The sequence below is a fragment of the Struthio camelus genome, chromosome 5, assembly GCF_040807025.1.
Source record: "Struthio camelus isolate bStrCam1 chromosome 5, bStrCam1.hap1, whole genome shotgun sequence".
Classification (NCBI taxonomy): domain Eukaryota; kingdom Metazoa; phylum Chordata; class Aves; order Struthioniformes; family Struthionidae; genus Struthio; species Struthio camelus.
The window spans coordinates 48,901,633-49,045,811 of NC_090946.1; the positions used below are offsets into that span (position 1 = coordinate 48,901,633).

General features: G+C 37.1%; 1 protein-coding gene across 2 annotated transcripts; it reads right to left on the reverse strand.

Moving 5' to 3' along the window:
- Positions 1 to 789: 789 nt before the first annotated feature.
- Positions 790 to 62,842, reverse strand: SPRED1 (sprouty related EVH1 domain containing 1). Of its 2 annotated transcripts, none has more exons than XM_009689943.2 (6): positions 62,563 to 62,842; positions 28,229 to 28,403; positions 18,701 to 18,869; positions 17,339 to 17,388; positions 10,722 to 10,880; positions 790 to 5,919 (listed from the first exon to the last, which is right to left on the reverse strand). In XM_009689943.2, exons 1-6 carry the CDS (start codon positions 62,592 to 62,594, stop codon positions 5,260 to 5,262), a joined length of 1,245 nt encoding a protein of 414 aa, XP_009688238.1. In that variant the 5' UTR covers positions 62,595 to 62,842; the 3' UTR covers positions 790 to 5,259. The 2 variants fall into 2 exon arrangements, with proteins under 2 accessions (XP_009688238.1, XP_068802414.1); XM_068946313.1 differs by having other exon boundaries at positions 62,665 to 62,796.
- Between the last annotated feature and the right edge of the window lie 81,337 nt (positions 62,843 to 144,179).

Genomic DNA, 144,179 nt, shown 5'->3' on the forward strand with positions numbered 1-144,179 from the left:
GGCCCTGCAATCATAAAGTTCTTCAAGGTAGAACCTGATTAGATGAATGGTAGTACTCATGTAAATAGTTTGAGCCAGCGTCCCCCAAAGCTCTAGTGGGAATTACTTCATAATTGTAACCAATAACAAAATGTTTGCAAACGCCAGAGGCAAATGAAATCCAATTTAGAATAATCCATCTTAAATCCTGACCACAGACCTTTCAAAATATCAAGTCCTACAGATTTCTGCAGCTTCATCTTCCACTCCATTTTTCTTCATGAACAAATTAAGTTTTCCTTGCCTTCTTGGTGTTTACCTGATTCTTTAACTTACACAAAGCTCAAAATAATATTCAGACATACACATCTTTGGGGTGGGGTAGGGTAGGAGCTGGTAGAAGATGTGTTAGATAGCTAATGAAAACCTAAACAAACATGATTTATATAAAGGAATCTTGACAACTCTGGGCTCCTGACCCTCACGGCATGATGCCAAGGACATGTACTGCTGTACACACAAAGCAATCTGGTACAAGCACATTTTTGTATAAAACATTATAGTAGCTCTTAAAAAAGGGTGCTTACAATGCAAGATGCAGGTCCTTGAAGGTAATGCAATGTTCATGTTTGACTGATCTTAAAATCATAAAATGATCTAATTAACATCTTATCCAATAAGCAAGCAGCATACGATTTGAAAAAGATTACCCATATTTACATCTTTTTAGTCTGTTCTTGAGCCACAATATTTACTTTCATATGCACTGTTTGGAGTAATCCCAACACAGAATGGAAAAACATGTCAATGTTTCATTTCAAGACAGTTTTAATCAGGTAATTACAGGAAAAAACATTGAAACAAGTTTGTTTGTTTTTTTTTAAATGGTATTATCTTCTATGTCAACTTACAAGGATATGATGTAATAAACCAGTTACAAACGTAGAGGCATATTTACATTATATACTCAAAGTAACAAGCTATATTCTTATACATAAAGGAAACATCTATGGGATGAGTTAACTAAATTATACATCATTTAGTAGAAAGAAATAGCAGTAGAGGTTTTAATGGAAACAATATACACGTGAGGCACTTTGAGGTCGTTAGGGTGGAAAGCAAATGACACCAAGCAAAAGAAGAAAAATTATGTACAGATTATACTGCAACTTCAAACACAAAGGCGGCTTCTTCACGGAATGCTTTGACTTCTTAAACTAACCACAACTTTTGCAATTAAGGAAAGGAAGCTTTCAGGGGAAGGAAAAAAAAAAGCTTATATTTATTAGTGCACCAAAGGAAATTGAAGTTTTAACCACTCAGCTGCTGGACTAACAGAGTACCATAAGGCATGTTTTAAAAATTATTATTTTGCTGCCCACCTCTGCCTTGATCTTCATGTTATTAATATCAATGTCTCACTGTACTGGCCATGTACAGTGCCATTAGCTCTGGAAAAATTTACAGTCTGATTTAAAAACTATGCGTTATTTACATGGGAGTTCAACATTATCCTCCAGGCACACATGGACAGATCATCCAAGAGAACACATCTGAAATGACAATGGTATATTCCAACATGCAAAATGAAGACTTTCTTCAGAGCACCTTTGTTCGCTTACAAGGAAATTGCATCAGTTAAGCCTGTTTGGAACATCCCTCACATGAGCTCTGGAAAGGAATTTGAGTTTTATGCCATTATTTACTGCTGCTTATTAAACAGTTACTATGGTAACTGTAGGTTACTGTCAGAATATTGCTTTACTCTTGCACGCAGCTGCAGCCATACCCCTTCACAATGGCCAGACTGCATGTGCAGGTGCACACACACACACACACCTGTGCACATTCAAACTGGAGCTGTATCACACACCAAAAAGCTAGAGTCCTTCTGCGCAAGTATCAATACTTCACTCTTTTGCTATTGGAAAGAACTTTAAGAGAAAAATATTTCTTATAAGTCCAGTGACATACTCAAAAGACTTTTCATTTCTGATTTTCTATACTTTTGTGTAATAGGCCATTGTACAGTTTTAAGCCTAACAAAGCCTATGAGTAAAACATTTTTACTTTCAATTAACATGAACATTTAAGAGGTATAATAAAGAGTCACTGTAAAAGTCTGAATTACTCTTGGTAAATTCATAGCTAATATATTTTTGTAGCTTAAGTGCTACTGCACCTTTAGCCTGTTAAATAAATTACTGTGTAATCCAAGACTATGCCTGAGTGAAGCCTGAGTGTTTTTTTCTCTCCAGTAGATGGTGCACGAGCACTACCACTGATCTACTTCCCTCACTTCCTTTCAAGGGGAAATACTTAATTTTCATGGTAACTGTGGCTTTCAATAAACTAGGGAATTAACATTCAGCGACGGTTTCCCAAAGCTTGGGTCTCCCCTTCGAGCAACACAAAGCTCTGCTACTACATGCCTGAAAAACTGCAGTTCTGACATTTGGTGAGAGGGGGAGGAATCCGAGAAGGTATTTCTCTTCTTCCTTCCTAATGCTTAAGACAGTATTTCGGAAGAGACAGAGAATAAATTTTGCTTGCTTTTAAAAACAGAAGATGCAAGCATGTACGAGCCAGTTCTACTACAGCGTTGCTTTATGTCCATTTTTCATTACTCACCTCATAACTGCAAAAGCAGGTAAGATTCCTAAAAAACAGAGTATGTGTGCATCCTACTAAACAACCCTTATGTAACTATGTATCATTGCAGTTCTTTAGCTAAACTCAAATTGGGCATGCAGACTGAAAGTCCCTTCACAAGAAGAAAAAGGGAGCATATGTCATTTCATTAACATTTTTAGACAGATCAAGTCTTTAGAGAGTAACACAAAAGATAAAGACAACATTTTAGCAGCAAAGTGGTTAAATGCAGATTGAAAATATTAATGCACACATTCAATAAAAATATTAAAGCATATATATTGCATATAAAATACAGTACAGGACCAGGAGTTTCACTATTTTGTATAGTGCTCTGAGGAAATTGTTAAACTCATTTCTTTCTGAAGTATATACAAACAATATGATTCTACAGCATTTTCCTATACAGCCAGCAAGTTCTTTTCTTAGGTTGTTCACATCTATCTTCATCTTGAATTATGAACCTAGCACTTACAAATATTAAAATTCTTTCATTCACAAGAAAAAAACATTCCCATTTCACCGAAGTTGTTTTTAAAGTTAACAGTCTATTCTAGGCAACTAAGTTTAGCTGAAAATGTGTGAAGCACGAAAATCAACCAGAGTAGCAGCTTGCAAATATATAAATGGTAAAAACCAAGACTGCTGCTACAGCGTCATATTCTTGGACTTAATTCATTCAATTAACTTTTAGTACAAAACTAGAAGCTCTTTCGTAACTTCTACAGTTATCAATATATTTGTCTTCTTTTCAATGTGAAATAATACTTTGAGATGATCTATGTACACAATGTGGTCAATTCAAGCTGTAATATAAATATAAATGTTTTCTTTTAAAAAGTATTTTACAGACAGATGTTATATACATTTGCTCATTTTACTCCTGGACTACAGAGAAGAGTTAAAGGCGTTGATACATGCAGAAAGAAAAATTACACAAAATATACTGAAAAAATGCATAGGAAATGAGAAAAGTCATGTGCATCTTTTAAAATCAATTAGTTTTTTTGTTTGTTTAATAACAAGGGTATAGTGAGAACAATCTGTCCCACTCCAGCCAGGATACCAAATAGGCACTTTCCTTAATGAATGAATTGCTATCTATATTAAGAGTTGTCTATATCTTTAACGAGAAGTAAATGTTTCTTACTTCATGAAATAGCAAAGCATATAACGTTTTAAAAAAATTCGCTAGGGATTAATCTGTTAATTCTTATCTGAAAATTAAACATTTAGTAAATGCAAAGTTATACCAAATACACAATAGAACATACCACACACACGCAGACAGACGCGCACGTTCACTCTCTCTCTCTCTCTCTCCCCCCCCAACCTCCCTCCAAATTCACTCAGTGAGGAAGTTCACTCCAGTTTGGCCTGAGCTGTAATTTATTTCTCAAGCTAAGTCTTTTGCTGTTGCTTTCAAACTAAAAAGATAATCCCACAGTAATTTTGTTCTTGCCCATTCAAATAAGAAAAGGTTGCAGTTCAAAATAATGAAAACAATTTCACTTTTGTTATTAATCTTTCATTTTAATCATAGTACTTGATAAACAGCTGAACAGGATCCTAGTTTAACAGAAGGATAAACAAGAACACTGATGACAACTTGTTACAACTGCCTTAATGTACCTTTTGCTTAATGAACATTTGTATATGTAATAAAGTATTTTTGGAGGACACCCCAAAAGAAAACAACTTGCTGGTTGAGCAACAGAAACAACTTCCTTTTTGCTATTAGGTTTAAATCAAAGTCATTTATATATAAAAATAAATGTTATGTTCTAACAAGAACATTTTAGACAATTACATCTGTGCTTAACAAAAAAAATATTGGTCACTCAGGACTAGAATAATTAATATTTTAAAGGTTTTTAGATTATCAGAATGTATGGATACAACTCAACACAAACTGTAGCTGAAGGGAAACGGGACTGAAAATATCAATTTGTCCACCCGGAATAAAAATGCAACTAAAAACTAATTAAATATTTAAAATACTATCATGGAATGTGACAGTAGATATGGTCCATACCTACTACAACAGAGGGAAGGAAAGTTTAACATGTAATAATTCGTACCTTACACATTTAGTTAAATATAAACATTTGTTATTTATACATAAAGTTGCTTCCAAAAAACTATTAATAAGTGATTTAGTTGCACTTAAAATCAGTTTCATTTCTCATTTGCCAAGTATTAACTTTTCTTAATCTTAAATCAACTGCCGCTAGTGCACTTTTAGTTAACATTTCCCCTCAGATAAGTTTTAATCCTTCTTAAAAGAGCCCCTTCACCTAAACCATGAATGTACAAAGTGGCAAAAGTTAATCCCTTTTAGTATAATCGTAATTCATATACTCATTTTATAGCCAATAATAAGAATAGGCTTTCTTTGCAAAAACTCCTTCCCAACCTGCAACAAACGCCATGCACTTAAAGGAAATAGTTAGGCATGGCTAGCACTTGTAAAATGCCAAGGTCTGACAAGTCTTGTTGCTTCTTCCACATCAAGCATCTCTTACATGAGAGACGATTCCCTTCAGCTTGCCAAAAAAGCTTTCACAAATCCAAGTTAGATGCTTCCTGGAAACAAAGATTTTCAGCTCTGTTTGGCCCAAGACTGATTCATCCCGCAGCTTTATGCTTTCCTCCACAGCACCCACATACCTCACCACAGTGATGGCATGCTCTCAAGGGGAGGTAGCAGCACATACATGGAGCAATGAATGACAGTGCTACCAGTGCTAACCAGCGTAAGCAGAACTTGTCATCACTAGTGTCACAGGAGCAAGGATCAGAAAAATCTCCTTCAGAGTCTGACATGCAGTGATACAGCATGCTCTCTGCACAAAGCATGCAACTAACTTGGTAGATACATCTTTTAATAGGATCCGGAGCATCTTGACATTTTCCTCTGCCATTATCTTCATGATTAAACCTTTCCTGGCAGTATATACAGCGGGAACGCTCACCATCCTCTTTTCTTCTTTTTGAGTTTTTAAATTTTGATGAGGAAGGCTGAGTTTTAAATACCACAGAACCCTTTGAGTCTTTCAGGGAATTCAGCTTAGTTCCATCCCCACATGGGTATAAATAGTCAGATTTTTTATTGTCTGATTTAGAAAATGGTATATTTGAGTCTGCATCATCCCTCTCCAGGTCATTCTTCCACATGTCAGGATGCCTGTAGTCTGCATAACGACGTATCAAAATATCACGAGGGTTTATTCTAACAATTTCATCTTCATCCTGAAAACTAACATGTCTGATTGACTTCAATGGGACCTGAAATAGCAAAGCAAGATAAATTTACTATAGTAAAGTCCCAAATTTATAATCTATGTACACAGTAGAAATCAGAGTGCAGAATTTGTCCTTACTGTTTGAAGCTAATATTTTTAGCTTATTTTGTAACTTGTACAATTTACAAAAGCCCATGACTAGGTGTCCCTTTGCACGACATTAGCACCCTGAGGTTTCATATTCCTTTCCAGTATCTCTCATAAGAACTCTGGGTATTTTGGTATCCACATAAAACTTGATGCTCAAATTTGGGGTTTTCACATCTTACCGTGGCAATGAATTCCATACACCAATTTTGATTTTCAACTTCAGTGACATTACGCTGCGTTAGGATTAACTCCCTGATTCATTCCCTTAGAGTTACTCATGTTTAAGTGCCCTCTAGGGCACTTCTCTCAATAAGATTTCCATAGCCTTTATTCCCAATGCAAGTTTTCAAATTCTCTTCAATTTTGCAACAATAGTTCTGAGGATGAGTAACCAGTATTGAACACTAATCTAGACGAGGTTTTTTCCATACGAAGAGTAGTGTTCTGTAAAGTTCAATGGTATGATCAGTTACAGTAGTTTCTAAACATATCTCACCCTTAGCTAACGTACAGTATTTAACTTAAATGAGTTAGCTTAGGACACCATCAGGCAAATGGGCAAGCGCTTGTTAAATTCTCTTCTTGTAATGAACTGACCATAAGACTTTCAACTTAAAAGGCAAGTAAGAAGAAATAGGCTAAACACATACAAAACAAACAGCACAGAGTTAAGATAGAGCTCGATTGTTCTGCCTCATTATGAAAAGGCATGGGGGCATGAAATAAAGTTTTTGAAGGTGGAAAATTTGAAACATCCAAACTGAACTATTATGGAACTCATAACCACGTGCAAGATAGGGGACTGCAAGTGAACGCAGACTGTGGAACACGTGGCAGTGGTGAAAAGCGTCAAGTATAAATCGGCAACAGTCACAACATAGCAATGAACGTTACCGAAATCACATTACAGATGACTTTTAAGAAGGGGGGGGGCAAATAATGACATGATAAAAATTTGGCACCTGTATGGAAGGAGCTCCTCATAAATAGCAGGTAGTGCGCAGCAAAAAACCAAAAATCTCAGTGTGTGCCAATATTCCTACCTTACAGATAGACAATTACTTTCCCAAACTGCAGGGCTATTATAATGGGAGCTGGAATATAACTGAGCTTCAAGTCAAATTCCACCTTTTGCTACTGTCAAATGCAGTCTGCCAACCATCTCACAGAAAAGACTGAAAAGCAATCCCTAACCCACTAGCCTTACAGATTCTCCCGGAATCATGAATGACTTGGGAAGACATCTTGGCCTCTGTGTCATTGCTAAGAGTATTTACTTTGTCACTACTGATCCAGCTAATGAGAATTAAGATCTCTGTTAAGGAGAACAGTTGAACTACATGTGCCTAATCTGTTGCAATGTGAAACTAAGCGCTATTGAAGATGATGGTTTAAGTAAACACATTTTATTTCACTTTGGATGTGCTCCTACTACATTGAAATTAGGAGGCAGAGGAGAGCTAACCTCCAGCTGTGGAAGGGGGAGGAATAGCTTCTTAAAACATGCCAACTTCTGATTACGTAAAAATATCTGTAGTGTGTTCTAACCACGGCTTCGCTGCTTGGTAATCCGTGTGTGATACATTTTCAGTACAGAATTGTAATTAGACCTGCTTTGCCCTGGGAGTTTCAGTTGGAGTATGCTAACAAGAACAACCTTTTCTTGGCTCCAACCTACATAGTTGGACTTCCACAAAGTCCAGAGGATACAGTGTGGAGAAAGGATGTATCCGATCCAGCTAACAGCACTAATCTTCCATATTTATCAGGCTCTGATGGGGAAGCATTTAGGCCCCCTTTTTGCTTATGAAGCCAGAGTGCCTTTAAATGCTACTGTTTTCAAACAGAGAAATGATCCATTGTTTCAGCATCAACAATTAGCCATGGATTATTGCATTTTTTGAACTGTTTAACAGCATAAATTTAAGGAAAGAACAGTTTTTAAAATGTCATTATGTTTCCATGCGTTACAGGCATAAAGGTTCCTCACCCCATTGTCCACACAGAATCCTAAACATGCATTTAATGCATTACATAAATCCCCTCGTTAAGAAAAAAACCAAACCTCAGACCAAAAAACCCACTCTCCAGCTCTGATCCCCCAGAGAGCTAATAGACATTAAAGAACACTATAAATACTAATAACTGTAAAATGTGACCTCTCCTCAGTCCTTGAATGCTTTTTATTTAAGGACAACAATGCATACATAGAACTCATTGCTTTTTTTCAAATCCGCAGTCAACCACCTTCTAAAAAGTTTAAAGGTCGACATGTTAAAAAAGATGGCAGCATTCCATGCATGTGTGTGTCATGTTAAGAAATCAGTCATAAAGAAAACAAAGGGGAAAATATTAAAAACAAGCCAACAGGAGAAGTGTTGAAATCAAAAGCTTTATTTATAAAGTGTTAACATCTTGGGTATTTCATAGAACCTATATGAAAGCATGAGGTACATGAAACCTTCAGAATAATACACAACCCAGATTCAGTTAGGTACAAATATCAAGAAAATTCAACAAAAAGAATGCACATAGTCCTCTGGTCATCCAAAATTATAACACAGTCTAGTTATTCAGCCTAAGTAAAAAGAACAGTCTCTGTGCTGGAGCAGAAGTGAGGAAGAATACTGTACCAAATTGAAATTCCAGAGAATCTCATTACAAACATAATTAGCGAACTGGAAATTTGGCAGTAAATTTTTGTTGACGTGGTTGAACTTGCACCTCACTTGAATGGGAGCGCCTTTAAACAAGGCATGGGCATTCACTTAGTATGCTACTGTCTCCCCTCAAATAAATGGGTGCACCCAGCTCTGCTTAACTCACAGCTCCACAATATGAGGACAACGGCAGGTGAACATAACATTGCAAAGTATTAAAATTAACTTAAGCACACATCAGTTCATTAGAAGCAGAATATCTGAGGGACTTGGGTATGTTTTAATAACTTACAGTATTAAAAGTAAGGATTTGAACTGTCATTAATCCCTTCTTTATCTTAAGTTGAGCATATATTTGTTGTGCAATTCAAGTAATGAGCACAGTAAGAGTGTTCAAACCTATTTATAAATCATTAGAATAAAACTGGCATTTACCTCAAAATCTGCTATGCCACATGGTCACACACTTGGAGCTCAGCAGAGATAACAGTGCGTACATATAGGGAATGTGAGATTTTGTTGATTTGCTTATGTCTAAATATACACCAGACAACTATGCAAAAAGGATAGAAGTGTCGAATGCAGTTGGTGCTGCAATACGAAAAAAAAAAAATTTTTAAAGCACTTGATATCTACTTAAATCTCCGTGGAATCTCCCTTAACGTCAGTATACAGGAAGGGAATTCTAGTACTCTTCATTTTAAAGGAAGTTCTTCTACTTACTTTATAACAGACTGGCAGTGCCCGGTATACTACAACTCAAATTACCATTTCCTCTGTGGCCAATTTTATATACGCTTTTAAAACATACAGGCAGTTTAGGCTACTGTGCTTTTTCTTAGAACTCGATGAACATCAGGAGCACATACGCCATTGGTTACTGTAGCTGAGCAGGTAAGTGTTACCCGCAATACCCTAATCACCCACCTACTCTTATCCTAAAAAATTATTTAACTCTCTTTGCAACTAAATGGGAAGAGAGGGGAACACGTATCTCCTGACAAACAGAACAAAAAAGAGAAAAATAGTTAAGTGACTTATACAAAAAGATAGTTGGAGGAGATCCACAATTAAAATTCAGAACTGCATAATTTCAAGCCTTTTGGTTAGTTTTCCAGATAACGGTTTGCTGTTTTCGCACAATAGAGCGGTTACAAAGTAGCTGATGCAAGACTTCAATAGGATCCTATCTTTACAAGAATTACCTAGGGTATTACAAGCTTTATTTCAAGGGGCACACATATTTTCTGATGACACGTACACAGCTACTTCAACTTGCACTCTCCTTTGACTTGTGGCTTTAGGCCTATTTTACCAAAACTGTCAGTTCTTTAATGCTCAGAAGAAAGCAAAATGTATATTGTTAAAGAAAAAGCTTTACTGTTAAGTTTCCAATCTGATGTAGATATGACCTCTTTTGAAAAGTGTCAGTACACTGGCCTTCCTCATGTTAATATTCTTTTCCTCTTTACAAATCTGTTCAATAACAGTTTAATATCTTTCATGCATAACTGATATGCAGCTTCCCTTTCTGTACCAAAATATTATATTTTAGTTTAATAGGCAGTTAGAAACCATAAACAATGTTTCACTGAAAATATTTAACAGAAGCACCCCCCTGCATAGTGCATCCAAAATATCCATTTTGAAGATACACTTCAATATTTCTAATCAGAACAATTTTAATATACATGTAATTGAAACCGAGTCCGTGGCCAATTTACATTTTCTAAGCAAATGTAAATGGTTTCTCAAAGTTGCAAATACAGAAATCCGACTTCTTCAAAGAAAGTAAAAGACTTATGTAGTCTGCTGCACTAGAGCACAAGCAAATCCTTTCACAAAGCTTTACCTCTGCTGCAATAATGCTTGAATATTTCGGCTGCAAAGCACGTATTGATCATTTCAAGAAGCTGAGAGTATAGTGCTACAAACAGGGACTTATAATGAAAGCGCTCTTTTGTCAGAAACTAAACGTTGAGCAACTAACACAGTAAGCAAAAATCAGAACTGCTTCTTTTATTAGTAGTCTTACCTGATTAGGTTGGCTAGGAAAACAGGCTCTCCTTGAGTTGAAATCCTCAAATGTTGAAGGCCTTAAATTTGAACTGTTGTAAGGTTCACTGGTTACTACAGTTTCATGTTGGAAAAGGTGATCTTTCATTAATGAACTCGAAGTATTTTCTTGAGTAGCCTAGAACACATAAAAACTTGGCTTTATCCTTGAAATGATTTTTGCATTTACACAAAACCTGTACCAAAAAATCAAGTTCATATAGAAACGCATTAATTTTCAACACAATGTGTCAGTGGCATTTATAGACGCAAATACTTTAAAAAGTGGCTCCTTTTCTATGAGTCAGCCTTAGAAAACACGAGTTCATTCTCTGCGGAGCACATACAACTCACGCCTTAGAGACACAGGCCTTTATAGCTCACTCACTCACCAAATCAGACATAAGAAACCTCATTAAGGAGCAAGAGGTTAACCCAGTCTCTAAAATTACACTCTTCAACTGTCCATGAAGATACTTGCCCACAAGCCTTACCCATGGGTAAGACTTGCAACATCTTACACTGTCTTCTGTCCCTGCAGGTGACTCAAAGGTGCGCACACACACACTCTCTTTCCTCGGTAGTCAAGAGGGACACCATCTGATAAAGGACACGGGCACCGAACACCTACCACAGCGTTAACTATCAATGTCAGATACCAATGTATAAATGTAAACCTTAGTCTTAAATAAGCCTTTGTGCCATATATACACCAATTATAAAGGAAAGCTTTTATAAAATTCCATCACAGATATCACAATTGAAGCCAATCAACTTACTCCAAGAACAGATTTGGGGTTGTCAAGACAGAGAAATGTATTTGACCTTTGTAAGACAAGAACTCAGTGACAACTGCTTTAAAAGAAAAATATTCAGCTTACCAACCTAGATATTACAGATAAACGGATGCAGCCTAATTTCTCCCATTTAAAAAGAGAAAAAGTAGAAAAGAACAAGAGTTCATTTAATACCTTATTTAGCCTACAAATATTCATTATTCAGAGCTACAGCCATGTCGAATGAATATCCTAAACTCTGTATTTTTAATTGACCTAATAGTTTAGAAACAGCCAAACCACATTTATTAGTATCAAAAAGGCTTTCTTTGGACAGACACTTCCTACTCCAATGTCACATTTCATGACAAGGTTATAAACACCTCAAAAATCCGTATTTATAATGGAAATACTGACAATCAAAAGGGAGAGGCCCTAGAAACAAAACTACTATTGTATTAAAACTGCTTTTAAGTAAAAAGCGAACATGTACATTTTTCCACAAGAACTAAGCTTTATGTATTAAATATACAGAATATTACACACAAACACAAATGCACACATTTCCCTTTTCTACTGTCCAAAGCAATTACACCGCCCACATTCAATATCCTTTAACCACAGCCTGCAAAGTACAGCACTGGCATAGGTTACTTTACAGATGATACTGAATAACCTACGCCAGTTTTTAATGCACAACGGAAATCTGGTTTGGTCCCAGCTGCTGGTATAATAATTACTGTCCTATGGTTGCTAAGAGATACTTTGACTTTTTTTCCAAGACTACTAAAACATTTCTGTGCGCGCAGGCAAAAGGATGCTGGGTAAAGCAATAAAATGACTCCAGCTGTAGCTCTCCAGCAGAATTCAAAGCCAGATGACAGCTGTAGAGAAAATGAAAACCAGACTGAGCTTCTCTTCTTCAAATTTTCTCTCCTCACTTCTCCCCTTCTCCCAGTTTGCCAGAGTTAAATCTGGGAGAGAATTCAACATTGTTCTGCAAACACTGTTAAAAATGTTCTGCTGCAAGTTGAATGATTACACAGAAGGATGGATGAGAGACTACATTTCCGTTGCATCCCAATTCTTGTATTTACTTCCCATGTGGCCTCAAATTCTGCTGTTTGATGTTAACCAACACAAGAAGAGCTTGTTTTTTTCTCCTCCCACTTATTTTTTTTGATTGTGAATAAACAATATAGGTTTCAAAAACATTTAAGTATCCTCCTTCTGTTTTAGCTATTTCTAAGACTGATGGAGCAATTGCTTTCAGATTTGGCAAAGAACTTCTATTATAATCAAGTATGTAATTCTGACATGGCCTGAAATATTACCCAGATTAGTCTGAATGTTTTATACAGTTCAAAGGAAAAAATAAGGCTTTTCACAGGCTTATGACTGCTTCCAAAGTTGTTCTACCTGAATATATAAAGAACATCAGAGGTGATTAGGGATTCCAAAGAGGAAACTAGTGAAATAAAACAGAAAGCGTAAGTCTGTTGAAGTAAACAAAGAGAGAGGGGGAGATGTAAACAGCCTGTTATAGATAGTGATGAAGAAGAAAAAACAAACTTCATTTTTGAATACTACTCCACCAAAAAGCCTAATAAATCTTATAGAATTTCAGTGCATATATTAGATTTTAAATAGTAATATAAATTAGTATTACTTCTATTTTTAGGAACCACACAGTTAATTTATGTGTACTACCTATTGTTAATCTTTTGTGCTTCACCACATAGTGCTTCTTCCTCTGTGCAAGCAATACAGTGTTACGGGTAACACAAGTCATAACGTCAATTTTTTTTTTTTTTGTTAATAAAACTCGGGCAAAGCTTCATTTGTACACAAAATAAATTGAACTCTCACTAAAGAGCATAAAAGCAAAAAGGCACACGAACTGTTTACATCCTCCTTGCCTGCACCAAAACCACATAAGGCAGCGTGTTTAAGTTGTAGGCCTTTCCCCCTTCATTTTGGCAAAAACCCAGCCACACAGATTTACCTCTAGGAAAAAATCTTGATTTTTTTTTTTTTTTAAACATTTTCCAGTTAAGCTAGATCAGTTCTACAGCACAAAGTTTATATTTGGTAACAGAAAAAGCTGAGCTAATATTTGAACAAACAAGCAAACTGAATTAAACAAGCTGCTTGTCTGCTGCACCAGAACTCCTGTTTTTATACCAAAAAATCCAAACTTCCTACCAAAACAAATTCCCAGTATACAACCCCATATAGATAAATATATAGGCATATATATTCCCAATATCATTTACAAACATTGTAGGTAGGTAGTTAGCTCTGTTTATGCATTTCTATTTCAAATTAATGTAGGAAAACTAAGGGGTATTTAACGACATGAGCAATTTGCATGTAGTTGGTTCATTTAACAACTTACTGTAACTTTAATCATTCAAGCAACCTTTAAGAGCAACTATGAACACCCTTCAATGTTGTTTTGTTAATATTAAGATCTTGTCATTATTTTTGAGTAATTGAGCATCTAAAGAAACTACAGCAAAGCTATGTCTTCTGAAAATGACACACGTGATCCTCAGCAAGAAGGATGCTTTCTTTGTGAGATTCTATTTAAAGAATATAAACAAATCTAGTGACCCAAGATAAAATATTATGAGCAAAATACTAGCCTAGAAAGCACAAGATTAGTTTGATTTTTGGATTTGCCTTTAAAATATTGCAAAGGCATCTTGGGCAACTGCTGTGTTTCAATATGCTACGTTTATGAAACCTGATAATACTTTTGACAGGTAGGCCTTGAGGTGCAACAGCAATGTGCCTAACTGTAGATCAGAAGGCTGTGTGTTCAGATATTACTTGGATCATTTTATTTGCTCTCTGTCACACAGAGTATAACCAGCCAGTAGAATAATTTATGAAGCATGTCTTGCTTTCTTCATTGCTAATCATCTTGATTTTGAAAACCAGACAATTGTTAATCAAGTTTATGTACACAGTACCTACTATATTCATACTTCAGATGTATGCAGTAAAGAGGATTCCTGTTGTGTAAGATGCTTAGAACAGCATAGGCAAAATACTCTGATGACATATGATGTAACTAACAAGGATTTATTAAAATTAATGTCTTCAGACATACCCTGACAACATCTTGAGGACTTTATCTACCATACTAACTAATGAATCAAGAAAAGAAACTGAATAATTCTGATATATGTGATAGTAATTGCAGGGTACAGATAGAAATATAAGTACTTTAACAATCATGCCATGAAAAGTAAAGAAACTCTTCATTCTTTTTGATGTTCTACTATTTTAGCAAAAAAATATGGCTATTTAGTATTTTTATTAAACTACAAATTATGAGGATAAGCTCTACTGTTTGCTCATTTGTACATCATCGATCAAAAGTTATAAATGACAATTCTGGAAGATGTGTTATGATGAAACAATACTGTGTATGCGGGCAACTGGAACTTTTTTTATGCTGAAGTGTCAATCTCCTAACGCTCTACCCACTCACCAGAATGCCTATGCATATCTATGCATATATTGTGCATATATTCTAAAACTTTTAATAAGACACCATTAAAAATACTCCTAGAAACCTGGGAGAACATCTTATAGAATAAGCAAGAAAAAAAGGCATTAAAACTTTTAAATTATAGTGTGAGAAAAAAAAAGTCAATATGATTCTTCAAATACATAGCACAATAACTTTAAATAAAATGATTTTACTCTTTCAAATTAAAAATATTAGGACATCAAGTTCCACTTAAAACAGTGGATTAACCTTGGAAGGGGAACAGAATCAACTGTTTGGAGGAGAATATCTATTATTTTGCATTTCCAGAATATTGTTCTTAATGAGCAGACTTGTTGCCGGTAACTAAAATGATGTAGTATTTCTACATCCATACCTCTTCAATTATGGATTCGTTATTGATACATAAACCTTATTTAGATGAAGCGTGTCTAAAACAGGTGGCTTCGGCCTTCTTTGCATTACTCTTTCACCTCATATTCTAGTAGCAAGGCAATTCTAGTATCACATATTTTACTTTGTTATGCAGAGATACAGTAAGACAAATTGGCTAATTTCTGCCACTAGAAAACAGATAATTCTTGTCATCAATCCACAGTACAGATCCACAGCTAGACCATGTGCATTATGGTGAAGTCATTTAATATGTTTTGCTGTCCGGATTGTAACAGAATTAATTTAAACAGCAGTTTCATAACAGGATTGTTTGCATCTGTAAGTATATATAATATGTGATGTAAATTTATTTTTCTCCACTTTTCATCCAATAACAAAGTTTGCAAGTATAAAGAATCACAGATATTTACTTTAATTCTGGCACTCCTATATAGAAACATAACAACTTGGCAGCATAATCAAGAGGTAATTTGTTTCCTCTAATCTCATTAGGCTTGTAGAAATTGCTCAATTTTTGAAACATGCTTTATTGCAAGGATTAATACATCTTTTAAAAGTTGATTAAGGGTTGTGTTAAATTTTGCACACATTTTCTTCACTCTGTCAAAATCTCATGGCTATTTTATATCCACAAATATCCAATTTTCAAAGTAATTTTATTTTAAAGTGCCTTAAAATAAAGAACTGTAAATAAAGAACAACAGTTGGTTGTATAGTCAACACCTACACAAAGAGACAAATCTGTCCTATTCCATGAAGTGGAATAAATCAAGAGACTTCTGCATAGCCATTTCATTGCAGAATCCTTTCTAAATACTGTCAGTCCCATATCAGAATTTGATTCTTAACTATATCTTCAAAGCAGTCTGACAACTTTAGTGATTTTGTGTTGCAGAGGATTTAAGTTGCATATACTAGTATAGGAAATACAGAATCAAAATTTAATATTGCAAAATAACAAAAATCTTTCCCTCAAGAAATTGCATATCATCAGTTTTCTGAATATTCTCTAAAACCCAGAGCCAACCTGTTTCTATATAAGCTTCATATTAATTTAAATATCTGAACATCTGAAAAGGGAACTGAATGTGTGTAGGAATAAGGCCAAGATTTCCATGCAACTGTAAACAGGAAAAGAGATGACAAGCATGCATAGATGCAAGCATTTTTTTACTCAGTTATATACAGTAAAGAGCTACAGTGTAATTATGCATATTTGTTTGTTTTACTGTATTTTTAATTACATGGATTTTTTGATGTTACAGGGCGTTGCTATACATCAGTTCTATAATATTTGATATACTGTGTAAAGTATTATATACTTTGCAAGCCTTGAAAGAGGTAAGTTATTACCTCTAATGACATTATGGCCTATAACAACTTTAGTGTACATGCTTTTAGAAAATATCTGAACTTCTGTTGTGGTTTAGACTAGATTCTTCTAACCAATATCTCAGCATCTTTTCAGTTCCAGTCATATAGAGTAAGAAGTATATATCACTGCAGAGTGATTTCTACAAAAACAAATAGGATGTACACGTAAAAAATGAATGAGAGAGCACGCACGCGCACATGAGGGAGAGATCCATCTATTTTCATTCAGAAGAATATTTCATGTTCCCATGACTGCTATGAGGACACATAACCTATACCAGTCATTCTAAACTCAAAAATTAATCTTAGGATGGTTAATCATCCTTTTGATTAAATATTCACTACTAACTTTAGGGCAGATAGTATCATAAGTTTTCTAGATAAATCTTCTGGAACTTAGCTTATTTTACCTCATGAAACTTAAATTTGCTGCTGCTCTAATTTTGCTTATTCTTGATAACAAGAAATTGTTCAAAGATCTTCTTCCAAAAATAACTGCACAGTTAATACAAAAATTAAAATACTTACTTGAAAGCAGTCTTCTGCCACTTCAACATCATTTTGGGAGGGTGGGTAACCTACAGAGAAAGTTGAAAACACAGAATAATCAAAGTTCTTTTTATTTACCATTTACTGCTTCCAATACTCCACTCCATCCTTCAACATCCACCTAAGATAATATAAACAAACTTGTTCACTTTTTAAATTAGTGTGTGGATTATTATCTCATAACCTGATTTCACTACGTACCTTTCATTTCCACTTTCTGTATTATTCAGTATTTCTAGCCACATTCTTATTTGTCTTGTTCACATCTTTCTTGTAAAAGTATTTCCAAAGTGTTACCAAAAGTCAGAAGCAACGCAGCACGTTCTTATTAACGCATCGTTTTGCAAATTAAAGGTAGACACATTTTAGTTAGCATGAATGCATGCTGTGCAATATTTGTAAGCTAAAAAGATCAGCAGAAATTGGAGCTGTAAGACTACAAGAAAGAAAAAGAGTATGTGCTTGCATGTTCTCCAATTACTTCTCTCACAGGGATATGGATGGTGGTATCATCACAATTCAAAATAAGTCAATTTAGTATGACAAAAAGCATCTTCCTTCCAAAAACATGCTTCTCTTTTTGCTATTATTATAATGCACCTTAAAACCCCTAAACTCATAGCACATGAAACGGAATATTTTCTTCAAAACTCTCCCTTGTTTGAGTTGCTTTTTACAGGCCTGAAAGAAATGTTCTTCCTAGTCAATCAATACCTGTTCCCTTCCCTTCTTCCTCTTCCTTCTCCCCACCTAGCACAACTTTTATCTTATTTTTATCTCAAAATTGAGGCTTTTCAATATTCTTGCTTGTTCATTATTTTTCATGAGATCAGTGAAACTCTGGAAACAGCTAGCCACACTACTATTAGAGAAAATTTTTCAATCCCATGTAAATTTGTCCTCAGAACTACCTTGTCAGCTGTTAGTAAACAAGTCTATGAACTTTCATCAAAGCATGAGCAGACAAGCAGAGAACTATGGGCCTCAAATCACTCAACTTCATAGTTTATACTCTGAGAACAAGGTTCTGAGAGGATCTGGGTAAGGCTCGCTAGCTTCCTCCTTTTCCTCATGTCTAAAAAAGAGGTAATGCTTTGTTATGTAGGGATGTTCTGGGAATTACCTTACCAACGTCCATGAAACAATCTAAAACACTTGGGTGAAAGGTGCTTCAGAAATGCCAGAAGTACCATTTTAAAATCATCTGTTATAATTTCAATATGCTGTGGATCAATTCACATCTTTAAATACTGTCAGCATTAAATTGAAGTACTTTGCCTAGTTTTAACTCCTTTATAGACACACAACCCCTTCCCCCAACTCCTCCACCTGCATACATACCTTGAGAAATATCTTCTACAGCTCTCCGAATACCCCTGTCAAATGCTCTTGCATCAGCAGGACTCTGAAATGTGAGGCCAAACTTCTTGTCATCAATCTTCCAGTGGTAAAAAGTAGGAGTAACTTTGTTGTAAACGAGATCCTTCTTTAATGTGCATTCCAAGACCACCTTCCAGAAAATGAGAGGAGAAAAAGAGATCAGTGATTAATATATGCAATTTGAGAACCAAAGTTAGTCTTTGTGAATTACCTGAAAATATATATAAGAGCAGATAAAAGTCTCTGTCTTAAGTTTCTTCCTATTATGAGGATGCAATTTTAGCTTTGCTTCCGTTATGACCAATTCTTCGCTAACAGTTGCTGATATAGCAGCATGGGTTAGGGACACAACTCTTTTGCATATTCCTATATTGAGAGAGTATTTCTAACCTCAGAAGTCTATTGTACTTGCAGACCAGCACCTTTATCCATACAGATTTATTATCAGTTCAGCAAAGGAAATAAGCTGTACCTTGAAAAAATATTATTATGCTGATATCAAGGGTGACTATGTCACTTGGAGTTGTATTTGTATAACTATTCTACAAAACTGAGTGCTGAACTAAGACAGTTTCACTTCAGCTTTCTCCCAGAAAGACTACTGAAAAGAGAATACAGCAGAACTGTTTTAAACACCGAGAGCAATCAAAACTGAAAACTTCTTATATCCACAGCTCTCCGTACCTAATAAATATGCTTAAGTCTCATGTTCCTCTATAATTAAATTGGCAATTAGGAATAATACACAGAGATTATTTGGCTACCAAACCATTCGAGATATGAAACAAACACATTCAGTTATGAAGAAAATAAAGGGAAAAATCACAGTCTTCACACCATTCCCCCAGTTTAATTTGCTTAATATTTTAAATATATTTGCAAATTTAATTTACTGGTGAAAATTAGTACATAGTTGCACTGAATAATTGTTGATTAAAAAAAAAAACAGGGCAAATAACAAAGTATGAGGGAACATGTATTCATGTACTCCTGTATCACTATATACTATTAAAAGCATTGCAAAACAACCTATTACTATCGGATTCTGAAAAATCTACATGGTCAGCTGAATTAGGAGTTTTAATATATTATTATTTCTATAATAATGAAATAAAAAAAATGTGAAAGTACATTAAGTATGCAACTTTTTTAAAGAGAAAATATAAAATCTCTTATGGCATCTGAAAAACAAAGGTTGATTTTAAACATGACCGAGAAAATTCTCCAAACTTAAAAGCAAAAAAAAATGCATGTGCTTATATTGCTCTTACGTAAGCTTCGTGCTCTTCCTCTCCCTTCCTTGTGCAAGTATTACATAGAGAAGGAGATTTTAGGCTGCTTTTCATTACCTATCTCCTGCCTCGCACCCAGCTGTTAACCATCTTCTCCAGAGTTTTACTGCTTTATGCATCCCTGTTATCCCTGTCTCAAGAGTGAAGGGCGTTCCTTCAACACACATGAATCCTTTCAGCATTAAAATCAGTTTTGATATTCTGCTCTGAGTTCCCTAAACAGTCAACAATATGCAACTGTCTGCAAAGAGGCACAGTAAGGAATCTATTTGCTGTAAATGCACAGAATAAGGTGCTGTGGCAACAAAAAACCACGACCAACAAAACTCATTCTCCAGTTCTAATTTGCATTAAATGACATACTCTGTTCCTTGTGTTGATTTTAAACTTTAAATCAAACTTGCTTGCTCCTAAAAAGGGCAGCAGTTCAAAATGAAGATTGCTCACATCAACACATTGTCTAGGTTTGCGAGCGCTTTTTTGGGGCCTCTGCTGCTTCAAACACCGACAATTTTGCCACTACGTTTTGCATGCAGTTTTACCCAAAACGTGAACAAGAGATGAGAAGTAATGCAACGCTGATTCTTATAGTACCTCCATGAACACCTGATCCCAAAAAGACTTAATCAAAGTCCATGCATGGATGTTTCCACCCATGGGAAAATGGAATGGAAGAATAAACAAAGCACAAGCTCTCTCTAAGACGACAAGTAAATCCATTTTAAGGAAAATCTCTTTTCTCTATAATTAGATACTTTAAACTGAAGATTCAAATCCAGATGATAAAAGCTGATGCAAGACAGTAGCACCAAAGATAAAGTACTGGACTAAAAACTGATAGGCTAGTGGTTATGATTTAAAAACAAATAAACAAACAAAACCCACACAAATACTAATAACATTATATAAAACAAACATCATTTCCTATACAACATCACAATTGCTTTTAGCTTGATTTAAAGGAATATCAAATTTTACAGGACAATTAATAACTGATTTGGCAGTTTAAAAAGCTATATGAAAACAGATCAACCAGTACAAGAGATATATGTGGTAAGTGCATTGAAAGGGAAAAACACTACAGCGTTCATTGTATCAAAATTATAGACACTATCACACATGTAAGAATCCATATGGGGGAGACTTTATGCCTGGCCCACCCAAGAGAAAACTCAAAACCAGAGCTCAAAATGAACCATGGGACATAAATCTACAAGAAACACAGCCTTCATTAGTTTGGATGACTCTGGAAATTTAAAAAAAAAAAATCCCAAGGCATTTATATTTTCAAAAACTCCTTTGTGTGTATTTTGTAAAAACAATATTTTCCTGTTAAACATCAACGGTGTCAAAGGCTTTTTATGCCGAAGAAAGCAAACTATCACAGCAAGGGGGGGTGGGGTGGGGGGGAAGTATTCTAATCCACGTATCTCCAAATATAGCCTGGGAAAGGCAAATCAGTACAGTTATCAATATAGTTATTATTCTGAGCCTGCAGACATCCAGAACTCCAAAGCATTCTCAAAAGCGTAATTCTCTAAGCATACACAGGACTGTATCTATTTACTACTATTTAATTAAAAACCTTTTCTTAATATAGTTTCCAGCCTATCATTAAGTGCAAAGCTAACGATGTTATAATTACTCACAGAAGTATTTCTTTTCTATAAATTTTCCCACCTGGAAACACATTCCCACATTCTTGAAAGATATTAGAAACTATTTGCCTTGTGTAGACAAGACAAACCTGTTAAGTTCTAAATTTTAAACTAATTCACTTCCAAAACAAACACCTGAAAACAAAAATAAGGTGACTACATTTGTATCATTATCTAGGTCCTATTTTGGAAACAAATATAAAAAAGAGTAATCACATTTGATACAAATTTCTATTTTGATAACAGATCCCTTAATCGAGTGTTTCTATATCCTGGGACAAGATACTGTTTTACTAGTTTCCTGTGGTGCTTTCAAGAGCTTACAGCATCATATGTAGACAGAGACTCACAACTTATCATTGATCATCCAAACCTACAAACATACAAGCATTTGTTTTTTGATGAATATGCCTTTCCCACTTACAAACAAACAAAATCTATCTGCTCCACCCCTCAATACAAACCACTGTTTTCGCCAGTCTTGGGCCCAAGTTCCATGACCTGACTAAACTCATGCTACAGAGCTCCTGGCCCTAGTGCCACCAAAGCCCCCATGACCCTATGACATTTTGTGTGTGTGGGTGTGCATATATGTGTTTTTAATTCAAGAAGTAACATAACGTGAATGCTGTTCTGTAGCCCCTCAGAACAGGGAGCTGACTATGTGAAACAGAGGGCATGCCTTGCACGTCTTGTAGCGCGGCATAACACTGAATACAGGTGCTTAAGGGTATAAGGCCTCCTGAAATATTGTCATCTGTCGCGTTCACTGGGAACGGCCACGTGAGCACAATAGGTTTCAAACTAGGCCTGGGCATCACGTCAGGGACAGCTACTTGGAAATGGCCTAAAGTGGGTTAGGGAATGTGCTAACAATCAAGCAGTATGGACGATCAGCAGTCCAGCACTCAAATTCTCTCCTTTGGCCCATCTGTACTACTAAATAGAAGGGGCTAACGAGATTTACTAACATAACTAAAAATCAGTAAAATAGCACAAACTCAAGATACATTACTTTGTCTGACCTACTCTGACAATTTATTTACTCATCATCAGGGCACGCAATTGTACGCCACAGTGAAATAAGCTTTGCAGAAGTGATACTATCTTGGTGATATGGCTAAAAGTAATGCCAAGATACTTCTCCAAGTGACTCACCAATAACAGTGAGAGGTGACAGAGCCCAAATATTTTTTTTATTTTGAAGCAGACTAGCATTTGTCATAAACAAACCTAACTGGTCATAACAGTATTAGACAATCTTAATAGAATCGAGAAAGTACTAAAGTACGATTGGCAGTCTGCAAATTCAGGCATAACAACTGCTTTATACCATATCTATCCAAATATATAGAAAGACAGGCTTGAACTTTTATAAAGTGAACTGCTGTGACTCCCTCCAATTGCTTTGGGGAATTGGGTCTTATAATCTTATGAAAAAGGCCTGTAGAGCTACATGGAGAGGAATTGGATAAGAGAACTTTCAGGAAAACATATTTCTCAGCACAAATGGTATAAAGCTTTTATTCTGAACACTTTGGAAAAATCCATGTGGAAGATGTTCTGGAGAACCAGCAAGTACATATGAGCATCTCACGCCAACTAAAGAGGACAAGTGGCTGCATTTGCTAAAAACAAGGGCAAAGAAACTCCTACAAAAGAAGGGCAGAGAGGTTAAAGTTTGCGAGATTGGGACGCAGATGTCCCTTCAATTGTCTTTTCAACATATCAACTCAGACCTCAATGATTTAGGGGGACAAAAGGAGGTAGGAAGGCTGGAGACAGGTCACTTACAGGGACAAGGCCTTTCAAATACTCTAGATGCAGGCTTCATGCTGAAGTCACCAACAGGTTTATTTTTTACAGTAACCATTTCCAAAAAGTGGAGGAAAAAAAAAAAGGCTAGAGTCTTGTTAGCTTGTTTACTTATTTGTTGTAGGGAAATGAGGTATTTGCTGCTTCTAACATATTAGAAATGTGTGTATGCATATATGCATATATAAAATACATATATATAACACATACACACCCTGTCTAATTTGTTATTAAAAATAGTGTGTGTTAGCCTATTAAAGAAACTGTAACATCTATTCTTAAAGAGCATTTACTAAAAGAGTTCTGTAAATTGCTAACAAAAAGTAAAAGGTTTCAATTTGAGGTACAGTCCCTGTTTAAGTTTTCATTTTCTATGAATTTATTTTATCACAGAATCACATGCTGCTTTCAAATTTAGTAAAAATTCTGACACAAGAACGATAATCCATCATTGACCAAGCTTTAAAGCCAATTCTAAGACTAACCTAGTAAATGAACTACTTTTAAGTCCTAAAAAAGCAGATTTTTAGAAGAGAATAGTGTTTCTATTCCATTTCAGGTTAGTATTTCTTCATTCAGTTAACTGCTCCTCGAAAGAGAGATTTCAACCTTTGACTTATTTGTTACCCCGATTGATGATTCAAAAGATACTAGTCGCTTTTTCAGTAAAAATTTGCATAGCAAAGGACTGGAGAAGATCATAAGGCAAAACAGAAAAGTCTATTAGATTTTTCATTCAAACAGGTAAAATTCAAAGTCTAAAAAACTCATAAGCTTGAGCCTAACGTATGTTTAACGCTGCTGATATTAAGACAGAATCGAGTCAGTGTAAACACAGACAAACAGAGCAGCAGACCTGACCAGGTTAGGATTGGGGTGTAGTTGTTCCAAGCAGACTGGCTGGAGCCAGATCTAGGAAGGTGTGTATAATAAAGGAGGAAACATGTAATTATGTCAAGGGTATTTTGTGAAGTGACTTACATTCCAACACAGATCTAAACAAGCTGAGTAAACTAGCAGTGAGCAGCCCCTCTCCTAAATTAATCCAATGGTGCTACCACTTTGACTTTCTTCTCAGATGACTAGGAAGCTTTTTCTTCAATCCCACCAGACATTTTAAATAAGTACTGTATATAATTTTGAAAGTTCTATACATTATTGAAGTTGATTTATAAGAGTGCTGATAGTAACATAATTCTCAGGAATATAAAGACTTCCTCCCTCCCCGCCATGGTCACTGCAATACGCAACTTCAATATTTTGATGCTCAGTCCCAAAGTATTTAATTTATAAGCCTGACTTACAGCCTGAAATCTATAGTCTTCAATTAAATGCCTAAATATCCTGTAAAATATATAGGGAGATTTGGCACTTCAGAGGGAATTGAAATTGGCGGTACTGCTGGAAGAAGCACTTGGATGAGAAGCTATTAAAAGACAGTTTACAAGAAACAATAAGACAAAAGATATCTCATTCCTTTTGAGTCTGCTGGAAGATATCTCCATCAAATACCTTAAGTATGAATTTTGAGTTGCACTGGAATAAATTATATTTTTCTGCTGAAACACAGGAATGAATAATAATATTGTCCTCTTATCTGAAAGCCTTACGATTCCCATATCTGTGGTAAAAGCTGTAGATCTGAATTCTGTTTGCTGTCTCTAGCCTGAGGTATTTCAAAACCCATGTTTTCCCATCCCCCCGAAAAGGGCTCAAAGTTCCATGCCGTAGGTTTCTCCAGGATAACGGAGTTTCTACATCTCCAATGGGAGCTGTGCCAATCACAAAAGACTTCCTGGACAGGGGAAATCAAAATATAATCCAGTTATAAATATATTTTAACTGTGTATAATGTGACTTGAGAGAAAAAAATACTCCATTTATTAGGATTGCCTTTTTTTTAATGCATAAAAGCATTTTTGGAATTTGCGTGCATCTTTTTACAAAGCAAAAATGTGAGTAAAGGAATTCGCAGTCCAGCTGGCCAAGCCATAATGACTTTAAGATACTAAAACAGATGAAATATTCTTGAAGCCAAGGAGACACCATTTGCTAAAAGTCTTAGTAACTGAAACATTAAAAATAGCTCAGGAAGCTTCTTTGTAAAACAGTATTGTGACTTTCTCTTTGGAAATACAATGGAAAACCAACCAAACAAAACAGCATACAGCTAATTTCACAGATCACTCAGGTATAGTGTTTTACACACAGGGGCTCCTTCTAAAACTAGATTCGAGTGTTTTTTGAATATGGAAACTGTAGATTAATATAACTTTTACTCAGAATTAGCAGATGATCTAGACATTTTGTCCCTACTCAATAGTGAACACAAGGTGAACCTGTAATGACTTCCTTTTTTTTTTTTTTAAAAAATCATTATTATTGTTTTTAAAAAGCATTTTATGCCATGGAAGTAGTCTTCAAACATCCTCTTTGAGGGTTGCCTTTTAGGGAACAGAACCTTCTCTATTCTTTTGGTTGGAACAAACAATGACATTTCATCTTTTTGTTTTTCCCACCTACCAGAGAAATATAATAGTCAACTGTCAATTCTATTTGGACTAAAAAAATAATAAATATTACCAGTGAATAAATGTGGACTAAAAAAACCAGAGGTGTTAAAAATTATATTTGATTAGGGAATCCACAAAAACATCCTTAAAACAAATGTAAAATATTATCTATATAGCAAGCATAAAGACCAAAACAATTTTAGGACCAGTGACCTGATCCTTATCTAACAGCACTTCTCTTCCCAGTCTCTGCTACTGTCCTTCTGAAAGAGTATCATGACCTCAGGATGTCCTCACATACCCTTGAGTAGGATCTTGTTTCTTTTATGCCAATAGGCATATATTAAGTCTTAAAAAGTCTTAAATTACCCTGTGCAACTTCATTGTTAATTCATTGGCTTTTGATTAGAAAGACTTTATTTGAAGTCTGAGGAAATACACGCGTATAGTGCTTCCTTTTACCGTTTTACTCTGCCAGCATCACTGGCTCTACGTATTAAGGCTCTCCCAGCCTTACTCTGCATTTGTTTGTTGGTTTCCTGAACTTCATTCCATACACACTGGAAAAATGTTCTTCTTGCTTGCCCTTCTTCCTATCCTTTATCTTCTGCCTTTGACTTCTAGGAAGTTGCTGTTTGAAGTCAGAACTGTAGTAAGATCAAAATCTGCCCTGACAGATTAGCAGGTCAACAGCTGGGGAAAAAAAACAAACAAAAGGACAAAAACCAACCAAATAAAAAAACCCCAAACTGTTCAGGATTATAAAGGTTTGGAAAATATATTCTTACTAATATGATATGAATTTTGGACAGGAAGAAGAGCAGAGGAATTTAGTTTTCTACCAGAAGTGGAAACCAAACAATGCCCTGTCCAGAGGGATCAGGAGAAAGGACACAAATAGGTCAGAACACTGACGGTTACAAACAACACTTTCACATGCATTCTGGGGAAACATTAAATCAGCCTTCTATCCTGAGCTTTTCATTTGCCTTAGATTCTGAAGCCAAGCTGCGAAAGTTGAAAGTATTAAGAATTAGAGGAAATTGTCAAGTATCTCTAAATACAATTTAGTGCCTCAAAAATATCAGCAAAAAGGCTAAAAAGTTCTAAAGGGAACTACTGCAAAGGGAGGAAAGAGCTGCAGGTGCATCTAGCTGTGCAGGAACACTGGGTACTCTGCTAATGGCATTACGCCTCGCTGAAATAACTGAATCAGCAGAATTTCTATTTATATGCTTTCTTCCTACAACAGTCACAGTCAAGGCAGAAAACTCAGCAGTCCTGCCTCAGGGGAGAAGTTGGTATGCTTGAAAAAGAATTAGCAGTACAGTATAAGAAGCAATTCTACCTTTTAAGCTTACACAGAAGTTGTACATTATTGGCAGGAAAGAACAAGTCCTCGGCAAAAGTCATTAGGATGGAGATTTTGTGCTTTCTCCGTTTCTTTGCTGACACAGTAAGACAACCCCCTTCAGAAGTCTACTTGGCATACAAGTAACCAGCTGATCATGCCCCAGTAAGCCAAACTTGTCTTCCACAGGTCTGCATGCAGAAGCAGCCAAGACTCTACATCACAGTTTTCGTGTTGTAAGGTTAACTTTCATGATTAACTTTAACTTTTCAGGGTACATATATTGCAGATACTTCATGTTAATATAGGTGACACATGAACACCTTCTTCACATTAATCAAACCAGAAGAATTCTTGAACCTGTCAACTTCATGCTTTCTTCCAACATTAAAAGTCACTTTCATGTAAAATGGCTACCTTCATAACCAAATTCCAAAACTGACTGAATCATTACTGAGGAATTCTTTCAGATTTTAACAAGTTATCTTATTTTCCAAATGCTGACAATGCTGATATTAAACACATTATAAACATATAAACAGGCCAGCAAAGAGCTTTTACTTTGACCCTCCATTAGAAAATAAATAGCAAAATGTTTTCCCAAAGGGATGAAAACTAGTAATGAAAAATTATGTCTTACAGCTTTGAAAAGATCAACATGCGTAATTCTTGAAATGCACGGTATTACCTATACGAAACACTTGGCTCTTTAGATGTATGACTATTAAGATACATAAAAGCTCAGCAGCAGCATTAGACTGAGACTGTAAATTTGCTTTCTAATCTATGAACAACAACATGGAAGTATCTGTTCTTAGGTTGTATGTAGTTTTAATAAAACACTGGATGCAATTCATTACCGTTTTATCCCTGAGTCGTTCTCCATGGATAAGAAAATCAGCACAGCTATTCTCTTCCTGGTGAATGACTTTGAAGACTGTGACACAGCTTAGTCCACCCCCTCCAAGCGGTAACCATCCACCACTTGAGTCATCCCGGGTCATCACCACAGCTCGCACTCGTGCATAACTATTACTGGAAGAGATACAAAAGCAAAAGTTAGTTTTCCATAAATGCAAAGCAGCTAAGCATCCGATCTTGTTGACAAAACCACGATCACAATAGCTAACACAGTGGAGGTTGAGGGCTTTCAGTCACTTAGAAAAAACCAGCCAAAGACAATTCTCTAGAAACTTCCTCTCTAATTCCCTCGTTAGGTCTTCTTCAGAAACATCTGCTCCTCCTTGGAGCTTAGATGCAACTCCTTCACAGCATTCATATTCACTCACATAACACAGTTCCTCGGAGTCAAAATATACATTCTTCTAAAAATTTTGAAGTCAGTGATCTAGCTGCAAAGAGCTGGGGCAATGGGGGGCAGGGGTGAGTGGGGAAAGAGAGTAAGAATCAACTCCTGATTTATTTTAGGCTAATCATGAAGCAAGTCAGCCACCATGAAATTGCGCAGAAAAGGAAACAAGAAACCAAAAAGAGGTCAAGCCTTCTCCCACTGAAATCTAAACAAGAACAGGTTTCTAGCCCGAAACCCTGCTTCCCTCCCTCCACGTACCAAACCTGCCCTGTGGAACGGTAAGCCAGAGAGCGCTTGTGCTGGGGTGTTCCAAAGATCTCGACTGGCAGGACAACACAGCCAGTTACGGAAATATTTCAGTGTTTACTAGCCGATTCTCTCCTGTTTTGGCACTGTATGGAAAGTTCCTTGAATCTTACAATTTACTAACTTTTTTCTCCATGTTTTAGCATTTTTATGAAATAAAAAAATGGTTATCACTTCATTATTTAAAAGCAGTAGTCCAAATTCCTTTTTCAGAGAGTCTCAGAAAAAGAGATTTTCATGATCTTCTCTCTCCTTTTATCTTAATTTAATAAAGCAGTTTTGGTTATGAATATGCTGCTACATCAGCTGGAAAACCACGTGGTTTACCAAAGTCGTTATATGATCCTGCATTCTAAGTCTGGTTTTTATGAGGCCCATGAATGAGTATTCCAACACTTTGGAAGAAATAAAGCCTCAGGCTATCTTTTGCAACATAATTCTAATCTTAGATTTGAAAAATTATGCCAATTAGCATTAGTTACATAAAATTTAAGACAGGACTGGAAGTTTTAAAGAAAGGTATTATACCAAATTATTCCTTTTGTACAAAATTATTTGTGGTATCCCATTTACCAAACCACTGTATTTTAAAAAGAATTCCCCTCCCCCCCCCCCCAAAATGTCCCAAAATAACAGAAGTTCTTGGTAAGCTTTTTTGCTTCATGTTATTTTTTACATACATACATACATATATATATATATATATATGCACACACACACGCATATATACACACACACACAAATATTTGGTGCAAGCATCTAAAGCTCAGATACATAAAGCTGTGCAAAATGGGAAATCAAAAAGACAAAATCCATTTTAGCCTATAGGCAACTGAAATAAAGGTGTTTTGGGATTTATTTTGGTTCATTTTTTGTTTTTTTTTTTTAAAAAACATAGACTATGTTCCTTTTTCCCCCTCAGGAAAAAGAACAATCCCCCCAAAAACAAACAAAAACCTTCCCTCACCTCAACCTGGTAGCTAAAATGACAGCTTAGTAAACGCGGCTGATCATTTTGTATGGTATTTTTTACTAACGTTTCCCCAACAGTAGACAAATATAATCATGAACAACGCAGTCATTCATTGTATGCATCTCTCAATTCTAATATCTGAAAACAAAAGTTAAATTTTTGATGCTTAATAATATTACTGAAATAATATTCGGTAATCATTCATTAATGTCTATCATTGTATCTCGCTCAGAAAAGTTCAGATTATAACTGCACACTTGGACACGGGAAGTCTCTTATTTCTCTTAGGTGAAGAGCAACTGCCTCTTCTGATAAACTGAGGACACCAGAACTTTCCTGTGAGTCCGTAAGGAAGAAGGGGCACTAACTGGTTAAACCTACACCATATTCCTACTATTCTTCTTTCAGGCCAAACACAAATTTAGCTTAAAGGTTAACCATTCTACAGATTAGGTTACAAACCTGAATATTATAGCTTTCTTTTGTTTACCAACAGAACTACTCCTGAGGTTACTAAGGATGATACTTAACTATAATCTCACTGTGTTTAGGGACAGCTACAGAAGTTCACTTAGACTACGCACCCTCTTTAAGAACAGTCACAGAAAAACACATCTTCACATTTAGCATCATTCTTAATTACTACATGTAAATGAAAAACACTGAACACTAGAGGTTTTTGTTTGCTTTCCTAATAATGGAAGTTTACACTCCAGATCAGTTTTCTTTTCAGGAAAAGCTAAGGAGATGTAAAGACAGAAGATACATACAATACCTCAATACCTTAGCTACTTCCATATTCTGGAAGCTGTCTGTCAGTGTTGGGGTTTTTTCCCCCCTTCCCTATAGCGAGGAGTCTAGTTTTGTCCAGTTAACAACCTTGCATTTTGCTTCTAGATTTTCTATTCTTTAAACTATTTCAAACACTTATGTTGTCAAAAATTTTTAAAAATATTGTCAAAACCACTGTATTAGTGTAAGAGCCAGAATAAAAGTCTCCAACACATAAGTCTGTAATGTTTAATGTATAGTCTTTTACAGCAAAATGAAAGAGAAATTTTTCCAGGCCGCTACCCTGTGAATTAACTAGACAAATTCTTTACTGTAGTTGCATAACAATATCAACAACTATAAAAAGACTGTTTAAAACAAGTTGCATGCTTTTAAAGTGTATAGGGACTCACAATTGGTCATAACAGCTATTTTCAGAAAAAATACAAATTGATAGCACTAAGTCCTGCTGCTGCTTTGTGACTAGCTGCAAATCAATTTCCTGCATCCTCTGCAAGCAAAACAGGGAATCTGCCTTTCACAGTACTGATGCTATTGAAACCACATACATGTCTATCTTTGTAAGTGCTAGAGCGCTGTCTACGTTTGTGAATGCTGGGAATAAACCGTTAAGATGCCAGCACAGCTCAGAGTGCAGACAAGGCATTTTTCAGCACAATCCCCATACTATTTTTAAAAATCTGCAACCTGACATTTTTAACTACTCTTGCAGGTCTAATTATTGCTGATAGAGCAGCTAAACAAAAGAAAACCAAACAAACCCGGAAATCTGTTGAGCCCTGCTTTTATGAAACCTTTTACAAGAGCTACCCCAAACGCGTGAAATGCGGCATAAACAGTACGTTGCGACAGCTGTCCCAAACCTATTTTATCACATGCAACATTTTCTGAGAGACACTGATTTTAGTTGTGGTCACAGGAAATCGAAGAGGCAGAGCAAGGTTTACAGGAAAAGCAAAACAGGATTCTGTCCACAGCAGCATGCTGCTTCCTAAGAACATATGCCAAACACCATTGAAAGCAGGCAACCAGCACCCTAGACTCTGAGATGAATTCATAATAATTAAGAAAACAGAACTTCTTCCCGCAACAGTTGGATGCTTCAGATGAGGAGATGAGAGAGTTTTATTCATGTGATTACAGTAAGTTACAAAAGTTATGAATGAAGTATACATTTATATATAAAGTTCTCCAAAGTGTAATTTTCCCTTAATAGTTGTTTTAAGAGCTACTAGAAAGTAGACCAACATCTGAACTTTATGCCTACTAAACTTGAAATAAATTCATTTTAAGATAGCATAGCAGCAACATGCAAGTCAGAGCTTGAATACTTTAACTGCACTATCTGACTAGAAAAATCATCTTGTTTTGCTAATATTTTACATCAGAAGATGGGATGGGGGGCCTATAAAAGTATCAGTGAGCAGAAACGAAGAGCTACAAACCATAAGCAGGCAGCAAAGGTAGAAACGTTACAAGTATTTGCCTGTTCTCAACTTTTAACATTTCAACTGTTAAAGTTAAAAACATCAATCATTAAAATCTGAGGACAGGTTTTAAAAGCTTTCCCGTCCCTCTGAAAACTACATGTTTATATTGCTGTAATGTTATTGGGCCCAAACTGGACTTCTGACCTGAATGAACCAGCCGTTGCTCAAACACAAAAAGCGTTCCTCTGCCCTCGCTAGGCAGATATTCTTCAGCTTAGCAACTAACGAAGAATTCTTCCTCCCCGTTCCCCTACTCTTCCATATTACCAATTCATCATTATAGCTTTACTTTTAAAAACTGCTTTGGTAAGTTGGGGTGTTTCTTACTCATAGTATCAAACCACTTCAGGATACCAAAGCATTATTACTACATTTATCCTTTCTTCTATTAATGATCCAAAAAGGAGGGATGGTTAAGAATCTTCTACCAAATATTTTTTCCAGAGAAAAAGGGAAGACACGTTGATGGAGAAAAGACAAGGCAGCTATCTTCTTCCATTCCATTTATTCATACCTAGATTTAACAGTATGCAGCTCTGCCCTTTCCTAGATAAACATTGAGTAGTGGCATTATTTTATTTATATTGCACCTTGCACATTTCTATTTTAATGAAGGATTGAAGAAAAAAAATCACCTTACAAAAATCTTTGTAAAGATAGTTGTTAATGGCAATTTCAAGTTGTTTTTCAGTACTATAAAACTACCAGAATCACCATTGAAAAGCTTGGATCACCAAGTGGAAGTATAAATGAAGCTGTACAAGAAGTTGATTCTCCTAACTTAAGTAAAAATATTTAATATAAATTTAATGATGTATTCCAAAGCAAAGTATGCACACAAATTGCAATAAAATACAGCTTTACAAATATAACTAAAATGGGTTAATGTATGAGAAAATATTACGATACTTTAGTGAAATCTTGCCATTGTACATAACTACTAGATAAACACTACTGCTATAGTGCTAACACCATTCTGGCAAAACTAAGAAAAAAAAAAAAACAAAGCATTTTGCATTCTGAAACATCTTGAGGCATTTTGCTATGAAAATATACCATCTTTGCTAGCATGCAAGTTACAGTGCTCCAGGCAAATGTCTCAAAATGAACTTGTCATGGATCAAGGCTCCTCATTTTGATTGGTACTTTACACGCATACTTTAACTCCTCCAATTTCTGGTGCAGCGTGCTTGAGTGTTTGTAGCCTCTCCCAAAGAGCATACAAGAACCACTCTTTGGCTTTTTATGGTTCTTATTATCCAAACACCTTGAATAATGACTATGTGCATGCCTAGTACACCAAAAGGTAACACCAAACCACTGAGGTAAAATCTATCTTACTTGCAGATAAAATTGGTTGAGTATTTACTCAATTCAGGAAAAAAACAGGTAATTTTACTAGTGCCACTTGAACATATCTGTATCTTGCTGATGAGATATAGTCTGTTGTAACCAAAAGTTTTCATACTGATGACAGTCAGTCTATAATGTTAATGTCTCATCTACAATAAAAGGAAATGCAAATACAGCCCTAGTAGAATATTAATGAAGACATAACTTACACCAAGAAAAGACAGAGAGCATATCCCGTTTGTGCTTATGAACAGGAAAACACTGTACGTAATTCTCTTTTTGCCATAACAACAACTGCTATGTAAGGCTTTGCCTGGTATGACTTTTCTCTCTTTGGACTGTTTTTTCCTCTCAAAATTATACCAACAAATCAGAATACACTGCAAGGTGTTGGACAACTGCTGGTAGATGGCAAAACCTTGTAGATTTTTCTCCCTTAAAAGACAGGCAAAGTGTAACCTTCACAGTAAGGACAGGCGGTACTGCAACCATGCCTGGCCATCATGCTGAGGAAATACAGTTTTGTGAGGAGCTTAGCAGAAGATATGGATTTCTAGAAGGAACTAGTGACAACTACTGAATTAGACAATTGATTCTGTATTTAAGGTGCTGGTGCCCACACTGATTTACAAATGAAGAGCTGAGTTCCCATCATACTTTTGCCTTTACCAAAAAACTGAATTGGACATTGCTGCTTCAAGAAAAGCAAAAACAAAAAACAGAAAGCAAAGTGGACTGAACCCAAAATGACAGAAGGGAAAGGCTACGTGGGGAACCTTATTGCCCAAGGAGATAGCTGATATTCTGAAGGAACCAAAAACACTTGATCTGTAATACAATGATTATTTAGCAGGAGAGGCACTCTGACTTGAAAAAATAAAGATGTTCGATACTATATCTGCAAGTCCAATTGAAAAATGAGACACAAATGAACAAAACTGCAAACTGTCCAAATAGTACCTTGCTGTTATAAAGTGCTCTCTTGGACCCAACCTCAGGAGCGGGGAAGAGACAAATACAGAAAACTTAAGATTTATGACAGTGCAAAAATTAAGTGACACTGCAAGGAAGAATGGCTACCTCCACAAGAGCTTTTGCAAAGCACAAGAGCACATAAAGAACAGAGATGTTGACAAGAAATTGTTTGAAATCCATGAAAGTTATATACAAAGTAGATACATGACATTTCTATGAGTAATGTTTTAAACCCTGCTTACTCCCCAGCAGGGTTAAATAACATGTTAGATGTTTAATAATTGTAGCTAGTTGAGCTAGTAAGATGAGCGGGACATGAAAGATGCTTTTTAATGACTTCTACAGTTGTTTGCTCAACAGAGGGGTGTTGGTACCAGGGAATCTTGGATTAAATTCCATCCAATTTTAGCCAGATGGGATAACAGAATTTAAGCGGTCAGATCCTGTTAATCATAGGTGTGTCCCCCCCACCCCCAGCCTAACTGCCTTCTTTCAGAAAACCCTAAATTTGCCTTGTTTTTACAAGCTCATGTTCATGAATTCCAGAAATGTCCACTCTCTCCTCATCCTGGTTCCTACCTCTCCTCTCTCTACCCTCCTTTAGTTGCTTTCTCCTTGGTATCGCAGATTTTCTGAAGATCCAGGGGAATGTCTTTACTCCAGTTACAGCACAGACCTGTCTATGTCTCCTCAAATTCTGTGGAATCCTTACTTGTTTTTTTATCAAGTAAAAATTGAGATACCAGATACTGAGTCCATGTTTTTACTTGCGACTTGCTTACCATGAAAGCATATTAAAAAGCCCACAGAAGGAAAACAAGAGAAGGAGTTAATTTGTTAAATAAGAAAAGTTTCCATTTCTCTCCATCCTTGCAAAAGCAGAGCAAAGTCTTAGGAAACCATGAAAGACAAGCTTTTAATTTTCTCAAGCAATTCAGCAAACTTAGGACAAGCACAAGCTTGTAGCCTAAGGCAGATACCACTGAAACGAAGACAACCTGACACTTCTTATACATGTCTTCAGACAACATCCATCCAGTATAAAAGGAAATAGATTTTTTTTTTTTTAAAGTAAGGTTTACAGATTCGGCTATGCATTTTCTTCTCCTTCAAATAGCAATGATTACTATAGTTTACGGTAAATAATCTAAGTAAAATTTTTCCATTAATAGTTGTAACTGAACAAGTCAAAATTTTCTGCTCTCCCAGGGCCATTTTCATACGCTCTTACACGCTCGCACAGTCCCAGAGCTTCATCCAAGTAGGTGAGTTCAATTAGATCATCCTCACAGTCAAAGATATTAGTCATCTAGTCATGAAGATTAAGGATGGCAGGACTCTCGACCGCATTAATCAAGTCACTTTGTACTAAGTTCTTGACCAGTAAGTTGAGATGAAAGCAACGAATACATAAAAATAACGCCATAGTAAGATTTCTTATGAACGATTTTAACTACACTAAGACAGTATGATAGGCTGCACGTAGTGCGAATCTGCTATTTTCAAACAAGCATCTATGTACTTCTTTATCATACTGCTCCTTGCATTTAGGAATGGTGCTTCACAAACACCCAAGAAGCTATTTTATTATTCTCCTCTTAATACATGTAAGAGCCTATTCTGCAAAAATAAGAGACAAAGAAACTAGAGCCTGCTATACTTTCTCTAACACACTGGAGAACTCAGACCTTATTATGTCTGAATTTCTTTCAGCTTATCCTGGACTGCAGATTCTTTGAGGCAGGGATCATCTGTAAACAAACTTACTTCAGTAAAGTCCTAAATTTATGGTGATACACAGTATATAGTGTTTAGCTGAGGAGCTGCTATATACTCTTAATCTTTTGGCCCTACACTTTGGGAAGCACCAGTCCCTCTGAGTTTACTCACCTCAAGCAACAGTTGATATTATGCAGTCAACCAAAGAACTGAAGCAGCCATATACCAAATTCAAATCTGGCCACTTAAGACAAAAAGTCTAGATCATTCCTAGCATCCATTTCCCATTCAGCCTGCACAGAAAAGAACCTCAAACCAAGCCAAGCAAATCCACACATATAAAAATAATCTTCCTTTAAGTGTCTGTCTGAGCTTTGAGATGGCTTATGAAAGTTGGGTGTGAAAACCTGTTAAAAAACTATGCTGAATTAAAACTCTAGATCATTTGTCAATATTGTTACATCTAAAGCTTGTCTCAACATTTGAAATAAACAGGCTTTTCAAGAGGTTTAATCTGCCCACAAGAAAATGATCCTGGAATAAAATTTATGTTCCAAGAAAATCACTAATGCTAAATTGCTGTTTTAGCTTAAGAACAAGAAGCTGACAAGCACCCAAAAGGACGTTTCAAACAAACACAGGCACCATCATAAATGTGCACACTAACAAAACATAAAAACTACAAGTCAAACTGCCAAAATGTTTAACAAATAGCACCAAAATTAGACTAAAAAGAAAATATGAACCAGCTTCAAGAGAGGTAGCTTTTGAATTACAGATCTATTTCAAAGATCTATGATCTGTGACTGAAGGAAGCCACCTTTCTATTGCTAAGCAGGGCCACACTTGGCAGTTTGAATCAGTCTTTTTGCACTTTTAACAACTACCTCTCCGGGAGAGAGAAAAAAATGAGATAGACAAGTGGAAAAAAAACGCAAAGACTTCTATGACAATAATCCATCAAAGAAGAAGAAACAAAAGCTAAACAAGATTATTCAAAATGTTTTAATGGTATGCCCTTCACATTTCCACTATTTCAGCATGAACAATGTAACTTATGTAGCCAATAGATAACTGTGAGATCCATGCTTAATAATCTCAGTAATAATTAGTATCCTTGCCAGCAGTTTCAAGCACAGAAATAAGTGATTCAGAAGTCCTAAGGTCAGAGACCAGAGGAACACTGGTAAAGCATCAAAAAGAAGTCTAACTAATCCTTGTATAACTGCATTTTCTACTGCTAAGGATCACTGTCCCCAAGTTTCTACAACAAGCAGTGCGTAATGAATACACAGTTCATGCGTGAACATAACACATGGCAAAACAGCACACGGAAAGGCCTCTCAGTTTAAAGGGAAGATTTTTTAAGTTCTGTTACTTGCTCCTTATCCAGAAGAAAGTTTAGAAGCTTGTAATCAACTGCACACACCCCCGAGAAAAAATAAAAAGCAAAAAACCCAAATGTACATGCATTGTCCTCCTGAAAACATATAACATGTCAAAACAAGAATACAGTCACACTCCATAAATAAGAATCAGCCATGAGCACTCCTACAGCAATCACTAAATCTCTTAAAGTCTACTGAGCAACTGAAAAAGGGATCCACAAGTTGGTTTTCCTTTGTTTTGGCAACAACAAAGACGTAAATAAAAAGTTACAACACTGAGATCATGAGATTATTTGCTGTTATGATTACATCTTGTTGCTTCCTCTTTGGACTTTTTAAAACCATTAGTATCATTAGAAGTTAAGGTTCTGGGGAGGAACTTCACCAGAAGAAGGAAGTTCTGAAAAGGATGCTGGAGACAGAGCAGCGAAACTACACTATATATATATATATATATATAATATATATAAAAATATATATATATATATATGTATGTATGTATACACACACACACATATAGCGGATACATATACACACATACACAACTAAGGTATCAAAGAAGTGGGTGCAACATGATACAAGGCAAGCGCAAAACAATTTTCAGACCCACAGTCCAAGGAGGAAGAGAAAGGTCTTAAAGATTCAGTCAATCTAAGAGACAAAAATAGTGTGTTGGAACATTTATGCAGAATCTTTGTGCAGCTCTGACATTTAAGTTGCACAGTTTTACTAGGCAATATAGATTACAATCCATCCTTAAAATTGTTTAAGTACAATTATTTACCATTTCTGTTAAACAAAGTATAGCATAATAAAGTAGGACATAAAACATAAAACTGAAAAACCTTACTAAGTCAGTGGAATAGGATATATATTAAGTCATTCCATGAACATTTGTGTTCTTGCACTGATATATTTAGCAGGACTAAAAGGAGGTGAATCCTGACTGCATATTATAATTTTAGTTTAAGTTTCTTCAAGACTCTTGCTTAAGGAGGCAGAAGAAGAAATTATGTATTCAATAAACGTAAGTAAACATATGTAGACGGTGAAAAGCAAACTCAAGAAACAAGTCCATCCTCAGCTTCACTTGTACCCACGTTTTCCATTGTGGACTTTTGCCCTTATTCTAGAAAGAGATGGACCTTCTCTATTCCCATTCAAGGATGTCAAGCACAGGTAGAATATTAAAAGAGTAAAAACTACAAATAATTTTCCTTTATTATAAATATTAGCTGATATTGAGTACTTTTATCTACAGTGGGACTGTCTGAATAATCCCAAGAAACCAGAAAAAGTCATTAACTGCTCTACTATCTAAAGAAAAGCAATCAGTATTTTATTAAGCATCCTGAAAAGCAAAATGAAAACAGCAATCCCACATTACAAGTAACTCCTCTAGTGATGCTAACAAATAATCTCTAATTTGAGCCAAGATTTCCAGTGTTTTGGAATTAAACCCTAAAATACTTTCTGCATCATAAAAGTACATCTGACAGAATTCTCTGACTTTGTTCACAATCCAAGACTAGCAGCACATTCATCAAATATCAGAGTTTCATAGTGGATGTATAATACTGTTTTTGAGGGGTCTGCTTCTTGAATTTGGTTGCTCAAACATCAGAATTCCTTGTGTTTCAAGGGAAGAAGGACTCTTTCATAGTCTTGCAACAACTCCTAGACAGAATTCATTTGGCTGTAATTTTAATCCATTCCTCCTAGTGTTATTAAAGATTTTTTTTTAATTATTATTACTTAAACTTAGTGCCTGAAAAGAAAAATCAACACAAAAATGATGGCCTTCTTGTATTTAAGGATTCCAGAACTGTCATCCTGCAACTGTAACCATCTTACAACTGAAGTAGCTCATACTTGTTTTCTTCTTGACTCCAGCATCCACATGTTTGACTGGGAATTGTGACCAGTACTCAGTGCAGTCCTTTGAGACATTTTCACAAAAAGACTGAGTAAAAAGTGGTACTGACTATTCCAAATAAAAAGCTGATGTTTAAAGAAAAACAGCTGACACAGTAGTTTCTTTAGGAAGTTCAAAAAAGAAAAATTGCCCAAGAGTTATTTGAGGGGACAAAAGGGAGCTAAGAATGCCAGAACTCAAGTAACAAAAATGAAGAAACAGATGCTTCAATAGTTGGGTGACACAAGGAGATCTGGGGCGTATGTGTGAGAGAGAATACTGCCTGCATAAATTCTTCCCTACCAAGTAAACCAGAAAAAGGAGGAAAAGTATAAGAGGGAGGAAACAGTATCTTCTTTTCCCCAAAGAGAAACAGACAGACACAGATTGAGAAGAACTGGGTACCCTTCTTCAATGTATGCAACACAAAGTATTTGGTTTTACTGTATAGGACAAGCTGAGACAGAGTATCATTGCTGAGCATGTAGTTTTTATGTCATTGCTTTTTACAATATACTAATTCTTTTCTGCATACACAAAATGCATTGATCCAGAGTCTGCCTTGAAAAATAAATATAAAATCAAAATCAGTTAAAAAAAAATCCCCCAAACCAAACAGTGAAATATTGAAATTTTTAATGTATAGCTGTTTATGGATTAAGTCCTTTCCCTATACATGTAGCAAAAGCAAGATGTCCTATTACTATCTAGGGCTGTGTCACATTAATATTGTTTTGAAATCACACAGGAGGAAAACTGCTAGGCGTCATGATGGAAGGAAGGAAAGGATGTAAGAAGCATTCGGAGACAGATAAAAATTCACAGTAGTCAGATTTATTGATGTTTTTCCTGTAATTGCCCCCCCCCCCCCCCCCCCGAGTTCAGACGGCCCTTCTGTGGATACTGGAGAGAGAATACAAAACTTTACTGATAGCTCTGCACTACCTTCACCTAGCAGGTTCAAAAGTTCACTCTCATGCCTGCACTAACATTATTGTTATCACAAGCGCATTAAGATAACATGATCTGGCACTGTTGCCAGAAGAGCTCTCCATCCTTCCCCTTTCCTGCTCATCCACTCTTGCCCTGCACTTTCTCCACCACTTCTGCAACTCTGTAGAGATCAATACTGCGAAGCTGATCTGAGTCAAAATCCAGAAGAAAAGCTCTCTCCAATCCAACACAATTATCCGACCTTAATCAGTAAATGACTGATTTTGGTCACAAGGCTGTCTTGTAATTACTCAGTGATTCTGAAGATACATATATAGTCCCTCAACACAAGTTCTGGATGTGGAAAGACGAACACTTTTCAAAGACTGATTTTCCTTTATGTAAGGACTGAGTACACAAAGGAAAAGCCCCGTTGATTCCAGAAGCAGCAGGGGAATAAATGTGATAGAGAAAATGGAAATTCTGAACACAGCAAGAAGTTTATCCCACAACGTAGAGAAAGCAGAGATGCAGAGAAACCAACATTTTCGAGAAATGCAACTGAAAGCTACATCACAATATGAGAACCAATTACGAGCAAAAACAAACGCTACATGCAGGTTAGGTTAAGGGGATTAACAGTTATCAAAATTAGTATTTTCAATGGAGAGACATATGCACCATCTTGCTGAAGATTTAAATGTTCATACAGCATATAATGGAGATTCTTTCAGTTAATTCATTGATACAACACATTTTTCAAATTGGAGAAGTATTGACACCCTTGTTTGTTACGACTTTTTTGGTTTGTGTTCCTGCATTTTTATGCCAAGTACATAAGGTAGAGGAAATAAAAAAAATTCATCTCTTTAAAAGAAAAACAAATTGAAACTAAGTTTTGTAGATATTCACCCTTTAATAAGGACCATGATTTGTAGAAGGCTCTTCAATATTTGTTGAGAATGCAAAGAAATACACACTAATTCTGTGAACTGCTAACTAATTGCAAGGTTTTATTCATAGAAGTTATCTATACAGCCACATACATGGAGCTCTACCACTGATTCAGCCTTTGCAGTTCTGCAGCAAAAGCATTTGATTTTGTAGTTTGATAATGGAACGGCAGCTAAACCTACTCACCTAAGTCCAGCCTGAATACCAACACTTTTCTTCTGCCCTGTCCTCGGGGCAATACTACAATTCTGCTGCTTCTTTCGTTTTAGCTTGAATGATCATGCAACTGTGAAGTGAGTTGATTGTGCAACCTAAAATAATGGAAAACTCAACAACCCCAAAAGATCTTTTTGCCAGATTAGTGACCCAAATCACATGCAGTCACATGCCTCTTAGATCTAAAGGAAAAGGCAGTGCAGGTGAACTCAAACAAACTGGTTTGGGTAACTGGTACCCAAAAGGTACCTCTTTCAGTGGCAGCCCACAACTACCCTCAGAATCCCTTAGAAACATAGAGTTACACAATTCACCTAAACTATCCCGACTTTTGGCATTTATACAAAAAATTCAGCTTTAATCCAAGGGAAAAATTTCAAGTTATTCTCTAGTGCATACGCTGTTTTCAATTCTAAATGATTTACAATTTTTTTTCTGCTCTAATATTAATTACAGGTACATTAAACTCCTGTTTAAATCAGTTTGAAACTGCTGGCCAAGAAAGTGTCAGTGTGTCCAACATAAAAATCCATTTGTTCCTCCTATATAGTATTGGAAAGTTGGACATCACCCCTTTGCTTTAAAAGGCCCAATAACTAAGAAAAACTCTTGCATTTAACAGATTTTAATCAATATAGACATGACTATTATGCACACACTTCCACCATCAGATGTGGATGCTAAAGAAGTCTCAGTTACAATACTTCTGGAATAGTATTTTTCAGATATATCCATCAATGCTTATATTCAGTTATAAAAATAAAAAACTCAACAATCTGTGACTAACTTCATATAACTAGAGGCTGAAAGCATCACAGCTGTAGCTCAGAATATGAAATAAATAGTCATCATTCTGATTTGAAATTAGTGCTATAAGTCTCTTTATGCCTTTACTCTCGATCCTTATGTTCCAGCTTCACACACAGCAGTTACACAGTTAAAAGCCAATGGCTAGTAGAATAAACTTCTGGTGGGAAGCGCTAAGAATTCACCCCACTGCCTACCATCCTATCCAGAAATCTGTTCTCACTCCTACTTCCTCCTGTCTGTTCCTTTCTGAAACAACAGTAGGGGGGTTGGGAGTTTGCCTTTCCTCTACTGGTTCACAGTTGTGTACATGAACTACCCTGGACCATATGGCATGCTCCTTCAATGTGTAAGGGGCAAAACATGCTCCCTCCCAGACCAATCCAAAAAGATCCAAACAAGAGAAAACCTACAGATGCCTGTGTTCACATTTCTGCGTTCACATCGACCAGTTACTAAATCCTGTCAATATATTAAAGGGACACCTAGGAACTCTATAACATTTTGCTTCTAGCATTCTCAGGGATAAGAGAACACTTATTCGTGTTCACATAGATATTTACAGAAACATTTACAGTATGCTCCAGATTCCTTCTCAGTTATTTACAAAACTGACCAGCTGCCTACATGCAACTGAGTAGTCCAGAGATAAACTGAAGACTCAAATGCATACCTCAGCACACAGGAAGACTCTAACTTAAAGAAAATTACTGTATTAAATGAAAAATAGCACCTTTCTAACGAGCAACACATGCAGAGAATGATCCATCTTCACAAGAGGATGAAATTGAATAGAAAGGTTGAAAGCTGAAAAGAATCCACCACAGCTGCACTTACAACTGACAGCCGACTGAGGTAAGGTGACCAGAAATGCAGTCATTTCATAAGAAAGAAAACAAACAAATGAAAAAAATAAGAAAACCCACAGCCCTTAGAGACAGAACCTTGGGAGAAATTCCATTACTCACTCTCAGCAAAGAATGGTTAAGTTTCTCACAAGGGCACAACCTTTGGATTTATAAAGTCAAGGTTGTGTTTAGCTCTTAGGTAAAACTAGGATTATGTGATCAAATACACTGGAACAGGATCTTGCTCATTTCCTTTCCTTGAAAGTTAAAACAGATTTTTACAGAGAGTTTATTTTCAATCTTACAAAATGATAATTTAATTTTACAACAATTTTAGCTTAGGCACTACGTTCGTTAATAAAATGGTACAAAACTTTGTAAAAACACTAGTGCCTATGTCTCCATACTAAGTTTTAGTGGACATGACTTACACGAATGTGTGAGAAATTGACTTGACAGAAAATAGCTTTCTCGGCTGAAACTCCATAATTTTTATTTTTATAAGAGTTTAATTCAAGCAGAAGAGTTAATAAGGACCTAATTAAAATATATATACAGTAAACTCTTATTTTAACTTTATAGATCACTCCTATGTTCTGAAGCTCTTTACTATTACATAGGTGGTTTACTGAAAATAACACGAAGCAATTGCAACAACGGGAGAAGTGAGCAGCTTCTGAAAGCAGCTTAAGCTGTTCCCCATTACCTCCTGCAAACAATCAAGAAAAACATCAGAGACCGATGACTGCCAACTATTTAGACGGACATCCAGGAAATGTCTACATATGAAAAATAAGCACAAAAAAAATCAAAACTAGACTACATTTTGTCATTGCATCATTCTGTCTTTACATTTAATATTGTATGCAAGGTAGAAACAGACATGGACCATACACGACAATACTGAGTAATATTCTCTTTCCAGTTTATAGGTGTTAGTACTCCTGTAACCTGCAATCACAGACTCTTGTCTTCCAATTAATTCTAAAGCGTTATTGCTAAGAACCATTCATTCTGTATGGGAAGGTTAAATATCTATCCCTGTCCAAATCAAGAAATTCAAACTTCTCCTTCTGTCCACACCCCACAAAAAGGACAAACAATTAATGAAATAAGGAATCAGGTGGCTAAGGGATTTTAACTAATTCAGCACTTACCTAACAGGAAGCCTAACCACATCTGTATTTGCCTTACTGAGAAAAGGCCATTGTCTACTGAAACACTGCTTTAGCCATGATTAAAAATTGCAACTTCCAGAATAATGAAGAAAACAGATTTTCTTGTGGCCAATAAACAGGTACAAAAAGGCAGCACCTATTTTCTTAGTTCTGTTTTATGTCATAATTGCAAATTATCAAGATTAAATATCCAAAAACCTCAAGTGTTCAAATGCTGGTCTGACAAAGTTGGTGACAATGATAACCTCCCTCTCTTCAGCCTCACATATAAGGCAGGCGAGAATATGTCAAAGATACCACCAGCCTATCCCACTTACAACACTCAGAAGTTGGCTGTACAACAAATCAGAAAACTTGGAAAGAAACTGAAATCCCTGTTTAATATCAAATGAGTTAAAATATTAAAATATAGAAGTCCTTCAAAGTGATAAAGATTTCAGGAAGCTCACCGAACCCCCTCAGAAAAAAGTTTTCTCTAAGTCATGCCACAAAAGTTTAAGGTTCAGTTAGTGTCAAGCACCATTATTTCTTAAGGGCTTTTCTCAGACAGATTATATGTCAAATAGATTTAACCCCAGAGATGTAACGTGAGCTTGTAACAGTTATGACTAAATTACAAGTTTTAAAGTAGACAGCCATCAAAGTAAGGAGAACAGGCAATCATGGATTCAGGATATGTACATTCCACCCCATAGTCAGCTAATGGCAACTTTAATAGGATGTGATAGATTTTTCTCCACCAGGAGAAAACACTGCCTGCATTTCTGCTTCAGCAACCCACGCCAGCTGACTAATGGAGTTATATTTTTGTCTCATACGAGGATGGTTACTTTCCCATCCTCTAGCAGTTGCAGAATGAAACATTAACAGCAGCTGTGAGGTGAACAGAAAAGCTGCTCTATTTGGTAGCCAAGATCTGAAGCACAGGCCCTTCCCCTCTAACAGCAGAGCTCATTTTCTGTCTCAGGGTGAAGAAAAGACCCAGCTCAGAACAAAGCCACTTTTAGGGTGTAAAGCAGGTAAAGGGAGACACTTTTGAGGAGTAATAAATCTTCACAGGGAAGAAAAGTAAAGGATTCACAGAAATTAAAAATAAGATTCTTGGATAGATAAGAGTTCTTGAAAGCTTTAAAGTTGTTGTTCTGATTCTTCTGATGGGAACATGTCTCCTAAAGCAATCCTTACTGAATACTATTAAATGCAAAAACTCTTTACCTCGGTATAGCAGTAATCCTAATCATAATATACCCATCCCCACTCCCTATCCCAAATTTAACCACACTACTGAATAATCAGCATATGCCTGCAACTAGAAACATCTTTTTAAGCAAGTATTTGGGCTTCACTCCTACAAAAATTTAAATATATCAGTCTCAGTGGACCTACAGATTTCTGTGAAAGTCTGCAGAGTTTATCACACACAGAGTTAGCACATATTTATAAGCCTTGCAGGATAATTGCTTTTGGCAGAATATAAATAAAGTTGTTATAATGTGTTTTGGAACCATGGTATCCTGCCTTAAGAACCAGGAATTCTGGTGAAGCTTGTCATTTTGCATAAAAGGAATGGCAGCTGCATAGCCCACAGAGACATTTAAACTTCTCTCTGCATTTTCTTTAAAATTTCAGAATGGTGTATGGGCTTTCTTTAAAAGTAATAAGAAAGCTAACAAACTTTTCCTAGGTACGCTTTCTTACTACTAGTGCTACGTGTACCACTGGTAAGACTGGAAGTCTTACAGCTTCCAACACCTCTAAACAATACATCAATTAGAGTTACTTTGGAGTCTACTACGTATTTTTCCAGAAGCCAATACGCAGCCGATAGGGCAATAAATCAATACAAGCAACAAAGTTTTAATATAAGGACCCTCATGTTCACTGTACTATACTTCAATGAAAAAGCTTAAAAATCTGTTAGAAGAGCTTTCAAACAGCAAGACAGACATCTGAAATAATTTTAGAAACCTAACGCCAGTAGTCTGCCTAATCGACTTTTAAATACATTATACCTAAAACCAGGCTTTAGATTTCTCACCTTGCCAGTCTCTTCAGCATTATCTTACTAGCCCTACTGCCTTTCACCCTAACTTCTAGTAAGGACAAATTTGAGCAAAGAAAAGGAACTTTGATAACTGTCAATGCCACCAGAATTGAGAGACTGGTGTATATCACCTTCTGCAGTCACTACTACTTCCACTAGCCACAGTTGGAAGATTTGTCTTGGCAGAGGTCCCAGCCCTAATAAGGCTATGGGAATTAAGAGCTAACTATGGCTACAAAGTATATTACAGCAGGTTTACTTTTTTCCTCCCTTTTGTTTTACTCCGCTCCCTCACTTCCATTTCATATCTCCCACCTCTCTAATCCCACCTAGAAAATTCCTCTCTTTGCCCCAAATCCCTTCTTCCCTTCTTGGGGGGGACTGTGGAAGACAAACAACTATTTCTCAGTTAACAGCAGTGTTAAGCATCCATGGATTAAAACAACAACAACCACCTCCAAAAACACAGCAGCAGGAGAGAGCGCTGGGAGACAAGACAGTCTCACTAACGATACATCATCAAGATTTTACAGCTGGGAAAGTGCTGCGTACAACAAGAACAACAATGGTGCAATTTGCTTCTAAGAAATTGTCTATAGGAAGTTCAACATTAACAGCACTGAGAAAAAAAAAGTAATTAAAAATACTCAGCAAATGCCTCAAACCCATATGATTTCATATCTACAGTTAGTACCACCTAGGTTTAAATAAGCTGTTAGAAACTCCTTGCATTCAAGTGATTTCCATTAAGCACATTTTGTACCATATTAAAAGCAATAACAACAAATAGCCACACAGGTAAAATGGAAAAGACAGATATATTTTAAATAATTTAATTAACTTTCATAATCAAGAAACCTTCTCTTTGTATCTCAGGTACTTAAGTGTATCCAATGTAAAGTCACATCTTACAAAGTAGGTTAGAACCAATCACAAGCACGTACACATATACAGTCTTTAAATACAATTAGACTGCCCTTCTGGTAGCCAAGGTAGAGACAAAGCGCAGTTCCCAAGTCTTAGCGAGAAGGCCCCAACTGTCCTGGAGGCGACTAACGGAAGGAGACACAGCAAGCCCCTTCCTCACTTTACGAGGCACTTGTTCAAGGGCCAAAGCCCAAGAGCACAAGCACTCCCAATCCCCTTTTTCTAGCTAAAATACCATTTTAGCATCATAAAAATGAATAACATTGCCATAACCTCAGATTCAGTGCATTTCATATCAGAAGTTAAACTCGTAAGTTTTCCCCAGAACATCAGGTAGCTACTGGAAACATTTCTATTTTATTGTGTCACCTTATTTACATGGTTCTGGTGAGACAAATTGTTTCACAAAAAGAAATACTCAGGCAATACACAATGCTCTGAAATGCTCTATTTAGATATTAAGACCAATTTCAAGTTCTAACATTCAAACGCAAACAGCAAACTATATCACGAGATTAAAACAGAATAATCTGCATGGCAATTTCAGCTAACTTCCAAATGCCTGAAAACACAACACTTATACTGAGAACAGACAAGCCACCCCAAACTAAGTTAACTCTTAATTATTAAATTAAAGATGAAGTATCACCAGAGAACCACAAGGTAAATTTTTCCACCAAAGAATCAAGAAACAAATCATGTATTTCAACTCAGACTTCCTGATAAGGAAACAGATGCATGTGGAATTTAGCTAAGTATAGCAAGAGGAAAGTTAAAAAAGTCAAATTTCCTAAATTAAAAACATACTTTTTTTTTTTTTTCAAATACTGAAAAAGCAGTGTCACAGCTTTTTAAATTGTTTCAATTTTTACCTCTGCCATTATTTGCGACTACACTGTAGCAACTTTGTGGTCGCACACAGAAAGAAAAACAAAATGCTGTTAAAAACATGACAATCATAAAAGTAAGTTTAAAATGTCTTAAAAAAATTAGACTTTAGAGCAAACATGATTCAAATTAGACTGCTGAGATCAGGATAAAAAGTAAACAAAAGGCAAAAGATTCCAGTCTGGTTTCATATAAGGTTGTTAGGCCACAGGCTGAAACAAGTATTTCTGACCACTGTCAGCGAAAGGGTATCAGTAAGAACGTTTGCCTGATCCTGTATAGCAATTCTTATGCTTTTATGTAAAGCACTAGTATCTTAATATAATAAAATGTAGTATTAAATCATTATTAATTTGCAGTGTCCTTTGAACATTTTGGGCAGATATTGAAGACCTTCAAATATGCAATTAATATCTCAAGTTACCAAGGTTCTCAAACATTTTCAAAGGGAGATTTCTAATTCCATTTCTAGGCAATCCTAGACCCAGAAAGAAGAAACTTTAGCTGACCCTTTTGCAATTTTAAAGTAGATCTGAATCATATCTGCCTTGTCACAAAAACTTCCCCAGATCTGCTTTACCATTAAAATGCAAACACGGGAGCAGTTAAGTTCAGCAGATTTCAAATAAATCTACTCCCACTCCTCCTCATTAACTGATCTTAACTATAAATTTGCTTTAGATGCTTTAAGAGGTGGCTATTAACTACATAGAGACAAAGTTATTTTTGGGTCAAAATGACAGCACTGATAATATTTGTTTAGTGAAACTGGATATGTCACTATTGGTGAAATGTAGGATGACACAGGATATTAACGGAATTTTTTATTTCTATTTTAAATGGCTTATGTACTCATGCAACTTTGCCTTATTCGGAAATACTTCACAGGTTGACATAAAGGATCTGGAAAAAAAAAAAAAAAACCCTGAGAAGTATTGCAAATTATGTAAATAGTATATCAAGTGCCATTCAGACAAACCAAAAGAGACACCAGTCACACCACTACAGAACTTATTTTTAAATGCTTCCTTCTACAAACAGTATGAGGTTCAGATTTACACCAGCTAAGACACAAAAAAAAAAAAAAAAAAAAAAGAGACTGAAAATTCGCTTATGTGTACCTTTGTCTGGATAGTTTTACAGAGGAAAAATCAATTTCCAGGCCTTCATAGCTACAGACAGATAATTTCATGCAACCCCAAACACTAACATGAATACCCAATTCAATTTAATTTCTGTGGATCTCACAACCTCACTTGGCAGCCTTAACCACTACATTTGGGAACCGCTGCTATAAAGCAATGTAATGCTTTATGTAATGAAGTTAATAAATTAACCCCAAAATATTTTACTTTCTTAAGAAAACAGTATATAACGGAGTTCATGAAACTAACATGAATTAACAGAAGTTTCATCATTAAAAAAAAGAAATCTCAGAAAAATCACACACAGGAGTAATATGTAATTCTGTATCTCCACTGTCAGATATAAGAACCATTTGCGAACATGCTCTCCATGGAAGATAAAGGCACACAAGCACTACTTGGCTATTTAAACCAAATAAAGCATCAATCTGAGCTTTTTGAGACTGACTGAAGTAATACCTCAAGAAATGGTTTGACTAAGAGAACTTACTTTTTGGCCAGCGCTGCTATTAACAGAGGACATATCCCAAAGTCGCACAGAAGCAATTTCTGGCAAAGTTATTTGCTGAATTATAGTAAGAACTCCTTGCAGAGGAAAGTAAAAATAGTCCTTTAAAGAACACCTTTTTGCAGTGTAGATAAAGACAACCAAAGTTACATCCAACTGAAATATGATACAACCAAACTGATTTTCTTGGTCAATGAAAAAAGCTTAAACAACCACCTTTCAATACAACTATTAAAACAACGTTCTCAGAATTAAAAATATATCATTTTATTACATGGATAAAAGGGGGGAATACTTGTTTCAACTGAGGAATACCAAAAATGCAAGAAATCCCCTCTCACCTAAAACCCCTAGATCATAGCTTTTCATGTTGAAATTAGGAAATGATAGTCACGCTTTCTCCATAGTAAAACGTAACTGTAGATTAGGCAACAAAAACAAAAGTAGGAAGTAGATCCTTTTTATTGTAGGATTATGTTTAACACAAATGCTATGGTTTCTATAATCTGCAGAGGATCATGTATTAATTTTCAGTAAATTCTAAATATTCTGTACATAGTCAAAAACTAAATCTCTATTAAAGGCATGGGAAAAAAAAAAAAATAAAACCCTCTCCCTCAAAGTGGTCTGATACACGTTAACACACTGACTAGTACACCTCAGCTGCCTGCTCATTTCTTTTCTGGCTTTACTGCCCAAGACACAACATGGGATTTAGAAGGAGGTAAATAATTGCTGAAGTTACCAGTATCTAAAAGATAGGATTGATTTAAGCAGAAATAAATTACATTGTTATTTCAATCACTATCCCAATTAGCAAACAGGAAAATTATCATCTTCCTCAATATACGAACTACTTTTATTCCTAACGAAGGGTCAAGTTACACTGGCTGGTAGCCATTAAACATGCCATTTTGCCACTCTGTGTAACCTTTATGTAAACGTTTAAGTAACTTTTACTAGTGCTGGTGCAGCACCTTCCTACAGTTCTTTTACCTTACTATATAGATTATCATTCACATAATTAGATTTTTAATTTTTATTTTAGGCTAGAAAATGGTGAATTACTCTTTTCCGGCCTAGATACAAACTCGACAATTGAGTTAAACTGACAAGAAATCACAAATACTTGGTTTAACACAGACCGTGGTTTCATGTTTCCCATCTAGTGATTTCTCCATTTTGGCACTTGGACAATCTGGCAACTAACAAACACTAAGTTAGAAAAAAAAGTAAACGCAATGATTTGACAGATAGTAATTTTTCACTTTCAGAAATAAATTTTTAGGATTCACTAGAGTAGTTTAAATGCATCTACCTCCCCCCTCCAAACATGTTTTCCTCTGCCTTGAAAACAAACTGTGAAGCAACATCAGAAAGAGCTGCGCAGAATTACTGCTGTCCTAGATAAGTGACACTTGTAACTTCGGCAACTAAAAGTCAAAAGGGATATCACTTGCAACTTCCCTACTGAAAATCTTTTCCTGAAGCACATGGCAGAGGCTTGGATTGTTATACCTTATCTGGGATATGTCGATCTAGCCCATTGTTAGCACCCTCAGCTTGGATGGACCAAACGTTGCTTAAAGCTTTCTCTTTGTCCATTTAGCCTCAATATTTGGGATCATGCTCACATAGTACAGTTATGTCAAAAGGCAGAAAAGCCAATCCTGTACCCCAGCAGGTGCCCAGGCCTAAAAACCAGCTGAAATGCTGACAGAATTCACTCAAATTATTTCATTGCAACAGAAGTTTAATTTATATGTTCTGATTTTGTTTAGAACTAGATACTTCTTCAAAAAGTTTTGTTCACAAACTTCAAAAGTGTGGCCAAAGAGTTGAGTTAAATTTTCTGTATTGGAGAAACCACTCAATGCTGGTTTTAATGGTTGCAATGTCTTCTGCTGTCACAGCTGAACAGTGGATGAACTGACAGCATGTGGGAAGCATTCTTTCTGCAACATAGGAAATGTATGTTACTATTTGGGTTATGTTTTTGTTGCCCCAGGCTGGGGAAAACAGGTTTTTTTTGCAAACGTGACAATGCTCAAGGGTAAAAGCCTAGTATTAAGAAATGTAAGCGTGCTTAGTGGCTTAGTCAAAACTTCTTAAAGAGAAACTGAAGAGTGTCTTATTTCTGGACAAGCTTTTCTGGATAAACTCTACGAAAACACTATTTAGTATAGAAAGATATTTCAAAAAGTGCCTCTGTGCAAAACGAAACCAAACAAAAAATTTCAAACCAAACAAAAACAAAAAATAATCCCTCCAAACCTACAAAACTCTGCAAGGGTGGGTCTCCCTAAAAGCCAAAACACTTCAAAACAGATATTCCGCTTTCAGCAGGGGGGGGAAAAAAAAGAATTTAAATAACAAAAAGTCTGATGGAAGAAAGTTAGAGCTTAAAAGGGTAGAGCAGGTAGAGAAAGACATACACAAGCGAACCTGAAAAGCTTCCCTACTTAAATAACTAAGCTTGTCAGTTTTCCCCTAGATAATCACAGCTTACTCCAGAAGAAGCAGGAAATTATTCTGGGATAACTATGGCACTCTAAGTTCACATCTTATTCTGGAATAAATTCCTTTAATAGACCTACTCTTCATCCAGAGTTTAACTAATAAATAACAAGTTCATGTTTGCTACTGTGCTTCAGGGGAACAAATACAGACACATTCTCACTTTGCAGGATTTGTAGGCAGCCATAACACAGAAATTAAAGCTGGGGAACTCTTGCACTATAAACATAAGGAGTTCAAAGAAAAGTAAAACTGTTTTTGTATCAACGGCAAACACACCCACAAGATGCTTAATCCAGCATCTCCTTTACACTGTGTTAAAAATAAGCAGTGTGGAACACACTAAACATTTGACACAAGATACTTAAAAGCATGTGATAAAACAACACTATTCCAGCTTTTTTTCCTGATATCCTTTCCAAAAAGGGAAGGAAAAAAAAAAAAGACAAAACCCAAACAAGCTGAAAACAGAGAAGCTTCTAATCTCATAACACGATTTCATCGGCTTCTTATAGTTAACAGGTCAGGATGAAGGTATGGTTATGGGCTCAAATTTTCAGTGCCCCAGGCAAATGCTCAACTGATTCTTGCAAATCCTCCGTTACCTAGCTGGGGTTGTTAACATGCAGAATTCTTTCCCATTACCATAGTAACAAAGCCTGTACATTTTAAGGTGCATATGGGGGCTCTTCTAAAAGATGTTTCAAGTTGACTGCAGCTAAGATAATACAAGGTAATTTAAACTAGAACAATTCAGCAGAAATACAGAAAGCATTAAAGTACTGTACTAGAGACCATCACAATACTAAATGTTAGTACTCCAGCAGAGAAGTGACCTGGAGGTTGAAAGAAATATAAAAGGAAGTAAGATTCAGTCAGGGTATTTATGGGTCTTAATGCATAAAGCAAATGCACGAGCCTATCTGATCTCACCAACTTCTTTAGGAACCAAAGACCAGAAAATTGTAAATCTGTTGAAGAACAATATGCTTTACCTTGCAATTGCCAAAAAACAACCAAACAAAAAAGGTGAACAATATCAGGGATTTAATTAGGAAAATGTATTGACTGGTTAAGAAATGACAAGCAACTATGACTTTTACTGGTTTCGATGACAACCGCACTTATAGGCCTGAATTTTTAGGTATGACCCTGTTCCTGAAGGATATGCAACAAATGGCACCGCAGAAAACTTTAGGCTTAGTTGCAATTCATATATTAGGTTTCTCCACAGCAAACATGCCAATACCTGTCAACAGCCTGACTGATACTCTGGCTAATATGCTACATATACATATCTGATAATGCTACCATGACTTCTCATAACAGAAGTCATTACCACCTTAGAAGAAACTAGAACACAAGCAAGATGAACACACAAAAAAACCCTTACTATTCCCTCAAATAGCTTTCATACTACAATAGAAAGAAGAGCTTCCAAACTTGGGGGGGGGGGGGGGGGGGGAGGGGATTCAAAACAAAAACAGAAACACAACTTTCAAATAATAATTATGAAAATCAAGCTTAGCAGAAGGGATATAAAAAACAGCATATAACAACACTGGACAGAATTACAGCAATACCACTGATACCTGAAATATCCTATAGTTGAAGTTTGAAGATTAAACACTAAAATTAGAAAAAAATTGCAGAAACCAAAGAAACCCAACAAAGTTGTCAGAAGACTGTTGCTTTGCTTTTCGCTATCACTCTTAACAGAATTTTGCACGTTCATTAAGCTATAATCTTTAATTATATAGAATCACCTGTGTGTGATCAGAACATCCAATTCTCATTTCTGGCACAGGATGAGTGGCAAAGGAAGCAAGGGGCTGAAAGAAGAAAAAGGGTGTTTCCTAGCATTAAAGGTTTGAGAGCAGATCCAGGAATCTGCCTCATTATCAAAATCATCACAATTCACATCCTTGGGCACATGGATTATAATTGCACAAGTGATCTCAGTTCTGAAGCTTGAAAATTGTTGAGCATTTTACAACTTCACATTCTCCTGACACACTCCTTATATCCACCAGTAGAACCAATAATCATCATTTCTTAGAAAGCTTTTTAAAACTCCTGCAAAATTAAACCGAGAGAGACAGCAAAACCACCTTTTTGCATGACACTAGCTATACAGGTCAGTAACATTTGAACTGCAGATGGAATTGTAACACGGATAACTGTCCTCTGAAGAGGACAAACACTCAGCTATAGGAAGTCTATGCTACTAGGAAACCTCAAGTCTGCTCTCAGTCCTAAACAGAGATCAATGCAGTGACTAACAACAGTAACTAGTGATTAATAAGATACAGGTTTGGCACATAAGGTCAGCTGCTTATCTAGGTAAGAACAGGACTGCCCATTTTAGATGTACGGGACCCAAATTTAAACTCTGAATTTGTCTCTTTACACCTTCCAAAAATTGCTCCTGCTCAAGGCTCAACATATACAGATCATTACCTCAATCACAGGTTTCTCATTAAGGCACACTGTACGGGGATCCAGAGCAAGCACGCCAAGCACAGAAAACGAAACACCGGGGACACAGAGTACGCCACCAGTTCTGAGAGGCTGAAAAGTTTCTAGGAAGCTATATACGAATTCCTAATTCACAGCAGTCTTTGCACTCCCACCTTTCACTACCCTTATTTAATCCTAACCAAAGGTTAAAGAGGGAGGAATCACTTCTGCCCTCAAGGTTTAAACCGCTTCACCACAACAGTTCAGCATTATTTCTGAAAGACAAGTCACAGGCAGGAATCCCTATCGAGAGATGCATCTTACCGGTTCTTTTGGTATTCAGGGAAGGCGCTCAGTTTCAGTAACAATTTTCTAACAAACTACACTAACTTCCAGTAATTTCTTGTTTTATTAATGAAATTCTTGAATCTTCTTGTCACTGAACTTATATATTCATGCCATTTGACTTTCCTAAAACCGAAACAAATAAGGTAGTTTCATTTTTGCTTTGACAAACTTCAGTAACTGTCACAAAGTGTCAGTACAAGTCAAACAAAACAGTAATTGTCAACAGTTGTCAAATCACCTCGGGGAACAACTATTTATTTGGCACTGGTTTTCTGGAGTTGCCTGAAAAAAAAAAAGGAAAAACAAAAAAAAAAAAGAAAGAAAAGAAAAGGACAACTCTTTCCATAGGCTTTAAGGAAGCCTGCTTTTACAAACCGGCATTCAAGCAAAGCATAGGCTTATGTCACTTCTTTAAATGTTCTGAACAGGTGAAAAGTTTGATTCTTTAAAGTACTGATTACAAGACTTCCCCCCCTCCCTCGCCCCCCCAAAATCACGGATGGCAGGAGTCGCACAACACAGGAATGAATGTATCTGGACAAAGAGTCACCTTTACCACCTCATTTTAAAATGCAGTTTAGATGTTACGACAGCACACGTTTTGGGAATTCTTGTGCAGCATGCATTAGAAAAATATTTTCTTATAAATATAGGTTTTATATCAGTCGGCAATGCAGAAAAAATTGCTTAAGTTTCTATGACATTTTCCCTCTCTCAGTTTACTATCACAAGACAGTGAATTCTTACAGAAAAAATGCTTGTGCTCCCCCTGTATATTTAACAGTTCAAGCATATTACAGATGCATTTATCACAATTTTGCTGGGAATACTTTTTATTTTGTCCACCTTATTTGGAATATTGAGAATGTTATTACAGCCTGCAACTATACATAACAAGACTAATTACTGAATTGGACCTACATTCATAAACAATTATAGTACTTACTTAAATGCACATTTTCTGCCCTTCACTATATCTAATGGCTTCTTCCCCCCGCCCCGTTCTTTTCTTGCCACATGCAAGAGAAAAAACAGGAAATATAGATATTCTCTTAACAAACTGATACCATAGACAATATCAGCATGAATATTATGAAAAAGATAAGCCAGAAGAGATGTGAAAACCCATACACACAAAATGTCTGCTTAGTTTTTACCAGTAAATATTGTACAAAACTGCCACAGTCTTAAAGATCAATTTCTAACATAGATATTTTCCAAGTAGGAAGGATACCATGTTTGTATATATGTTATATGAGGTGGGATCATGTCATATACGATACGAACAAAAGCCACAGGAAGCAGTACCAGCCAACAGATTTTACTAGATCATAGTTTAAGCACTAGGGAAAAAAAAAAAACAGCAGCAAAAACACACACCACACACAGAGACACCCCCCCACACACACACCAAAATAAACAATGAACCCTCTTCTCTTAGAAAACACAGGGAAGTAACAAAACTGTGGATTGCCCTAAAGCCTCCAAGTACTTGTTAATATAGCATACTGAAAGAACATCCAGTCCCCTTCCTTCCCTCACACAACAATATGAAGAATATTCCTGCTGAATGTCATCACTGGTTAGAAGACACCTAACAAAGTATCCAATGCATGAAAAACATTGCAAACATGTTTCTCTCTTGATAAAAATTACTGATTTTTCACTTGGAGTATTGGTACCACACTAATCACCAATAACCAAATAAATACTTCATAACCAGAAGTGCTTTTGGAAACAGGAATGCATATTTTCAAGGGAAATAAAAGAGGAGCAAATTTTGTATTTTGCGGAACCATGACAAAGGCATATAATTTTTGTTTACAAGCAATTCCAGTAGTTCAGTAACTGTACAGCACACTGTACTAGTTAAAATTTATTTGCTTAAGTGTTGTTACACATTGAAATTGAGAGGAAAAGACGACAAATATAGTTCATTTTTAATGTATCCATAGAGAAACTGGGCTAGACAGATCTTTGAACATTAACAGCATGGCAGCTCCTAACAATCTCTCATATTCCTTTTAGGAAACGGCAATATATTCCATTTAGGAAAGAACAGTAAGAGGAGGAAAGTGTATGTTTAAATATTAGGACACAATTTAAGACACTGCACACTAAATGCTATACCTTCGTTACTCTTTTTGAATCTGTAGGTTAAAAATCAAAAAGAAACAAAAAAAAAAATTGTTCCTTTGTCTCCTTTTTCACTTTGCATCAATATTCTGAAAGGTCTTTCTTGTTTCTGGTGTTTGTCATATTCCATCAAATCATCAGCACTTCCAATGAACTAACCACTAGTATGATCCTTCCAGGTATGCACAAGAGAGGTTAAGGAACACATAAAAAAGAAAGTACCAGTGTTTATCCTAAAGACACCAGGAAAGCCCTCAGCTTTAATCCTGTGATTTCTGATCCTGTCAAGATTAATTCCTTTTGAGAAAAGTCTTTACTTTTGAAGCATACATTGATGTTCTCACCACCTTTCTAACAGTTCAAGTACATTAGACTTTAAACCAACAGATGCTGAAAACCCTCCTCCATTCTTTGTTCAAATATTATCACTGGATCCAGTATGCTGAAACATCGAGATAGCATTTTTCTGCAGTATCATAGTAATCAGGGATTGTTGCTAAAGTGAATCTTTATTTTTTTCTTTTTTTTTTTTTTAAATTCTTGACTTCCAGATTACATAACATGTAAATTCAGCATCACCTTCAAAATACTATTGTGAGACACAAAGCCAAAGACAGAACAAGAGGTAGTTCATAAAACTGGAAAAGACTCCCCAGGACTCTAAAATTAACAGTCCCTCAAAAAGAAAAAGTATCAGAACTGCAATGATTTAATATAATTGATTAGAAGCTTTTTTTTTAAAAAAAAAAAAAAAAGGAAAGCATGTAAAAATTCTCACTTGTTTATACAAATTCCTTACATTAAAGAATTTTGATGTCCATGTATATTCTAAATAGCAGAAAGAAAATTAGTCTGCTGAAATGTGTTACAATCCCCCCAAACTACTAAAAACAAACTAGTCGGCTTTACTTCTTCCTGGGTCTTTAAGCTCCTCTTTCAGTATTTCGATTATTAATACAAGGAATTCTGAAACACAGTTGAAGTATAAAGAGTATGTTCACGAATATTAAAGACAAACATATGCACATATTGAATATATATATTTTATTTTTAAAAATTTAATTCAGCTTTATTGTTTCAAACCATCAGAACTTGTCAATGCTTGTAACATCATAATCTAGAGGTTAACATTAGTATACACTCAATGCTTCTTTAATCTCAAATTTAATTATCTAGGAAAATGAGTATAATATTAACTATACCTATGTAGCAAAAAATTAATCTGTAAAAATTCAGTATATAAAAACAATTCAAAATATTATTGGAGAGTACAGGCAATCACTAAAAAAGAAAAAGGACTCACCCGCAAGAATAAGTAAATGTGCCAATAAAGTATTGATCTTAGTCTTTAACAGGAGTAACTTGGACTCCATCTTAATCCTGTGGTCATTCATCCCTGTCATAAAGGGACCACATAACATAACATTTATTCTGTTTTACCTAATGTTGAAATTCAGATGTGTTTCTAGACAGCAATAAAATCTGCCACCAAGTCAGGATTTTTTTTTTTTTTTTTTAAAAACAGTGCTTGCTGACCTGTAGGTTTTGACATTATTATACTAAGTTCCAAGCACACTAAATTGACACACGGGCTGACACATCCTAATTCCTCTGTTTAATAATATTTGCGAACACCACTTGGGGTTGTTCTGTATCAGCCATGTTAAACTGACAAAAATAAGTATCCGGAGAGGTATAGAAATATTCTTATTTAACTAATATCTAACTGATGAAACCATACAGCGAAACCTTTCCAAAAGCAACCTAAAACCATTAACAAAGAAAATCCATCCACGGCAATAAGAATTTTATAAGGCTGCCTTTCAAACATTCATTGCTGAAGAGAAACCTACTCAGAGCCTTAATGCAGCTTTTTAATTGATCTTTCCCACCACACATTACACATAAAAAAAAGACATTAAAAATATAACATTATTAACCGAGGTCACACTAGAAACAGGACAAACCTTTGTGTCTTACTCCGTAAAAGGAAGTTTTACAAACAAAGAGTAATGCTCAATTACCAGAATATTCCTGGTTGCTACAATGACACAAAATGTCTTGCAAAGTACCCGTATTCACCCTTATATGATGAGAGATTTGTTAATGAATTCAAGGCCATTTATGATATCAGACACTGATGAAGTTATACACACTGAACTTTAAATACAATTTATTTCATTTTATAGATCTACCTAATTTCCCCAACAGTTCCTTTGTGTTCTTAATTATATTTCCCATCATTTAAAGTTGTAATCCCTTGTGCTACGTGCAAAATCCACCAAACAGGAATGACGATTCTAGCTTTGCCAAAAAATGCCGTCAAAACAGCAAAGGAAACTGAGAAGATAAATATTTTCTTATATTTCAGTTAGAACTACTTTTAATAGTCTAACAACTGAAGGAAAAGAAAAAAGAAAAAATCGTATAGGAAAAAGTACTGATGTTGATAGTGCTTTGCAAGGTTAAATACATTTAGTTGCATATAAAGCATAGAATTATCTCACATTAAATATTGTGGTGTGAACTTTCCTTTGTCATTTTAAGTAAAGGTTAGAAATCTTTCAGGTATTCTCTTTGCTTACATTAATGACAAAACTGCCATTCCAAAAAGCACAGGATTAAGGATCACATTAGTATAATTTGTTAAGATAATGAAATAGTGTGTTTGTGAGCAGTGAACATCACCATTTTAACACTGGCAACTGCAAATTAGTTAGATCAAACAATAATACGGTCTGCTTTAGTGATCTTTCATCACTAAGTTTCATTCAATGTTTTTTGAACAATGATTTCAAAATTTTTAAAACTAGAACTAATGCATTGACCTTTAAATAGCTTATGCCATCTTAAAATATTTTTCTCTTATTCTGTTGTAAAGATTTCTTCAGCCACAGTGCAGGTTAAACAGAAAAATGTTGATACCTAATCTGCCATAAAATTCTCAAAGAAAACAGACAAAAAAAAATGACTGCATTCCTGATTTCCATCCACTTAGCAGTCTTACAGATTACCTGTATTTTATAAGACATAATGTTTTCAGAAGTATTCTTAGGTATGACTGACTTGGTAATATGGAAAACAGATTTTGTGGTTATTACTTCTGTGCCAGGCTGATAGCACGCACATGCTGATTAGCATTGTTCAATACAATGTCTATTCCCATAAAGTGATTAGCCCACTGTCTTGAAGTCATGTTCATACTACTTTGTTTTTCATTATTTTGAGTCACTATTTCTGGAAGTGAAAATTTTCTAACGTTTGCTGAATAAAACATTTCTGTGCTTAAATGTTAGAATGTAGCAGGAAAAGGTATTTCTGACCTAATGCTCCTTTATATTAAAAAGGAACACAAACCATAAAAATAACTTCCCCCTAATTTTACAGTAACTTCTCCGTGCACACACTTATGAGCTGCTTATCTACTGCATGCTAAGACAAACCTCCTGGTCTGTCTGTCTCTCCCTTCTTATGCAGGTCTAATCTGCAACTCTGCTCAATGCAGACACTGTACTGCACTGTGAATGGACAGCCAGGTATTTTATGAATGGAGCCGATCACGTGCTCCCAGCACCTCCCCGAGCTGATATTTCCCACATAACTGTGTCAACAAGCAGTGAACAGCATATTTTAATACAGCAGGTCCTCAAAAATCTTCATCCACAATCTGCTTGCTACGGTCCACTCTCACATACAAGAAACGAGCTTTACACACTTTGCAGGGCAGGTTTTATTGCAGGTCAGCGGTGATGACAGTAATTTTTTTTTTGGTTTTTATGAATGGAGATTGTGGTATGCAAATTAGAACGATTCACAAAAAAGAAAATATGGCGGCGGCTTCAGCTTCCAGCTCCACTGACACTGCAGCAATTCACCTTCCCACACAGCCCTCGGTGCACGCAGCCCCGCAGACCGCGGCGGAGCCTTCCGAGCGCCCTTTTACTCCAGAAGGATTTACCAGCATTTGCCTTCGATGATCAAAACCTCTTCGCTAGGAAGCTTTTATTAAGGTGTGAATGTTTTATTTTGAGAAATGCGTTAAAATGAAAAATCCGTTTTTTCCAACCAAGTAAAGGAGGCTTTTCTTCTCTTATCCTATCTATCTGCCCTTTATCAAGCTAGTGTTTATTAAAAAAATGAAAGACAAAGGACGCAATGGTCCTTTACCGTTACCAAGAGCTGTCTCGGCATTATGATCTGTCACATCATTCATAAAATAAGCTACAGCAAATACCTACATCGCAAATCGTTATGCCCAAGCTCAGAGACTGTAGTAATCAGCCTTAAACGCCTCCATGCACTTAAACTTTCTGAGAATAAAAAAGTTTCAAAATACTTTATATTTCTGTTTCTCAATGCCATAAAGAATTCCGATGTTTTCTGAAAAATATTCATCTCCTCCCACCCGAAATTTATTTTTAAGACAAACTAAACGCACAGAGATACACCCGCACGCATACACTTTCTCCTCTGGATTTCCTCCAAACCAGTCACATTAAAAGATATTAAAAGATCCTTGAACTGTCCCCTTCCTCTTTTAAAAAAAGAAGTCCCAAGTGCTCATTAAAAAAAAAAAAAAAAGGCTTTAGGGTAGGTTTAAGCTGTATTTACACTGACTGACTCATCCAATTAAAATTCAGGAGCAGTTTCCTGCAGGATGGAGCTCCCACACACTAGTTTCCATGTGAAATATCTACAAGCAAAGGATATTACCAGAGGTGGTATGTGCCGATATCTCTTCGGCTCTCCGAAATCCACCCCTCCCCCCTCCCCCTCCATTCAAGACACCAGCACTACCTGCGCCGTTTTGTACAACGTTTTAATTCAACCACGCTGCCCTGGACGGCGGCTCTCGGCCCCAATAAAACAAGCTCCCTCACAAAGAGAGCGCTCCTGGGCTTCCACACAGGCAAGCGCCAACGCGCAGCACACACAGATGCGTGCACACACGCGTGTCCCCCGGGTGCACACACGCAGGCACACTGCGGACGGCGGGGCCGCACGGACAGCACACACGCGAGACCGCGGCAGCGCGCGGAGGCCGCGGAGCACCGCTGCTTACTCGTTGTTAGAAGCCGCCGTCTCTTCGCTCATTTTTTCCTCACCGTGATGCGATGCGGGGACGGAGCAGCACCGACGCAGCCAGGGCGCAGCGAGAACTCACCAGAAACTTCACCATCGTTGAGCCCCCGGATCGGCCTCCCCGAGCGAGCACACGAGCAACGTCCTGCCGCGAGGGAAGGCAAGGGAAGGAAGCGGGGGAGCGAGCGAGCGAGCGTTATCCCAGAGGCACCAAATCCGGTTGTCCAGCGCCGGAGCGCTCTTCCCCGCCCGCCGGGAGCAGCGGCGGCGGCGGCGGCGGCCGGGGCGCAGCAGGCGGGCGCCTAGCGGGGAGCGGCGCGGCGGGGCCGGGGGAAGGCGCCCGGCCGTTGGGCGCTGCGCCGCCCGCGCCGCCCGCCGCCGCTCATCTCCCGCGGCCGCCGCCGCCCTGCGGCGCGCTCGGCCCCCGCGGCGGGCGGGCAGCGGGGGCAGCACGCAGTCCTCCGGGCAGGGCGCGGGGGCAGCGCGGGTCGCTCCTGCCCGCCGCCCTCCAGCGACGCCGGGCGCTGCAGCGGCAGAAGGCGCCGGTCCCACGGAGAAGGCTGGCGGCGGGGGGAGGGAGGCGTTTTAAACCAGGCTGGGGGCGGGGGGGGGGGGCTGAGGGGAGCGGGGATGCGTCACGGCTGTTTGTGTGAGGAGGGAAAAGGGGGGTGGGGGGAGGCAGGGAAGCGGCCGGGCCACGGGAGAAGCCCCCCCGGCGGCGGAGTTGGGGGAGGAGGGGGGAAGCGAGAGAAAGCCTGCGGGGAAGTTCAGCGGCAGCGCTCCCTCCCCGGCAACAACTCCTCTCGCGGCGGCGGCGGCGGCGGCAGTCTCGGCGCGGCCCCTCTCCGCCGCCTCCGCCTCCTCCTCCGCCTCCTCACAGGAAAACTGGGCGGAAGCGTTGACTTCAAGCTCCTTCCGCCGCCACAGCTTGAGCCAAAATAACCACGGGCGCGAGCGGAGCGGGGGGGAAGGAAGAGAGCGAGGAAGAAGGCGCTGCCCCGGGCGCGGCGCCGGCCGCCGAGCAGCCCCGCAGCCGCCTCCCCTCGCCGCCGGCCGCTGCGCTGCGCCCGAGTTTCCTGAAAGTAGTCCCGCCCCCCGGCCGCGGCTCACGCGCGCCCGAGGAGCCGCCGCCGCCGCCGCACACGCACGCACGCACGGCGGCGGCGCGGAGGGATACGCGCGGTCGGGCGCGGCGGCCGCCCTCCCTTCGTGCTCCGCCGCTGCGCGGCAAAGAGTTCGGCGGCGGCCGCTGCGGGGCGAGGGGCGGCGGCGGGAGGTCCGCGCCAGGCGCTGTGCAGCGCGGGGGGGCCGGGCCGGGCCGGACCCGCCTGCGGCTTTATGGGCGGTGAGCTGCGCTTCCGCGCGGCGCTGCGTGGGCGGCCCGCGCCGCGGGGCGTTTTGGGGGACAGGATCGCTGTCCCCCACCCGCCGCGGCCCCACGGCGGCAGAAACGCGGCGGCCGCAGAGGTCCAGGGGTGCCTCCGCGGGAAGCCCTAGGCTGGGCTGTCACTTTTTTCCACTTTTTTTTTCTTTTTTTGACCGAAGTGGATGTAACTCTTTAAGTACGTAGCAGCAGTAGCGCCAGAGCCTCTGCTGTTCACTGCTGGGAAGCGCCGGGGGGTTCATGAAACGGATCCCGGTGCCGTGTTTTCCGTAGCAAGTGTTCCTACCCAATTCTCTCAGATTTTCGTTAATATCACCACTTACCAGAAGCGCCCTGACCCAAGAAATACGGTCAGGTTGCTGCGGATCTTCCCTACTTTTGAATCAGGTCATTTAATGCTGCCGTGGAGGTGGCATCTCCGAGGATGTGCTGCTCGGTTCACCTGCTCGCTTGGGAAGAGAAGCTCGTTTGTGGCCCGTTGGCCAACGGTGTAACTCTGGAAGCCGTTTCGGTGGGCGATGGCGCAGGAGGATGGGTGAAACGCCGCCTCGGCTTCCCCGCCTGCAGCCGGCGCGCAGCGCGCTGCCACCGCCGTGGCTGCAGCTGGCCCAGGTGGGCAGGGAAATCAGTGAGCAGCCGCAGCGCGGCCCTCGTTCCCCTTTTCAGGAGTTTACACGGTAACATGCTACTTGATCCGATGGCAAAGTGGAGCAGTATTGCCAGCCCTGAGGACTCAAAAATCATGAGTCAGACCATGAAGTAAATTAGATTATAATACAGGATTATATTGTGGTTTTGTCCGTTGCTTGGATTTTGAGTTCCCCCTGCCTGGTCTTTGTATGTGTGCCTGTCAGCTGATACAGCCCATTGTCCCAACTTTATCGAGTAAAATATTGTGGTGCTACTGGAAGAGATATCACTTTCTCCCTAACGCACTTTCCTTCTTCCCAGCCTCCAATGTACCTCCTCACTTTTTCCTAGCTACTGTGCGAGAGCCCTCTCTGTCAGCTCTAATCCCATTTCCTTTTTTTTCTGCAGCTGCTGGATTTCTTCCCAACTCTTAAGGTATCATGGAGAAGGAGCAGAGATGGGCTGTTTTGTCTTCCTGTTTGAAAAGATGGGGCCAGCTCCCTTGGAGATAATAATGTGTGATTCCCACACTAATGTTGATTGGCTGCTTTTCCCAAGGAAGGGAGAGACTGGAGCATGCTGTCAATCAGGAGGAGTTTTGACCATTTTGAGAGTAGCTGGAGTGCCTCATGTCACCCTAGGCCAGACTGTGAAATTGCAGCATCTGTCTGAATGCACTGAATCAGGGCAGTATTGCGTTTATCAAGGGTATTTGTTTACAGAAATCTTCCTTTTTACACAAAGTTGAAAGTACAGTTTGTCTTTGGGACTTAACAGTGATGTCCAGAATTTTTTCCTGAAGACTTTTTCCTTTTCTTGATGATTGAAAACAGTAAGAAAATGTTGTAGTGAGGAAAGCTTGTACAGTGTCTTTTTTTTTTTTGTGAGTTAAACCATTTTAAACATAATCTATTTTTGTCTTATATAGCATGCAAGGAAGGGCATATTCTATTTATAGACAGTTTATGTTTATTGTAATATTCCTATGGATAGCAATTCCACATGTCTATAAAAGGATTCTAACGAGCACACTGGAACAATCATAGTAAACTGCTATTGCGCTTTCTCTAACATGTCTCAAGTAGCACACATCTCAAACATGCAATAATAATACTTGTTTCCTTATCTGGGAGGCTTTTGGAGGAATAATTAGTAATTGTTTTGTAAGAACATTTTTCTAAAATGGTACTCAAAAATGGATCTGTTATTCATTGCATGTTTTCATCTAAATGCTAAAAATACATTAGAAACCCAGTTTTGTACAATACTTTTACAATTCAACTGACATGAATCAAAATGAGTATCTGAATCACAGGATCCACAAAAAGTGTTTTGAAACTTAAGTTGTAGGGACATAATATTATTCTACTGAGCAATTAGTTTTTTTTAGGGTACTTTCTTGTTAATCTAATCCTTATTTTCTACTGGCTTCAAAGTGGAAATATTTAACTTTCTGTAAGCTAATAATTTATTAAGATCATTTGATTAATACGATCCAGTGCAAGAATGCTCAGGAGCTAGCTCAGTGTGTCAGATGGTGGTACTGCTCTATGCAGAAGCAACTCAAGCGTGCCTGAAGGTGCCAGGGAAGAGCATTAATCTGATTGGGTTTTTTTGATTCCTTAAATGTATTTATTGTAAAAATGTCTTTTTACATGTGAATAACATGAACCGTTTTGTAGTATACCACAAGTAGGGAAGGCTTCAAATAATCTCACTCTTCTAACCCTAAGGTTTTCAAGAACATCTGTATTAAGAATAAAAATAAATAAATATCAGCTACTAAGTGATAATGTGAGATGCATCCTATATAGCTTTTACTTGACTACATGGAGGAGATAAGGGGAGAAAGACCCACTGCTTCTTCACCTGTGCCAGCTCTTCAGCTTCTGCACACAGTCGCATGCTGCAATATACGTAGCAGAGGTCTTGCAAGTAGTTTCTGTTCCTTTATCTGAATGTCATGAAGAGGGCAGAAAATCTGCCTTAGTCGGTGTCATGATTTTGAAATCCTGATAATTTCTTTTTTACCTCTGCCTAGGCTGAAAAAATTAAAGAGCGTAATCCTGGAATACCAGAGTTGGCTTTAGCCAAGCAGCAGGTGATTTGAGGGCCTTCCAATGTTCTTTTTGGAAGAAAAATAAGCAGTCAGGTGTTTTTAATGTAAATGGCTTATTTTCAAAGTAAACATGAGTCCTGCCTGTGCCAACAAGGCAGAAATGGACTAGGAACAAGTGACACCCTTCAGAAAGCACAGTCAAATGATCACTTCATGTCCCAAGCATCAAATGCTTCGGGGTCTTGTCTTTCTTCACAAGTTACACAAACTCAACTAGATTTAAGTACATTCTTAGGGCTTTTTTACTTTCTGTCATTGTGGACTTTACAGTTGAAATGTCCTGAGCTGAGTGCTGGATGACCTGTATATGATCTGGGAAAAATAACTGAAAACGTGAAAGCTTCTGGTACTTTTCACCAGAATGCACACGTGTTAAGGTGTGCTCACTTTTTGGTGTACGTACAGGGATGACTCCCTGGGTAGAGACAAGATATGCTCGCTGCAGAATGGGACGAGAGTGCGCTGGTCACAAATCATGATTTTACGTTGCTGTTGTTCCAACACTTTCTTTAGCTGCACCTTGCAAAGACTAATTTATACCTCAATGCCAGTGCCCCGCTGTGACATTTGGATAGTGGTGGATCTGTGAAGTGCAAAGGTTCTCTGGCTTCAGCCTTAGAGTCCCTGTTAAATGAGAAATGGGGAGCGAACAGAGTTGCTGCTATGGGAAAATAATATATTTATTTAGGAAGCCATGTAACGTACACAGAGAAATCTAAGTAAACAAAATAATAATTAGTATTCAGAATATATTTCTTTTTTTATTTTTTATTTTCACACATGATCCTGCCCAAAACTCATCTACTTTTGTCCTTCTGTGACTAATATTACTGTTAAAAATGTGCAGTTAACCAGGAGTAGTTATGATGAAGCAGCAGTCCACTCTATCTTGCAAAATACATTTATTTGATAAAACAGGACTACAGTAGGTCTTATATGCTATTGCTGAGCGTAGAGCCAGAGTACGTATGGCCCTTTATGCATATTTACCATTCTTTGGAATGATGACACTTCTTCATCTGTGAATATCTCTAAAGAAATAGCACGTGGCCATGTAATGTAGCAGGCCTTTAAGTCTGTGGCTAAATAATTCTATTTAGAGGGTGAATTAAGGGGTTAGGCTGTATAATTCTGATCGGCACGGCGTTCACATCTTAAAATCCATAATAGGATCAATGGAAGTTAAGTAATGCCATCCAGCTTAGTCAGTCATTGCAGACTGAAATGACCAATTCTTAGTTCAGTTTTTAACTCCTAAGTGTCGTAGTCTGGAAATTTTCCTCCACAGAACAGTGATATTTATATTCATAACCAGATACTAGTGATATATTTACAAAAAATGGAAATAGTATGAATGTTCTGCCATTTTGAGGAAAATTATTAGAGGTCTTTAGGGAGTTTATTTGGTAATAGCTTTCATTCAGAATCCTGGTGTGCGTTAAACACTGGGTGGTCATTGCACATACCTTAATGAGGATTTAGCTAAACCGAGCTGATTAAATCTATGTTAGTATTTTAGCATACTCAGATTTGGTTAAGTTCTAACCAAGAATCCTGTTATTGCATCCCGACCGGATAAAAGTATTTTGTTCTACTTGACCCTACTGCCTCAAAAAATGACTTTTGGTGAATCAAAAAAACCAGATTAGAATAAAACCTATATAAGTTCTAGTGTTTTTTCAGATGGCTCTGACTCAGCAGGTTATCAGAATATAATAAATTATTCCAGTTATGGATTTGGAATAATTGATATCTATTTATACTACATAGAAAAATGCCAGCAATTGCTGCTGTGTGTTTGGAAAATGGAGGCTTGGGCTGGAGGATGTGAGGAATGTCTTAAGCGTTTTTAGAAGTATCAGCTGCCTATAGGACCTTTGATGCGACTAATTTGCATACCAATCGTTATGGTAATCTATGATATGGGCTGTTCAGTAACTTTATTCCATCCTTTCTGAGCACACTCACAGTGTATTTTGGGATAAACGTATGCTCCATTTTGAGTGCTTGTATATAGTGATCTGACTTAATCCCTTTCTTCTTTTCTCAAAGTTCAGACAAGGCTGCTAGCACGCAAGGGGAGATTGTAGATTATCATGGCTCCAACACGCTGCTGAAACTTGTACTGGCCTTAAAGTATGCCTTGAGCCAGCCACATCAGCACTGCCCCTGCAAGAAGCAGTCTCGGCTTCCTCCTGTTCTGTTCCCTTCCCTATCTTGCACCTTGCTTTGTGACACAGGTATTTATGTGTTGAGTAATGAACTGAACTGGGAAACTTATCCACGTTAAAACTAATTTCGGAAATAAAAACTGATTAGTCTTTCAGTAGGTCCAGTTAACCATGCAAGTGGATAAACACGCGTGCTGGCCCAAGAGAAGGGATAACATGGAGGTGGGAAACAGGAAATGGTGCTAGTGCAAAACTACTTTTTATGGAGGCAGCGTCTATTTGTGCCATCCTGAAGGGTGCCACTTTGTGTGTGCCAAATTAGAGGGAAATCATGGCCTCAGAACTGCTTTGTTGTCTCAAATGCTGCAGCTGAATGCCATATTCAGGACCAATCCAGATAAAAATAAGAGATTTTTTTTGTGTGGGGAAGCAATCAGAAAATACGATGAAGGAAATATTTTGCTTTTAATTGAGGATGTATGTTTGCCATTTCGTACTGTGTTTTTTCACTCGAGCAATTAATTCCGGTTGTTCTTTGAGGCAAAGTTAGAGACAGAGACAAAGATGGCTCTTTTCTACATGTGCAGATATGATTTTTTCTTTCAGTAGCAGATTCTTCTTCAGTCTATTCCTTTGTCAAGGCTGTGTAATTGCAATCAATATATACAGATGTGAACCTTTTGTCTATTTGGGAACATGTATAGGGTTTTATCATGTGCAATGGCATGGGGGCTCGGTGGGCTTCCCTGGGTCCCTGGTGTCATCTAGCTGGGAGGAGGTGCGTTTGTCTTTACAGAGCACAAAAGCCTATCAACTATTTGAATCATCTGCTGGAGGTGCTTTTCCCTCCCCATTGACTGCATGGAAAGCCTAGTGCAAATATGCTTCTAATTTAGATCATTTAGATGCTTAAAGTCAGGTGGAGGACAATTTCCATCACAATACTTTTGTCCTTTCTGATTGCACTCCAAAGCTTCAGGAAGGCATAGTATAATAAAGAGTAGCATAGATGGGATCAAAGTTTCCTCTATTCTTCCATCCCCTCACCTTTCCTCCATCTACTTACCTTATAGTCAAGGTGGATGATTAAAAGTCAAGAGCGGTGGATTTACAGAGTAGGGTATTATTAATTTTCAGGTGTGCCAGGAGGGGATGCTTTTTATCACTTAGGCTAAATCACACTGTGCACACAGACAAATAAGGCCAAATGTAAAAACTTCCAGTGTTCTGCAGTTTCAGCCTTTTCTCTTGAAGTTCACTTTAAAAAATGCGGAATTTTGATAAATAAAAGGAAGAATACAGACAGCGCACTGAAAATGGCTAAAATCTTATTGTTTTGCTAATGGCTACATTAAGAAGTCAAAATTCTCTGAAGATCACACAAAAATCTTACTTAGAACCCTCTTCTAAATTTAATATCTTTCATATGTTTCTTTTTTGGCATTTTTGGCCCATCATTATGAAATTTCACGTAGAAAGCCAGGCCCCAGGAATATCTAAAGGGAGAGTCTCCAAATATTCAGAAATTGTAACAGTGCCTGCAGGCCAGCAGCTTGGGACAGCTTCTCTGCAGTCATTGCAGCCTATATAAAATGGGAACCAGAGACATATTTCTGTTTCATCTGCGGAAATGTGTTGTCCAAGGGAAGCTGTGGTCTCGTGCACTGAACTCAGAATTACTGATCAGCAATTCTGGTTCTTTTCCCAACCCTGCCACCCTTGTGTTGTGCGATCTTTGGCAACTCCCTTAGAATCTGCTGTATGGCATGATTGAACAAGAGCTTGCAACATAGTTGACGATAATTCAGCTGAGACGCTGTGATCGATGGTATTCATACATTTAATTCATTTCAGTACACAGCCGGCAGATTAGTTTAAACCTACCACTGAAGGGAGTTTAAATGAACCTTTCTTTTGGAGTAAAATGGATGAGGAGTATTTCTACAACCACTTAGCATGTCCAGCCATGAGGAAGTAGCTTCTTAAATCACTCAGCTTCCACTGGAGGACAATTCTTGCTCCACCCTAATTTTTATCTAAAAATGAGAATGGAAATGCCCACCATTTTTAAAAGGTGCTTCAGAAACTCAAACAGATACATAAGTGTGAAGAACTGCTTTCTTTCAAGCTTTTCTGTTCCAATGCAAACAAAAAGAAAACAGAACTGGATATGCAAGGTCTGAACGGAATGGTAGCTCAAGTGAAAGCTGCGCGTAGCCTTGACTTCAGGAAATACAGTACACAGTGCAAGGATTGCAAAGACAGAATTTGCTGTGCACTGGTGGGATCACTTAGTTACTCCAGCATCTTCCTTCACCATGCTTATTATTGTCATCTTAAAGAAATTGTTTCATTTAAAAAATGTTAAAAACTGAGTCTTTCTGGGTTGAACTCATTTCTTTTCTTAAAAGTGGACTTGTGCTGCCAAATGGTGTGACGACTAGACTGTATATACCATTATTTCTAGGACCCACACAGAGTTGCACTAAATTAGCTAATGGCATGATTATAACATTGAACGAATTGAATTAAATGGTTATACCTGCATGCTGACTCTTGCACAAAAGCTTTCAGCAGGGAAGGAGACTTACAATTTTAAACAGCAATACACATTAATTTAAAAACCAAGCATCCGCTATAGACATTTTTTTTTAATATTTATACTGGACGTTTCAATTCCTCACTCTATACTGTGAAGTAAATTAATCCTTTTATTTAAAAATCACTATCTCTTTTATTAAATAATAGAGATTATAAATATTGCTTTAGAATTGTAGCGCACTTCAGATTTGGGCTATTATTAATTCTAATTGCCTAAGAGACTTTTCTTTTGCCCGAGAAGGTTTTGATGCAAAAGGTCCTCTTGCTTACTTCCCCAATTCAAACTCATCATGCCAGCACTTGGAGTGGCATGTGTCTCCTTGCTTAATGACTAGCTTAGACGAGACACCCAACTTTTAGATGGCTAAATGAACCCTACTTAGAAGCGCTTTCTATAGTTTAAAAAATGATCATTATAGCAAAGTAGTATAGTACTCTAGGGTCTCTCAGATCCTGAACTGCTCTGATGTCTCTCAGCTGAAAAATAAAACAAGGTCCTGATTAGCAGCGTATATTAAGAGCCCCGTGGTACTTTTTGCCTAAGCTGAGTCTAGATGGGTAATCACATCCACAGTTACATAATGAAGATAAACATTTCACGGCATTATAAACTCTCCTGCTGTGAAGCATAAGCCACCCACTAACTGCCTGATTTTAGGAAGAACCCTCTCTATTACATAAGTGTTCAGTATGGGGGTTTCTTGCACCTGCCTCTGAAGCATCTGGTAGTTGTCACCTTCAGAAGCAGGATTCTAGACTCGATGGACAACTGATCTGAGCCAATACGACAATTTTTATGTAACCAAACTCTCTTTGTGACATGAGTACCTGTCACGGTTTTCACGGATGTATCTGCTGAGTTCCTATGGATATTTAAGATGTATATTTTACATTCTTCCTTAAAAGTTCATTTTTTAAGCGGGTTGATATAATGTAATATTGTAGGGAACTGCTGTACGAATGTGCAAATGAGTGGGACTATATTCATATGTGTGATTGTGGGTGACTTTTAAGTAGACTGCTGTTCATGAAGAAGTAATGAATTGCTAGCAGAGGAAGTGGGAGTACTATTACATAAGTTAGAGCTATCCAAGGATATCTTTAACTTGTTCTCATATGCTTTGTGCATTTTTTCTTTCTTTGCAGAAAGGGCAGAACAGGTCTAACTATTTAACATTGGCCATATTTCACCCTAGATTCTTCAACTCCTCCCCACAATGTTTAGCTAGTGTTGATTCCTGATTGTTTCCCCAAGCAGATCACATAAAGGCTACCAAAATGCTTCTTAATAATTTGAGGGAATTTAAAAAAGAGATCTATATCTGAGGATGTTATCGTTTATAGGAAGAAAAAGGATAGATACCTTTTGTTAGAATATCATCTTTACTTTCAAAGTGTTCTTCGAATCTTAGGTAGGAAACCTGCTGTCTTTCATGCGAATACATGGGATTCCATCCTCTGGGATGGAAAATGGCCTCGTTCAAAGTAAAATATTTTCTTATAAGCCCATATGTAAATCTCACTGCAGTTTGTGAGAATTAAGCCTATGCATAAAGCTAAGCACATTCTTGACTGCTTTGCAACTTTATGATCACATAACCCTCTTGCCTATATTAAAACATGTCTAAGCTTTTCCTAAACAAGAGCCTTGTAGTGCACAGCAACATAGTGAAACATTTTAATGTGAGACATTAACAATATCATATCTTATTGAAACTAAATGCTCTTTAAATAAAAAATTGGCAGCATATATAGATGCTATATACCTGTTACCTAGTAACATGTATTAATATTTAATATTTAATATTTAATAGTTTAAATATTTAATATTTTGAACCCCAGATTAATCTGAAGCTCTTCATCCAATGAACTTTGTGAAAAGCTCTCCAAACAGTTTCATCCATAGCTGTGGCTTCCAGATGTATCAGTTCTTTGTCTTTTTCCTGGTGCACTGATTGCAACTGTCACTGAGTCACACAGCTTGCTTTGGGCCTGCAGCCAATTTGATTACAACAACAATTGTGAACCATAAAAAGGTAGTCTTAGATCTCAGAAAGAACTGGATTCTGAAGAAAAAAGGACACAGTAAAACCATCTAAAAAAGGGTGGACTCAAAAATATGTTTGTGCCACTCTCACCACTTTATCAAGACAGAAATTAGCTATTAATGGTGAAATCAATTCTTTTGAGACATCAGAGACAGCTACAAATGAAAAAGATTTTGAAGCCATGTGTAGTCCATCAGATGTTAAAACAGAATCTGCTAGTGAAAGATGTCAGGTGCACAGGTTTAGCGGCAAATGCACCAAAAATGAAATGCACCAAAATAAATTCTCAGTTACTTTCCATGTATTTCAGTAACATTTATTTTTCAGTAAAATGGCTACTCATCAGTTTTCTAGAAGTACTTGACACCTTCAGGGTGTAAACAGTAAAACTTACACATTTACAGTGACATTTCCACGCATAATATTTAAACAATGGATGGTAAGCATATTAAGTAGGAAAAGAAGTAAGCTGTGCTCTTTCGGGGGGCCCTGGAAAGCACTACTGTTAAAAATAATGTGACAGCCTTTTTTGGACTTGACTAAAACTTTTGCTCCTATCTTCTACAGCACACCATGGCTCACATAAATAATAATTTGAGGAGAAAATACTTGAGTTCCCAATGCTTCAGTCCATATACTTTAATTGCATGAATTCAAAGGGAATTGGAGACAGAGCTATCTTTAGAAGATTTTGGTCCAGTCAGTGAAATATCACTTTAATTTAAAAAATAAGTTTTGCATTAGATAAGCTGAAAGTATTCTATGAAGTAATAAGGTGCAAGATATTAATTAGACTTACATGTCTCCACTGACATGACCAACTACAATTTTTCTTCTGTTGTGACCACACTTCATCTTAAGACTACCTAACTTGTTTCCCCTCCATACTCACAGTGGGAAGCTAGCCTCTAACATCATTCCCTACTTAAGAGAAAACATTCTGATTTCCAGTCTACTCCTGTATGTTCTCACGACAACACTGTCTGCTAGCTTAAACAGTTGTTTCTCCCCTTGATGCACTCATAGACCATCGTAGTACTGCTGTCAATACTTCTGGGTGAACCAGATCAAGATTCCCCGTTTTGTCTTATATGACAGCTCTCCATTTCCAAGATCAGTCGAACAGCCTAGCTCTGCATCTGCTTAAGTTTGAATTCGTCATTCTTGAATGTGAAAGAAGGGAATTGTACAGAATATTTCATATAAGGTATTGCCAGGGCTGTGCACCAATGATATTAATCCTTCCCTGCCTCTGATACAGCCTATGAATGCATTTGTGTTTTTCTTTGGTTATAGAGTATTGGTAACTCAGAATAATTCTGTACCCAGTTAATGCATGCATGTCATTCTCCTCCTGAGTTGTTTCCAACTGAGGAGCTCAGAGTTTATAGTAAGACTTTGCTCAGAGTTTATAGTAAGACTTTTTTTCTTAGTCCTAAATGCTTGATTTTGGCCTTTGTATAAAAGAATTTCACTTCATTTCTGTTACTCCCGTCCTCAGAGTTACCTGGTTCTTTCTGTGTGATATCCTCCCGTGTTACAATAACTTTTTTGGTCAGTACATCTCATCACCACAGACACTTCTGCGACATCTGTATGCGTACAGAGGCAAACAAGATTGATCGCAAGACCAGTGCCTGAGGAACTTCACTCATTACTTATCTCCAGCCTTCTTCTGATGTTTTTCTTTCAACATTTGATGAGAAATGTGCACTTTGTAAGTTGATGTGTAGACCACTGTTCCTGCATGTATTTTTTCAACTGAGATTTTAAAATGCATTTTGTAAACAGAAGAGGTAGAGACAAGGATAATTTATTTTTTGTCAGAGAGATTAGAACCTCTCATTTCAGGCCATTGCAGGCCTTCAAAGTTTCCCCCCAGACTGTTAAGATTTACAAGCAATTCACTGGTTTGTATGAGAGCATTTTAATGGTTTCAGAACAATTAAGGGCATGCAATTAGTATAATTAGTATTCATACTCCGATGAAGAATAAAGTAGCATCTAATTCTGATGCTTCATTTGATTTAGAATTCAGATTAGATGGCATCAAAAAATCTGCAGCTTGTCTCCCCTTTGATCCAAGTTTGAATCAAAACTGTTTAAGTCAGGATAAGAGGCTTTGTGAGAAAGAGGTTTGTCAGGTTCATTCAGATTCAGAGATTCAAATACATACATCTTGGAACAGTAAGCATACTTCAGTGTTCCAGTTTAATCTCCAAATCACAAAGCTGCATCAGAACTAGCAACAATTTATATAATTCTTTACAGTTTCAGTAGACAAGGCAAGACATAAAGACTAAACTAACACCTACTATCTGCTTTCTCTCATTTCTTAGATTGTAAACTCTTCGAGGTAGGGCTAGCCTTAAGATTATTCTCTGTTTCCATAGCGCTTACCAAAATAGGGTCTTATTCTTATTTGGCGCTTTTGTAGGAAACACCATTTATGAAGAAGTATGACAAAAAACGGGCCTGTTGTCAATGAATTATGGATAATAGTAATGTTTCATACCCTTCCTTTTGTCCTCCATGTTCTGTAAGGACTTTTTTTTTTTTGTATTTTAAATCTTCCACTGGAAATAATAAAATACATGTATTTTCTGCACAAAGAGCAGCATTTGGTTAATGTAAATGGCCAAATGCAATTCACAAGTACACTAAAAATGTAACCAGGTTTTAGATACTATTTTTAATTCTTTCCATCATGCACATAAACTGCAGCATGTCTGTTATGAAATTCCTAGATCTCTGATTTATCTAAGAAAAACAAGAGGATTTTAAATTATATTCTTGATTTTCTGAGTTTGATTAAAAAGCTTCAGCATAGCTGAATTGTTCAGGTGTAAATTGTCTGTGTGTGGGAGGGTGAGACAGAATTGCTTCTCCTCAGCCTAATTTGACTTGCATTTCAGCAAAGAACATATTTTCCTTTATGAAATGTGTGGTAGTCAAGAAGCACACTGCTCCTCTTGTGATCTGGAATACTGACAGAGTGTTTCCAGTTATTCATTCTAAATGGAAAATGTAGACAAGTACAATACAGAACACATGGCTGGAAATGTGCTCTGTGTTTTTGGTGAAATTTCTCCACCACTAAATCGATCATCTCCTAGATGTCTGTAAACCGCCATTGGTTTTAAGCTTTCATACACACACACCCCCATTCACAGACACTGTGTAAATCCATTTAGACATGTACATGTATGTGCACACATATGCATACGAATGCATGAAAACATGCCTCAGTTGTGCCTGAAAAATGAATCATTTATAAATTAACAGACCTTCTCAGTGATTTTTCTTCCAGCTATTATACCTACTGGTCAGGCTTTGATGATGGTGGCCTCGCAGTATCTGCAGGGCTCAACAAAGGTCTGGCTCCATTATGCTAGCCACTGAGCATACCCCTTCGGAAAGACTAATCTGGTAACAAGGGGAGTCTGATAGTGTTTGCAGACAGGCACTAGAGGCACCTAAAATTATTATCTATTCATTGCATGCAGCAGATGCACAGGAAGACATACCTGAGGCACCTAGATCAAATGCCTGAAGTTATATATTGTGTATTCTTCCCTGTAGTGATTTGCCCAAGGTTATACTGAGTCTCTGTGGTAACAGCAGGAATTGATTCCAGATCTCTTAATTTCAGCTTGATATATTAACCATACATTATTCTCCTACTGTTACTGAGTAATATATACCTGAAAATGCTATGTATTTGAGATTGCTGGGAACTCTTTATTTGTCTTGACTGCCTATGAATCAATTTGCAAAAGAGCAGGAATACTAAATGTGGATTGGTAAAGTATTTTAGGAAATTAAATTTTAAAAGTCCTAAGACAGACTCAAAGAGCAAAACTTCCTTGGATATCAATGGAGATAGCAGCTCATTAACATATATTTTGTAGACAATTCCAATCAATGCAGTGTATAATAGCTATTGTAAATGTAACAGCAATTAACTTTTTTTTTTTCAGTCACTTGACTACAAAGAAACTTGCTGTTCACAGGACACAGACTACATAGGGAGCTGCAAAGGGCCACCCACTAGAAAATACATTTTGAGGATATTGTTCAGATTTTTTTCAATTTCAGATTCTTGTCAATTATGTCTTGAGATACCGTCTATTTGCTGATGTTTTCCAGTAAGCTTCCATTTCTTTCAGGAGACAGCAGTTTGCCGTAATACTAGAATGGTCTTCCATATTCTTTGGAAACTCTTGAGATGAATGATGTTACATCCATGGATGATTTCAGTATTAGTGCTCTTAGTAACATGGATCATATCATAAAATGAATTAATCTCCACTTCCAAATGTTACTTTTTATAGTGAAGTGATGGGCTGATCTTGTAATCAAGTATTCATGTTATCATTTTGTGAATCAGGATAGGGCCTCAAGGTTAGCACTGACCCTGCAATTACTTGTTTCTCTTGACTTGCTTCAACAACCTGCTGTGAAGACAGCCTTATCTGTATGCTCCATAACTGATATAGAAATGTGAAGTCTATTAAGAAGTTTAAAAGATATATTTAGAAAGGCAGGAATGCACAGTAAAGCTAATTTTTCCATGATGACTGGATTTTGAGCACTCTTCAAGTGATGGCTTCATTATAACAAGTGTCTGGTGTATGCCAGTTATGCCCTCCTGAATGAACTTAGTAATTACCTTTATTCAAATACCATCTTCAAATACCATCTGAGCAGCACCCTTATAGGTACAATTCAGTTTTCAAAACAGAAAAAGAAAGTACATTTGTCTCCAGGAATGAGGAGGAGTCAAGCAGAACAGTCATGTAAACATTCATCTGTTTTATTTCCCCTGATTTAAATCTGAAATCATCAGGAAGATTTTTCTGTGAGACATTTCAGTGTTATTGTCCTATAGGATAAATGACATTTGTTAAAAAGGTTTTGAAAGTCCAAGATTAGAACAAGAGGGACAAAAACGTGGTAGAAAGAATCAAGAATGGCAATTTTCTTGGTCCGGTGATAAAGTTCTTACTGGATACTTAGAAGCTTTCAAAGATTAGCTGCTGCATTTTGCAATAGAGAACTTGCACACAGTACCTAGCAATAATTTTTTTCTGTTTTTCCTTAGTTTGTGGTTTATGTAGTCAACATTGACAGTTGACAGCTAACTTGGTCTTTCAGGCAGTGATTGTGAATGGCTTACTATTCCTTTATGTGTTTTCAAGTGCTACGACATATGAATCCCTTTGGCAGCAAAGTTCTATCTTCCATCCTTTCCTTTTCTAACAAATGTTGCTTATACTGCCAAATGTGTATATATTTACTTGTGCATTTTCAATTATGTTTTTAGAAGTTTTACTATGTTTTATATGACCTACCAAAGATTTGGGATCAAATTTTTACCTGGTGTGAGAATGAAAAAGTGTATTCCTGGAGAAACATTAGTTTATGTCAGCTATGAGTGTATATCAAATGCACAGAAAATATATTCTTCTAGATCAAATAAAATATGCTTTTTGACAACAACTTCTGCCCAACCGAACAGTGCAAGGGACTTTCCCAGGGGAAAGACATTGTTAGTGGGTTTTCGTTACAGTTTTGCAATAATTTGCTTCCAAAATACTCTCTTGATCTCCTAATTTCAATATAAGTTAAGACAGTCCTGAAGCAACTTGACCCTGGGACAAACAACTTCAGGCCTTGGGGAATGCAGAAGGAGTAACCTCTCTCCACTGCTAATGCTCTGAACATTTCAGATAGATACAGCTAGATTCAGTGAAACTGGAATGTTTGTGCTTTGTCCTTTAACCTTTCTACAACTCTTTTTCCTTCTTCCTATAATGTCAGTGCTGTTGATTTTTTATTTTATTGTCCATTAGTAGTAGAGTCATAATCAATTGCTTTCAGGATTGGTGAGCACCTGACATTTGCTTTGAGATCGCCCCAAACTGTTAGACTATTGTTGTCTCCTATTCTCGCCTCATTGCTTAAATATATGCTAGCTATTGTTTGGCGATAACTTATATTAAGAGGAACACAGCTAGAAGCTCTGCCAGCATCATAGCGAATCCTCTGGGAACAGTTTCCTTGTGGTTCACCTGCCGTGCTGTAGTGCTCAGATCTTTCATTGTCAAATCCACCAGTTAAAGTTTTCTACAAATTTTTGTCATTTGCTCACAGATAAGGTGAAGAAATGTGAAGTTCAAGAGTAGATGCATGCTGTTCCTTTCCAAATCCTGCAAAGATTCTTCAAACATAATAGAGTAAAGGCAAATTTCTTAGACAAGTCAAGCTACTGTGAATGAAAAAAGTCAGATTTCAAAAATGCTGATGTAAAATTATATACATTTATGACCAAAATGCTGTCATGGGATATATGCTGCTTTCACATTACTCACAGAACTGGTGCAGAAGTCATGACAAAATTCTTAGAAAAAGATCTAAGAACATTCCCTTTGCTGTATGAGCGTAAATAAATACTACTTTATCTCAAAATCCACAAGAGACGCAGAAGGCCTTTCTATACCACCTTCAGATTGATCAGGATACTCCATTCCATGATTCTGGATGAATCATCACCTCTTTCTGAATGAAATCATTACTATCACGTAACTACTATTGTGATAATAGAAATGATGCTATCAGCTGTTCTCATTGTTAACTGAATAATACACACAGAATAATATACACAGAATGATATACACAGGAGGCAGAAGAGTCAATGTTCATCAGCTGGTATGATGAACAACTCTGAGTATTTTTCTCTAATTTTTTTTCTGTTGTTGATATTACACTTTTAACATGAGAATGCATAAGTAAAAAGTTGTTCCTGTGCAGGCTCATTGCATGAATCATTGTTCTCAGACTGCGCCTTACGAAGTGTGATGAGCATCTCAAGTAAAACTCCTTTCCTGATCACCTTGTCTGCAGAAGATGTTAAGATTCAACCTACAGGATATGACCCCTTTTACTCATATTTGTATCTGCTTGAAAGCTGTCTTTCTAAATTTCAAAACTATCCCTCAACTCGCTTCACACCTCTCTGATTTCATATCCTGTTCTTCCCATTCAATCCGTTTCCCTAGATTAAGATTTTTCTCTCTCCTTTTTCTACACTTTTCTTCTTCTGTGAATCATTTTTCCATGTGTATGCTAGACCCATAAATATAATCTTGTTTTCCTCCAAACAATGTGTTCTGTAATTCTTACTTGAAGACTAGAATTGGTAAAAACAGGAGTAAAATACTTGTGAAAAAACTACACAGTTCGGACATTTTCTTAGCAGCTTCACTGAAGATCTTCATTTCTACTTTATACGCACTTCCTCTACAATATATTATTGACAGAGTATATAAAATATGATATATAAAGCTATACAATTTTATAATGCAAAAATGTATCAACAAATGAGTTCCTAACAATCAGAAAGAGAGAGAATTTCAGAGAGAAATTTGAGCGTGTAACCTTTATTCACTAAGATTAGCATGTACACTAATGTTTCCTTACGCTATTTGCATGAGGAAGCCAGTAAAGCCATGTAATACAGAATATTCCTTTGAGGCATCTATCTAGGGTTCTTTTTTACCACTTTCACATTCTGGAATTTTGCCATGGCCATCCTTAGGCTTTTGAGGTATGAAATAACCCTACAATAATACCATATTTTATAGTCTAGTTATAAAAGACTTATGGCACAAAGTCCTTAACTCTCCCCTCATACACTATAAGTGAGGAAATTGTACGCGATCACATTTGCCTGTTGCCATTTTCTTAATGTCATTTACATATTTTTTCAGATTGTTTTCATTTACTATCCCTGTATTTTTCACACAGGAGGGTAAGCTACCAGAAACCAACATACAAAAAGCTGTTCAAGATATAGGAAGAAGAGAAAAAAAAAAAAAGTCTGGGGAGACCAGTGCTACCTTCTGTGAGAAGAAGAAGGCAGTGACATGCGCTGATAAAAAGTAACAATGTGAAGTAACAATGTGTGCCCACTCCTCTTCCTCTGGAGGAGAGCACAGTTCCCAATCTGATCTGAGGTCAGAACACACACACAAACCAACCTACATATGCAACTAATTTCATCAAAGAGATGGGAGGGGTGACTAGAACAGATAAAATGCTGAAACCATACGATACCACAAGAAATAGCATGGGTCTGGGGGTGGAGGGGGAAAAGATTTAGTCCATATGGTCTAATTAATGATGTTCAATGCCTTTGTCATCTGCAAAGCACAGACATGGAGATGCAACTGGAAGTATGTCGTCCTGGCTGAACTTTCTGAAAGTTGCTTTTCCCATATTGTTGTTTAAAGAGTGAGAAATCACCAAGGACTACTGCATAAGAACATATTCAAAGAAAGACTGTGCTCGCCTGCCCCTTTCCAGTTACAGCCTAATCTAGGTTCTATTGAGGGAAGTGCAAAGAGAGCACGGGGTACTGCTTACCGTGCATGATGGTTTGCTTGCCTGGGGCACCTAGAGGAGTGCTTTAGACAGCAAAATTTTCCTTTTAACCATGGCAAGGATTCAATAACAAGACCACATTTGTCTTTGTGAGAATCTTTGGGTCGGGTTAAGCTTCCTACCAGTGGGATGCACCAGGCTGTGCTGAGCTTGCCCAAGGAAAGTAGTAGAAGTTCCCATATTTAGGAAACTGGGCTAGATAAGCTCTAGAAAATGGGCAATGGCCTTGTAGTTATAGAAAGACTGATGGAATATTTTCCCACTGACCAGAACTATATACGGTCTCCAAAATTCTCTCTCTATGTAGGATAATAAAATAGGGGGCCAGACTCTTTGAAGCAGTTCAGCTGAGAATAGGAAAGAAAAGCGAGGAGAAAGTGTAAAACGACTAAGAGCTCATGTTTTTAGCCTTTAAGTAGTGCTTAAATATTTTATCCCATTGCTGATAATTCCCATGAGCTAAAACTTTGACTTGGGAGTCATGCAGCAGAGACATTGACTACAATCTTTTCCTCAAGAGTCCTTTTGCAATAATAGCAGAGGAAGAAGGGTGGAGAGGCTGGAAGGCCTGACTGGTAGAAGAGCACAAGTCAGATGTGCTATTCGGTTATGCTGTGAGCAGCACAGTGCTCATTCTCCAGGTTATCTAATTGTTCCTCTGGTGCTTTATCATATCTGTGTGGGAGGTGTTTTTCACCACTATGAGAAATAAATTTAACTCACATTACTCTTATTGCTCAAATGGGGTGAGACAATCGTATTTAGTATCAGTGCTGGCATTTTTGGAAAGCTTTGTAGGTCATGCTTCCTGCTGTGTTCAGAATTCTTGTCTGCTCAGTAAAACAGTTTCTCCCTCCGTCTACCCCACAGGCGATCACAATTGCCAATTTTCAATTCAAAATGCTCCAGCTCTTTTGAGCGTTTTCCTCACCAAAAAAAAAAGCTTCTGCTTGGTTCAATTGCACATTTTAATCAAAATTTCAGAATTGACCAAGGCATTAAGCACGCTTCTTCCACAATTCATTTTTCAGTGAATTATTCAGTGTAAGTATAAAGCAGTGATTGGCTAGCGTGTCCAGTGAAGATAGCCTCCCTCTCCCCCAAGCCGCAACTACGAATACCGAAGGAGGCATCTCGTTCAGGCTCAGGTTGTTAACACGTTGTCCTGTAGGAATTTGTTCACATGGGCTGACCCTTGGTATCTCCACTTATGGGCAAGGGCTTTTTAACCCACGAAAGGCTGTGCCCACACAACTGGTGCTTACATAAGCTTTACCAGTAACTTAGACAAAATCAAGATCAGAACTCAAACAAACCTTTGAAAACCTAAGCAGATGATCTTTTACTACCCAGATTTTTATCACTTTCGTGTTATTAGCTGCAGATAGTTCAAATCATGAAAGGGGGCCTCTCTGTCATGCCGCCCTCTAAGAACTGTGCTGCTATACAAGCTGCTATCTGCACCTGCTGATTTCAGTCAAAACAATATGAATAGCTCTGATCAGTGCAGCCAGCTACATTGTGCTCTAGAATAGTCCAATTATTTCCCAATTTTTGGATTGCAAATCCAAGCTGTTTGTTAGCCACTCAAGCACACATTTTTCAAATCTGTACGTATACAAAACTCAAATTTTTAAAGGAACTCAAATAACTTAAAAATAACTTTACTTATTGGGGAAAAAAGAAACCCCAAGTCCTGAAAACCTGAGCTAACAAATGTATTCCTGGGTTGAGAGTTTTCTAAGTTCACAGGGACATTTAATAATTTTGTGCAAAACAGATAAAAAGAGTACCACTGTAGTTTGAATGTTTGCCCTTCCTCTGTGTAAGTGTAATAACAGTCAGACCTAAACTGATCAGAATAAATAAATCACATGGGTAAACATTGCAGAGAGGATCATATCATATCTTAGATTAATTGTGCATGGCATATTCTCTGATTAAGCGTAAGAATGTCGATGAAATGAAGGTCACCTTATCATGCTAATACTACACAATTTAAGTGCACTGAAAACTTGATGATTTCATTAACAATTATCTTTCTGTATAAAGGACTACAGTAATCTAAATCTCAGAATATTACAAAAATAGAGTACAGATTGCCTGAATTTTAATTCCGTATTTCATACAGTAAGCAGGGAATAACTCTGCTTGTGTGTTACATCATTATCCTGGAACTTCTGCTTCCTAGGACAGACCAGTCAGATTGCACTGACGGACAGTACAACCTGTAAGTCCGAAAATTGTCCTAAATGTAGGCAACAATGTCTGGCTAGGATATCTGTGCATATTTACCAGTCTTTATCTTAATGGGTTTATGTGTGTCCATACATATACATATACACATACATATACATATATATCTACACATATATATATGTCCAATGGAAGATGGAAAGGAATGTTGTAAGTCACTTGTAAATGAGTAACTTGACAGGAATACCTGTATACAAAGAGAATCTTACCTTAAGAACAATGGAAGCTTTATCTACAGCTTTGCCATACGTATGGAGACTGTATGGATTATATATTCTTTTCGATGTGGACAGGAAAGCTCAAATAAGCTCCCTTGAGGTAGCTCTAGACAAGCACACTGAAGGAGTTTGTGTGCTCCAAAGGGTTTATGCTGACAATTAAGCTGAATTAGCCCCATGTTTAGTGCTGAGAAAACCAGGATCTCCCTCTCCCTCTTTCTCCATATAGCTTTGGAGTAGCAGATTTGCCCATTTATGCGCAGGAGATAAAGCACTAATGGTAGGGCAGAAACCAAACTTTTGAAACCAAAGGTTTCAAAAACTACTTAGTTTTGGTTAAAGGATGGAAAATATTCCATTTTACTTGTGAATGAAAAAATTCCAAACCAGTAATATATGTCATGAAAACCAAATGCCATTTCAGAGTTTCAGAATACAGTCATGTTTTGAAACTAGACACAAATATATTGTCACTCGGTGCCTGACTAGTTGTATTTCTGAAATGGAGCTATACAAACTATCACGTTGCCCCACAAGAAAAGAAATACAGAGAGAAAAGCTTTTCTTACTCTGATACCTGCCAGTGTCTTCAGCTTAATCCCTTTTCTTTCCTAAAGAGCAGCATCTGGTTGCTAATATCTTAGGGCTCATATTAAGAACATTATTTTTAAGAGTTCAGGAAATATATCCTAAAAAAATCTGGAGCTGGTAACAAGCCTAATTCTAAACAGAACTTGCTACAGCACTTCCCTCCAACAAGAATCCAAGAACCAAGCTAGGTTTTGGTATTCCATAACCACAGTAACTAACCAGTTCTACTCTGCAAGTTGGTACAGGTCAATATTTGTCGAGTAAAACAGCTTTTCTCAGTTTGGCGAACATGAACCTTAGAATATTCTCAGTACTCAGAGAAAATCTTTTGTATTTTTCACCTGAAAGAAGGAATAGAGCAGACTAATACAATTTAGACAAATGCAAAAATTTATCATCACTTATCTATGACAAAAGATTTCCAGTACTAAAAATGGTTCCTGAGATGTATGGACCTAGAACTCTGAAAAGGCTGGAAGCTTGGATCTTATACTTAGCACCTTCCTTCCTTTTTTTTTTTTTGGTTGACTTCCAGATACAAGGCAGTCTTCAACTGATCTTCCTCTCATTTCTGTTTTTTTTTCTTTTTCAGTGACAACAACGCACAGTGAATCCATTAGTTCATAGTGCTCTTTCTGTACACCTGCATCTGCACGGTTATCTGCACTTCATGCTAAGGTTGCAAGATTTAATTTGGAGTATTTGTGCAATCGTTTAGGATTCCCTTAAGGTTTTCATAGAAAAGGTACAGTGGAAATAGGAGTTACTTTCAATAATGAAGTTTTTATTATGATCCTTAGATACTCTAAAATATGATTTCCTGCTGCCCATTTTGTAAGTCAATTAAAAAGAAGGAACTAAATGAACTTGTCTATTGATTTGTCTTCTGACTTTTCTACTGACTACCAGCAGCACTAACAACTCAGACATGATCCTACTAAAAAAAATTAATAAAGTGAACATATCCAAATTCTTAAAGTGGGATGTTCCTAAAGTTAAGTCAGCACTAGTAACTGATTTTAGATCTGTTCCTTCTTGTTTTTTTTTCATAAACATGGAATTCTTTCCAAACCCTCATTAATTGAATCTTTGATCCAAAGCAACATGTCAAATAACCAAGCTAAACAAAAAATGACAGTAAACAATCCTTTGTTTCTGCGTGAATTTGCATGTTTCATCCCACAGAGCATGTAGTATAAGCAGAATAGTACTTGCCTTGCAAGTATAAAAAGAGACTTCTCCCTGACTTTACTTCTTGAAGTTTCAATTCTTCATTGTTCTTTAGCTTGAGTAATGATTTACACTAGAACTTAGTGAGTACAGAGAGTGTAAAATAACATCTCAGGATTTAACAGTATTTTATACCCAGTTTAAATTGGATACTGGCACTTGTGCAATTGCTATACAAGAAGAAGAATGACTGAAACCCTTAAACTGTGAAAATAGATGATTCAGCAAACTATTACTTATATGAGTCACCACTACTCTGCTCAGCAGATTTTTGACCTTAGTGACTATTTGCACCATCCTGAAAAAGCGGCCTGAAGGAGAGCTGAAAGGAAAGTTATACTGCCTCCCACCCACTACTCCCCTACTTTGCAGGCAAAGAAGAATATGTACCACTTATAGACAGCTTGTCTGGATCTAGCCAGCAGATGATAAAACCTCTGGACACGAGCAAGGCCAGACTTGTCTTGCTGCAAAAAACCCCATATCTTCAGATTCATTGTCTATACAGGCTATGAATATTGGCTGGAGGACAAGGCAATCTACCATTAACAGTGTGGACATATTGATAAGACTTTTTAGATGACTACAGTTTGCATGCAAGAGGAAGAACCAAGTCTTGAGTTTAGATGCTGCACCAGTGTAGCTGGGTTTTTGAGCAATAATAGCGTGGTAAGCTATTACTGTGGTCTAACAGACTAGAGTTGCATCCATACTAGTAAACTGAACAGTGCAATAGCCCATTCTCTGGCTGGCTGGCATGGCCTGGTCCTATTAACACTGTTAACCTCTCTCTATCCTTCCACATCAGGGCAGCTGTATGCAAACCGCTACTGGAAGTGGTCACCGACCTGTGTTGACTCCTAAATTATACCTACGAATTATGTAGGAGGATGCTGGGATGGGCAGAGACAGACTAATAATTTAACAGCACAGACTGTTAAGTTCTAGGGCTGGTACTAGTCTAGAAATAGCCAAATAGTCTACATAAATTCTGTATTAAAGCAAAAATCAACTGGCCACCTTGTATGCCATGTGTGTCAATTTGTTCTAAGACCCATAAATAAACCCAGTATGGGCAGTCAAATCTGCAGCACAGAATGGTGTTCTTTAGTGAATCACCAGTTTATCACTGGGACAAAGCCCATTCCTACCAACCAACTTGAGCAGCTAGGCTGCTGAGCTTGCCTTTCCACTGAAATCCTAGGTGGAGGACTTCCCAGGCACCTCGCATAACGTGAAATAACACAAAAAGCAACAAGAAAAGTTCAGAAAATGTTTTAAATGGTTTTTAGGGCCATACTTAACTGCTGACCTCTGAAAATTTAACCCTTTAATTACAGAAAAGGTATTTTATAATTAGAGTATAGACTATATAGAATATAGTCCTACTTGTAAAATCCTTTCTATAATGACCTCCATGTAAATTGAAGTTGCTTCTGTACGAGCAAAACTCATCAGTTAAAATTGTAGCTTTTATTCTCAACTAGAAGTTTTCAAGGGCATTTCATAAAAAGTTCAGTCCTAAACGAGAAACTTTTCAAAGGTTGTGTCCCACTAGAAACCAGTAATTTAGGTCAGTGAGACTATGTGGCTAATTTGTAAGGCAACATGATGCAAGCACTGTGTAACTGAGTTACCACAAAAAATGATAATTTAAAAAAAAATCAGCCTAATTCTCCAAGGTTGTATTTTTTATATTCGTGGAATCATTTATCCTTGTAAAAAGCATTGCTCCATCTAAGATTCTTTGCTTTTTACCCTATTTACTTAGTCGATAATGACCTGCATGTGCAAAGCAGCGTTCAATCGTTGTCTCTTGTTGTTGAGGCATCTTGTCAGAGCTGCACATTGCCTACAAAAGTGGAGATACTTTTTGACTAAAAAACACTTTACAGGTTCTGGTCTTAATTGTACAAACATACATACTAATGTGAACACCTTAGAAGTGCTCTGATATTTCATGTATATGTCAGATCACGGAATAAGGGTGAGCACATATATATCCATTTCGCTGGAACTCATCAGATTTTTCATGCCTCAGCTAGAAGTGTATCTATCACTCATGAATGTGTGGATTAGTGAGTGGGTAACGAGTATGGCCTAGCCACATCCATTTTTATGCCTATGACAAATGGCACATCAAAATGTTTCTTTGCTTGTATGGATAGGTACCCCAGTTCTCACCTTGATGCGCAGATACTATACATATCTCAAGTATACAAAGCATTAAGCTCAAAAAATTTGTTACTTAAATAACAATTTGGAATAGTCATTAGGCTGATCCAAAGTAGTTTTTTTTTTCTTTAAACTAACATATCTGAGCTAAAGCTTTTTGCTTATATTAATTACAATCTTTAGGGTAACATGTTTTCAAAATCAAGCACAGGCCATTTTCATTACCACAAAAATCAGCTCCCATAGAAATATTTCATCAGTTTATCTTAGAACCTTTTACACGGGAAGTAAGTTTAGCATCATTTTATAGATGGAGAAATTGAGTATGAGAGAGAGAAAGTGACAAGACCAAGGCCGTGAAAGTAGAAAGGAATTAACTGAAATCATACATGGCACAGTGATTTAGCCATATTCATGGGGGATTTATATTATTTTGGACAGAAGTGGTTTAAACATTGGGTTCTGGTCTAAGTTTTGCAATTTTGAGGTTTAAAACTCAAGTTTTTGAGTTCTAAATCTCAGTTATGATCTTAGCTGAGTTCAATCTCTAAGTGATTTATGGTTATTGAATACTCTGCCTTCTCTGGAAGAATGAAAATATACATATTGTGTTATATATCTCAACTAATGCTGATACATGCTTGAAATCACAAGGAAGAGAGGACAGGGTAAGGAGAAGGTAAAGACAATAAAAAATCACCTCTATATTTACTAAATTTCGGGGCTGGAATACAATGCAGTCCCACCTGAAGGTCCCATTCTACTTCAAGTCAAGTGATTGTGGAAAAGAAGAAAGAGCGGACAAAGAAGCGGCCTTTCATTCAGAGAAATTCAAGAACCACTGTGCCCAGTCCTGGTCAGCTACTTAACCGGCAAATATCAGACGATGATGAATCTGCTCCAAACACGCCCACTTTCTCCCAGAGAACTATTTATGCTGAGTCTTGGGGAAAGGGAAAGGGGAAGCTATTGTAGCCACCACAGCTACTTTCTGTCAGCCTGGGAATTCTCTTTTTATAAAGCCTGCCATCAGTTAAAACTCTTTTGTCTCACTGGAATAGTGCATACCTGCTAAGCTGCCCTGAGGGCCTATGTCTTCACATTAAAGATGAGAAATTTAAAGACTACTCAAACTACAGCACCAAGCAAAGAAAACTGATTTCTGGCCTTCGTAAATCCAGTTTTCTACTGAAAGAAGAAGAAAGCTTTTGGACTGATGAACTGTGCCAAGGAGAGATTTGGAAATGCTGAAGAGCAAAATCTTCTGGCATCGCTCTAGTTCAAAAAGATAATTGTTAAGTAAACAGAGTTTTCAATGCAAGAGCTTTGCTCTACATAGCAAATAAGCACTTAATCGGGCATGTAAATGGAAAAGAGGCATCTCAGGTATTTTCTGAAGGTAATTTAGAGGCACTTAGGATTGCTGTGATGGGCTGAAGCTGGTACCCCTAGTAGATTTATAGAAGTGGTCAAAAGATACTTTAAAAAACAATATAAAGGGTCTTTAGAGATACACTGAAGAAAGAGGATCACCCTGGAAATGCCAAAATTGCTGAAATGGTCCAGATTTCTTTTTCTAGGTTATTCGTGCATAAAAGGGCTTTTTCTTTTTTGCTAGTTAGTCCCATGTTTGGGGAACATGGGAACATTCTTGCTAATGCAGAAAAGGGGTAATTGGAAAAATCACAGAAAAAACAGTGTAGTTAGAGATTGAGTTATGCATACAAACACTTAAAGTTCTACCTTCGGAAGGAAAAGACAGCAATGCAGGAACATGAGGAAACACTGGGAAGAGGATGTAAACGTTTTGAGGGTAATTGCTGTTCCTCATTTCTCCTCCTCAGGTGGTCTGTCTGCTTTCTGCTGAATTACTGAGAAGATGCTATCACAAGTTATGTCTCATCACTTCAGGTTTTCTGCTTAAAGGAGGAGTCACACGTGATTTGCTCACATACCTACATATAGTGTAGGAATGGTTAGGAAAGATGCAGGCCTGGCTGAGCAGGAAAACTAACGGCATTGGGACTTGCAATGCCATCTGGCAGGGAAGCAATGAATGTTCTACCCCCATGCCTTCCCTCTTCCACACCAGCATTGCTGTCTGCACTCTTAGCCAAGGCACATGGGGACACCTTCACAGTTGGGGCTACATTGGTTTACTTTTACCAGACTCCATGTTCTCCATGGAAGAAACTGAAAGACGTGTCTGGTAGGTATAGTTCTCCAGGCAAAATGCAACATAAATTCACTCAGATAGCTGAGGTATGACTTGAGCTTAGTTTCTTCTACTTCAAAAAGAACTTCTGGCAACCATCTGACAGCAGGTGTCCTGTTCGACAGCAGTCACCAACAGCAATTTCTGCTAATGCTGGCAGGTTCCTTAATAGGATATAGTTTAGATTTTTTTCTCCTATATATGTAGTGAGCATATTTAGAATAATCACATTAGTGATTTCCTCCCACTTCTTTTTTAAAATATTGTGACAAAAAAGTGATCTCAAAATGTGTCCAATTTCTATTTTTTCAAAATTGTAACATATGTATCAAAAAAGAAGCTAATTACAAAACTAATGGGATTTTCTTGCTAACTATTCACATTCCCACATTGAAATAATTTGCTTTTAGATTGTCTTACAAATATACAAAAAAGGTTAAATTCAATCGATAAATTCAAATAACCTCTGACATTTTACACATCTCTTCAAACAAAAATATTTTTGTGGCAAAAATGAATATCATAAAGAGCACTTAGAGTAGACATAAATATTTAAAGCCAGCCTGAGACTTCAGCACATGCAACAAAAGAAATATACCACGAGTGTAGGATAATTCAGTGGTTCTTAAAATTGCAATCTATTATAGTGTGCCAATCGTTTTCTAAATCTGCCATCAAAACCACATACCTCACTAAGAGAACTCTTTTTAAAGCAGAAAACCTGTTATTTTCATGACTTAAAGCCATATGGTTCCTATCAGACTTTCTTCTGTTGCACAAATTCATTTGTAATATTGAGGTTAATCCTCTATTCAGTAAATGCCTGTGAATCGCACACTTATCCATCTGTCATCCTGTCTCAAAGAAGTGACACTCCTCTACCTACAAACATTTTGTTCACCTTGCTTTTCTTGGTGCTACTTTCGGGCTACATTTTCCCCAGATTTTATTTTTATTGAATCTCCAGTTTTGTCTCATGCAATGAATACACTAACGTGATTGTAATGGGCCAAGTCACCAGACTGTTGTCTTGATCTCAAAGTAGATTTTCTAAGCGAGAACAGATCACGCCAAATGAGCCCATTTTAACAGACTGCTTATAGATCAGAAATTGTTCCTCAGAAAAGTTCTTTGCATTTCCATTAAGCAGTTGTGCTTGCCGATATCCACACATTGCATTACATTTTGCCATTAACATTATTCTGACAAAAACTAATATTCTAACCGTATGACAATAATGTCCTCAGGTTGGCTGCAAACTACTTTATATGAAACCTGTATATTCTGTGTTGAATTTTGATTCTTTTAATAGTATATTTTGGCAATGGTGAGTACCTGACGATTTCCAGTCTCACACAGAGCGGAATAGGTAAGACTGCTCTTTAGGGAAGAGATGCTTTTTCTATGTGCATGTGTGTGTATATGCAGCCTTATATAGTCCATGGTGACATTAGTCCTTGACTAGAGCTTGCAAAGCTAACTACATCATGATAATAACTTGCCATTGCGAAGAGGATGAAAAGTGTAAATCAATGGTGTTACATTTCTAACGCTTTGTAGTTTTCAATATGTGCAGGCTGAAACTAAGTTGGCACCACACTAAACATCCCAAGACCTGTTGTTTCCATTTTTAGAGGTCTTGTTGCTGTTATTATAGAAACTACTGGCTTTACTCTGCTGGCATTTACTACCCATGCCTTTTTTCTTTTCACTACATGCAAGGCCTGCTGACATTACAAATGACAAATCTAGTTTCTTCCAGCACCCAAAAGAGGAAGCCTAGCATTAGTGAACATGTGAATCAGCTACTGCTGTCAAATGGAAACGGTATCTTTTTGGGCTAAAGCTTCAAAAAAAAGGCCCTGTATTAGCAGCCCTGAGCTTGCTGCATATCTTGAACTCAAAGCCAGATAATGACCTTCAAATCTCAATATGCAGAAAGTACTCATCGGTCTCCCAACTTTACTAAAAAAGGAAAATTTGCCAGCTGAACTCACAAAGTTTTGCAATTACTCCTTTGTCCATCAGACAAGGAAAAACTGTGCAGGAAATAAAAAAGGGCAAGTTAGATGGGTCATGAGGTGGAGTGAATACTATATTTACCTGTTCTCTCAAGTGCTCAGAAGAATTGCTGGGTAACACATTAAGTCACAAACTACACAGACCATTTGGTGAGTCTTCTCTACCCTATTACAGCTAAAGTGGTAATCAGTCAGGAGTTCAGTGTTTTTGTGCATTTATAGACACAAGGCCATCGATTACCTGAATCAACAAAGCCTTTTGCTACCTGAAGAGGTAAAATTTCCTTGTTCTAGTGAAATAGTTTGCAGAGAAGAGTGACACATTGTTCTCTGCAGGGTTTCCTTTCACAAACCTTAGTATGATTGGGATGCAAATTAAAAGACAGGATGGGGAAATATTAACAATGACCTACGGGAGAGAAGTTCAAGGAGAAGAGAAGTTTAAATGCAAGTATAAGTAAAATAAGAGGTATAAATAAAAGTAGAGGTTACATCTACTCACCACAGTCGCTGTTACTTTTGTTGTGGGAGCACCTCGGGACTCTAGCAATGGCACAGATTCCCATTGTACTCACTGCTACTCAGAGACAGAATATAGCAGGTATCTCTGCCCCAGAGAGCTTCTGATCTAACTACAATGTAACATTATTCAGCATCTTTACAGAAGAATGCTTTCTAAAAGAAAATTACAGTTCTTTGAAAGACTAGATAGGAAGACAGAGAAGAATATTATATACTGTTGCAAAAGTAAATGTGTCAGAAATGCTTTCACTAATTGCACTGCAAAGAGAACAAATTGATATTTACATCTTTTTCTTTTCATCCTTTAGAGGCTGTTATTTGCAGTTCTCAGGAAAATACAGCCTTTCCCAGCCCCCCTTTTGAAAAACTTTTATAATTACAGAACAGCACTGAGTAGCCTGCAAAGCAGAAGTATCCAATCTGTTCCGAAAAGTCCTGCATACATTAGGACACTACATGAATCACCTTTATTATCGGGAAAGGAAGCATCTAATTAGAAACAGACATCCGAAATTCGAAGTGAGGACCACAGAGATTGGTAACATGAGGGAAATGTATAATAAAATGCTTGTGTTAAAGTGGTGTGCTGTTTACTACCAATGCCACTATTGATCAGAAAAATGTTTTTTGCCAGAAATGTTTTTGGTGTAGTGGTCTGGATACAGTTACAAAGTAGCTGTGAACAGCAATCTTGGAACATAAATGGTTGGTAGATATTCATTCCAGAATTTAGACAGCTATCTGGTACAACCTGATATATTTTATAAGTAGTTATCCGTACAAAATGTCTCACAGAAGGCTCCACAGCTAATCATCATTTGTATATGCATACACAAGAGGATACTGGTTGTAATTTAATCTGTGTCTGACATACATAGAAATAGTATAGGCAGAGGTGAATGAATTAGATCTACTGTAAAAGTAGTTCTTGTAAATAGTGGCTAATTATGAATTCATCCGGATGGCACTATAGACTACAAGTCCTAATATTTCATTAAGGCATAATAGCATGTATAAGTCAGCTGTCATATCTTATTGGATTGGAGGCTTATGCAAAGTGAGGACAAGACACTGCACGTAGCACTATGCTTTATGTGAGAGCAACAGTGTAGAATGTGATAGGATGTTGCTGCTGTAAATCCTCATCACTGCTTACATTTTTCAATATTAAAGACTTTTAAAATAGTCTGTTCTGTGCAACATTTTACCTTTAATGAGAACATTGAGCTCTTTTTCCTAAAAACAGAAAGCAAGAACTAAGTGTAAAGTATCTTTATGAAAAATCTTCCTACATTATCAGAATAGGACTCTTTTCAGAGCACCAGAGAAGAAGCTGAACAAAGGAAGAATGCCATTAACTGCTGCTTGACATTCAACAAGACGTATAAGTATGTGATGTGATTACATGAAGTATGTAAGCACAGCATTCCTTCAGTAGGAGAAACACAGCAGAAATAAAGTGGTACTTGTTATGCCAAAACGAAGAATATTCTCTTTTCCTCCCATCTTATGTTAGCCCTACAGAATTCCCATTTTCTCCCACAAACTAGCAAAGATTGCTACTTCTTGCATGCCATTTAGCTACAATATGAGACAGATACTTTCTATTAAACACTTTCACTTGTGATCCCTCCATTGTGATCACCAATTCTGCAGCTTAGACCGCATTCAAAGTCCCACAGCTAATCAGGAGTCTGCTGGGACACAAAGTATTCTAAGTGTTCAGACTTTAGTTTGTCAGTTGTGAGTCTCTAATTGTCTGATATCAATATTGGTACAAGTCCTGTTTCCAAGAGTTCCAGATCTCTTGTCTCAGGATCAGAAGATTCTTTACCCATACTCGAAATCTTTCAAGCAGACAGCTTGGATTCTGGATTGCCAGGGGCATTAGGAGAAATCTACTACAAGTCTCTGCTGAAATCAAGAAGTTCCAAAGGGATGAAAAGATCCTTTGATCTGGAAAACTTTCTTAATGAAATGAAAGAGATTGCCTATTCAGTGAACTCAGAAAGTAGACCTGACGAAGTCGTCTGCTTTTTTGAAAAGGGTAAATCTGATTCTAAGATACATCAGAACCAATTGACCTAAAAGGTTTTAATCTTTTCAACATTATTAAGCAGGACTGACAGTTTCAGTCTCTGTCAAATATAAGAAGTAGCGACCATCAAACAGCAATCTTAGGAGCCAAGCCCAAAACAAACAGAATGGTTAGTACACCTTCTTACCACAGGCTACTGTGGAAGCATGAAGTTCACAGGAGTTCAAGGAAACGTTGGTTAATTTGAAGAGAGATCCTCTAGAGGTTTACCAAGCAGACAAACTCTATCAGACTTAGGAAGTCTTCCAAACTGAAAGTATCAAGAGGCCATGAGGGTGCTGGAAAGGAAGAATCATATGTTTGTCTTGTTCTCACTGTTTCTTGTTTATCTCGTTATGGATGTTGTGGGAGATACAAACTGGGGCTAGATAAACCCTGCTTCTGAAGCAATAAGGCTCTTCTTCTGTTCTTATGTAAATCCCTGAATCACAAATTGCTGGAGTCTGGGCTCTTCCAAATACCAGGGAACTTTTACTATACGCTTGGCCTTACCTCTTCCGTAGGTACCTGCTATTGACCAGTGCTGGAGACTGGATGTGGGGCTACATGGACCTTTTAATCTAGTATAGCTGTTCTCATGCTCAGGAACAGCAATCCAATTCAGGACACTACACTTTCAGTCACCTTATTTATAAAGACTGTTCAGAGGCATTTTCTGGGATGCCTACTCTTTTTCATCTTTCAAGTAATCTGTGTGGTAATTCCAGAAAAGGGAAGTTAAAAACAGATTGCTTAGGACAGTGACTGTGACCGTGGTTTTGTTCACAGCTGCAGAGCTTTGAAATAACCCCACAATTCATAGTTTCACAGAATGTAAGACCATTACAGTTGATCTTAAAAATTATAAGATGAGTTGTTTAAATAAATGACCCTTTTGTCTTCAGATAATACCTTTCAGCATAAATGCTGTACCTGTGATGACAAATTTTTACTTATCGTGGGATTTTAAAATAAATAAGCAAAGGACAATAGAAAAAATTGGAGTAGGCCCTTTTGCTTGATTTCCTGAAAATACAGAAGTGGCTTCTTGGTGGGACTTTCCAGACGTATGTACTCAAGTCAGTTTTCTCTGAAACCACAAAAATGTCTCAAAGTTTATGCCTGTTTGTAATTGTACATTTTAGAACATTTCTGATTCTCTCTTAGTCAGAACTTGATGAAATATTACAGGAATGTGTGCTTCATTTTTTTAACACTACAGCTAACAAAGGACGACTTTCAAAAATATTAAAGTCAGGTATCTAAGCCTTTTTTCAAAAGTGAATCTTGCATTCAGAACCCCAAGTCTGACTGAAAATCAGTCATGCATTCATGAGATGTTTAATCAAGCAAATTCACGTTTTAAGCAATTAACTTGGACTGTTTTCACACTGATGTGCAAAGTATCACCAACTAAACTTGTAGGAAAGCCTTTTTTCTGCCCATGTTAGTACCACATGCAAAATATATGCAAATTAAGTGTAGAGAAATTACCAGAATGGAAATTAAAAATGTATTTTTAATGTTAGAGCAGAATGACTTGATTTTTCACCTTATTCTACATTCTGGAATTTACTTACATCCATGCATAGAAAACACAGTGAGTGTGAGTAAAGAGTTCTGTCAAGTCCCCTGGTGACTTTGACTTCCAAAAAGCAACAAGATAGCAAATATCCACTTTCAGCATCCTCTACATATCACTGATTTCTTATTCATTGAGTCACTGAGGGACATGGCACTTTCCTGATCCTGCAAGATCTATTGATGTTACATATTTTACATGCTGCCCATGAGTGTCTTGCAGGTGAACTGTAGGTCTAATTTTTCTACTTTCCTATCAGTCACTGTAAATCTAAGGTGTGGATGTCAAACTTTTTCCTTAACAAGTAAAAAGGCTGCTATATATCCTCAAAAGAACAAGTATTCTGTAACGCAACTGTTCCTATGAGTCAATGTATTTATCATTTTGCAAGAAGGCACAATGAATGCTGTTGAACACTGTGGCCAAGGGGCTGCTGCATTGAGTGGTAGGGATTCATTAGACTAAATGTTATTGCTCACTAGCTTGCGCCTGTGTCCTGAGTACCTGCTCTTCAGAAGTAATCTTCATATTGACCCACTGAAATGAGTTCCTGGATTCCGTTAATGAAAACCCATTAGATCATGAAGAAAATCCTAAGCTAAATGGGAAAGAGGGAGCGAGCAGGTAGAACTGCACAAATACATGACTGTACTGAGGAAGTGGCACTACTAGGGAATATTAAAATCCCTTAATCTAAATGAGTCTGCATCTGATTTTATGCAAATGTGATATAAAGAGCAAATTTCCGCATTACTCTAGTTTTCGACTGGATCATGCAGAAGACAATTTTTCAGCAAGGGAAGGAAGGCAGGAACTGTGAGCCAGGAAGGTGAGCCATTTTTTTTTCTCTCTCTCAAAATAGCATAAAGGAAATGGCAGCTGAGAAAAGGAATTAAAAATAAGAAGTTTTCAGGAATTTGCATAGGAAATGATCATTGTGGATGAACGTGCTTGTCTTCATTTTTTGGTACAATTTACTGAAGGAAGATGTTAAAGCACAGCCACTTATGGCTCTGAAAATGTAGGAGTTTTTACATTCATTTTGCTATTTTAGCTCTTGCCAGCTATCTCCAAATCCTGGCAAAAATCCGAGTAAAAATTGAATAGGATGTCAGGTCTCAGACCTGAACTGTTTTTGGATGTTACAGTTTCAGTTCTGTTTTTAAGCATTTCTCAAAATATGTCTCACATTTTTGGCTATTTTACACATAACTGGAGAGTACCTGGAACAGAAATGGTCTAGTTCATCTATGAGATGAAAAACAAAAGATGGCTTAATCTGAAGTTCAGTATATTTTACAGTCCCATTCACAGAATAAACATTTGTAGTAATTAAGAAACGGATTATATCTGGCTCCAGAAGAATATGGTGCAAGCTGTTCTCTTCTAAAATGAAAAAAGGTACATTTTCTTTGCAATGGAATGGAAAGTTGCAATGGAATAATCATTAAAGTATATTTTTCACAGATGTCTTGACAGAGCTGTATACTTAAAGTTTTCTAGAAAACTGTTCACAACTGTTGACAGGAAAGCAGGTGGACTGATGAATGGATTTGTATTTGAGTAGCTAGGTTAACACAGAGGTGATTCTTAAATATAAAGCTTTGAAAATATTAAAAGTGTAGTCTTACAATATGTAACACACCTCAAAAGTTTCTAGGAACCAAGCTTGTGTGCTCCTTGATATCTCCTGCGTGTCCTCCAAAGAGTATTTCTGTAACTTGACTATTTCTATTAGTCACATGAATTTACTTTGAATGTTTACATTGAAGAATTGTCAAAATTTTGCAAGAAAGCACAAACTAGATGCTATCTGCACGTGGCATCTAGGAATTTATCTCTCCATATAAAAGTTTACCCTTACATTTTTTGATAATGTTTACCAATGGCTATACAGAGCAATACGGAATGTTTCAGTAAAGATTAAGTCTTATCGACAATAGGTTGCATGCTCAGTTCCAAGAAGCCAAAGTCAAGAATTTCTTTCTCTGTTACGCAAAGTGCAGCCCTGTTTAGCTATTTATTCCTGTATAAAATGGATATGAAGTGCTCCCAAACCAAAGGTTCACTTTGATCACCGCGTGCTGAAATCCCTAATAATTCTTGCTCCATCTATAGTTAGGTTAAATTTCCCATCAAGTGAGATTGGCAAGTTTTTCTTCAGGAACTGTTAGAAGGGAAACCTCCCAGGACAATCTAAGGCAGCTTCTAATAGACCATTCTTGCAGGTGATTTTGTGAATTTGCAGATATCCAGCCATGTACATTCTGCCAAGCAAAGTGAAAGAGATTCCCTCAGTCTGTGAAGAAGAAACCCTTTCTGCCTGGACTTGCATCCATCTTTACCACCATGCTGGTGGGTCTTCTTGGTAGCAGCTGTGGAGGTAGATTCAAGGACTATTGTATTTCTGGTCTGCATTATCTTCTTATTAGGTTTCTATATAGAAATCCAGAGAGGATTGTGATTCAGAGAACAGCTGCTTCCTCGATTTGCCTCTTCCTGTTCCCACTCAAAGACTATGGTACGTAAGCAGAAGGGCATCTGTGGGGTCACAGGCAGGAGGGGTGGAAGCCGTGCCATGAAATGAGTGCTGCTTTCCTCAAAACACAGAGAGTCACTGAGGAATCAGGAGTCAAGAAGTTTGCTTGAATGCATCTTATGTGTTTTTAAGCAACATCATAATTCCAAAGTAAGAAAGTCAAAGCAAATAATATCTTTATATATAATGAGATGTGCATTTTGAAATATTTCGGAAAATTTTTGGCGCGCTTAGTGAAGAAGCATATCCTAATTGTTCAGAATTAGAAATTGTATACAAATCTTCTTCAAAAAAATGCAGGTTAGAATTTGTATACAACTGAAAATGTAATTTCCCTATGCTTCGTCAACACCTGGAATCTAGGACGTATTTGACTACCCATGGTAGGCAGAATTGTTTCATTTAGCTTTCTATATACAGCCTGTAGGTTAGGAACAGCAGAGAGTACTCTGCAATTTTAGTGATTGTTGTCTGTTTACCATAATTACAGAGATATTTTAAACTTCCACATTTTGTTGTAGGCATAATATTAGGTAGAGAATAGCAACAGAACATTTTAAGTAATCTGTTATTGTGGACACATCCTGAAGGCTAGCTGATGCTATATTTAGTCACTATGTGGTTAACTGTGACTAGACTGAGGATGTTATTTTTTGTTTTGTGTTTGAAGCTGCAAACACTGTTCATTTCTCCTGACTGAAATTGCTCAATTAAAAAAAAAAAATCTCAGTTTTAATTAAAAGCTGGGCAGGCACACACACACACGCATACACACACAAACATACTAACATTTTTCCTTTTACTTCCTGTAGACTGGTTTATATTGCTGTGGTTAATTCAGTTAAGTTTCATTTGAAACAAACTAGCTGAAGACAAAAAATAAAAATTTAAAGCCTAAACCAATATAACCGTTGTTAAGGATATATCCCTAATATATACTTAGTGTATATATTAGTGTACAGATATTGGCACGTATACACACACACACACACACACACACACACACACACACACACACACACACACACACCACCTTTTTCCCACCTGGGAACATGACTCTATTCCCTCTAAACAGAATGAAAGAGAGCATTGTAAAGGAACTGAAGAAAAACAAACACAAAAGCTATTCAGCAGGTGTATTTAAAATGGTAAGTCTTTAAAACTAGACATATACAGCTTTAAAATAATGTTTTGAAATTGATAGTATGGATAGCAAGGATATGATTTAGCATTTTAGGTTAAGCTGTGACTGCCATAACCTCCTCTCATTTTTGTGGCTCCTGTAAGTACTAGCAGCAGTTGCAGTCGCTGTTCTGGGGAGTTCAGGAATTCCTCTTGTACCCAGAGCCCAGAGACGTGAATGGGAAGGAGAGAAAACCGAATCACGCTGCTTCCCATGCACAGGACAATACAGTGAGTAAATTATAGGCATTATTTGCAATGACATAGGTGAGCTGTGAAACAAGCTGTGCCGTGTCGGTAGTTGCAACTTTTTTGCCTCCACTGAAACAATTGATTTTGAGCTAAGGCTAAAATTCTGTTTTACCAGATTCCATTTATTGCACTGAAGCCACAAAGGTACCCTGAAATTTTATTGAGGCTAAGGCTTATTGAGACATGCGATTAATAAACATTTATATAATTGTTACAGGTGCCTATATGCTCTCTTATTTATTTCTATTGTAAGTGTTTGGATTTTTGATAAACGGCATGTCTGCTCTCAGTAAAATGTACAAAATGTATCGTTCTTAGGACATAAAGTTTCGTTCAGGAAACTTCTAGTTTTCAAAAATAGAATTCAAGATCCTGAAACTTAGAGAAACATCATTAATTTTGCAGTCATCAACCAGCACTTCCAGATATTATTTTTCCCAAGTTTGTCATAAACTCTCCGCAAGAAACTGCCATTCCTGCTTCTCTATCGGTGGAATGGTTCATGAGAATGCTTCCTAATCCACATGAGGCAAATGAGGAGGTTCATTCAAGTGTTAACTGAATTAGTCTGCCTGTTTTTGACACAGCCAACTAGGGAGCGTTCCAAGGAATCTCCGCTGGCAAGCTGTCAGGATGGCAGCCTCAAACACAGGAGAGGTGATGCAGCTGGAGATGATAACAGCTACATAACAGCATCAGAATGACAAATTGCTCCTGCTCTTTTCAGAAGAGTACATGTCTGCTGTTTAAGTCACATAGGTACCCCTGAAAATTTTACCCCTTATAGGCAGGAAACATTCCATGCTTCCAGCTGATCCAAGCATGTAAATTATGGGAAGATCCTAGGCATCTCACAAGGATGCTGCATAAACTAGAGAGAGGCACAAAGCTTTATTACCCAAACAAAAATGGAAACACATGAAAGAAGGTAAGCAGCAGAGACTTTACAGCAAATTGAAATTATTACTGCTCACTGGAAGGCACCTTGCAAGCTGACTGGCAAACCCCAAAGTCAAAACAGTTGCTCAAATCAAAGCTACACAGACCTCTGTGGTGGTGCTCTATCAAGTCAGGCATTGACCCCATGGAAAGATTCGATTTCTCGATGAAAAGGACTGGGTAGTGTCTGCTGATGATTTTCCATAAACTGTGAATGTATGAACAGGTTAACCATTGAAAGTCAAACTATTTAACTGTGCAAAGTTTGAACATGACCAACACAAAACACACATAAATCTATTCACAGTAGTTGCACCTACATCGTAAATTGGACCAGGAGTGTACTTTGGAAGTGAATCTCCTGATCATTTCCACATACTATACTTAGGTTCCCATCACAGAGTGGTCTTAAAGCACATACAGTGGATTTCTTTTGGATAAGGATGAAGGATTCCAGTAGCACACCCAGTGTGTTCCAGCTTCTGATGCGTATTCAGTCCATAGGATCAGTCCAGAAACAGTCTGAATAATATACCTTGCAAAACACACAGTACTTCAGATCCTCAGTTGTTTTACTCTCCCTATCCCTGCTCCTGTTTGGCCTCACTACCTGCTGGTAGCAGCTTTAGCCCTGAACAAATCAGACGTGTTTTGTCAGCTTTCAGATACCTGTCTTTCAAAATACAATTCAGACAGCTGCTTCACTGCATTTGTTTCAGATTTATGCCATAACTTTTTCTTCATCATCCACCTGCCTCTAGCCTCTTTCAGTTATTCATGAACCTTGTGATCCTTGGAGATCTTTCTCTGCCTATTCCACTCCTAATCAAAATGGTCAACCATTTAGCAAAGACTATGGGGCATACTCACAAAGGCTGACTTTAGGGATACATAGGGCTACTCTTTCTCAGCCACCTATATTCAGTGAATTGAGAGGGCCCCAGGAGTGACGAGTGAGAGCTGGTAAAGCAAGTGACCAGAACTGTCAGCTGTCAAATGTCAAAATGTCAATTGTCAACCCCACATTACACACAGATGAGAAAATCCTGGCTTCTGAGATGTTCCTAAACTTTTCCACATGCCATACACAACTAACTGCTTTATAATTTCGGACAAATCTGCAGTAATAATCATAAACTGCATTGTAAAGTACAGGTTTGGGTAGCTATAATTATACTGATAATACAAACTCAGTAAACTGAGGCACGTGAATGACTTTTCTGAAGGTCTGAAGCATGATAGCATCAAAATACGTGTTTCTCTGACTTGTGCATGTCGTTTCATCCCATGCTTGTAGAATCATAAAATGGCTGAGGTGGGAAGGGACCTCTAGTCTACAGGGACCTCTAGGTCATCTAGTCTAATCCTGTGCTCAGAGCAGCATCAACTACACCTTAGGGCCATGTCCAGTTGGGTTTTGAATATCTCCAAGGATGGAAACTCCGTGACATCTCTGGGCAACCTGTTCCAGTGTTTGATCACCCTGACAGAAAAAAGTTTTTTCTTATGTTTAAACAGAATTTCCTGTATTTCAGTTGCCTCTTGCTGTTTCACCGGGCACCACTGAGAAAAGTCTAGCTCTGTCTTCTTTACTCCTCCCATCATGTCTTTATACACATTGATATGATCCCCCTAAGCCTTCCCTTGTCCAGACCAAACAGTCCCAGCTCTTTCAGACTTTCTTCATATGTCAGATATTCAGTTCCTTAATCGCCTTTGTCACTCTATGCTGGACTTGCTCCAATATGTCCATGTCTTTCCTGTAGTGGGGAGCCCAGACCTGGACCCAGCACTCCAGATGTGGTCTCACCAGGGCTGAGTAGCCTTAACCTGCTGGCAGTGCTCTTCCCAGTGCAGCAGAGGATAGCATTGGCCTTTTTCGCTGCAAGGGCACCTTGCTGGCTCATGTTCAACTTTTTGTCCACCAGGACCCCCAGGGCCTTCCCTGCAATGCTGCTCTCCAGGAAGTCAGCCCCTAGACTGAACGGGTGCACAGGCTTATTCCTCCCCAGGTGCAGGACGTTGCAATTTCCTTTGCTGGCCTTCATGAGAGTTCTGTTTGCCCATTGCTGCAGCCTGCTGAGGTCTCTCTGAATGCAGCACAACCATCCGGTATGTCAACCGCTTCTCCCAATATTGTATCATCTGCAAAGTTGCTGAGGGCGTGCTTTGTCCCATCATCCAGATCATTAGTGAAGATGTTAAACAGTATGTGGCATTAGCTGTGGCATTAATTTGCGTGACCACGCTAAGTAAAAAATTTGTCTGGAAGTGCCTGCAATGGTTGATAACAATCTGCTTGTGTTCATTGTTAAAAACTTGATTTTATATTTTTTTCCTAAAAAAGAGGAAGTACTATCATTTTTCTTTTTACCCCTCCCCCTCTTCCCTCTTCCTTTTCCTTCCAAGCAGGAAATCTTGTATAGTCCCATTCCTGTCTGAGCAACTGTCTTCACTTTTCCTTGTAGCCGTTCTTTTTCATGGTTCCTCTCACTAATTGCCCTTGGCCAGCACACCCATCTCTACCAGCTGCTAGCTGTTTAAAGAAAACAAAAGAGGAGAAGCCTCCATACTGAACTGTTTCCTCCCTCTGTCTTTCATGAAAACAGTTTGCATACCACACAAAAAAATCATTCGTGGTGTAAGGGAATTGACGTCAGTACTGTTACACCCAGGATGATTTTGGCCCTGCATATCTATTATGCAATAATTTCAGATGCACAGTTCTACGATGAACAAATGATTGCCAGATGTGAAAAGTAGTATTTTCTCCTTTTTTTAAGGTACATGAACAAATTCTCATGTGCAGACTGTAAACTTACCCTGTGCATGTGTATGTATATACATATATAAAGCAGCTACTTTAAGACCAATTCTGTAGAAAATATTAAAAATGGCAGTATATGAAAAAATAATAAAAGAGCCTGCATTTATTGCTCTTAAAAAAAAAAGCTCTTCTAACTTCCTTTCTTACATTTGATACATCTGGTGACTGAAGACTAACTCATGTAATGGGTAGAAGCAGCAACTGAAACTCATTGTTAACTGAATACACAAAAGCCTCTGGAAATATCGCAGCTGGAAAAGATCCTAACTTTTACAAAAATGCTATAATACCACCCCATCTGACTTTGGGAGAGAAGCCTCTGGAAGGAGAAGATAAAATTGGTGTCTTGGCTTTCTTACGATGTCATGATAGAATGTTGTATGAAGAGACCTGTAGTTAAAGACGATAAACATCACAAGATGTGTGGAAGAGTTCAGTGGCATGTAGCCCTCAATTAGACTTTCCAAGTATATTCACAATATTTTTCAATGAATCATAGTGAAAAAAAAGAGTTTTCAAAACTGTATTTCTGCATTTAGGAATCTAAGTAGGGACCTAAAAGTTCTGCACATTCATTACTCCTATGGATTTCACTTTGATTTCATGAGCCTTGGTCATTGTAATGACATACTTTGTAAGCCTATTTGACCAAACAGTGTTTTTCTTCCCTTTATGTTTATTTCTGCCTCAACAAGCTCTTGTTGAATTGCTGGTTTTGTGGAAAAGACCTTCCCACCTAAACAGCTCATTTTACAACTGCCTTTTTTTTGCCTATTGCCTAGGATCCTAATACTACTGATATTGCCTCTAGCAGTTTATTGCAGAACAGAAATAGCTCAAGTGAGGACAAAATTTCCTTCCAGCTCATGTTTTGGCTGCATTTTATTGAAATCTTGTCCTCTGTAAATGTGGGTGATAAGTAGAAAACATTTCTTGCTTTATCCTTTCCTCTACTTTAATTTGTTCTTTGTACTAACCCTTCCACTGAGTGCCAAACACATTGGACTCCCAGTATTTATGGCTGTGATTGAAGTATCACATATGGAGTTAATTGTCATTCTGAAGAAACTGCATGCAAAAGTCAACACATTATTGTACGACTTAGGTTCTGTTTGCAGTACGTTCAGCACTTGAAGCTGAACTGCACAGGCTGGTTCTACTCTAAACGATAACAGCTTAAGCTGACTACCAGTACTGGCTGATGCTAGCAGTAAAGTCTCCCTACAGTCACTAACCCATTCCTACTGCTCTCACTGTTTACTACATTTGTTGTCCTAATAGATAAGAGAGTCGTATTTTTACAAGCAGTGGCATTCACGAACATCATATTCAGCAAGTGGTGTATACAACAGCAGCATGAATCAATGAGAAACTTCTGATTTGAATTCTCTCTAAGACTTATTGACAGTGATTTTTGGCCTGAAACACCCGGACCACCAGCATTACCCAGGCATCCTGTGTATGCCCTTCCCATGTCTGTTTTGCAGATACTGATCTCTTTCGGAAATTCAAAAGAATTAGCAAAAGCAACATCAGTAGAACAGGTAATATCACTTTTTAGCAGCTTCTGGTGCTGGTATGTTTAATTCTCCATACCTTTCATGAACAATATAATGTTTCCCACTGGATTTCCTCCCCAACCCTGTTTTCCAATTGACATTTTATTTTGAACCTTTTTGTAATATAAACAATAATGTAGCACTGTGATGTCATTATACAATTACTGTCACAGAACATGAAGCCTCTTCTTGTTTCTTTATGAGAATCCTATGCAGGTCTCAGAGCTAGATTCGTCACATGAAACTGAAGCTATGCAATTCTCTTATTTTCCGACAAGGCCTGGAAATGGGATTCCCTGGTACTAACCATGATTACCTCTACAGGTTAAACTGGATTCAGTGATTGTATCTGGTCTTGTGGGCATTAAAAAAAGAGTTTACTTAGGATCAAGGTACCTCAGGGAGAGCCTTTACACAAAGGCCGTACACAAACAGTTTATGTGTATGCTCATTTTCCTAAAGGCTTACCATATCCAGGAAGACTGGGAAGGCTAAACTGCTTCCAATACTACTTTTGGTCTTGATTTATGCATATTCTCTCAATGATTGTCCCTGTCAACAACTCCTTTTTTTTAAAAAAAAAAAAAGAAAAAGGTTTGTGCTCTCAGTCTTGGTAAAATACTGCTTTAATTTTCCCGGAGCTTTGAAGTGACATATCCCATAAAGCTTAAGTAACCTTATATTTCTAAATACAGGAAATTCTGGGGGAATCTACAGTGAGTTAGAATGGAGATTAGAGTATTGTTTAGAAGATTGTTGCTTTTTGATAAACTGTGTAACATTTCCTCACCTTTAGGATGCAGGCTGAAATGTGCCAAGCATTATTGCTGTACAGCCATCTCCTGAAGTTTTATTAGTTTTTAACTGACTTTAGAGGGTTGGACCCGGCTTGAGTTGTACACAAAAAAGCAAATAAAATCTGAGTAAGAACTTCAGGATTGTGATGAAGCTGCACCAAGAGATCCTTTGAAGGAGAAAGGAGGAGCTCTGGCAAAGATTCCACCTTTTGGGTTTGACAATAGGGTTTTTACACCTAAAAATAACTCTGAGTAGTTTGTGCTCTTTCTGAACAGTGAGCTTCCTTCTTCAAGATTATTTCAAATTTCTATCTCTAGTTTCCATTAAAGCTAGGAAAAATTGTAGAAGCGCATAGGAAATAATTAAAATAATAAAAAGTTTAAAGTACTTTTTCAGATCGATGGCTCAGGCACAGAGGCATTTGTGTCTGTTGTAGGAAGTCACAATTATTGCTGTGTATATATTTTCAGACACAAGATATCTTAAATAAAAACATACTTTGCCTACAAATCCGGATTAACTGTGTATTTCCCTACTTTTTGCCTGGAGAGAGAAATGCATTCTACTCAGGACAGAGAATAGGTGAGATTCTATATGAAGTAATGCTAATCTCATGCCCTAACATATTTTCATATAAGGATGGGGGATACTTATGGAATGCAACAAAATCCTCTAACTGGGAATAGGAGAACTAGCTTGAGAGATCCAGAGCAGTAAAGCTAACTGGAATATGCATATAACAGAACTGCAGAAGCAGAAACCCAGGTGAGAAACTCACCACTTTTGGGTGGCTCAGCCCATTTAATTTTACACCTCACGTATGTGGAGGATTGGAGAGCATAAAAATACTCACAGAAAGGCTCAGGCAAAAGGTCAACATACCTTCAGTGAGTGGAAACATGATATCTATTTCTAGTCAGTGCTCCACATCTGTGTGCATAACAAAAGCACTACCCAGTTCATCATAAAATTTACAGCTTAGAGCTATTCATGAGCAATCCAAAACAAGAGCAGCAGAGGAATTGTGGACGAAGGCAGAACACGAGCTCTGGGACCAAGGGAGTTGTGCAACACCTGCTTGCAATACTATTGGCTCTGGCTACCCCTCTGAGTCTCACACTTTCCAAGTTTTCAAAAAAAAAAGAGTATAATATGAAAACGGTAAGATGAAAGGAATGGTATTTCTGAAAAATTCTTTCTTATTTACAGCCATCATATGCTACCAAATTTCAGAAATGCTTTATTCTGTATCCTGCGGAACTCTAATGAAGTCAATGGAGTTGCTTAGGATATAAATCAGGGTCCGTTTTGCTCTGAGTGTTTCCTTTAGATTTAATGTGCTTATTACCCTCAAAACTCTTTAGCTGGTCCTCCCTCCTTTTATTTCCGCAACTCATTTCCTGCAGCTGTAGCATTTATTCAAAATCTTTGGCTGCATCTTTCAGTTCTCTTTCTGCTGCCTGAATAATTTGATCCTCTGGAGTATGCTACTTTAAAACTGTGTTGTACACACCAGATGAGGGATATTACTGCACATTTTCCCAAGACTAGATTAGAAATGAAATAATTTCTGTTCAGATAGCTAAATATTTATTTAAAACCTTTTTTGGTTTTGTATTTACCTATTTTTTCAGCATATACACTGAAACACAGACTTGGACATATTTATTAGGACCACAAGCTGGGAGTTGAATGGGAAGCAGAGTGTTAGTGATTAAGAAATTTGCAGTAGTCCATGAGGCAAAAGTAAGTAATTTTTGCTGTATATCAGGCCCCTCAATGTTATTTTTTTCTTATGCTAATATTGCTCTAGATTTCTGCTGTGTCAGCTGCAGTCAGGAAAACATTAGAATGGTATACCCATGATAAAAAGTATATTTGCTAACAATGAAAAATTACTTATTTTGAAGTTGCAGTAAAAGTACTAATTGCTAATTTCTGAAGTCCTTGTGGAGATACCTGTTTTAAGAACCGCTACCACTGAAAACAGACGACCTAACATCAGTTTCTTGTTTTCTCTATTTGTTTAAATTCTGAAAGGAAAATGTTCAAGATTCATTGGCTGGACAAGCCTTCATTTCAAATACTAATATAAATACAGATAGGTAGCTCTAATCTTGAGGACAGAAACTTCAGGCCTCTCTTCTTGTTGACTTGTTTTGAACTGCTTTTCATCAAGCGTTCCTACATGTAAGATAACTTTTGATTTGTTCCTCTAAATTTATTATTTTTAGGTAGTTAGGGCCCTAATCGTACAGCTAATGCTTCAGTTCTGTCTAAATTCTGGATGAAAATTCAAGTTGCTATTTTAACAAGGTTAGTTTAACATCTCTTAGCCTAGATTCTGATACTGTGTTTCAGCAGATTAGTAGCCTATAGCAGCAGACTGAGAGCTAGGACTTGGGGTGCATTTTGCCGTAGAGAACAGCTGGACACAACGCATACTGCCTCAATTAGATGAATGAAATATTTTCCCCAATATTTATAAGAACTTTAGAAATGTTGTGGAGTTTTTGTCCATATACACATTTTGTATATATATTAATCTATATTATATATATCTATCTATATTTGTATTTATAATTAGATGAAATGTATACTTGTATTTTTATTGAGATATTTTGCACGCGCACACACACACACACACACACACACACACACACACACACACACACACGTATGGGCACATGTATATACATTTAATAGATCTATGACAATCTGCTTTTTTTACTGTTGTAACTATTACTTGGCATTGCAAAGAGCTGGCGTACTCCAGAACAGCAAAATCTGCAGTAGCTGTCCTTTCTGCTCCCAGGAAAACTCTCACTTTCCCTTGACAGAAATCAAAATTTTCTAACTATTTGACCCTTTCTAGGGTGCCTGTTGAAGTCAGACAGATCTCCCCCTGTCTTAGAAGTCTGACTATTTTATTAGGTAGCAAACCTCCTCTCTCGTTATACTATTTTACTTACTTTTTGCCAGAAGCTGCTGGGAACCGACTCTATGAATTCCAGCCAGCCTACCCAGTTTTAAATTTTTGTTTATTAGTCAGTGTGGTTAGGGTCAAATTTTCTCTTCACTATTCTGTGGGACAAATACAAAGTGGTGACAATCAGCAACTGATATCTCCAGGCTCTTTAAAAAGCACCATTAGTTTTATAGTGATGAGGTGATTTGATTATGACTTTGGACAGTCAACAATCGATGGTTGCTAGTTACTGGCCAACATAGAGTTTTTAGATTTCTGGCAGGGATGTAAAGTGCCTTAGGGTATCATTAATTTCATGCTTTGATCCCATATGCTTCAGCAAAAATGATGAAGATATGTCCTTTAACTTGCTGAAGACCATCTTTTAAATTTGGAACAAAATTTCCTATAAATGTTTCTCATTACCATTGTCAATACAAAGCTAATGTTTAAGACAATGGTTAGCACATTAATCACTCAGAGAGCGGAGGAAATGTCCTCGCGTAGCTGACTAAGCCGAGGCATTCTGGGGAATGTTTGCACTGTGAGTTAGTCACCCTTTCCGCAGTCACGGAGCTGGCTTCCACTCACAGAGTGGTAGCTGGCTGTGGGGTTGACTATTTTTAGTATGAATGTATAAAGATGACTAACACTGCATCATGCCTTGGAGTGAACACGTAGCATTTGTCAGAAATATATGTTCAAGGGAATTTAAGAAATATCGTAAGTGACTGTATCTGTGTCTAACAAATTTACCACTGAGAGGAAGTGATTGAGTGCACAAGGCAACATCTAGGTATTAAGAAATAATATGTTCTGTGAGCAGAGAGGAAGGAATGTGTCTCTCCTAAAGTGACTACTAGGGAACAGAAAATAATGAAACAAGCCAGAAAGATCGTCCCACTACAGATTACCCCATTATCTATCATGATGCTAGTTAGAAAGAAAGATTACCCCATTATCTATCATGATGCTAGTTAGAAAGAAAGTCCAGTGGAAGTAGGTGTGTACAAGAGACTGACCAAATCTCGGAAGGGACGGTGGGATCTGAGAACAAAGAATGAACTGTCTCCTTTGTGTTAAGTAGACAAAAGATATAAAGCTGTAAGATGACATACTGAAGGAGGTATGAAATATATTAGCCATTTTGTGCCACTATATTCTGTATCACATGTAAGAAATATTGTTATGACAATATTCAGTGCATGCAAAAAATCAAAAGAAGGAACAGAAAAGCAATGTAAATACTGAGGAAACTCCTGAACTACCCTCTCTCCCTACACGCAGACACTAGATCTTTTCAACAGTCAAAAGGGAAGTTCAAATTCAGGTTCTGGTACACAAAGAAGCATAGCAAGTACTCAGGACAATTGCATAAATATCAAAATATAGCAGGCTAAAACCGTCAGTCAACTTGTATGACAGCATAAAGAGAAAAAAAGAAAGTACAAAAGGAGTGAGCTGGTTCACAGCAAGCACAGTAGGCTGTTATGCAAATGGGGGTATTCTCTCCTGTGTTACAGGAAAATCATCTGTGGATTTGCTTCAACTGTTGCTCAGTGTTCACCTGTCTCTATTTAAGGGGGAATGACATTTTATTTCCAACCAGTGCTATCTACATAAAGAAGCTGCTTTTCTGCAGCCTCGTGTACCGTGTGGTGAGTACGTGAGAATCCAGGATGTCGTTTTGACCTGAGGACCTTTTCAGCTGCTGGCTTAGCAGCATTGCTCGAAAGTGACCTGTTTGGGCTTCTGTTCAAATAAGAAGATACGAGCATTAGGCTACTAAGACTCATGGATACGCAATATCCATGTGCAGCCCTCATATAATAAAGGCTCTAGTTAGGATTTGAAGGTGGCTAAATAAAGTCTAGGGAAACAACAGGACAGGAACTCTGCCTAAGGTTTCATTCCATGTCATTCAGTGACTTTGGTACCCTAGTAAAGGTAGATACTAGACAGAATGTGGCCTGGAAAATCCACAGTGCAATGATGACATTTCTAATGGTTTTTTTCTGCTTATTGTGAAGGATTCTCAAATATTTAATTCTCTAAAAATTCATCCTTTTATCAGAAATAGCATCAGCTGTCCTCTCTGCAGGAGATGATATAGGTATTTATATTAAATGAAGGCTACATCTGTTCAAAATGGCATAAACATCTCAACATTTTTAAAAAAAGAGAAAAAAAGACAGTACGCAGAGATGTCAGAGATGTGATGAGGTGATGAAAGTCCTTAGTTCTCATTCGAGGGCTTGAGCACCTCACAGGAAGCACTGCAGCATATTGTAGGATTGCACTCAGTCCTGCCCTCTCTGTTTTGAAGAATATGCACTTAAGAGTGAAGAAAATGTCATTGTAAGACTGCCAGCTTGCTGACAGGTCCAAATGTGTCCAGTTAGCCAGTGGAAAGGTAACTGAAAGGGATGCACTTTTATAGTCGCTTCATCTTTTCAGCTGGGCGTGTTTCAGCTACAGCACGTAAAGCAAGGGTTTGGAGACCAGTCATGCCATCTTTCCTACACAAGGAGAAAAGATGACCAAGCACAACACAAACTGAAAATACGGCTCAGCCAATGAGTCACTAGTTTGTGACATTCTCTGCTTTGCATATGGTATGAGAAGAAAATTCAGCATATTCTTTTCCTGTAATGTTCAGCCACGGAGCTAATTTCAAATGAAGCCACATACATATCTGACACACCCAAAACCATACTTGGTTATGAGGGGCATCCCATATTTTAGACCCAAATTTACATCAGTTGCGTAGGGACACAGTGTTCTCATTTCAATTATAGTAAATTACTTCCATGAGAAACACTGAATCATAAGGCTCAGGTTTAGAGCCTTCCTATTTAATTTTAAACGCCTTGCACTCATTTGGGTACTTATTTTAGGATTTGGGCTAAGCCAATGGGCTTGATTACAGAACTTCCTTAAGCCTTATAGACTATTGGGAATAACTCTTTTATTTATAAAAATTAAATTAGTAAATAAATTATCTTGTCAGCTCCCTTCTCCATAAACCTTGTCTCACAAAACATATTTTTTATTCTTCGTATCAGGACGAGGTAACAGGGTTAGAGCTAACTGTGTGACATACATATTCATCTAATTATCAAAGGAATAGCTACAAAAAACAAGAAAGCATTTTTGGAAGAAACATTTTGGGGGATAGAATTATACCTTTTGAAGAAAAAAAATCTATTGACTACTGTTTACATTTTTTTTGTTGACTTTTCTGCTATCTGAAGTTTTCTAAACATCATTTGTTTTTGACTGTTTTCTTTAAAGACCTTTATTCATTGTATTAATATTCATATCCTATTTTGGAAAGGCTCAAATGCTTTATAACCAAAAATTATACATCTGTCACTGCAGTGCAGCTACCTCTGAGGTGAAATACAGAAGCTACTCTATACTATTACTAAAAACATTCACTTTTAATTTAAATAATAACTCCTCTTTTCTTGCTTCTACCTTAATCACCTATTAGTGGTTTATCTGGTGGTATACTGAGAAACACCTGTCAGCATTATTTTTCAGTAAACTAAAATCTGTAAAAGTAGCTGCCCTCATCTCGCTGTAAATATGATTTGTTTGTCAAATTGAAGTCAGCTTTTCACAAATCTCCAAATGTCCAACTTATGAAGAGATCTCTTTAAAAAAGATCACTGTGACTTCCTAAGAAAATGATGAACCAGAGAAGCCAGGGAAAAACAGACTATTTTTTTCAAAGTTGTGCATGTTCTCTATACACATATGTAATTTTTGGTTCTGCTGTTTGCTTCCTTGTATTAAACTTGTCTGTGTTCCTGCTTCTGACATAAAAGCTACGCTAGATGCAAGAAGGTGGACCAAGCTGGCAAATTCAGACACCCTCAACTCTCAGGAGACTTAGAGACTCAGAGAGATACAGTAAAACTGGTATTGTGCTACGCTATCTGCTGATTACCCTTTTTCCGCATGAGAAAAACTGAGGTATCTAAAACATGGCCAAAGAGACTGACTGGAAAAGCAGAAAGGATTTTGATTATCTTGCTCTTAATGTGTTTAACAGTAAATTTATTCAATGGTATATATTCAATTCATTTGCTATAATCTTTATCTCAATGAATAATACAGTGCCCTGCAGAATTGAAGGGCATTGTGAGATCAAAGAAAGAGCATCAGCTAAAACATAATCACTTTTCTGCCTGAAACACATATGCTTGACAATAGTAAACTTAATGTATCACTGAGTCATAAGGAATGGCAAAACACATATATTTTTCTCCATTTAAAAAATGTGTTTACAATAGCTTTTGACAGCACTTTCACTTCTAAAAAGTCTATTCCCCTCTGCTTTTGTGGATCTTTAGAAAGCACAAGGGATGTTCAAGGGCAGAACAGAACTCTGAGTCAGACTCCAGTATCTGAAGTCTCTTTTTCTTCAGAGAGAGCTTTTTAAAAAAAAATCTTCTTTTTAAAAGGGCCGAGATGTCAATAACTTTGATAACATTGCACCTGGCCTTCTGTTATTGGGATTCTGCTATAAAGTCCTCCACTTTTCATATTCAAAGCCTTATATGAACACTTATTTATTCACCTTGAAAGCACCCCCGTGGGATCAGTCAGTATTGCCATTTCTTTCTCTCACCATAGGAAAATGAGGGTACAGAAGTCCCTTATGTTGCACAAAGCTACAGCAGATTTCAGGAAAGTCTGAGAATTAGGAAAAATTTCTGGATTTTAGGCCTACAAGTGGATTACAAAACCGAGCTTCTTATAGTGCAGCCCTAAAGATCCATTAATTATTTTTTCCTTCATTTACATGTCCCTAAGTTTCTCAGCCTTCTTCTATACTCCTCTCCCAAGAATGACCTGGCCAGGATATAGCCTACTATACAGAGCTCAGACATATTTTAAATACCAGTTACCTTCAGGAATGCTTTTAACTACAGAGAACTAATCAAGTACCAATTAAGTTGACCTAAAAGTTACCTGGAAAAAAATAGAATGTGATGTTCAGTTCTTGAAGTAATTACGTGGATCTAACAGGCAGCACTTGGACTGAATGGTGCCTTGGGCAGGATTTCCTAACACAACAATTAGCACAAAGGAAAAAACAACAGATACTTGCAGCGGGGAAGAGAAGCTGAAACTAGAGTGAAAAGAGAAGAACGCTCAGAATTTTTCTGTCTCAACTAGATTAATCTTTCCACGTCACCCTGAATAGAATAACTGCCATAAAGCTGTGTGCCGCAAACAGATTGGCAGTGACGTTCACATAAGCCTTGAACTTTTAAATGGACTATTTTTCCTATAAGGAACTTCACTAAATCCAAGGAAGTAAGTATTTGTTTGCAGGAATCTAAATATAGGATCCCAACCATCCTAAAAGATGTTGATATGTTTAATTTTAAACAGAAAAAACATTGGATAGAAAAACAGGAAGAAACTTCAGGCAAGGTCAGTCTTCATTTAATGCTGAGGACAGCAGAGCACTGATCTCTAACTGAAGCCTGAAGGTGTTGCAGTGATTCAAGTAATAATGATAAAAAAGAGCTATTGCTGATTTTGATTTTTTTTTTTACGATAGAAGAACCAAGGTCACATAGCTCTTTGGTACAGCTACCTCCAAGCATATGACCAATTGCAAGATCTTGACTTTTTATTAGTTTACTTGTCCGCTTTCATTTTTTAAAGACATGTAAGGCCAATAACATCACAATCTTGCACAGATGAAGACAGAATTTGATACAAGGATGAAATTCCAGCATATGGAAGCTGGAAAACTCAACAAAACCATAGTGACCACGACTACTATCAGATTTGTTTGTGAATCTGAGTTGTAATGGACTGCCATAATCTTAAAGTATGGATTTGTTATTGTTTTTCATTTGCAATTTCACTTTTTTATAACATTCATATTAGCCGTAAGCAGTCACATTGATTTCTTACTCAGATCAGGGTAAATGAACAGTGGGTTTCCTCCAAAATTGAAGAAGGTATAACTGCTTTAAAAGGATCAAAATCTCTTGGGCGCTCCATCTGTTGGACTCCATAAAGGTACAGGAAGAATGTAGGCAACTTTACAGCATTACATTGTATTTCCCAGGCCAGTAAAGTAGCTGGTGTCAGCTGGCTAGCTGAGCATACTCTACTGCAGTGCAGGTACTGTAGTGTACTCTTAGGCCCTAAGCTAGGATCTGGGCATTGCCATCTGCTCATGCTCCTGCACCTATGGCAGATGCAGAACTAGAGATTATTACTGAAGAAGGGTAAGGCGTTCAGGTAGAAGTGGTTTTCTAGAATGGAAATCTTCATTAAAATTAACTGGCGAGATTTTGAACACTGAAACTCTCTACAGATGAAAATAACTGCAAGATCATTCTGTGGTGTGAAGAAAGACACATTGTGGAATCAGGAGAGTCTAAGTTCCAATATTGTCACTGTAGCTGCAGAACCTTTGAAAAGTCATTTGCCTTAGTACAAAGTCAAAATACTTTGGCTTTGTAACTACCATGTCTGACTGGAAAGTGATGCTAAACAATTCTTAATGCAATAGAGTACTTAAACAATTACTTATGTTTAAGTATGTAATGTTGCGCTGAAGAAGTTTGCAGATCTTCATGTCTAATATGTGAAGGCCATTGGAGGCTTCAGTTATTTAAGTAAATTTCAGTTGTTTCTGAAAACTATATGAACAGAACATTGTTTTAAACTGGCCTTATTACATTGTGTCAAAAGTCATAAAAATTTCACTTCTATTTGCATCTCTGTACTGGTACACACGCTAATTCAATTCTGTAAAATAACTTAATTGAGTTTTACACTGTGAGAGTAGAGTAACTTTTTTTTTCCTGGTAGTTCTGTGGTAATTCAGAATCACGGCATACCACCCAGAATAGTTGGTCAGGTGATGGTTAGAGAACTGCCACAGAGAGGAGGGAGAGGTAGGTTTGAAAGCCCTCAGGCTGAGAAAGTCCTTAGTCCTGTATCTCCCACGTCCTAAAAAATGGCTCTTACCATTGCCACAAACATAAGCGACAGTGAATTAGCTTTACTGTTTTATGCGTGAGAAAGAATACAGGAACATCTCTTTTAGAGGAGGCTCATGATTCTGCAGCCCTAAAGGACAGAGACTGAGTTTTAATATACAGTCTTACTGCAAATCTTGGAAAGGAATGAGGTTTCTGGAACTTCCAGTAGAACTGAAGCCACTATCATGGGAAACCAATGAAAATGTCGCAGTCTAAGCTCTGAGATTTGTAGCTCATCTTAACTTTCCTGTACATAAGAGCATGAAGAGGCAAGAAATAAAACCTACAAATGCTCTCACAAATCCCTGCAGACCAAATCCATCAAGTGCCACCTGGCCTAAAGCTGCATAAGGAAATCAAGAGACCTGCAGATCACTAGCTAGTTGAATCTAAGTCTGTGCTTAGTTTTTGCTGTTGTTTTTAGTTTTAATGAGGCACGAACAATAAAAACTAACTTATTTCTCTTCTTCTATTGTTTCTTGTTACACAGAAGAGACAATTTCCCCTATGTAGTTTCAACTTTCACAAATGCCACAATCTTGTCAGCATATTGCATTGCTTAAACAGCTGTTTTTTCTGTTCTTGCAATGACTTAAAATCTTCTCAGAATGATACCCCTCTTAGTAGGCTCATGATTGATTCCTATAGATTTTCATTTCCTTTTTAGGTGTCTTTTAAAACTACTTCTAAGCGGAATGCGGGAAAAAAAGGCTAACCATGTTGTAGGCATTATTTTCTTAATTAGATCATCAGACTCTACAAAGCAAACCATCCTTCATGAAATCCAGCAAAAGAGCAGAAAAGTAAGAGAACTCTTTTCTGAACCTCCTTAGGCAAAAGTATCACCCTTTTTGGCTATGTTGCCAGAGGGCATGTGATTAAAATTATTTTAAAACCATCCTTCGATTTAGAAAAAACAAATAGCTGAATACAATCAGTTTTACAGAGATGCTCTACTAGATCTATTTACATAGATCTATTGACATACACAATCTTTATGAAATGAGAAAACATCTGCTACATTGATGTACTGCCAGAACCGTACTTATTTAAAATGATACCTTATTTAAAATGATGAAAAACATTGTGAGCATACCTTGAATATAAGTTAAAAAGATAAAAGCTGGCAATCTTTAAAAGAATTGTGCAGGTAACAAGTGTTTTCTGAAAAATTCTGCCTAATGCTGTCAAGTTTACAGAAATGGAAATTATCTTAACTTGTAACAGCAACTTGCTAAATTAGTTGACCAATTAAAGAAGCCTCTGAAATTCGATCCTTAACTAAATGCCGAGATTAATAATACACGACATTGTTAGGGTACCTGTCACAGATGTTTTGGTTTTGAATTATGTTACGTGACACTACAGCTGCAAATGCCTTTTCTGCATAGAGGTTATGGTAAACTGTTCAGGGTACATGACCTGCCAAGAGCAGTAAGTGAAATGCACAATGGTTTTAATTCCACGTAAATTCTGAATTTTATACTCTGAATGGATCCGCAAACTGTACTTCAATGAGCTAAAGGAAATGGTGGTTTGATATTTTCATTGTGATAGTTAAATACAACTAGTTGCTTTGGACAAGTGCAGCCCTTGTTATCAAAATGAATGCTAATGATATTTTTGTGTAAATACAGTGTCTGTAGTAACATCAGTTTTTCTCTTCAGTAAATGTAGCTTCAAATGGGTTTCAGATGCTCCTGTAACTCAGTCTGTATAATCTAGTAATTACCAACAGCAAAGAATAGAACACAAACTAAGTGCCATGGCGACTTTACAGTTAAGGAGGAGCAATGTCTAGTTCTATGAACACAGCACTGAAAATCAGGTCGCCAGTGAGTTCTTCCTTACTGGTTTCTGCTCGTTGTGTTGATTTGCTTCCTTGCCCTGCAGTCTGACACGAGCCTTCTGAGCCAAAGTTTCCGTCAGTACGCATCCACGGAGTACTAACTGACAGGCACAAATCAGGGAATCTGCACGCTCATCGATGCTGAAGATGAGATATGTGACTTTAATAGATTTGGGATTTTGCTTTTTTTTCTTACGAGGTACAGAAGATATAAAATTATTGCTAAAAATATTATCTAGGAATTATTTCACACTACATGGTAGTCCAACAGTGTAATATAATTAGTCAGTCAAAAAAGTCAGAGTAGAAAAGCAAACAAGGATAACAAGAGAACACAGAATGGATTGTTAAATATCTCCACTAGCCAAAAATTGCTAGGTAGCTTTGTTTGCCAGCTATCCAAATTACATACAGAACTTCCATACACAGTGTAGTTGAAGCCAGTCTGGGGTCAAAGATATGAATGTCTTGTGCCTTACAAAGGAAAATCCAAAGGTTTTCTGTTTCTTGGTTGAGGTGGTTCCAGTAAGAGATGTTTTGATCTGATATAGTTATAGAAATACAATATGAGAGAATGAATATATGAACATGAGACACTACTATATTGATCTTATTTTTAATGTGGGTGTTTTTCCCCACTTTAATATGATTACTGCTTTATGGTTTTCCATTTTTGCTTCCAAGGTCCCACGAAGAAAATACAGGTGTCTGTTCTACATTATGTAAACTACCCTGCCAAACGTGAGAAACTTAAGGCTACTGATATTCTCGGTATTACCAGTCAATCACAGTATTAGCCTGTCAAAAATCCAGTCCAGTGCTGCGATAGAATGAAAAGATGGCATTGTGCTGCTGTGGAAGGGCAATAATGGTATGCACAATAGAATTTCAAGTTCCACTTCTTGGATAAGTTTTCCTCAGCAAAACATGAAAATTACTTGACAATAACAAATGAAGGTAAATATGGAGTGTTTTTCAATGAAATTGACAACACTTTGAAATATATCTTCTTGGTATACAAAAGTAAGGGAATACGTGAAAGAATTTCAATCCAATACAGAGATGTTCACTCAGAGCAGTTTTCAACGGTAAGTTCATGACAATTTCTTCTTTGCCGGGAAAGATTGCAGACCTTTCCTGAAAACAAAAGGAAACTATACGTGGGATGTGCTCAGCCCCGAGTATTTAAAACTACACATGCTACACAAGATGTAAACTATAGTTAAGAAGACTGAGCGTTTCTCACATCTCCTATACATTGCTTTGTACCAATCCATGATTTGCATGTGGAGTTCTAGAAAAGTCTGATCTTTAGCCTTCTATCATCTGGAGTTTGAACTAATGAACTTCGCTTAATTAGGCTTGGGTGGGGAGTCAGACAATTACCCAGGGCGCAGAGACACTCTAATAGGCTTGCTTGGGTACTACAGCTTATGTTTCAACGTGCCTACAACTAGACTGAATGCAAAGTAAATATAATAAATAAATACAATTCAGGGAGTAAATTTTTAAACAGATATAATATAGGCAAGAGTTTGAAAGGGCACAGACTAAGTGATTATTAGGGTTTTTTTTTCCCCCTAACTTGAATTTCTATGATCCTGTGAGTGCAAAACCAAGAATTAATGAGTTTTTAAATCTCATCACCTTGTCTTGAATTTAAATTCCAATGTCTGGTAAACAAATGGAATGGGATTTCAGACCTTAAACAATGCACAGATGTATGTCTTACTACCACTGTCTGATGATGAGCTTTCATCATTTATCTTCCACTATTTAAAGAATCGTATTGAGCACTTCCTGCAATGCCCAGAAAACAAGACTCAATGTTGCATAGATCATAGGGTAGCAGTTTCTTGCTAAAAATGCTCAGGACAATCAAGATCTCTGTCCTTCTGAAAGAATTTGATTCCACATAGTGCCAAAGATTAGATTCCCACTTGAGGAAGGAATATGGAAATAATTAAGAAGATACTACAAGTTTGGTTGATAAAAGTTGGTGATATTGCTAGAACAGTCTTAAACTTCTACATCTCATTTTAAAACATGGTAGCTAGGACATAAGCAAAAATACTTCTGCACTTGAAACGAAGAAATTAAACATAATCATAGCAAACTTACCCTTTCTCACTCTCATATATTTTCAGGATATAAAAGAAATCGTGGATTTATGTAGACAAAAATCCTGATGTTAAGAAGGAAAAAAAGTCTTAAATTGGTGAAAGCCAGTAAAGGAAACACTTTTCCAAAAAAAGCCTTAAAGTAAATCAGTCACCAAGTTTATTGCACTGTCCTACCACACATAATCACATAATTTACTCAAAATAAAATAAAATAACTGAATATATTTAGGGAAGTGTTAGTGGATGTTTACCAATGTATTGCCTTCCCACTTGATGATGTTAGAGAAAGCCATAAAACAATCAACAAAATGTAGGCAGTTAAGAACATACTTTAAAGTCATCCTGATTCAGAGATTCGGAGGATAAAATCATGAATGTACTGAAGTTGGTGGCAAACCACCATTGATTTCAATAGAGCTAGAATTGACCATTTGTTTTAAAGCGTTCATGGTACCTGGATCATCGTTATTAGCATTTCATCTAATCTTTCGTATAACATAGCCATCGAATTTAATGCATGAGTTATGTCTTCAAACACAGAGAAAGATAGAATGCATCCCTCTAAGAATTTGTAGTCCAATTTAAGATGAACTGGCAACTAAACTAAAAACGGGGGAAATAAAATGAACAATAATAAATTCAGGTGTTTTTTAGTAATGGCAGTATGCACAGCTTTAGATTTGCATTCTTTAAAGGAATTAAAAAGTATATGAAAATAAATAGCAGTTCCACAAGTTCCACAAACATTCAAGCTATGTATTTATGAAAAGTGACAATAATTTTTATTCCTTAGGAAGTATTAGAGAATAAATAAAGACTAGGTATTCCAGTCTACTGCCAAAGTAGATTATACTGATGACACAGCTGACATGATGTAGAAGCAAAGAATTATAATGGTGGTTAGAGCAAAGAACAGACTATAATACCTGCCACCTTCCACTGTTAGTTCTACCACTTAGTTTTTTGCATGGCCTTTTGCATGTGGTCTCCGTATTTTCAACCACTACAGATAGTCTGTTATCACCTGATTTTTTACTTAAGTGATATATGGAAATAAAAATAAAATTCTTTAGTTGAAGGTACAAGATAAATAAAAAAAATTCTTTTGTCTTAAAGCTTTTTCTACTAAATGCTCCCTGCTCCACACCCTGTGCAAATCCACAATCAAAACTGAAGAATGACATATGCAAACCTAAAACATACACAAAGATGAAGAGCTATGAGTGAAGTTTCGTACTTGTAACAACCAGTAACTGCCTCTGATGAATCCCAAAGTCACGTACTTAGTCTATATGTCAACTGAGAGCAGCCACATTTGGATTAAAGATACTATTCAATAATATATAATGCAATGGCAAATGCAATATGATTCCACCCCTACTAAGAAAAATGTAGATTTAGGGAAAATAGATTTCAATAGCTGAGCTGTATACTGAAGGAAGTCTGGTAAAAAGTGTTTAAAGTTTAAGTGTGATAAAAAGAAGTGTGGGGTTGGTACAAAAAAATCACATTTTGATCCAAAATAATACCTGATAATACCTGAAGTTACCTAATAATGCCTGATATAACACATGATACTGGGATGTATTCCTGTTTTAATCAATGACAAAATGCATTCATTATTTCTCTCCCATACATCCTGGAAAGCAATTTTTAAAACAAATAAAAATTCTCTTTCATTTTGTAAGATGCTGAAACCTCTCTATATTATATCTCCAGTATGACATCTTATTTTCATTTGGTTAATAATTTTGAATTAAACTAATGAAGAGGATCTTCATGGCTTGCAAAGAACCACAGTACTTGTTGGTAGGGTCAATGGTATTTTGTTTATGAGTATAATAGTTTATTGCCAAAAGCCATTTGAAATTAAATTCAGAATTTGTGAAATGTTACATATAATTTGTTCAGCATGCAGGCAAAGAATATTTTGTTAGAGATCAAGTAATGTAAAGAGGAATTTTCAATAGAGACAATTACATACTGAAAAACTCAACATCCAGAAAACTCCTTCCGTCTGCTCCTTTCTTTGTCACTACTGGAACAAGAGGTACTACCAAATAAGTATTCGTATTTATAAAACATGCAGGATGTTTTTCCTATGCAAGCAAAGAACATCAGTAAATTTCAAAGTTATGAAAATGTTTTTGAGGAGAAACTATATCACTTTATTCAACTAAAACAAATACCTATACCTTCTATAATCAGTAGGAGACCACGTAAAAACAAAGTATCACTGTAAATTTGAAGGTTTATTTTGATGAGATCAAAATTTCTTCTTTAAATCTGTTTGAACATTTTCCTTAATGCACAAGCGCTTCCAGTTACTTTGCTGAGCTTTTCGTTTTTAACAGGCAGTGGCATTTCAACCCTAGGAAGCTTAAGAACTTCATGGAAATCTGATCAGCTTTTGATGAATTTCTTGTTCTGTTTATTCTAAAATACTTGGTTGTTCCCGGTTAGTGGTGAAGCAGAGAGAAACATGAAAACCAAAGGGCTCTCACATAGCTTGTTCTATGCAGATGCTGCTGGCTCAGGCAGAAAAATGATTGCAAGTTATTTTACAAAAGTAAATGATACAGTGTTTAAGCAGACTCCTAAAAATATTTGTTTCTTACACAGAAAATGTTCTGAATGAAAAAAAAAGAAATCAGTTCACGGAGATACATCTTGTGACAGACGGACATTTTATATTTTGCTTACTTTTAAATAAATCATCCAAGATGGTTAAAAAAGTCTCACATATTCTGTTCCTCTGACTTCTCAGAAGCAGTTCAGAAGACAGAATATACCCGGAAACAAGTATAAACCCACTCCTTTTCCTTCTCTGCTTCAAGTTAGGTTAGCATGCAACTCTAATCACAAATAAAGTAAAAGTGCTTCCACTTTAAAAGGTTCTTTTGTTACAACTGTGGCTAAGTCTCAACTCAATTATAAAGTGCCTATTTATAATCCACGTAAGCAAAAAAACACAGCAGGATGTGGGTTATTGGGAGATAACCACATACCCAGTGGCTTTCCTTTTTATACCCATAAATATTCACTTAAGACGATCCTTTCTCATTGAAGTCAGTGACAAAACTCCCACTCATTTCAGTGGGAGCGAACTCAGGCCTTACTGCAAGAAACAGATGAGCTGCTATCTTGTTATGGTTATGGAATTATTTTAAAGCAATAAAGTATGCAAGCTGTCTTAAAACTCAGCACTAAATTACACAGATTGGAGTGATTTAATTTGTACTAATAGGATGGGAAGTTTTTTCTAATCATGCTTGAGTTGAATGAAAATCAGAACGTCATCTGTTTGAGACTAATAATATTTAAACATGTTTTTTCATCTCGGAGTGAAGCAAAATTTGAAATTCCAATTTATTGTGTGCAAACCAAGAATTTTGAAAATTTGAGAAATTCCAATGCAGAAATGAGGAAATACTTAATTTCAGCATTTTAACAATTGAAATATTTTCATATGGATAAATTAAAGGATTTTTCTTAACATATAGGTCATGCCCCTTTGATGAAGCACCATCCAGCTTGTTTGAGAAGAGACAGTTTGGCCAAGAAACCAGGTTTGGCCCACAGGAAAGAACAGAGGTATGAGACATACAATAGCAAAGCAGCTGCAGAGGAATATGCATTTCAGTATGCACTGACTTAAAATGAAACATTTCAGATTAGTTTGGCAAACCAGAATGTTTGGTTTCTTATTCAGCCAACTTGAAAGTATCTTTTTTTTTTTTTGTTATCCTGATGGCAAAACAGAAGGAATATACACAAAAGCAAAGCTTTTTCCTGTATGTGGGGGGGAATAGATGTTGCAAAACTGTATTTTCTGTAAGGAGAAAAAACAAAAAGATTTTGATAGAAAAATCCTCAAGCACTTCTAAAGTATCTAAAAGCCTATGGTAGCTGTGCAGGACAGACTCATTATGACTGTGCCTGAAATGTAATTGGCTTTCTTAAACAATATGGATCTATGCATGCTTCATGAGCAATGACTGGGTAATAGGACCCAAAAGAAGTTGCTTCTCGACTACTGCTTACAAATTTCCACCAGGCTAACAGAGAGGCGAGGCTGTTTTTATTTCATGGCTTTTTTTAAGGTGGGCAAGGGGAAATATGTCACAACTTCTTTTTAATGACCTAGTATTTTGATGGAAAAAAAGCTAGAAAGACTGGAATTAATTAGCAGTTTTATTAGAGGTTTAGATCTTTCTACGGTAAGAGCTCTTAAGGTAATTTTTTCAGGTAATGAGTAGACAGTATAGGGAACGGCTGCATTTCTGTGACTGCTTCAATTGATTTATATGAACAACGGCTAACAAAAGAATTTTGTGTGCCAATATTTGTAAATCTACTGCCAACAACTAGCATTAAATATATTTATAAAAAATCTGAAAGGTCAGAAGAGAAGAAAATAGTTCTTTTTCAGTTATTCTATATATGCTCTGACTTTGTGAAACAAGGACTTTGTGAAGCTGCTGTTCTTTGCAGCTCCTCAGGCCACATAGGGTTCTTTCCCTCTCCATCTGCATCATTATGGCTGCGTCATTTGGCTTCTTAATTGTTATCTATCATCTTAGCTCTTTTTTTTTTCCTAATAAAACTCTCTTTTCCTTCCTATACCTCTTGTAATGACAAGCACCTAACAAGAATTCAGTTGATCACTGTAAAGTCTTAAGGAAGGAAACCAAAATGAAAACAACCAGACAGCTTTGTGGCACCAATGTTTGCAGGCCCTTGTATACTCTGACAGCTTTGCATCTATTAATTCCATTAAAATTCACTGGCTGTGTCTGTGCACCCTACCAACATAAGCCTGCCACAACACCAAGGCTTTCTTCAGTAGGAAGCATTATATGTGGATTTTGTCTGGACACTCGTGAGAAATCGCTGGTTAACAGTGGTGTAGGTGTGTGCTTTTGAGGTACAGCCTGCAGAAGGTAGATTTCAGGGATAAAAAATTGAATAAATTGTGTGTGTATTCATGTTTAAATACAAGAAACTGAGGTATCACATAGAAATAATGAATGATAAAACTGACATCCATGGATTGCTTTCTGCTATTACTTGTTTGTGATTTACCATCAGTCTTTAGGATGCTGGTGCTGAAAGGTATTAAAGCTGATTCCTGAAATGAATTTGCCCAAATGACTGAGCCGTTTCAATTATGGACTAGGATCTTTTATTCTGTTGCATGGAATATAAGAAGTTGTTTAACTAAAAATAAATCATAGGACAGAAATTTTAGTTAACATCATTGTTAAAGATTGTTCTCCCATCTTGGACTGAAATACTGATGCAATTGTCTCAAAAATCCTTATTCACACAACTAGAGTACTTACTAATACAAGAGAATGTTGCCAGGTGAGGTGTAGCAAGATTCTGCCTGTTTGCTGAAGTGTAAATGATTCAGTCAGTAACAGTACCTGTAATAAACCCAGCTATGCCACTTGGTCTAAGGATAAGCCCTACAAAGTAGGGCTAAGTAAAAAGCAAAGAAAAAACATTTGTCAACAATCCAGTAGTCCCTCTATGTGATTATGTGCCAGTTAGTTAGTTTTTGCACTCCATTCAAATTGCTTTGCTCTTTGGAGAACGCTACTGAACAAAATATGTCTGGTCAGAAAAGAAACTAGGGAAATCATCCTTTTTAAGGGAAATGGCTAGATCAGTCTACCCAGAATAAAATTAACCCGAAATTCAAATTAACGCAGACTAAATCTAACCTCTTAAAAATGTTTTGTAAGCTATTATGAAGTTACTTCTCATGCCTTGGCACTTCTCTGTTTCAGCCAGAACTGAAATCGGAAATGCCAAAATATTGTGAGAAAGGCTGTTCTTGCACTACAGCTGACCTGAATGAAACAAGGAAGTACTAAAAATCACAAGACAGTCTGTTTTTAAGAGATTTTCATCCACTTTCCAGACTTGATAGGTTTGGATGAGATCAGCTAAATCTCTTGTGGAGATGAGCACAAATGGAATAGTTTTATTTGGAGAAAGAAGGAGGAAACACAGAATGCTACGCAAATTCAGAGGCTTGCTTGGATTACTCCCCAAATTAGAACTGCATCATAAATCTGACTGCATTGATTGTAGCAATTTAAATAAAAAGTACGTCCCTGAAGTCAATGGCAGTCTCCCCTGGTTCAACTGGGAGAAGACTTCTGCTGTATCTGTTTGACCTGTGATTAAATTGCAGAAATGCTGAGCCTTACTCATCAAAGGTAGAAACTTTATTTGTTTTGGTGATATTTCATTAGGAATAAAGTTGGTCACTAATCCTTCCTTGACTCATCTTTAATTGCTGGTTTCTTATGTTGCACTGGTGCGACTAGGTGGGCGTAAGGGTGTTTCTGTGTTGGGACAGTGTTTATGGTCACAGTGTCTTAGCCTCTCTCAGCTGTATCTGTTATTTGTCTACAAAGCAAGGGTCGACTTCCAAGTCTAATATTGGTCCCATATAATTTATGGCTTTGAAATGGAAGTTGGGACCTGGTTTTGCTCCTTAAAGAAACAGAGATGTTGAAGGTTGGCATGAGTTTTTTCTATGAAATTTTAAGCATTTTATGGAGCTTTAACAATTTTTGTATGTTTTTCATCAACTTGAACTAAGTCTGAATGAACACTATGTGTAGGGTATTTTTTTTTTAACACTTAGTTTATAACCTACCTTAATGGTATTTTTATTATTCAGCTCAGCAAATGTCTACATTTATTTTCTCACGCAAAATCAAGCTTACAGTAAATTCCTTTATGTGTACAACCTATGAAAAAGATATGGGAAAATACTTGAATTATATACTTAGTTTGCAAAGTCACAGGGGGTGGGAACTTTCAAGGGACTGGATTGAAGTGACACAAAAGTCAGGAAATGACCCCTGCAATGGGATTTCAGAGGCCGTAGATTAGAAACAATGTCTTCTTACAACTTCTGTAACTTTGGAACATACCATCCTAGAACAAAATTGGGGTACTGAAACCAGCCACCTTAGCTCTAATGAGCAACAACTTTGTTAAGCATTATTCCAAAGAATGAATTTCTATATGTAAAGAACTGAGAAATGAAAACAAGTTGCAGCTGATTCTCATTGTTCAGACTAGTACTGAAAAGGAAGTCTTCATCCCACAAGAGAAATTCAGAATGCTGAACTGGAGTCCTTGGGGAGTTTTGTTCAGCCAGCGAATCCTGTGTCTGTCAGATAGCGTGCTCCAGCCAGCCTCTCTGTGGTCAGAGAGTGGTGCGGAAGGGAAGCTGCTCTCCGCGCTGAATAGTGTCTTTGTTCGTCCTGCCGCAGCAGTTACATTCTGCAGGCCCTGCAGATACAACAGTGGCTGTATGAGAGAGGAATGGAAATGAGATGCTGGCTCCCCCCAAAAAGTCTTGCTTCTTTCCATTAAAACTGCAAAGGAATTCTGGCAAGTAAAAAATAACCCTTCCTACGGAGCAATATTTTCCTGCCTCTAAAAGCCGAAGGTGCTAAAAGCGTAGACAAAGTGAAACTAAAATACAGTGTAGATGAGCATGTACCAGCGTTTTAAAGGTTGGTTACTTTGCAAAAGAAAAAAAAAAAGCATGCTGGCACATGAAAGGCAAAAATCATACCGTGGCTGCAAACTACCTGCAAAACTGTAAGTCCACCTAAGTGCTAAATAACAATAGAATTACAATGCCTCCAGGTTTGACCTGTTTGCTAAACAATTACTTTAGTACCTTCCAGTTACAAGTTAAACAGTTTAGCCTTGCTCTGCACACCTGTTTCAATCTTTGTGGCCAAAAAACCTCAGGTGGAATAAAGGAGGCTGTCATAATCTGACCATAGGCTGAGTTCTTCCAAATTGGGATATACTGCCAGCAAGCTATGGGATGTCATATTATCTTCTAACTAGAAGTAGTACCCTTCTCCTGCTTCTATTTAGTAACGATTAGCCTATTAATAAAGAATTCTGTCCTCTGTTTCCATAATTTGTTTTAGAAAAGCAATATTCAGAGAACTCTTTTTCAAATCTCTCTTACTCTATACAGACCTTATTCATATTTGTAGTGATATAAAATATTATAAATATACATTGAATATGTATAAAAACTTTTCCTTAAAAATGAGACTTTAGGACAGTCTTGTCAAAGAAACCAGAACTGTATAGTAAATATGAAATGGGAACAATATGAGGTATTAAAGCTGAAATATTTGTTATTATTTGTGGTATAATTTGTTTTTCTATCCTTTTTTATGTAATAGAAAGAGCAGTATTTGTTTGCAGTAACAGAGCTGTTTGCTGTTGTGATCCTTGGTTTGCACATCACACAGCTGTGATTTGCTTGATTTTAGTGCATGTATACTTTATAGTATATAGTATGTATATACTTTAGAGTGTGTACGTTAAGGCTCACAATAGATTTTAAACTCATAGTGGTTCCTACAGCCTATATGATTTCTTTTCTAAACTTCCCAGTTCTTAAGATTGCAGTCATGAAAGCATGTGGAAAACCTTACAACTTAATTTTGGAAATGTTTATGTTACCAGGCCTTATTCAAACAAGAAGTCCCATTGGTGTAAATAAATACAGGATGTAGGATAGATAGAACTCTTGCTTTGTAACAGTTCACTCATAAGCCCCAGCTGTGTGTTTGCTCAGGAAAATAAAGGCAATGTAAGAACCTCTTATTTTCCCGCATGGCCTAAGAGTCTCACCAGAGTAAGCACGACTACAGCAGCAGTTCTACTTTGCAACCTTTAAGTAGCCATCAGTATACTGACCCGAGCAAAAGGCATTCATCACCTTCAAGGAGGTACTCAGCTACCCGAAAGATCGAGTCATAAATATTTAACTGTTTGTGAACGCAAAATAACTGAAACTGTACTGTTAAGTACCTACAGGAAATACCAGCAGAGTGAATGCTCTTCATTAGAAGTGGATGGAGTGTTTGAGAAGAAATTTTTCTGCCCACTAGACGCCAGCGTTGTCAGTGAATATGAATGTAGAATTTGAACCTGAGATGGAAGTATTTCCAATGGGATTTCTGTGAAACTTAAAAGCTGTAATTGAAGAGAAATTTTCAAAGGTGAATGGTATGTTAGACTTAAAAATCTGGAAAATAGCAACCACAATTGTATGTTGAACCAAACCCATTCAGGTAGCCCTCTACAAACTACAGTCTAAGCACATCAGGTCACATCCATCCCTGGTAAGTATTACATCTTGAGCTATATCAAGATTATGGCAATATACAGATAGAAGCTGTCCCGTCCTGACTAGCATATCTGAATAATAAAAAAAATCCTCAAAACGCATCCAGCAAAAACTGAGATAATAAATAAATGATAAGTGCCCATTTTAAAAGGTACATCTAGTCATTCTTTTAACTTAAGAGTAACACAGATGGACTTTCTGCCTTTTATTTGATGCTAAAACATTTGTAGTTCTCAAAGAAAATACACAAAGATAAAATACAAAGTGAAGGAATAAAACAAAGCATTCTTCATAAACTGGTGAAATCAGTAATATATTCATGATAACATCTGCTACAGTATCTAACAGATAATTTTTGATAAGTTAAAAGCTTTATTTGCTTATTAACTCTTGAGTGCTTTTCTTCAGTGGTTATTTACCTAGAGGCTAGAAGAACAGAACAAAGCCGAGCCTTTATTTGCTTAGCAGCCTATCAAGGAATTGCACAGAATTATTTTTAAGTAGGCCCAATGGCAGCTCTTTTCAGTTGCGTGTTGAGTTTTTATTTGCCTTGCTGTTAGGACAATAATAGCAAGGTGGGGTCTTATTCACTCAGTAGGTAGGACCTGAAAATTCTGAATGCTTCACTGTTTACCAAGGCACTGGACTCAGGAGTGCTGGGTAGGACCGTGTTTACCCAAATACTGGTCCACTGACAACTAGGTGTGGCTTTATTGAGCTGTTACTCATACAGTTTTGACAGGGAAGCTCAACTTCTTAGCTGTATTACTTCAAAGAATTATAAAGGGACATGCATGAGGATGAACTAATACTTATTTATGGTAATACATATTAAATGAGAATGTTTTGCTTGTGGGAACTATATCTGGATTCAGGGACCAAAGGCTGGAAATCAACTGGAAGTGATAAAGAAAAAATATATCTATTTTTTACTAACTTTGCGGGCAACAGTTAAATAAAGAGTATATCTGTTTATCAAAGGGAATGGGCTGCTTCTAATGAAACCATCATCTTGTTTGATGCTAAATTAGTAACTAGGGGTGCAGCTCATACCCTTAAACAGATAGACTTTAAGACTTTCTCTTGGAACCTGCCATACTATCAGAGAGAAAATTAAATTTTCTGTTTCACCTTTTGAATAGGTATCGTCTCATAATTGTAGCTGTAAATGTGAGAGAGACATTATGCAATGTAGTTCTTGCAGCAATGTATTTTTACAGTTACAGCTTAATAACTTGAGAGAAAAAATGAGTCAAATAATGGGAGTTTACCTGCCGTGAACTTTATCCAGGGAAAGTTGTAATATTGTGCACAGTGATGAGAGTTTTCAAATACTTTGAAGAATGATGAACAATCTGAAGGACTCTGAGTATTAGTTGTGATGATGAGGCTGGGTCTTGAAGGGAAGATATTATGGCACTGAGTGTCTCATGTCCTTCAGCTGACATACTTTCATTGCGTGTCTGACCTCTTCTAAAGGAATTATGACATTTCCAAGAAAAAAGGAAAATGTTCATTTAGTAGTCATCATCTAATGCAGTAACTCATGAGAGAATTCATTTGTTTAATTCCCAGTATGCTTACTCATACAGAAGAAAAAAATTACTGAATCTGTGTTCTGTTCTCTAGTCTAATTTGGAAATCAGGTGTAATATTTGAAAAGATTTTAAAAGGCCTCTGTTTCAGCAAAGCTGGTATAAAGTGGGTACAGGACTTAGTAAACAATTCTCTTTTCCTCTTCCCTTGCCCTAACCATGAGAAATACCCCGCACAGACAAATCTACAGTGATACAGAAGGTACCAGTAGAGAAGACGTCTTAAGGGCACAGTACGTCCATGAATACTGTTTTCAAGATGCTGCTAACTCATTAATCTGGACTATGCAATTTCCTGAGGTTTCAGCCTGCTGTGGAGACTGCCTGCTTGAAGCCTTACCCAACGAACTTTGAGCTTCTTCCTTTCTGTGATTTGAAGAAAGTGCCTCCTATTTTTCCATTGAACATCTTTCTTGAAGCAGCAGCCATAAACAAACATATGGTTGTGTTTTGTGATGCTATTGCTGTTTGCAATGACAGTATTCCACAACATGCACAACTCTTCCCACGGTAGTGTCAAACCTTAGGATCCCAAGTTGTAATTAGTTCCGATTTGTCTAATATGTCTCCATAGGCATGGTGATCAAGACATCAGTTTCCACCAGTGCTGCCATTCTTGGGTTTAGTTGTTGCTAAACAAATGTCTGAAACTGTATAGTGTCTACATTATTTTTTTAAGTTAAGAAATCATAATTTGTTACTTTTAAAAAACATCTCACACAGTATGGAAAGATCCTTTTAAAACTAGCCAGGAACCTTTTCACATTAGCTGCTCTGGTGGTCAGAGTCCATGCTTCCTCAAACCTTATACGCTTATTTAAAATCAAATTTTGTGTTAGACTTTGTTGTTTTGTATAGTTGTCAAATGCTCTAGAACAGCTAGCTGGATCACAGACTCCCATCTTTGTATTAAATTTGCAAATCACACTTAGTTTAATAAAAAATGTTTTCTTGGACCCACTTTACTGCTCAATAATTCAGTTAGCACTCTCTCTTATAAATACACCCTCCTCCTGTAAATGAAAGAAGAATAGTAACGATAAGTAAGATGAAACTTTCCATGGTCAAGGATTAAGGCCAAAGTCGTCATCTTTGTCTTTCTGAGTATACCAATGTTTATTATCATTAATGCCTGTGATGCTTAATATTGGACTCCACTTCCAACAGACGAAAGGTAGTATTGCCTGACTTTGACGTGTTCACAGACAATTTAGTTTTGTACTATTCAGTACATCAATATTACATCAAGATTCATGGCACTACCGGAGAGAGTCCAGTGGAGGGCTACAAAGATGATTAGGGGGCTGTAGCATCTCTCCTATGAAGAAAGGCTGGAGAAGAGAAGACTGAGGGGGGGATCTTAGCAACGTGTTTAAGTATCTGAAGGGAGGGTGTCAAGAGGATGGGGCCAAGCTCTCCTCAGTGGTGCCCAGCAACAGGACAAGAGGCAATGGGCAGAAACTGAAACACAGGCAGTTCCGTCTGAACATGAGGAAAAACTTCTTTCCTGTGAGGGTGACCGAGCACTGGCACAGGTTGCCCAGAGAGGTTGTGGAGTCTCCTTCCCTGGACATATTCAAAACCCACCTGGACGCGATCCTGTGCAATGTGCTCTAGATGACCCTGCTTGAGCAGGGGGGTTGGACTAGATGATCTCCAGAGGTCCCTTCCAACCTTGGCCATTCTGTGATTCTGTGATTATGTTATTACCTCTTTAATTGCTTCAGGATAGCATTTTTATTCAGACTGACTCCCACTATCAGTCGATTATCTTTGCCTGCTCCTAGACTGCTAGTTTGGTGACTTAATCTTTCCCCTATGCAGTTCATCATTTCAAGGAATCTGTTTCCTTTCTATGTTAGGGCTTTTAACTGCCCTACTTTTACATTCAGAACTTCTTTTTAGATCCTGTACTGTGTTGTTCAGAAATTACTTAGAGCTAAGGAACTGAAGGAGGTCTGCTTCACTAAGTATCATCTCAGTTCTTATTGATATACATTGCATGACATAAGTCTCTGCAAAATATAACAATCAGTTCTGACTGGTTCGTGCTAGAAAGATGCTGTTCCTCATAGGATGGGAAATATATATATTTATTGAACATCTTGTACTGGAGAATTCACAAGGATGCAAACATTAGATTTAGAATACAAACTTCTGTCATTCAATTATTCCTGGAAATACATATTGGCAGCTCAGAATTGATAAATATGTACCTATTCATTTTTTTAACAAAAGCAAACATCATTTTGAAAGTATGGTTTAGATGGAGTGAAAGTTGAGAAAACACAATAGAATGCTGAACTCTAAATGTCACATCGTCCAGGAACCAGACAGATGATTGATATTATTGGAAGTGGTGAAATCTGAGGTGGACAGGGCTAATGCTACTGTTTAGGAGAGTCTTTTTATATGTGAAAACCTGTATACAGATTTTCCAAGGTGTAAAATCGTAACTGGATTCTGTAATACATATTTGCAGGAAGCTGTTACTTCTTTTAATGGAAGTGTCAAATTTTGTCAAATTGTGTCAAAGGGAAACAAATCTTGTAGTGGAAAATGTGTTGATGGATAAGCTTTCCATAAATATGTTCTCCTAGTGTTAAAGACAGAGTTGAAAGCAGCCAAATCAAAAGCAACAGATGGCCAAACAAGCTCACATGAGGAAAGGAAACAGCATATTCAAAGCAGAAAGAATTTATTTGGAAACATGATAATTGTTACTCAAAGCTCAGAACTGGACATTAGAGAATTACCGTAAGCTCTACCAGTCCTCCACCTGACACTAGAAACATACAGATCACTACAAAAAGTAGCCAAGGCACGTATAGGTAGAGAAACAGCAAAGATAACTCCAGTGAAACTCTCCCTATGCTATTCGTACTCTTTATGGAATTAGTCTGGTTCAGAGATGGAACAGTGCTGATGAGATATTTGGAGCATCTGAGGAATTTGTTTAGTACTTAGTACTTGTGTAAAGGTACAAAAAGTCATGGAACTTAGGCTGCGTTTGACATTTACTGGAAAAGTGGTGTTAAGAGATGCAAAACCATTACTTTCAAAGCAATAGATTTCTATGCATTAGTAATGGACTGAAATGTACAGAAATGTCTGCACTTAAACCTGCAAAAGTTGATGATGAAAAGGACAAGACTCACTACAGCACATTAATTACAGTAATCTGTCTTCTATTTAATATGCTTTTATGATGGGATAATATTGTGTTACAAATGTATAGCTTTTGGTTAAATAATGAAAATATTTTAGTTCTAGTTTAGTTCTAGTATATGTTTTACATAAATCTGCAAAGAAATAAAAGTTGAAAATGTGTGTGGTTGTAATGATATCTGTTTCTGAAAAGCAAAAATGAAGATAAAGTAGGCCTCAACTCAGTTACCCATTTCACCACGCAGTTAACTTTGTCCCTCAAATAATTCTTTCCCATTCAACAAAGCAGCATACATTTTTCCTGACAACATTGATGTACTTAAAAGTTAATCATGTGCTGTATGAAACCCTAAGCAGGGTGAAATTACCTCTTTGGGTTTCTATCTACTACAAATGAATCTGAGAAAGATGAATGACTATTTTTAGAAAGAATACTCAAAAATGCAAGTCATCTCAACTACCTTTAGATACAAACAAGATAGGTATCTAGTTGACTAGTTGTCTCTGCTCACTGTAGAGGCAGGAAAAGAGAGAAAGAGCAATTCATTCAATCTCTCCTAGACACTTATCTTAGGACAGGATGAATCACCCTTTGGGATTCTCTGCATCTCCATTTACTTACAGAAGTCTAGATGACTAGCTGAGACTTGATGCCTAACTTTGCATTGATAAAGTTAGGTGGGATGTATCCTATTTTCATTTATTAATTTAATTAATCCAGTTAAAGGAATGATCTATTATTTGTACTGGAAAAAGTTGTGCAATTTTGTTGAGAGCTGTGATACTACTGTCCTGCCTTGAACGGCCTGGAGTTTAACTAATGTGTGGGTGAGATGAAGTATCATCACCATTTTACAAGCAGGGAATCCAGGATGCAGAAAGACTATGTGAATCAGTCAAGCTTACAGTAAGACTTTATGATAGAGTAAAAAGATAGTGATAGTCTGTTAGGTACCACAGAAAACATTATTCAGTTTTTCAACCGAGCCACTGTATTTCAGTTCACATGTAGTTATACATATGATGTCCAAGTTCTGTTACAAAGATACTTACAGTGGCTCAGACCAGGGCTCTGTCTAAATGATCACTAATCTCTCAGCATTTGTTGAGGTTGTTACAGTCAGCTTGGGATTGTAATCCCCTATTTAAATGTTAGAAGCCTAATGACCCTGGGAAATCTACTATACTGGTTTGACAGAACCAAAATTTGCTGCATAGACCAAATGCAAATTTGCTGAGTTTATTCTAAAGCACATACATGCAGGGAAAAAATTAGCTTTTATGTTTTCATGGTTTGGGAAAACATTTTATTGTATTTTCAGATTAGAAAGGGAGTTATCTGTGTTGTACATTTACCTCTGGCAATGGATTGATGTTATCAGCGGTAGATATTTAAGATTAAGAAAAGAGTTTGCTGAATCTTATTCATTACCCTTTGAGAATGTGTCTGGTAAAATCATTATACAACCAAGTCTTATAAAACAAGGCTATAGCTATTAAAGCAATAATGTTGGTTGAAAAACTATTTGGAAGTAATTCAAATTACCTGATTTTAAAAACTGTCTTATTTTGTACTTTTTAGGAATGTTATTCCAGCTATTAACAAGGAACAACTTTAAGATAACAAATTAAATCAAATAATCTAAGGCCTTTCAGTTTAAATGGGAGATTTACTATAAATCCTGAGCAAAGGACAGAGAGTACTGCATGGCCACAGTCCTACTCCAGACTGATTATTATTTTCAGTCCAGTTTGATTCCCCCATTTGCTCAGGTGTGTGTATATACAAGTTTATGTGTGTTCACATGTGTGTATACATACATGTGAATATATATGTGTGTGTGTGTGTGTGTGTGTGTGTGTATAAATATACATATATAAGTGCATGAGGTTCATGCAAATTATCCATGCCAGTTACAAATTCACTTACTCTAGCAAATCCAGTAGACTTGCATTCCTGTCAGAAAAAAAGAGAGCAATGCCAAAGATTTTCTTACAATCTTACATAGAAAATAGATTGGAACATTTAAGGAATATTCAGTTTAAACTGCTACATGTAATATGGGTAATTAACAGGCATATGAAGATATTTTGGCTTTATTCTTCTGCATTCTTAAACTGATCTTCAGATAACAAGGCTGCTACATGCCGTATTGGGGAAGGGTTGTAAAAGAGAAATATATTTCTCCCTAAATAGGCAGTTTTACAGCCTCCTCTGTTTCATTTTTCTCTTTTTTGTGGTAAATTTGTCATAGTAAGCACAACTTCCACGGAGTATCAGAATATCAACATGTGGAAACATTGCACTAATGCTTGATTTTATGAACAAATGATGCTGATCACCAGTTTTTATTTGGGCTGCATTATCAAAGGAAATACAACATTTCTCTTTTGGTTAGTGTATGTTAGAGTTATATTCTAGGCTATATTTATCTGTAAAAATCCATATTGTTATTTCACCTTTGATATCCAGAGACTTTCCTACCAGTAAGTCAAACACTTTGCTTAAATCAAGATTAGCAAGAGAGTGACAGTGGCATGATATATCTTGCCAGTCTGAATCTTTTCTTTGTATTATCTGTGCATATCTGAATATTCAGACTATAGAAAGTAGAAGAGTTGCATTTTGGCAAACAGTAAATGAAAACAACTGGATCATTTGCAGAGTCGCATTAAAACTCATTTACAATTGAGCCACAGGCAACTTTTGTCAAATCTAATACACGCAGCTAAAAGCACTATCTTGAAGACCATCTGATAACAATCAACTTGATAAATAAGGCTTACTTCTATGCAAAAAATGATTAGAGCACATTTATTACAGGGACACTTGGCTATAACCATCATAATAGGCCTGAATTTGTGCTTTGTTATATTACTGGTCCTTATCATTACTAGGCATTTATTCCTTACTTCTGCTACACGGGCAATCTAGCTAATGATACTGTCTCCCATTTCTTCGTCTCTTTGATCTTACCTCACTTTAGCTTTTTTGCAGCATCTGCTTTACCACAGGCAGCTGGTTTTCTAAAAGGGGTGCTAGAAATATTCTTGCATTAGCCTTATGCTCTTTCTCACTCAAAATAAAATAAAATAAGCATTTAGTCTTTCAAACTTTTTGGTTCAAGTAAAAAAAATGAAAACGTAGGATCTTTTGGTGTTCCTTCTACCTCTCTTAGACTTATTTTACCTTGAGTAAGTTACGTGATCTTTTACTATAATTTTGAGATCTTTATATATAACACTATATAGCCGAATGAAGTACTATTTCTAATGTGTTTGTTCCCAATATTCTCACCATGTGGTAGCAATTTTACATTTCAGAAGACACCATCTGTTTCTCCTCTTTTGCTTTGAGGGTCCAGTTTATGCAATCACGCATGTCAAAACAGCAAATCTGTGCTTGTACCAGTAAGACCTTGCTGGTCTATGAGGTACCCTTTTTTGTTAATTTGTCCTTGCTTTCACTAGTACTGAATGTGCAGTAAGTAACATCTTTTAGATGCCGGTTAAATGGTCCTCTTCCCAACCGATGTTACCAACAGAACAGAACTATTTTAGTTCATCCATCAAGAACATTTTTTGCATGTGTATGTATGCACGAAGTATGCACGACTGCAGTGAAAAGTGACCAAACCTGAAGAAATTTTTGGTTTTAGATGAAAGAAGTCTCCTTCAGCTAAAGTAACAATATCACAGTTATGGAAGATTCCACAGTAAAGCTGGCCACATATTAAAGAAATCCCATTAATGGAAGAAATCCACACACTACTGATCCACCAAGTGAAAAGTTTCTGAATTTCGATAGAAGACAGTTATGTAAGATTAACTGAACAGAAAGAGTAATAACTTTCATATTGTCTTTTCTCATCATATTGTACCACTACTGGTTCAGTTCTGGCAGATTTGAATGTTCCAGGACCCACGCTATTTCCTTAGGAGCCTGGATACCAGAAACTCCTTATACCCTTACTGAGCAGGGGGATGGGTAGCTATCTTCCATTGTCAGAGTTTAATAATCCCTTTTGGACTAGTATGATAATTCAATATTTGCGCTGCAATATCAAGTTGACTATGCTATGTCAGGATTTACTCAGCCACTGTACTAAACTTTGAGCTTCACTTTTATCTCTTGGTTTACTTTTTGCGATCTACAATGGCTGGTTTAATGCTATTTCTGTCAAGGTTTTGAATTACAAGAGGGGTAATTGCAGTATTTTTCTTCCAGAAGATCCATTTAAATGAAAATAAAGGTTTCCTTAGCGCTGAGAGGTTTGAAATCAGAAACTTGTATACAAATGTTATGATGTTTATAACATTATAACTTTTTAGTTTTATACCTTCTTCTTTCTTGCTCATATGTGAACCTTTTAGGGTCACATCTGATTGCTCCATTTCCCCCACAAATAGCGTACTTTGGGATATATCTTTTCAAAGTAACAAGGGTACAGAGAAAATCCAGGAAAAATTAGCTGAGGGCTAAGAAAGATGACTTACAATGGTAGACTTACTTAATGAAAGCAAATCTATTTAGCTCATCAGAAAGAAGTTTGAGAGATGACATGGTGGACATGAGAAAACACTTCATTGATAGACAATACCAATTATAAAGATATATTTAATTTGATGAAAAGAGCTAAAAAATTACTGGAGAAAAGACTGTGGACTGTAAAGCTAGAAACTCACTTTTTAAAGATCTCTTTTATCCAAAAGGTTATTAGGGTGAATATAGGCATAAAATGTAAGCCTTATGTTCTGACTGATATAAGAGCTCAGACTCAATGATCTAATAGTAGCTTCGGATTTTAATATCATTGGAAACAAATGTAACTCACAACATACTATGTGGATGTCTGAGAAAATCCAAACCATCCACCATTCAGTAAGCACCACTTCTCATCTTACTTGTCTCTGTGTACAACTATAAGTTATATCACATGAGTCTTCATAGCAACACTTCTGCAAACAGGTCAGATTCTTGTTTTCTAATACTTTAAAGCACTGAGTTACTTTATTTTTTGGCATCTACTTTGGATATAGGCACATTTGGAGGGGGTTACAGTCCACCAAAAATCTGTTATAGTTTTTCCAGCCTCCATCCTGCTCCTTAAAACATATTTTAACTTTTGGCTTAAGAAAAGATGGATTTTCATTTGAATTCCTGAGTGCCTGTCAGCACTCCTGAACAAGAAGCCATTTTCCATACTTAGTCAAGGCCACACGCTAGCAATCTACACTCTAATCCCTCTACTCTGACTATAACATCTATACTGCTTGTAGAACTAGTGAAGCCATGAGTGTAAATTCACCAGTCATTTTTAATACTATATTATTATTTATGTACTTTGATTGGAGGTAATTGTAACATTGAAAAAAGAGTCTAGTCCACCGCTGCCTTTAGGGCAATGAATGTGGAAGTTTTACAACAGTAGTGTATTAAAAGATGCATTCATAGACTGATCTAATATCACTATATGGTGAATAGTAAACACATCTCTCTCACCATTGCCATATTTCTACAATACATTTAAATAACAGCAAAAATTAATCCAATTAAACTAATACACTTTAAATACATTTAAGCACAGATTTGGCCACCTTTAGAGAAAAAAAAGTTCTAATTTCATCACAAGGTTAGTTTGATTTCCTTAATTTAATTTCTATCGTTTATAATTTTTATCCTTTTTAATCTTGTTCCAAAGTTGTTAGGACATTTGCATAAGACAGTGAGAACATCAAACCTATCCCAGCAACTCAAATTAATTTGCCAGGATAACAACAATTGTAGACAATTTTTCAGATGGCATTTATGCAAAGACTCTCTGTTTCATTTTTACAAGTAAATCATCTCAGTCGAGACAATTCCTGTAGTGTGAGATCTCCCTGATAAATAGACTGTATACACATCATTTAAATATGCCATATGGTTTCTGGTAAAAGCAAAAGACTAGCAGGCAGAAACTTCCCTGGGCAAAATCCCAACAGAGTTAATAACTCGTGTACCCTGGGGCACATCATGTGATTTTTCTTGTGTGTTTAATCAATGGCAGTGGAAAACTGGTTGAATAAGAGAACTGAAAGAGTTTCTGATGAACATCATATTATGGTTTCTAAAAGTTACCTGAGTTAAGAGAAAATATTTTGAGAACTAGCTAGTACTGACAGACTTTGGGTTTTCCGTAAGCACTTGAGGCGATCTTAGAAAAAATTCCTTATACTCACTAATGAACACGCATTTTGTTTTTCACTGACCTAACTCCACTGAGTCTCAGAATCTCATAAACTTGAATGCCAAGTGGTACTTCATCATTTTTGGAACATGAAATATTGTTCCAGATTTCTATGTGAAGGAAGATACAGAATTGTTCATCCATTCCTTCATTATAACGCATCTAGATTCCTGAAAACCTCTTTAGAAATACCCTACAGAATCTCTCCATTCATTCTTACAGATTTATAAAGTTTACCCTAAGATTTTAAACTACATTAAAATGCCTTCTACCATAGGAGAACTGACCACACAAACTTCTCATTTCATTATAATGAAGACGTTAAAATGATTAATAGATGTGTCCTTTATATTTAGGACATTTGTCCTTTCTACTAAATGCTGCTTATAACTTTTCTGATTTAGCAATGACCTTGGAATACTGGCTCTGCTCTTGAAAATCCCAAACCAGCTATTAATTTCTGCCAGGTCCTCTATCCACAATCCATTAAAGGTTTCGATGCCTAAAATTATGGAGCTTGATAATTTCTGGGCATGATTTCCTTTGTTTATTTATTTTCAAAATCTACCATTTGAAAATATTTCAAAAGAAAGCATGGAATATGAAAGATATGTGATATCTAAATGAGAGTTTGGCTTCTGAATCATAGATTAAATAAGCTACAACTTTCTTTTCTACTCACCCTCATGCTCAGTTCCAGGGAGAGCAGTGCGTGCAGATGATGGAGGAGCAATTCTAACGCAACTGACTACAACCTACGCCTTTCTGCCACAATGCTTGCCAGTTCCATCTTATCTGTAAGAAATGGCTTTCCCAAAGCACGTTCTGTCGGTGACTGACAAACACAAAGATTAGTATAATAAGCATGTTAACAGCACAAATGATGGAAAATGCAGTATGCATTTTGAGCAGCTCTGTCACAGAAAGAGACCATGAGAATGGTATGAGCATTTTGTATTTTTGCCCTTTTTTGAAGGAAAAAAGATCACTTTAGGTTGTCTCATAATCATAGATAAATAAATAAAAAAAGTTAATGGATTTTCCATATTTACAATGCTTAAAATAGAAATCTTTAGCATGTCATAACATAATATATCATGCTAAATCCACCTGGAAAAAAGTGCTGAGTTTATTGTTATTCCTCAGAAATGCAACATCTTTAGCCAAAAAAATTATGTAAACCATATGAACATACACATATATGTACATATTCAATCTCTAATTTTCTTAGATTGCAGATAAACTGCAATTTTTAATAGTATTCATTGCTTAAAATTCTGCTCTGAATGCATTTTTATGAATACTTGGTGATCTATCATTCATGTGTAGCTCACTGAGAGCATGTGATATTTTACACTCAAAATGATTGACTCTACAGATAACGAGTCATCTCTAGGATACGGTCAGGTCATGTGTTTTAGAATCAGATTTATGTAACTAACACTTGCAAGTATAAATGCAAAATTTGTTGTATTAAATTAACCTGTAACGTGGTGCTTTAACAAATAATCTAGCAAAACAAACATTGATTAGAATATGTATGGGATGTATGAAAAGCTCAGAAAACAGTCAATCTAAACATTGTTTTTTCACGGAGAGAGTTGCGCCAGCTTTTAACATTGTCACCCTTCTCACTGTATTTTGCTTGATCTGGTCTGCCACTCTATGCACTTTGAGATATCAGCACCACAGGAAGTACAAAGGAAGCAAAACTTCCTCTGCAGCCTTGCAAATTCACATATGCAGAACACAGATATAAAAACACAACAAAATTGATGCTTCTTTCTTTGATTTCTCAAAACAAGATCTATTTCCTAAGCCACTGTTTGAAAGCTCCAATTTACATTCATATTTAAGGCACATAGTGCCCAAAAAAGTGATAGAATTAGGCTTCAGAGATAGCTTTCAGGCATAAAAATATATTAGCACAACTATTTCTGTATATTATGGTCAGTGAGTCAAAGAGCATGTCTCAGTTGTACTTGATACTGTTCAAACACAAAACTAAACCTCTACTTTTCCCCAGCTTACAATGTAAAGATAAAATAAGAGATAACAGAAGTACGAGTGAAATGATGAGACAATATTTGTCAGAAAGACAGATGGTAGTTTCACAATATCAGCCACCTAATCACATTACACCTTTTCTAGTTCTGAAAGAGGGTAATATATTAGCACATATGACCATATGTGGATGGTCAAGGGGACAGCCTCTCAAGCCTGAGAAGCAGCACTAGATAAAACACAATGTGTAAATATGTTCAAGGTGTTTATGAATTAAACGGAAGCTAATGACATAGACCAGTTAAAGGCCATATCCTCATATTGTGAGACAGCATATGAAGGGCCTGAAAGATACATACAAATAGTTTGAGTTAGTACTGAAGTACAAAGAAACTGCACAGGGAAAAGCACAAGAGAGAGATGAAAACAACAACTGAATACAAGATAATGAAAATATGGACAAGAGTTTGTGCTGTGTGGATGGACAGAAAGGACTTATATTAGTTACACAGAAAGAATTAATAAAACCTAAACACTGCACTAATATGAAAACTTATAGAGAAGTCAGAATTGAAAAAAAATGCTCAGGTTAACAGCTTGAATGAGAAGCAGGATGTGGTATGGCTCAGGGTGAATGACAAAGGAAGTAGTGAGGAAGGCTGTGGGGAAGGAATAATAAATTCTGGTTTAGTCAAGCTGAGCCTGAGCTGAACTTCTACGGGTACATGCCAGGTTGGAGTTTTAGACTGGATAGGACATAAGTTTGTAGTAAATAAGAAGCAGGTAATCTGTATGAATAATCCACATAGCAAAGCATTTGTATTTGTGCTTGTGGATTAGACTGCCCTTAGTTAAGGTGCAAATTGAGATGAGAAAGCAACTATTGACAAGACTGTTGGATGTGAAGAATCTTTTGAAAATATGTAGTTCAGAGGGACAGTGGGAATCACATAAATTTGTCTCAATGAGACAAAAAGAGGACAGGATTTCAAGAGGCAAATTGGTGATATTATCCGAAGTGGCTGACAAGCCACAGAGAATGAAATCACAGAATCACA

Bases quoted from the DNA above. Each gene is read 5' to 3' on its own strand.
- SPRED1 (XM_009689943.2), bottom strand. From the start codon at position 62,594: ATGAGCGAAGAGACGGCGGCTTCTAACAACGA. The intron at 10,881-17,338 runs GTAAGTATTTTA...TATGTGTTCTAG, and splicing joins TGGCAGAAGACTGCTTTCAA to GCTACTCAAGAAAATACTTC. The intron at 5,920-10,721 runs GTAAGACTACTA...TTGCTATTTCAG, and splicing joins TTCCTAGCCAACCTAATCAG to GTCCCATTGAAGTCAATCAG.